The sequence below is a fragment of the Lampetra fluviatilis genome, chromosome 11, assembly GCF_964198595.1.
Source record: "Lampetra fluviatilis chromosome 11, kcLamFluv1.1, whole genome shotgun sequence".
NCBI lineage: Eukaryota > Metazoa > Chordata > Hyperoartia > Petromyzontiformes > Petromyzontidae > Lampetra > Lampetra fluviatilis.
Genome location: NC_136285.1, coordinates 8,507,399 through 8,628,715, shown reverse-complemented (window position 1 = coordinate 8,628,715; position 121,317 = coordinate 8,507,399). Strand labels below are relative to the sequence as shown.

Sequence of the window (121,317 nt, the reverse complement as noted above, 5' to 3'; positions counted from 1 at the left end):
CATGGCAGCTGCTAATATATACATAGTGCAAACATTGTTAGATTTCACTGTTGAGGTGTTACAATTTTCACGTCTCTTCGAGGGCCATAATGTGCATAAATACCCACCAGTTTCCCCACCCCTGTGTTAAGCTTAACACACATTTGGCTGTTTGTCTTAACACATTCCGACGGCCCACGTGCACCACTAAAGGAATGGCATCTGCTCCAGAATGCTGTCTAGCAATGAAAAGCCTGATTTATGTGCGATGAAAATAAGGAGCATTGCCCGAAAGTCACTTCTTACATGTTTCCTTAAGGCCACAGTGTTGCTGACAAAAGTGTTGGGTTTTTATATTTACCGATTTTGCACTACCGTCAATGCAGCATCACAAAATTAGTTAGTTCAGTTACGGTTAACGCTGCTTGTTGAAGTTTAAATACATTTTGATTTCAAAACGTTCCTATTGAAATGACTACAGTTGTTTATTTTGGTTGAGTTGCCAATGAAGTATTAATTATTTTTTTCCGAGTAAAAAAATGTTTTCGTGACATGTTGACTTTAGTGGGGATTTAAACCAATATCAGCACAATCATCAATGTATCATATGCGACAGATACATGCAGAGGGAGCTTCGATATACTCATGCCATGTCTATGGTCACCACGGTGGCAAGATGTTAACTACCTCGCCTGGTATACAGGTAGGCCATGGGTTCGATCCCAGACCCTGACGCCTGTACATTTGGAGTCTGCATGTTCTCCCTGTGGTCGCATGAATTTTTCTCCGGTTTTTCCCTCCACATTTATAAGCATGCGTTTAGAGTCCATCATAGGGGTTTGGTCGCCAAAGGCGACGTGTTAAATGCGTTTCGAGGATTTGGCTGCTCTAAATTACCACGTGATCAGCCACTTCGTTGAGCGATGATTTGTGGCTATGTCACTGCGGAAAAAGAGCTGCAAAGCTCAGTGGACCTGCTAAAATAAAAAAAGTTTCGTAGTTTATTTATTTTTGTAAAATAACAAAAGTTATCTTAACATTAAAATGCCTACCCCCACATATGTCCAATATATGCATACTTAACAATTACGCATTTAAATATGAATTAATGAATTTATTAAAATAGATTATGCTCAATACATTCGTATAAGCATCAATATTTGTTGTATGTTTTGAATTTGATCAGACACGATAACTCCTAAAGGGATTTCACCCACGACCCCCCTGCCCTCCCACAATAGTAAACAAATGTTCAATACTTTAATTGATTTGTGACCCGAGTCACATTCATTCTTCACATCGCTGTAATGGGATGGGGAGGGGGCATGCCTAAGATGCATACATGCAAATTTAAAACAAATAAATTATCCTGTATTCGGAGGCATATCTCTCTTTTGCAATGAAATTAAAACTTCAGCAAGCGATAAAAAAAAAATCTAATCTAGAATAAATGCGCGTCACACATTCATTGACAATTTTTTTCATATTAATGCAAAATACGGCTGCATATTTTCCCATGTGCATGAATAAAAGTTTTTTTTGTCACTGAAAACGTTGCTTATTCAGCGACGGTACATCATAAAAATGAGCAGTTTCCCACTGCCTGCAGTGTTTTATACATCTTCCACGAGCTAGCAACAGTAGCAAAGCCATGAAAATATTTAAACATAAAGCTACACACGCTCCAGCCTGGTATATCCGCAAACCTGGCGTTGGACTAGTTCATCTTTAAGACACTAATGTTTCAACGGCAACAGCAGAATCCTATATCCTGACTTTAGCCACGACTAAAATGGCTATTCCTGAGGCTAAATGTCTTGTTTATGGGTTGCTGCACCACAATCAAAAACCCCTTTCTTCCCTCAGCCATTCCAACGCAGAGCAGAAGCTTTTAACCACGAATGCATCACAGTTCGGGGCATTATCCTAACCATTTTTTCCTTTCTCGCCCTGTGGGGTCTTCACAAGATGGCAAGATTTACAATAGGGCCTGTGCTGTCATGCCAGAGGGACATACACATCGTCCTTTAGAAAAATGCTAAACCTGTGTGAAATGTAATTTATCAATGTTGTCCAACAATGAACCAGTCTTACTCCTGGGCCAAAATAATAAAATACCAGACCATTAAACGAGTTGTCGTTTTTGTCTATAAGTCTGCGATTATGCTGCCCTCGTGAAATGGTTAGAACACTGGACTTCCAACCCAGAGGTTCCTAGTTCGATCTCGTGGCATGGCAGTTGAAATTAGCAATTGTGTTAAATGCCCCCCACTCCCACTCCATCCAGTAAGCAGCATCATGGATACGCCACAATTAGTCTATTGTCAGGTCGCGTGTGGTGGGATAAAATATGGGTCCTCCCACCCCTTCCAAGACGTCTCGAGGAGCTCCGTCAATCCCCATTTAAAGGGAGCCTTTGCACCAACGGAGCAAGCAATTGCACCTTTACCTTTTTACCTTTTTATATCTGCCAGATGCTATGGTATTTGGATCAGGGGCATTTTTTTTTCTTACAGCCTAGCATCATTAGATTTCAGGATTTCAAAGCATATATAGACCCTTTGAAACTGTATAGGTTAGGCTTAGACAAAAATTTTACTGAATGGTACACATGATCTAAGGTTATGCTTCCAAGAATATCACGTTCTGAACAGGTATTGTTTCATAGGAAAATAAAAAATAATGCACATTGAAGTGTATCAGGCTTCAGCTATATAAGTCGGTGTGTTACACCGAACTCTTGACTACGAAACCCCCAAACACACAGCATTGTGTAAGGTGGTATCGAATCGCACCTTCATCGCTTAGAAAATGCACAAAATGCAGGTTGACATCATGAAAAATATTCCTTGCCGAAAACAATATCGCGCTCGTTAGCACGTTGTATATGGAGGGGGTGTGGGGGCCAAATTAGTGCAGGTGATTTAACTAAACCATTAGTGTAAAATGAGATCTAAATTATGTATTTTTCAAAACATACAAAAATTATAACCCAACCCGAGAAGACAGTTGCACGAAATGGAAATGGTTATTTAATTCACTTAAAACGTCTGGCGCTGGCCAATGCGGTGGAGGTGGCTGCACGATTGTTTTGTGACGAATGTTAAAGTCTATTTTCTTATTCCCAGAAAGTCTCAATGAGTCTCAGGACCCTCTTGTAGAGAGAAATTTGACCTTTAACCCATTCCATGAATGAGTGTTTAGCACGTGGAAGGAAGCTGGCATACTTGGAGAAAGCCCACATATATGAGAGAGGGGAGTTGGGGGGTGTGGCTGAGTATGTATACGTATCAGTCAAAGTTCTGCACAAATAGAATCAAGAATACATTGCTCTTTTGCCATTCGCTGGTCACCCCTCTGCTCATGCTTGCAAACAAGTTGTTATTCCCAAGTGGCCATTCATCAAAATACTAACCAAACTCCAATGCGCTTAGCTTGCAAGATCTGACAAAAAAAAACCTTCAGGGTGATTTGTTGTCAGGCAACTGGGAAGGATGGACCGCGAGGAAGCTGATTGCCACCTGCTCACAAATCAGTCTCAGACTCAAGGATGCTCTAGTCATAAGGTTGGCCAGATGACTGGCCGTTGGAGCTCTGGGACCAGTTGTTCAACCTGTCCCATGCTGCGCAAGCAAAGACGGCATCACGAAGCGTCAAGAAGAATAGCTTTTATTGAGACTGGAAGTGCAAGACACACTTCACAATGAGGATTGTTGACTGACAGACACTTGTGCAATCTGCACTGTATTGATGTATAGCATGTCTAGACGTAGACTATATTATGACACTGCTCATCTGCTTTATGCTGTGTAAAAACACAAGGACCAAATTCAAATACAGAATATGAAGTTCATTTAATATAGCATAGCTTTATACAGAGGGTGCATTGAACTGCGGTACATATCATTTGTGACACTGTTGGGTAACTTGGAAATCATTGACTGGTTGGAATTCGATAATATGCTTTCGTAAATATTAAAGCAGTGTGTTGATGTCTTAATTGTATTTTAACAGCAATATTCTCAAGTAAGAAAATATCGGCTCAAATTATCTCAACAAGTACCATCTTGGCAAGATCAAAGCCATTTAATATGAAGTGTATTTGAGGAGGCATTTTTACATTATTGTAAACAACATGCTGACATGGCATTTAATCATCCAGCATTCTGAATGTAATACAGCACCGACTCACAGAATGCGTAAGAGTGGAAATACGTTTCCCTTGTGAAAAATCAAAACACTGTAACAAAAAAAAAACATTCGTATACGTTTGACTTTTTTTTTAAGCAGCTCTTTCAAAAAGGTAAGTGGAAATTATGATGTCTGGTATTACTGCTTCACACACGTGCAAAGTTTATTTTATTTTCCCTCGAGCGGGAATGCAGTGTGAGCCAATTCTGACAAGTTTAATGAACGGTTTATTTATTCTAAATGTGCACTGGAGTTGAGCCGACATATTTCTTGTCAAAGGTTGGGTCCCTGTAGATTCTTGCCCAAAGAACATGTCATTATCCGAGTAGAAATGATCTATTGGTAGAAAAGGCAAGGTGCAGTTGTCTCCTTTTTTTGTCCAAATGTTGGTTTTCCACATGGATATGGAAAGGGGGGTTCATAATTGAAGAATGGAGTAGTGGTGAGCGGGGGTGGGGGGCTCTACATTACATTTTCCGTCAGTTGTGATTAAGTAAAAATTTTGATGCAAACCTATGAACAAAGATCTCAAATGGTCCCTCCATAAGTTGTCATAGTTTAGGTAAATGTGCAGCAAAGAGTTACAGTTTTAATCGGTGATGGAGCTGGCACACTGCGAGATGTTTTCACACTGTAGTACCTAATTAAAGTTGTTAATAAAGGTTATTGCACTTTGCAAGTTGACTTTATATTGGTTGCTACTAAATGCTAACTTACATTATATAAAGGCAGTGTTTTTTGTATTGAATGCACTGGATTCACTATAAAGCAATATTTCTCCATGAAATAATAATAAAAAAAGAATCCCAGTTACTTATACATTTATTGTTCAGTTAGCTGTATCAAGACAGCTATCGTGCTGTGACTTTGATTTATTTTAATTTTTTACCTACGTGACTTTACCGAAAAAACCTAAGAATATGAATCCTTGCAGTCGCGAAAGCTTTAAATCTAGAATTATTGTTCAGTCTTTGTAAATCCACCGAAAGATGAAGGCCTCTCAACGCTGGCAATTTAACTTAGGTTGTCGGGCTCTTCCTGAAGTGCGCTAACCACTGTGCCACAGCTTCACACGCTGCTAACAGTAATTGTAATCCAGTCTCTGCAAAGGTGCAAGAATAAAACACCATTAATACACAAGTAGGGTTGTGGGGTGGAGCAGTCGTAACACTTGTGCCTCTCCATCAAGAAACTTCTCGGTTCGATTGGAGACTTCTGTGCCTTTCTGTGTGGGGTTTGTATATTCTCTCTCTTTTCTGCATGGGTTTCCTCTGGGTTGTCCAGTTTTCTCCCATAGCTCTATATATTATTACCTTCTATAATCACCCAGAAATGTCTGTCCGTCCCGCGCGTGACGTCACTCCACACGAGGCCCCCCCCCGCGTGACGTCACTCCACATGAGGTTCACCCCCCCTCATTAATATTCATGTCCGCGTAGAAATTTACACGAACGCACAAGAAGGTCGCGCACTCCACAGGCCGCACCCCTCCCCTCATTAATAATCATGAGCAGGTGACGTCACTCCACATGCCGCACTCCTCCCTTCCACAATAATCATGAGCAGGTGACGTCACTCCACATGCCGCACTCCTCCACAATAACCATTAACGGTGACGTCACTCCACATGGGGCAACCCCCCTCATGAATAATCATGAGCTGAACAATTTTTTCTGTTGAATATTTAAGATTTACCTCAGTATACACCCGTCCTTGGACGGGCAAAAGGCTAGTACTGTACGTAATAATACAAATTTAAATTTATAAAGCGCCCTTGAAGAATAATTCTTAGGGCGCTAAATCATGCAATGTTACTGGCCTTGGCCAAACGTTCCAATGCTGAAAAATGACCTCAAATGTACCCAATTGCGATCACACATTGCAACCTCTCCCCCATCTCAAAAAACTTTGCAGGAATCTCCTGAAAAAAAAAGTTTTGAAGCTTTCCTGGGCAAACAAGAATAATAATGAAGCATCTTAATGTATTGAGGTCAATATAGTTCAGTACATATTATTCTTCTCATGGTGCACATATGGCACAAAAAATGCACGGCTTCGATTCCATCTGCTAAAACAGTAATGCATTACTATAATATCGTGCACTCATGCATGCGATTTTTGAAGGCTGTACTCCCAAAGTCCCGTCATAGGTTCAATGGGGCTCATTTTACCATCATGGGAGACAATATCTAATGGCTCGTTCTATCTATTCAATACTATAGCCCCCCATAGCTTGGCCAAATACACCTGGATGTATTACGTGTGGAATTGAGAATCACACGTTGAATTGAAAACATTTGTTGTTCAAAAACCTGGCTTCATTTCTCATGGGGCATTTTCTGCTCCATACCCTCAATAGGGGGAAATGTTTTTCAGAGTTTAGCTGCGAAAAGCTCTGGCCGAAATTAAGCTCTGGTAATCGATGAACAGGAATGCATTTATGCCCACCAGACGATCAGCAGAGGGCAGTGCAGAAAAACTTTTGTTGCACTGTACTGTACTTCTATGCTCTCACAGTTTTGTTTCCCACCATCGCCAACCAGCTCTAACCGGCTTGGTAAATAATGGTCCGATAACCCCCATGACTGGAGTGGTGAGGGAAGCTCCTCATCCAGCAGTGTATTGACAAAGAGATGTCCATCAATACAGGCAATGAATTCCAACCAAGCAAATGTATGATCGATGTTAGTTGTTCTCCTACTATCATATGTAAAAAAAATCACCGATTTGTAACAAGTGCAATGTTAGATTTTTCTTTCGTATGAAAAATCTATAAAAGTAAACACAGACAGTACTGTACATAACATACTGTAACCTGCAATGTGTGAATATATATGAGGTCCCTTCTTCAAAGAGGATAGACGCAATAATGACTTCAACAGATAACGTTCAGCACAAACTACACACAAAACACTGCTGTGACCTTACAATTTGGCCTCTCAAAAGCAAAAAAAAGCAATCTCCCTAAAGCTATAGGGATTCAGAGAAAATGACTTAAGATTTCAACGTAGATTGGTTGAAGTTTAAATATATGACTGGGCACTGATGGAAAGCCATACGTGCGCTTGCAGTACCACTTAATATGTTTTTTGTATATTACCGAGTGACAACATAAAAGGTGATATGTTGTTTAAACTCACATCAGTGAGCCAGAGAAGTATGTCTTTCCATACAAATAAACAGATGCTCTGGTGGGTTACCACAAAGATAATTTACCGGTAAGTGGAGATGATTGAGTGTGGGACATCGGCTGCGTGCTGTCAACTGGGATGGCAACGGTCCATCTTTGACAACATGTTCTGCAAGTGAGAACAGCATGTTAGCTCTTTCACCATTAATGTGAAGTTTTGATGAATTTTCGTCTTGTGTTTAGCCAGGGAAGTTAAATCTCAGAACGCTATTTTTCACGTTTGCCCGGCCTTGACAGGTTTTTTTTTGTAAATACGTTAAAATGAGTATCGGTATATTTGTTTGCGCGGGCAGGAACCTTGGAATAACCAGACGAATAATTGTGGGTTTTTACCCACTTAAAGAAAAAAAACTGGACACGTTCTTCGGTGTCACGATGTTCGCGTGAGTAATCAAATAAAATGTGAAGTGTCAGAAATCCCCCCATCTCCTTGTTTATTTTTTGCGTGGCCTTTGTACGCCCCACGCATAAGAGGCACTTGCTTGGTACACACAGGGAGCGAACGTGTGACGATCAGTGCACACAGCCTCGGAGGGGGCGCTATTGAGACGTGGTACGGACAGATTTTCTGGTCAGCGCAGATGTACTCGATCGATTGCAGCCCTTGCTTGCGGCTGGTGTCATGAACTCAGTCACGTAAACCTCGGTGGCCAAAACATTCGTTTGGAAACGTCTCTGCAACGATCATGCATCAATGCACGGTGATAAGCGATGTTAAGTAACGCACTATTAAAATATACTTTATGGTATTTACAATTATGCATTCAATTATCGTCATTACCATTTTTTATTTTAATGAATTTGCCTATTGTGTATTCGTATAAAATAGAATTACAGTATAATTAACATTCCAATTTCGCGATTTAGCAGTAACCAACTAACGTAATTTAATTAAAGAGGAAATGTGTGATTTATACCCTATAATTAATCACTAATTAACATTTTGCATGATTGTACTCGTAAACGAAAAGCCGCCGCCAACCCTTGCACAATTTGTTGTGCTAAAAGGGTGCGCTGCGATTACTCAGCGCAAACACCGGTGGTGCACCGCTGAGGTCCACCACTCAAAGTCCACGACAAGCCCCATTATTCACAACTTCTGCTATAGATAAGGACGGGGTCGGTGAACCGGAAAGGGGGGTGGGGGATTTTTCAATCAAACTTCAATTTCAAAATCTGAACAATCACGCTTGAATTGTATACAGGCGTAGACTTCCGAATCGTCACCATGAAACAATGACTAATCAATGAATATGTTACATATATACATGTACGTGTGTGTAATAGTTTACTTACGTATATTTGCGAGAGTAGAGCCAATATCAAAACATAACCTGTGCGTTAAGCCAAACGCTACTGTGATACACAGCATGCAGTGCACACATTAGGGCGAGTTAGAGTTGGGGGTTGGTGATTGTCAATCCACTGCTGGATGAGAACCTCCCCACGCCATTCAGGGGGTGGGATCAATGGAGGAGCCAGGATTGTCAGGTGGGGGGGGGGGGGAAACCCCTCCAGCAATGAAAAATTATAGGAGTTGTTAGTAAGTAAGGACTTGTCCCTTGCTTTTTTATTCGACGCGTGTGCGGCAATGGCGCAGCCATCGATCGAGGGTCGAATTATAACCACGTGATGTGATCGGCATCGCGCTCGCTGAAGGTGAATGCCTTCAGGGAAGTCGTGTGGACTGTATAGGCAACTGCGCACAATTCTGTGAGTCACTTATATCTGCTTTGTCGTTATTGCCAATTATGGACTCAGACTATTGTCCTATCATCTCATAGAGTCACCTGGCACGTAATAATATGCTACACAGTGGCAGTGGGGGTCGCAAAATGCCGATTTAGTACTAATAAACCCAAATGATCCGATAGAAATTAGTGATTTCGATCGGGTGATCGAACTTAGGGATTTCGATCGGGTGGGATTATTTGGGATTATTTGACCATATTTCAATGCGTGGGCCAGTGCGGGTTGGTGAACCCGGCGGTTGGGGAAATACGTTTGAGCATCGTACACCACGACAATGGATGTTGCTGCGATGCCCTCTGCTGCCTAGAGCGCCTGCTGTGTTTTGCACGGTGGTCGCCCATCCAGGCACTTATCCTAGGGACTGTCAGGACTCAAAGCCCTGCTTCGCTTACGAGGCGTGATTTGGACGTAGGATTGAACCTTGGACAGCTGTATACTGCTGCGCACGTGGGTTTTTGCGAAACTTTAGACTATTCGTGTCGTGCGTATTTATACGTGGCATAGTTGTACTTACACTATGCCCATTTGCTCTATTGCACACTCACTAAACAAAAAGGTGAAATAAAGAGGGACACGGCAGCAGGTGGGAGTGGTTTTCGGATTATTTCACGTTGAAAATAAAAAAAATGCACCTAGCAATGCGCTAACAGTAGAGCAGCTTTGATCAGTGCGTTACTCTCTGCTGTGACATCGAGTTCGGGAACGTGTGTGGCCGTTCACGAAGCATCTGGGACAAAGACGTTGCAGGAGGCAAATAAACACCCAGAGATGTTTGCTTGGAATACTTTGAGAGGCAGAAAGAGGAATGCATGGGTTGGAGAGCATATTACATTTAAATCGTTAAGGGAAGTAAGTAGGTTTGGATAGACCAAGTCGCTTGAATGGTCAATGATGAAGATTCATCCATAATTAAGGTTTTTTTGGGTTAGTCGCGTAAATATATAAATGTGTCGTTAAAACCCGCCACCACTCGACACAGCCAACTAGTAAGGCTTGTCACGTAAACAGAACGTGGCCAATTCGTCACTAGTACAGCACACCGGTGTGTTGGAGAGCCAAGCCACAACATTTACAATCTGAGTGCGACGTTTCGCCAGTAATTACAACCAGCTTCATCAGGCGACAGCCAGATTTGTGGAGAAGTGAAACTGTTTCGTTCCTTATAAGTCTAACTGTTTCTAACTGTTTCGTTCAGAGTCGTAGATGTGATGACCACGCTTCTGCGCTCTTGCGCAAAGTGAGGGTGGGGGTGAAGATTAAATTAGTCGAGTGACAGCGCGTCTGGGAGCACACCACCAGGAAGGAGATGGAGCGATGGAATCATCTTGTGTACAGGTGCTCGGCGAGTTATGGCGGGGCTGCTTGGGTGAAGCTTCCATCCAATTTTGGATTGAAGATGGCTAATTATGATGATGATTATATTGATGACCACGATCTAAACACATCGCCTGTGTCACTGTGATACACAGCACGCTGTGTAAACACTTCTGCGAGCCATGTTATTATGTAAATAGGGAGGCTGTATATGCCGTCGGTGTAATTAAGAGTTAACCAAGTGTCATTAGGACGGGGCTAAAATGATCAGGGCCACTGCGATGCTGCTCCCTTGCTTCCAGTGCCAAGCGTGGCCCCCACCCATGCCCTGGCAAACAAATGAAATGTTGCTTAACGAACAGCATTTTTTTCCAAGCTGCGGATTAAATAACCGTCTTCCTGCATGATAACTGATAAGGAAGGAGGGTGAAATCGCGTGAGAGTCGGGCTAAAATAAATAATGCAGGGAGGGACACGCATGCGATCGGAATGGTTGTGATGCAGAAAGTTGAACAGATCCCCCCCCCTCTCCCCTCCCCCAAAAAAATACCCACAGCAAATCATCTCCCATCACACGCAGTCTCATTCTGAGCGCTCCGGACAATCAAATGCTACACAATTGTGTGTGCGTGTGTGTTAGCTTGTGTGTGCGTGTGTGCGCGCGAGTGTGTGTGCCAGAGTTATTGTTGTTCATGAACAATTGTGCGTCCAGTCCCCAGTTAGATTCATGTGACGCATTAGTATTCGTCTTTGGAGAATTTCGACTTGTATAGGCTAATTGCATTTTTAAATAGGCTATTGTAGTTTGAAATTTCAATATAAATTTTCTTCCCCATTACTCTGGTAGCGCAAAAATAATTAAGGTTATGCAATATTTATTGTAAATAAGTAATTCATTGTTGTGAACGCATCGAACGATCCGTGCTGTGGAATATTTTACGTTCGTTTTGTATTCGGCAACCGATGTGGCCACACTCCGCCTGCTGCACTTGCACGGACGTTGCAGTCGGCGCTGCGCTGAGCTGGGACTACGATCGCGGTGGCCCCCTTCTCCCGACTGGCTCCAGCCCCCCGCCGTCCCCCTTTGTCTTCCCGATGCAATGATGGCTTATTGCTTTTCAGCTTTTTGTCGCCACCCCCCCCCCCCCAAACTCCGTCCAGGCATATCCCAAGCCCCCTCCTAATCAATCCCTCTTGTTTAACTGCATCAAAACTAGACCACCACTTTACACAATAACTCCAAGTCTTCACTGTGAGTGATTGTCATGCTACGCACAATTTCATAATTGCTGCAAAGCGCCTTGGTAAAGTCGCTATATACATCTCATTAAAACGATACGATTTTAAGCGCCAATATTAATCAGGGGACACTTGTAGACTTTGTACGGTTGTGTTTCTCCCTCTCTCCTAATGTCGCCGTACTCATTGACATGTTAATTTTTTCTCTAACCCCTCCCTCTCTCCGCCCCCGCCCCCCTCTGTCTATTTAAGGCCTCGCCACAGAGACGATCTCCCTCTCTGTGCCTGTGTTACTCTCTCTCTCTCTCTATGTATCTTGGTGATATCTGTCTGCTTATATGTCTGTCTATAGTTTTCTGGTTAGATTTTTGTTGCTATTTCATTTATACCTGATGACGATTGCTTGTGTTGCAATCGAAACGTCGTATGCAATTATTTAATTTATTATTTTATCTTTATACGTGACTTTACCGAAAGAACCAAAGAGTAATTCCTGCAGTCACGAAAGCTCCAAATTAAGATTATAGCATCCTAACGCAGCCTGTTACGTGTTCATTGTAGCCAACATGTTCTCTGGATTATAAGACGACCCACAAAGCAAGACGCGCCCCTGACAGTCATTCTGTCTGGTTGAATACAATTGTACAAATCTGGGCACACACCGGATTATAAGACGCACCCTAACGTTTGATCTAAGCTATAGAGTGGGTGGTGGGGGGGGGAGTTCGTCTTATAATGCGGTAATCATATTTTCTAGATATATTTTGTTTGTAGACAAAATATTAATTAAGGGTTGCTAAGCAGGGTTTAAACAGACACGTGTCCATATGCTCACCTCTCGCTCTCACACTCACACACACACAACGCGCGCACAGGTTCAAACAAGTCGGTGTAACGCGCTCTGCTTGTTTAACCATAATCCATGTGCTGCCCAACAATGCCATTCTTTATGTCACCGTCACGTGACATCCGCATGACATAACGCTGCCCTCACTGCCGGGGCGTGCCCCCATGCGTTCCCCGACTAAACGGGGTGTATCAGGTACCTCTCTATATGATTCGTCAACCGCAACAGGAAGCAAGTACTTTGTCGGTTTCTATAGAAACCGCATCACATATTGCCCAACAGCCAGCCACTTATTTATAGATAATAAATTATGAATTGCAGCAGCGCTTTGCCAATCCACTGCTGGATTTAGGGCCTCTCCCATGGGAGAGAGGAGAAGGGGGGGGGGGCTCTTTCGCCATACTTCACCATGCTGGTTTGTGCTGGTTGGTGAAACGCAGGAGGGTGGGGTGGTAGGATCAGCACAGATATTCCACCCCCATAGACATTGACCTTGGTCGAGAATCAAACTTGGGCGTGCCGGGTTCACTGCCCCGTAAAGCGCGCTAACCGCAGCGCCACCGCTCCTCGATCCTTAGCCACACGTACGGAGATTTAATATCCCGCTCGGTTTTGTTTTAGAGCAAAGGGGGGTGAGGCACGAGGCTTCGGCTACTTGTGTGCCGTTTGTCAAAAAGAAATCAGCACTTGAGACTTGGGCTCACGGTACTGAGTGACCAATCGCGTGTTCGTCGCGGTCAGAAGCTGATACCCGCAAAGTGGAATTGGAGACACTTTAAACCCGGAGCTTATTCATAGGCGGCGGACAACCACCACGGCCACCATTGGACATGGGCTTACAATGTGTGAGAGATTTCTTACAATTTGTGAGAGATTTCTTACAATGTGTGAGAGATATTTCTTACAATGTGTGAGAGAGATTTCTTACAATGCGTGAGAGATATGTCTTACAATGTGTGAGAGAGATTTCTTACAATGTGTGATAGAGATCTATTTCTTACAATGTGAGAGAGATATTTCTTACAATGTGTGAGAGAGAGATTTCTTACAATGTGTGAGAGAGAGAGAGATTTCTTACAATGCGTGATAGAGATATATTTCTTACAATGTGAGATAGATTTCTTACAATGTGTGAGAGATATTTCTTACAATGTGTGAGAGATATATTTCTTACAATGTGAGATAGATTTCTTACAATGTGTGAGAGAGATTTCTTACAATGCGTGAGAGATATGTCTTACAATGTGTGAGAGAGATTTCTTACAATGTGTGATAGAGATCTATTTCTTACAATGTGAGAGAGATATTTCTTACAATGTGTGAGAGAGAGATTTCTTACAATGTGTGAGAGAGAGAGAGATTTCTTACAATGCGCGATAGAGATATATTTCTTACAATGTGAGATAGATTTCTTACAATGTGTGAGATATTTCTTACAATGTGTGAGATAGATATTTCTTACAATGTGAGAGAGATTTCTTACAATGCGTGAGAAAGAGATTACTTACAATGCGTGAGAGATATTTCTTATTATGTGTGAGAGAGAGATTTCTTACAATGTGTGAGAGAGATAGATTTCTTACAATGCGTGATAGAGATCTATTTCTTACAATTTGAGGGAGATTTCTTACAATGTTAGAGAGATTTCTTACAATGTGTGAGAGAGGTCTATTTCTTACAATGTGAGAGAGATGTCTTAAAATGTTAGAGATGTTTCTTACAATGTGTGAGAGAGATCTATTTCTTACAATGTGAGAGAGATTTCTTACAATGTTAGAGAAATTTCTTACAATGTGTGAGATAGATATTTCTTACAATGTGTGAGATAGATATTTCTTACAACTTGTAAGAGAGATATATTTCTAGCCATGCAGTCAATATCTTCGCTGCAGGCTTTTCGATCCCACGGAAGAGGGGGCAGAGTCCTGGACGCCACACCGCCTGCAATATCCATCCTTGTTTTGTTGTTGCGAGGAACTTGTCAGTCTATGGGGAAGCTACAATACCTCGAATGGGGAACATGCCCTCCACACCTTGACGTCTTTTCTCTCTCTCTCTCTCCCTGCTGCCTCAAAAGCGCCTGTGTCTGCACCTATTAGCAGTGTCGCTGTCACGGCACGCACTGCCGTGGTTAATCTGTTGTTGCGAGGGTGCCACGGGATGGCCTTGTGCGCCTAAGGCATTTCCGTTGAACTTTCAACGTCCTGCTGCTACTTTAATCCGCCTCAGAGATGACACTCTCTCCCACCGCTCATCTCTTTTTCATGCAAGCAGACGCGTGTTCAAAGAAAATGTAACCAGACCTTTGTTACGCAATGTATTAATCAATTTTTTTTTTTCAAAAAAATGATGTCGTTCAGCAAGGGATGGTTGCCGTGGTGGTATTGCTCAACGCTCTGGACTTTGAATTCAGAGATGTTCCAGTTCGTTCATCCCAAACGCGGCAACTTGAAGCGAGAGTGACTTACAAACTCCCTCCCGTCTCTATCCACGCAGCAGGTTGTGTGGGTTGAGTGTGGCGAGGCACCAAACAGCGTGGGAACTCCCACCTCCTTCCATGGCGTCTGGACAGCTTGGAAGCGTATGTCACACAAAAAAAAGAAACCTTCCAGAGGGGACTCTGTTCGAGCTCCTTCCCGTGCAGGTCCTTCCCACAGCAGTGGCGTGAGCTCGCAAAATTCCAGAGCGGCACCTTTACCTCGTCTGAAATAATTGCGGAATTATCGAGCGGCGTGCGCGGAGTGGGTGCAGTTTGCGCCCGAAGGCCACGTGCCGATTGGGGTGGCGAGGCCACGACCAGGAGGCACGGGGGCTGGCCAGGGTGGTGGCTCCCCCGTGTAAATCCCTCGCACCAAGGGCCCATTGCCCCAGCTTCTCTCAGCACCAACTTCCCCTCTCTCCACTCGAGTTAGTGGCCAAGGCGCAGCGGATGCATCGAGTGATCAGGAATGTGTGGTTTTATTTTTTTGGAACGTACGCACCTTCTTTGCTGTACGGAGATCACTTATTGAACGGACGGACATCCACCGATAATTTAACGCTGAGTCTGTGGGGAGAAGTTTAACAACTTCGTTTTTATTCGCCGCACGCAGTTAACGCTCGATGAAATATGTTTAACTACCCGAGACCGATTTTCCGATATATAATGCATTTATTAGTAGGTGATACGATCCACGCGAATAGACTATCCTTTATTAGCTTTCGCATTTAATGTTGAAACATTAAACAAAATTCAAGCGTATCTTTTCCAGCTAGCTTTTTACAATTCTATTTTCGGACCCTGTGTCAAACCACTGCTGGATTAAGGTATCCCCCTTCTGTGTCAATCATGGAGGAGGGGGGGGGTCTTTGTCTATACTTCACGCTGACAAGAGGTGTCGCTTCATATATCACTTGCCACTGATATTAGCCGTGACCAGCAATCGAACTCAGGTGGTAGTCTCGTTATCCGTGTGGGCACGTATTCAACTATACCGCTACCGCCCCAACCAAGCCAACGTATTAAAATGTAAACGTTTGAAATGCACCAAAATGTATACCACTAGAGCTTGCAGACATGGGCGTGATTACTTAAGGACCGATGGTGCTCCCACAGACTTCGCTGTGTTACTTGCTTCAAGTTTTGGCCATGAAAGCGACTTCTCGATGATTAACGAGCCTTTTCTCCGGTGCTCAGCATCACACTGGCCGTGTGCCATTTTTGAAATTATCAATTCAGGTCCTGCCGGTTTAATTCCTCAGCGGCACGCGACGGCCCACAGAAACGCCATGCACGCTTCTGACCATCGGCATTGCTTCGTAACACTGCGCCCAGTAGACACAGGCCGTGTACGGACACTGTACGTGCTGTGTCGGGACTGCGGTTGGACATGACAATACCATAAACCTTTACGTCGCATTGGGGAGAGATTTACACGTCGTTGCAAATGAGAGCTTGCCGTCGCGAGTCTGTCCTGCAAATGGTGATGATGCTCGTGATGATGATGGGTATTATTGCAGCTGCAAGCCAACTTGCGCCTAGCAGAGCCATCAATCCTAACACCTCCTCGCCCCCCCCCCTACTCACCACCGCCTGCTGCCAGGGAAAAAAAGCAGACCTCTAGGACCGTGGGAGGAATGGCCATGTCGGCTCAATGCTGGAGATCGTGGCGTTAAATTCTACACCCTCGATAGAGTACCCAAGCTGGGAGAAAATGCTGCAACTCTGAGTCGTTGGAAATGTGCAATTTCTATACATAGGCTGCGCGTTCCTTCTGGACGAGGGTTAAAATTTCAGAGTTCTGCTCCACAGGGATGGCCTTTTACAACAGCACACGTGTGCGTGTCGGTGCCAAGGGGCACTTGACAGGTCCCCTCCACGCACAACCTCCTCGGCTGCGTGGTCTTGGCCGTGCAGGCTGTGACAGCTTGCTCCGAGTCTCCAGGCCATATATCCCGTATGCATTTCTGGTGCTTGGTTTTAGTGTCACTCCGTGCACCCTATCTGTATGCAGGAGAGAGTTGACGATAATAGCTTGCGGGTCCCCTGCCACACTGGCAACGCCGCTGTCATTTTTTTTCTTGTATTTGACTGTCTACTCATGTACTGGATGAAGGGGATGGCTAATATTGGTGAGTGTGAGTTTGCTGCTGAGCCACTCTGTGCCCACAGGTAATAACGGGCACATACCTGCTGGATCGTTTATGCGGGAGATTATCAAAGCAATGCCGCATGCTGTAGAGCTAATATTAAAGACATCGATGTTATAATCACTCGCAAGCATAAGGCATTTCGTGTGCTGTTGGAACAGCCAACAAAACATTAATATTAAACTTGTGCGCAAAATGAGATGTTATAGGAACAGATGACCGTACCGTGCGCCTCGATAAACTACACCCTCCCAGACCTCCCTTGTGAAATATATACGAAATTTCAATGGGGTTACACCAGGATACATAAGGCCATAGGCTATATATATGTAATACATATGTAAATATATATAAATAAAACGATACACAAGGACTTTGACGAATTATTTTAATACTCAGCGAACGTGCTACCTTCACCCCACCTTCACGCAGCTTCTCGCGCTCAGCAGTCGCGCGAATCATCCCTCCTCGCCTTTCATCGCAGTGCGGCGGTCGTGTGGCCGAGGGTGCCTCTGTCGGTATCACTCGTATGGAAGCGTTGTAGTTGGCCAGCAGTTTGGGGTAGGTCGACAAACCTACACGGTTGAAGATGTCACCGCATGCGTTTTGTCCTCCACGTGTCCGCGTGGTGTTCGCGTTTGTTTAGTTTGATCAGGTGACAACGCAAGAGGCCAGGGTGAGTCTCGTTTGCAAGAGTGAAAGTAGGGGGCGGTGATTGTTTTGTAGAATTCCAAATGAGCAGTTTGCCGGTAATTTTAGAACATGGTAAATGTGGTCCTGGATGCTTGTACCCAGCAGACTACTCTTGCAATCACATCGGATACTTTTTTTTAAGGTCCACTGTGAAGCAGATGACGCATAATATTAATTTCTTTGTTTTTTCACCTGCAACAATAACCAGGGCGGCAGCTGGAATTCGAACCGTGAACCTCTGCAACAAGCGCGGTGAATGTGCTGCCGCTTACGGTACGTCACCGCCAAAAGGCGTTGGAGACGCATCGTGTCGAGAACTGAGTCCCAGGTGTTCGCCAACATCTCAGCTGTGATTGCTTCTAATTTTTTTCTGTTATGTGCCGTTGAAGATAATAACCCTTGAGAGATGTTCTGTAAAAGAATGAATACTTTCAACTACGCAGTTCAAGCTGCTGTCGAATTATTTAACGAAAAATACGCACGCGTCAATAGCATTACATTGAAGGGACGCATATTAATAAGTATAACCCGTAAAAACAAAGTTTTTCACTATAAATCCTTTATATGCGTGGCAGCGAACTTAATATAAAGGATTTTAAAATATATTCGCCTGTGGAGGACGCGGGGATCGATCCCACGACTTTTGGCATGGGAAGCGAGGGCGCTACCAACTGCGCTACTCCGCCACGGCCTGTGGAGGGGTTACGCTCTGGGCTCTTACACTCTGACGTTCAGCCAAAGCCATGAATGCGTTCTATTTGAATATATGTAAAATAAAAAAAATTTGCCTAAAAAGTGTAAAATTTTGGGAATTTTTTTTCACGAACAATAATTGTCTGGCACAACGAGTCTGTGTGGAAAATGTCAGCTCGATTGGATCACGGGAAGTGGGTTAAAAAACGACCGAAAGATTTGCACGGTCCTAAGCAAGCAAGCACGCAAGCAAGCAAGCACGCGAACTTAATATAAAGGATTTAAAAAGGCCACGTTTCGGGTAATGGGTCTTCTTCATAACGCAGGGAGGTCCGTTGTGCTATGAAGGGCCATTGTCTCTATACGTGCTATGAAGAAGGGTAATTGCCCGTAACGTCGCCTATTATGTATTCGTTCTTTAAAGGCATTGCTATTGACGAATGTGTTCAGTGTGTTACTTGTGCACCACTGTCAACATCACTAAATACTGTGCTGACAATTAAGATTATTTAATAAGTGATGCGTTTCACGGTGGACACGCTGTATCATGAACAATACTGAATAGTATTTGCCTTCAAAAAACGAAGAAAAGTAAACCCGCTGCGTCGGATGTTGGCGCGTATGTCGATCGTCACAATTGGCTGCATAAAAGCGTTCGTGGATCACTCGAAAGATTGCGCCATCAAGTGCGTGAGAGATGCCCACGTGCTCGTCAAACGATGTTTCCTGTAGGAGGGCAGTACGACACGTGGTTATGAACAACCTGTGCGGAGTTACTGTGTCAGCGTCCTTGCCTCTAATCCGCAACTTTTCTTTGGATATCGCACGCAAAAAAAAATCAGCGCGCCTTAGAGATACACCAAATTAACACGCGATTGACACTAATTAATGACTGTATAACGACGTTGTGCATATCTAACCGGCAGTCAAAATTACTGTACCCGGAATGAGCTATAGACCTCGTCAGATTTTCCGAAGCTAAGCAGGTTTGAGCCTGGATACTTCTTGGGTAGGCGATTATCACGCACAACAGTCCGGCAAATGCTTGTGGGGCTGTGGCGGGCATCAATTCGCAGTGAAGCTAAATACACAGTTGTATTATACATCTATGCTCCCGCGTACCGACTGGTGTGATAAGAACATGACAGAACGACTCCCAAGACCCATGATGGGGTGAGGTTCGGAATGAAAAAAAAATCTGCATGTACTTGAACTTTCAGGTATTCAAATGACCATCGATACACGAAGTTGAGATACAAAATAGCTGCATTCCCGAACACACCTATATCGGCTACGCATAAGCTGTGGGAAATTCCCGAGTTCCAATCACCCATGAAAGAAAAGTCCAGACTTGTTTAAATAAAGACTGCGACATCAAAGGGCATCGACACCGCGGCAGTGTACACCGCGCACGCACACGCGTTGAGCAAAGTGAACGAATGCAACAAAAAAAAACCGTACGTGGCGGCGCGTCCCACGTCGTGTCAACGACTAAAAATTCCTGAATGACACACAGAGGATTCTGAAACACGCTGCACGGTTCGAGCTAACAAGGACGCCCTTTTGCCACGGACGCACACCCAGAGAGCTTTTCTCTTACTCACAGCCGTAATTGCTCAGGTGGGCTCAATTGTTAAGGTGTCTCATCGCAGCAGCAGCGGCATCAGCGGCAGCGGTGGCAGCAGCTGCGGCGGCGGCGCTCTGAGTGATCGTACAGCAACACGACCCGGGTGCGGCAACTGGCACACAGAAGAGGACGGGGGGGAGAGGAGGTGTGGTGGATTTTTGTTCTTGTATCTCTCTCTCAACCACCCCCCCCATCAATCCCTCTCCTTATTTTGTGACACCAGCCTGGCTGTAGGTAAAAGGGTAAAAGAAGGCAGGGCCCTTCCTGGCGGGGCGGGACTTCAAGCAGTCGAAAGGACCCCTCCGGGTTTTTTCTGCGTGTGTGTGTGTTTCCATACATGGAGAAGGGTGCTTAGGGGAGGGGGGGTATAGAGAGAGAGAGAGAGGTGGGGGCGGAGGCGGACAGAGTTGGCGGCCGACAGACGTTCGAAGAGAGAGGAAGGTTGCTTCATTCATAGTCGCCCGAGGCAAGGGGACGGGCACACGCAGGCACGCTGGGGGTTGTTTTTTAGTCTCTCGCGTGCGCCTTGCTAAGTTTCTTGCCGTCCGAGATTGTCGGAGAAAATTGTGCGCGCCCTGACTCTGCGAGAGCACGCGGGCTGACAGCTACCGGACTCGACGTTGTTTTTGTTACTTGCCAACTAGCCAAGGGCTTTTTTTGTTTGTTGTATTTGTCATTTACCGGTAGACCAGTAAACGGTGGTTGAGATTTGTTAATCGGTGAACGGCTTGTGCCGATACACAGGAAGGGAGCACGATGAACCAAAAAATCGCCACTCGTCTGATGCTCGCTTGCGTCTCGATGGGGATGCTCTTCAACGCCGCGATGTCCAGCGCAGCCAACGAAGGTAAGGAAGTGAGTGAGTGAGTGGCGTTTTACGCACTCGGGGCACAGCCTCTAAGCGCTCACTCACTCGCTCTCGCGCACAAACAAACTGTTGCGGGACCAAGTGCCCGTGTGGGTTTGAACATTATATTAACACGCAACGCCAATTGCGTCATATCGCGATGTGCGTCTCTGAAAGTCTATCGGAAGCTCGTCGTGCTGTGTGTTAAGTAGGTACATGCACGTATAGTGTACTGTGTAGCCTGTATATATCGCTATCGATAGTTATCGATCATACCTCGAGTATGTGTATCGTTATATTGTGTGTATAGCACGCCTCCCCCCACCCCCCATATGGGGGAGCGGTGGTGTAGTGGATATCGAACGACGCTTTGAATCACGACCGACCCCGGCTAATATCTTTTTGCGTAATCAACATGTATTTTTTTTTGTATCACGAATCTCTCCTGCACGTCGCTCGTGTGTTATATACTGCATGTAGCCCACATGCAGTATATCCCAGGTACGTGTCTGCTGTGATACGCGTGTGTGTGTGTGTGGTACACGCACGTGTTCCATTGCTGTAAGGAGTTTAGCGGAGGCTGTGAGAGCGTACGACATCCAACCCAGTCGCGTTAATCGGCCTCGTTCCACGCGCTCAGCGTGTCCCATCACAGCATCATCACGTCAGTCAGTTCCATCTCGTGCGCTCGTCGTGGGAGCTCGCTGAGGGGAGGGGGGTGGGTGTCTCCTTGCCCGAGGTATAATCCGCACCCTCCCAATACCACCACCACCGCCGCCGCCGCCTTACGAGGGGGTTGGTGGCCCACAAGCGCGTTCGCAGCACGCGGGAGGCGAGCAGAGATCGTCACTCAAACTTTAACCGCACCTTTTTTTTTCTTATTCATGCACTGCTTTACTTCGTCCAGGAGTCATCGTTGCGTCGTCGAACACGTACATTAGTTAGCGTACGTTAATTAGTGCACGCATACGCCCGTGCCATTGTCAAGCTCGATTAATGTGACTAAAGGTAGGGCTGTTTTTTTTGTTATCATCAGCCATGGTCGGTCCACTCCTCGGTCAAGACATCCAAAATCCCATACCACCTGTCACCCATTCTGCGATGTAATAATAATGATTCGTCGATAGCACCTGAACACGAACTGATTTGATCGCCGCTACATATCCTATAGGTATACGGTTAATGCTATTAATGATGCGACGTATATGTACAACATACACGACACACATTTTCTTCTCAGTACGAACACCTGACCGACATCGATCTGACACGTGACTACGAAAAAAATGGAGAAACGCAACCAGTGAGCAGTAGACCGGAGTCAACATCCGATGTTTATAACATGAAGCCAGCGGAAACCAGATTCTATACACTAGGCATATGAATCAGTCTGACCGGATCACAAAACCGCAGTGTGCTAGTAATAGCTTATACTACTAACACGTTGGCAAGGGGCTCGCATTTTCCGTGAAATCCCCGGACAGTGAGTCATCCAAACGATACGGCTGCAGTTTAGCCAGTCATTGTGGACGGTAAAGCACCCTTTGTGCCAGGAAATCTGTTGAATGTGTTGAAATGCCAACGCTCTATAAAGTGCCGGCGTTTTCTCATCCAGAGAACGGCGCGACACAGAAGTCAATCTTAAATGTTTAACTTTCACCGTTCAGCAAGGGTGTTTAACTCCAGCGGCGAATACATTAGGGCTAACGCTCGATGTAAGATTAGTATTGAGAGTAAAGCATTGCTTTAGAAACAGGGTTTAAAGTTTGGGATGAGGTTGAAGTTTGAGATATATTGTGTGCGTTTTCATAAGGCATTGAAAAAATGGAATAAGTAGTGTTAGGGGTTAAGATTTGGATATATTTCATCATCAGCCATAGATAAGCCAACTGCTGGGTTGTTAACGCCTCTTCATCCGTCGCGATCCTGCGATTCAATTATCCACTTAGCACCTGTACACAAGTAGATTCCATTGTTCGATTCCAAAGCTCCAAAATTAAGATAGATTCCATTGCTCCATCTCCCCGACGTGTGTACTCACGGATCCGTTCCAGTTGTTGGCTGAGCCTCATTATTCTGGACCATCTGCCATCATTCCTCCGAACGACACGTCCTCCCCAAGCCCACTTTTCGTAACAGTCAACTTGACGACTCTAAACTTTGTTAATAACTCTGCTATCCACGCATTACTCCTTCATGCATTAATATAATTTCAAAACTTCTACGAGTGTTTGTTTGCGTTGTTGTTTTGCGTTGAGCCTCAATTAGGGCGAGTCAATTAGCGTCAGTTACATCTCTCCTTCGTGTGAGATGCCACCGAGATTGTTTCGATTGCCGTGCGTGACCACGTTCACGAGATTCTCTTTCTCAAGATCGTTTGCGTACACAAAGACAACAGCACACACGCACAACCTGGAGCGCCCGCTTTTAGCAAGCGTCGAATGCAAGTCATTAATCATCGCAAATCAAACGGACTGTGGATTTCATGAAAACTATTCGGCTTGCTCCTTTTTTTGTTTGTTTCAAACGCATTGCCAGAGGGCTGAACGCCTTTTACCTGCATCGCGTGTTAACGTGACAAACACACAAATACAAAGATCCCCCGTACAGCCTCGCCACACTTTTGGGGCAAGGGTGTTTAGCGAGCACCTACGAAGGTCAGAACGGCGCCCGATCGCCTTTGTCTCCCCAGTGGCAATGTTTAAAACACTGCATCGGGTACTCGTTTGAGGTTGAGTCGACCTAGGGGAGGCACAGGACCCGTTTCAATAATCAGCACCGGCGTGAGCGGGAATCGAACTCGCGTAGATTTTTCGTAGCGCACCACCGCTCCTCAACATTAACAGAGCGCGCGCGCACACAGATAACAGCGAATCCAGATTAAAATTGGCTGTAATTGTATAAGTGCATCCTCGAGCAGCAGTTGCAATGCATCTCGTAATTCGCTGCTGCTGCTTGGTCATTCGTAAAGATCGGACGTGAAGAAATAAGCCCCGTCATCATCAGTCGTTCGCCGCCGTCCCCGCACATTAGGGCAGCGCTGCTGCTGCTGCTCTCTGCAGAAAGCCCCGTGGTGTCGCACTGCGCTTCGTGTTCAGCGGCACAGCTGAGCGTGTGTGCATCACCGGCACGGCTTTGCCTGTTGGTTTTGTCAGCCTTGCTCTGCCATGCGTGCCGTTTGCAGCGTGTCCGCTTTGGATCACCTAGGAAATGGGCATTGTGTGCGCGCGTGTGTGTGTGTGTGAGACGCGTTTTGTCTGCAGGCGAGGCCAACCTCTGAGTAGGGCTAATGTGTCAGGGTGAATTGTTGTAGGGGGATGTCACAGCTGTTGGTGGTGGACGTTCATGACCCTTCGGTGTTAGTATTGGCAGTAGGCTCGTGTCATTTGCGAGATCGAGTAATTTTAGAAAATTTTCCGCGACGTCAGATCGCAACAGCGTGTCGAACGCGAGCGGTCGTGCAGTGGTTAGCGCACTTCGCTCGGCGTTTGGTTCGCGGCTAACGTCGGTAACATCCGAGGCATCCCTAGCCACTAACCTCACCCCCTTCATCCAGCCGTGGATTGACAGCTGTCAATTATTATTGTGAATTAATTAATACAACATTTTTATATCTAATTGCATCTCGGTTGTATTTTGCCTTGCAGATAGCAAATCTCAATGTTACGGTTAAGTAAAGGACTTTGAAAAAAAAACATCTAAATTTGGGGAATTGTCATTAGTGTGCACATGTCACTTGCATGCAGATTAATATATAGAACATAGCGCTAGATTTTGGCATGCACACTGTCTTTATCGCACGCAATAAAATTCGTTGCTTTTTTAAAGCAGTTGGCCAAAGATCTCATTGTAAGATCCTCCTGAGAAAGAGCCTTGAGGCTTGTTATACTTTCCTGGATAAAGTACATTATTGTATCCGTTATAAGCAATGCAATTGATCCAACCCTGAAAAAGTTGAGCACAATTGAGTAAAATCTTCCTTTTTGTTCTTGTATTTATCAGAGTTGAGCCAAAATCTGCTGTGTGTATATATATACACCCATAATTATATGGGTTAGCTTATCAATAAAGTGTTTTTAAGTTGCTGTCTACGTGAAATATGGTCCAATGTAGTGTCTGGAGGAGTGCAATACGAGTTATTGTACTTGTAAAGTCAACTAGGTTACGTGATGTTGGAGATGTTAGTTGGTGTCCTTGAATGGCCTTACGAACAGACAGACCCTTACGGGGATGGGGACATTTGGAAGTGGCACATCGGCATGACACTGCATTGATCAAAGTCTCAGGCACAGTCGTGCAGACGCCAGGCATAGCCCTGTTTACCCAGATAATCTACATCATCACAAGCGAACAGCACCTACCTCAAGAGCCAAGCGTTCACCTTTAAGACTGAGCAAGGCACAACATTTAATCAGTTTTGAAACGTCACAACGTAACGCGGAGCTTTTAAAATCTATTGCAAACGCTGTACCGCAGAACAGTAGAATTCCTCTTAACTGCGGTGATGTGGGCAAGGAACATCGTGGATCCTATTATTCGTGATTTTATCCACGAATTTACTCTATATTTACACAAACAATGTGAATAATCGCGGATATTAGGAATAATAGGGGCACAGATAATAGGTGGTTTTGCAGACGCTATAGGTCCCGAAGATAAGATGATTTGCAGATAATAGGGCCACAGATAAGAGTGATGTAACGGTGTATATGTCTAACGAATGTAGGTGTACTATGTACAAGTCTAACAAGGGCTCCTGGCATTCTAAAGTCCACATTAATGCGATGACTATTACATTAGTTTGAAATCTCGAATTAGATAGTGATTACATCAATCTGTGTGACAGGAGAGTGCTTCAACAGTGGCGGGCCTTTACAGCAGATAGATTACTGTGCCACTTGATGACATGAGCGGTAGACTTTGAGTGTTTTTTTAACGAGATGATGTGCAGCATGTTTATAGGACATTTGGAAAGATGTTTAATTGTTAAGCGTATGGTGGTGGCATACAAATACAATACACACTAGTTTCATTAAAAAAAAACATATTTGTCCCTTCTGAGAAACTAAACTCTGCTGTAAAAGGGCAATTTTTCCCTTCCCCTGCGTTTTAAAAAAAAATCGCTAATCGTGTTTGTTTTGTTCATAACTGCATCGCACATTCCCCACGTAAATGTAGCCCGCAGCAGTCGCAAAGTCGTCTGCATTCCAACTGCGCTGCTGCTCACGCAGCTTTGAGGGATGTGGCCGTTCATTACGGCACTCAGCGTGACAAATTCAGAAATCGCCGACGCAAGTGTCTGCAAGAACACACAGGTTGTTAACGTTCCCCTGGGACGCCCCAACGAAGCCGCTGTCCTTTGTTTGGCAATGTTGTCTGGTCGCCTTAACTTTGCCGGAGGAATGAACGTACCGCCAGCCACAGAGTATTGATGCATTGCAAAGCCAGTTTTGTCTCTCAGACGGATTACTGAGCCGGTTAGTATTGATTTGTTTTGACCGAGGATAACTGGAGCCTTTAATTAAAGAAAACTAAAGGGCATTCACTCAATGACTCGGGCTCAACATGTACACACACTGGCAATTTAAACAGTCAAAGGGAAAAATGTGGTCAGTGGTTAGAGAGTGCGCGGATCGTAATCATAAGGGCTTGAGTTCAAATCCCGTTTGGGGAAACAAGTCATTCCTTTATCCCTACACGGTTGATAATATAAGTATCATAAAGTGGTAAGTCAATGGTGGTTGCCCTGTGGATAAACTCATCCTTGCCAGAATAATATGGAAATTGCAACACTGGTTATTTATACCGTACTCAAAAGCTGAGAGATGTTTAATGTTTAGTTGAGCAGAAATTGGCTTAAATTTTTTTCTCTTGCCAAAAAAATACATGTAGAATGGCAAAGTGAATTGATTAATGAAGTTTAAAATGAATATTTTAACTGTATTAATGCAATTCATTAGTTAAATCCCATTGTTAATTTACTGGGATTGAGGTATTCCCAAGTTGTGTCAGTTAATGGGAGGTTATTTGACCATTTTTGTACCATTCTGGCTTTCGTGGGTTGTTAAAGGAGGTGCTCAGAGTCAGTTAAAATACCACATCCCACTCATGTTAGCTGTGGTATTGAACTCAGGTCACTGGGCTCAAAGCACACCCCTCTACAAAAATAAAACACATACAATATGACGTACATTCCTTTACTGTTTACCTGCCCCTCTCTGTGTGTAAAGTGTACAAACATACATTGTCAGTGCGGAATCATCACAAAAATAAAATAACGTGAGAATTAATCACTCTCCATATAAAATAGCACCGTTTACAAAAGTTACGGCGCATTGATTTTTAATTTCGATGCTGACGGCGGTTATGAATTCTTGCAAAGATTTTATTGGAGTGAAAAAAAAAGATACATTTTGGATGGATAGCCATAGTTAGTGGAATAGCCACAATAACATACATCTCCCTTAATTCTTTTGAAATGTAGCCTCGGTTAGATAGTGCACTGCAATATTGGCCAACCTGACCATTCTATCACAATTAGTAGACTGCCCGTTAAGTTCAAGGTTTAGAAAACCTATAAAAGGAATACAGAAGATTCATAAAAAATAAAACTTAAAAAAAAAAGTTTTACGCTCTTCGCTTCTTTCAAAGCCTCCGTCATGAATTGAAATTGCTTGCACTGATACATTAGAATGGGGCTTAAAGTCATGGGATGGATGTGTTTATGAGTACATACCCATCTTTATTTTACAGTGCAGCCAGGTGCAATCCCACATGCTACGGAGGCGTTTTGCAAAGTCGTAACAGTTGGATTCCCACCGCAGGTCACTCATTTGTAGAGAATTGCCACAGAAAAAAAATGCAGGGATATATAATCGATGCACAAATAGTATTATTTCAATGTAAGTACAGTGGTAATATTTAATACATCACTTCATTGTGTAGACAGGGTTTTTTTTTAAACATAAAAGAGAAGTATTTCTGAGTTTAGCTTTAACTTGATCAAACGAGGATGCTGATTTTGTTTCCAGGTCTGAAACTCATTTGATGGCACTCACCATTCTGCTGTAGGGCCAATACGAAATCAGTATTAACTGTCAATCAACAGGGGGGCATCCTGTCCTGCTTGTTTGTGGCCCCACATGATTCCCACAAAACTATTTGGAAGACGTGTCCATTAGCGTCAAGGTCACTGTCAAATTTAACTCAAATTACAGTCATGTGAAGTATTATCGGTTTTGAACATCGGATAAGTACAATGCACATTTGTATCAGGGCCGACAGCGAGTAATTTGTACAAAACACAACGTACACAAATATAGGGACCAGCGTGACATAGCAGTACTTGTATGCCCTTTGCATTACGCACCTGACACTGATAAAGAAAGGAATTTGTGCAGGATACAGTTTATTTGTTCATGTCACAGGCTCGAGCCAACACCCTTGCAGATCATTTCAAACACTTTTTTTTTACGACCGGGAGTAAAGTTTTGAATAAGCGAGGAGTTTGAAGTTGAACTTTAGATTGATTCATGCCTGCCCTGCTGTAAATTCCTGCCGGTAATAATTCAGCTGACGTGGAATAAAGCCACACATTCTGTTTAAACAAACCATCAGTAAAACTGGGCACTTGGGGAACAGCATGTTATCTGGTTAGTAAAGCACAAGGCACATTTCAGCACATTCCTTGTTTTATAATTGATCAGCGAGAAGGTTTTGTTTTATTTTGTGCGTAATAAGAACTTAGTTTCAAATCGCCAACAAGGATTGCAATTTTCTTGGTTCTTTCGGTAAAGTCACGTAGAAGGGAAATAATAAAAGAATTAAAATACAACATAATAAAATATATTATTATATTATTATATAATTTTATTTTATTATGTTTAATTTTTATTATTTTATTATTTCCCTTCTACGTGACTTTACCGAAAGAACCAAGAAGATGAATCCCTGCAGTTACGAAAGCTTTAAATCGAAGGATTGCAATGTTCATCAGCACTGCTGTACCCAGCAGTTGTTGTTTCACACGCCTGACTGCTGATGATTCCCTGCAGGTTGAAACCGGTCCATCATTTCTGTGTGTTAAATAGTGATGAAAAAATGCTTCAGAAAACCCAATAGGCTGATGAACAGAAAATAAATGTTATGATAATTTTCGAGCACCGTATACAATGATTTTTATCTACACTGTATTTAGCTGTGCCTTTGGAAACATAGAGTAGTTTTTGTAGGAGTATGTTAATCCTATTAACCTTATCAACAATCCCATGTTTGAACAAAAATATACTGCAATTAAAAATACAACTTTTACTTTTCTATCTTTAAAATTTTCAGTTGTTTTAAGTGCGGGTTTTTTTTTCCCGTTTCAAGTTGAAGTTTGCAATCACCCATCCGGCGGGGGTCACCTCTTAATCTGTTGGATCAGCAAATAAAGTTACTCAGCAGAAGTGACTTCTAGTTGTTGAGTGAATCACGCTCCCAGTCCGTCGACGATGATGTATAAAATAAGGGCGTGCCACCTGGATAAATCGTTTTGTCTGCGTGTGTAATTTCCTGTCTGCGGCGTGCAATGCCTATGCAAATAAACCCTCGGCGCTGTTACGAATGCTTTGCGAGGGGAGGGTATGAGCGACACATGGCCCAACTGTACGGAACGTCGCTGAAATACAGCGGGATTGCGTCTTTGTGTGTGCCTCGTTGCTTTGGCTTTGGTGTCCTATTCAATGATTGCCGAGCAAGTGATGACGACGGCCTAAACGCGTTGCGTTGTTCGCTCGTATTATATCATGCAAGCGTATTTTTGCGTGTGTGTTACTCTTTCTGATGTGGTCGGTTTGATGAAACAACATAAATGGGTTCACTGGAGTTGTTTTAACTTATGGGAGCAGAGCAAGTATGTGTGTTTTTCCAGGCAGAGAAGTCCAGGGAATGTAAATGGTCGTTGATTGTAAAGATTTGATAAAAAAAATACTTAAAGCTTTAAATTTGTACATGTTGGCTAGACAAAAAAAAACATTTTTCTACTCTTTAATTTTCTGGCCCCAATATGCCCACTTCAATTATACAATACATATACTAGCAATGGGCATCTACTGTGTGCTTCCATGTGAATAATGATGTACTGTATCATAACTATGATTATTTATATATATACATAGATTTAAACATGTGTGTGTGTGTTTTCAGCATAGCATCGACTTGGCAAGCACAAGTTCCGATAATAATTTACCTAGAAATAAATAATAGCTTTTAATAATAAACAAAAAAAGGTTCCAACTGAACCTGGGAAATAGTCCAAGTTATCGAGCCAAAATAAAGGTTAGCGATTAATGTAACAAAGTACAAACTCTGGAGCAACTAACCTCAAATAAATAACCCAATTAGACAAAATCTAATTAAATCTTTACCGCTACTCAAGAGTTCTGCGTAACGAATGTGCGTCAACGAATGACAGCCGTGTAAAGTCTTTACGAAGTAACCGAAATCGTATCGCGTGCCCGAACCAGCTTTCTTATGTCAGGGGACGTGTTGTTATCATATGCCCACGGTGTGTTTATTGTTCTTGGAATAAGACGTCTTGACGCAGCTTTTGTGTGTATTCTGCAGTGAACTTGATGGACACTACAACAGTAATGGGGGAGCTGGGATGGCAGTCGACTCCGTCCACTGGGGTAAGTGCACAGAATTTCATCCAAAATAAGCAGGGCCTTTTTATTATTAATATTATTGTTTTATTGGTTGATGCTAAAACTAAATTCTCCACAGTTGTATTCCTGTTGTGCTGTTGGAATCATGGAATGTCATGAGACACAGAGTCACGGTGATTTATGTCTGTGAAATGTTGTGCAAGTTTAGATGTTGCATTATATATATAAAACAAAAAGTGATGCATCTGTGAAAACCTTCCAGCTAACAGTGCCACCAGCCTGTGGCAGATAGTGGCCCTGGAAGATGACCTTTCAGGGTCGTTCCACCACACATTATATTGTCAAAGTGCGTTCAGTGCACGTCAATGAGAGTGAAATGGGGCATTTAGCCACACTGACCAGCGTGGTGAAGTATGATCAAATACTTCTCATAGCCGATTAGTTGTTGGGGGGGGGTCTTCATCCAGCAGTTTATTAATCAAGGGCTGCAAACGAATTATTACGTATATATTGGACAATGAAGTGTGATCTGATGGTTTTTTAGTGCAGTCACTGGTAGCTGGGTTGCGACCATCAACTCACTACATTTGAGAACCCGGTTTAATCACAGCCCTGTCGATGTGAGTCTATGGGTCTCCATGTGAGTGTAGGGGTCTCCATGTGAGTGTATGGGCCTCCATGTGAGTGTATGGGCCTCCATGTGAGTGTATGGGCCTCCATGTGAGTGTATGGGCCTCCATGTGAGTCTATGGGTCTCCATGTGGGTGTATGGGTCTCCATGTGGGTGTATGGGTCTCCATGTGAGTCTATGGGTCTTCATGTGAGTGTATGGGTCTCCATGTGAGTCTATGGGTCTCCATGTGAGTGTATGGGCCTCCATGTGAGTGTATGGGCCTCCATGTGAGTGTATGGGCCTCCATGTGAGTCTATGGGTCTCCATGTGGGTGTATGGGCCTCCATGTGAGTGTATGGGCCTCCATGTGAGTGTATGGGTCTCCATGTGAGTCTATGCGTCTCCATGTGGGTGTATGGGTCTCCATGTGAGTCTATGGGTCTCCATGTGAGTGTATGGGCCTCCATGTGAGTCTATGGGTCTCCATGTGAGTGTAGGGGTCTCCATGTTAGTGTATGGGCCTCCATGTGAGTCTATGGGTCTCCATGTGGGTGTATGGGTCTCCATGTGAGTCTATGGGTCTCCATGTGAGTGTATGGATCTCCATGTTAGTGTATGGGCCTCCATGTGAGTGTATGGGTCTCCATGTGAGTCTATGGGTCTCCATGTGGGTGTATGGGTCTCCATGTGAGTCTATGGGTCTCCATGTGAGTGTATGGGCCTCCATGTGAGTCTATGGGTCTCCATGTGAGTGTAGGGGTCTCCATGTTAGTGTATGGGCCTCCATGTGAGTCTATGGGTCTCCATGTGGGTGTATGGGTCTCCATGTGAGTCTATGGGTCTCCATGTGAGTGTATGGATCTCCATGTTAGTGTATGGGTCTCCATGTAAGTGTATGGGTCTCCATTTGAGTCTATGGGTCTCCATGTAAGAGACGGGGTTGAGACAAAGTTGATACCATTTTTAATCATCGAACAAAGACGGGCACTGCATCGCGCACTTTCAGATTGCGCTTCTGCGGCAGTCTGGAATGTTCTTCCTTCCGATAATAGGAAGCCACTGGAGCTATGCACTTTTACATTTAGATTGGAAACTCAATTCTATCGAACTGCTTTTTGTGTTTAGTTTGTTGTCCTTCCCCCGCACCTGCGAGTATCCGCATTGGCTACGTACGGTGCGAAAGAAGTTCAACATATGTACAATTCACGATGAGAGCCTCGTTTTAATAATGGGTGACTGAATCCCAGAGGCAAACCCATGACCTGAACTGTGCCGGCTCAGTGCTTTGACCCCCTGCAGCACCACCCCAACTCACCCACCCACCTTCAGAAAGCAATAGCGCCCCTTTTCACAATAGAGGCATGGTACAGTGAAGGGAGCAGCGGGTTTCCCAACTCAGGCCGCACTCGGAGGGGGTTTGATTTTCTGCGTCACTCTTGCACAACGTGACGCATTCCAAATGAAATTTGCCACACCTGCTCCCCATTGAGCAACAACCACTACGCAGGTGTGCGGCTTTTCCATTTAATTTGCGCCGTTTAAATTCGTGCAGGTTTGGCCCACTGCCCTGGGAATTGGACCCACCCCACCGCTCTCGTGTACGTTCATAGTTCGTAAAATGAGAAAAAATAAATTCCTGGAAGTTACACAAAAATGATACGGAACATTTCAAACTTGAAATTTTAATGCAGAAATTGCGGTTTTGTGTAAATAACTCCGCCGTTGTCATTGTACTCTGAATTCTGAAGAAGAAGAAGAAGGGGAAAAAAATAAGCGCAACTCTTGAGCAAACTTTTTTTTCTTTTACAGGGTTTCCGTTTTTATGTGGTGATAAATGGGGAAAAATAGGAGCGTGCGTGACCACCCGTGAAATGTGACACCGTGCCCAGCACAGCCTTGCTGCCAAATTGTTTAAATGTCCCAACTGCCTCTGTGAAGGCCGGGGCAATGGGGCGGACAGAATGAGTGAACTGACGGCACATGACGGGATTCAGATTTTTCACGTAAAAAGCAAAGACACGCCCGCATTTGTCGCGTAGATGACGCAGGGCCACAGATAAAGGGTGTTCCTCAAACAGAAAAAAATAAATTAAACAAAATCCATAACGCACAGGATCCGTTTCCTTCACCTGAATGTCAAGCAACAACTGATCCCTTGAATAAGATAATGGTGCTCACAACAAATGTGTTGTTAAGCCGTATCTTTTGTGTTTAAGGCTGTTACGGCTCAAGTGAGGCATTTTTTTCATGTCCGTTAAAAGTGAAGACTGACTCAAGCAAGCATGCAATTTTACCACCGTGGACGCGTTTCCCACGTCACCGCTTCTTGGTGGTGGAATTTCAGCCGAACTTTGTGCTCGCATTGTTGCACGCACGAAAGAAGATGTGTAAGAAAGCCCACTTTTGAGTACAAAAGACACATTGTTCACATTCAGCGCTGGGAAAAAAACACACACGCTATAATTTGGGATGATTTAGCATCACTGATTGCACAAAGAACACTGTCTTACATGGTCTGAAAGTACATGGGGAATAGTGCAGCTTTATTCATTTTTATTATAATGAACACCAATCCATTTTAAAACCAGCGCAGCATTTGAATGCCATACGATTCACTTGAGTTGAACAACCAACGGCACTGTACCAAGGTGTACATAAACAGTGTGGGTGTACCATTATTCACATTAATTATAAACATTTCTAACTTGGCTCCTTTCTTTTTTGACGACAGAGTGATTTATTTGTGTTTGGATCACAGGCATAAGGCAAGACTGCAAGAGATGGTTGGCATATTTTTTTTTCCCCCTGGTGTGGTTTTTTGTGGGATGCAGCGAGTGGATGGTGGCATTTACGGGTCTTAGGAGGCAGAAGAAAACCAAGCATGCTTTGTTGTTACCCACCTGCTCCAAATTCCTGCGTTCGAACCCACGGCCGAAAACATATTGGAAGACTGGGCACAAGCGATGGCAAATTAATCTTCGGCAAACGGTAGTGTGCCTCCTGTGAGCCGTGCCTTGCCAGGAACTTGCTGGTGGGGCGGGGAGGGTGTTACGCACACTTTGAAGGTTATGCCGCTTGCAGGGTTCACAGTGGGCGGCTGTGGGGGTCTCCCATTGTAGCTGCAGGCGCAGATGCCGTTCGAGGCATCCCGGTAGGTAAGCGGGCAAGCCTGATTTGGCAATTGGCAGCATTCGTGAATATTAAAGCTATCCTCTTGGTTCTTTCGGTAAAGTCACGTAGAATGGAAAAAATAAAAATAACAAAAAAACATAATAAAATTATTGTATTATGTTTTCTTTTCATTTTTTTTTATTATTTCCATTCTACGTGACTTTACCGAAAGAACCAAGAAGATGAATCCCTGCAGTCACGAAAGCTTTAAATCGAAATAAAGGCTGTCGTTTGAGGCGCTTCATTAATGTAGAGTTCGTAACTGTTATGCGTGTAATTGTTGCACCTTCAATGCTCCGTACGAAGATGTATTGGATAGTTATTCTGCAGAGCGATAATTTGAACGCAAACTCTAGTACTCAGCAGGAGCAAAGTCTTGAAGTTATAGCTGCCTGGACCCTTTTTATATTGCATTATGGGTTTTTGTTTGTCGCCAGAGCGCTGTATATCGTGAACGAAGATAAAGTCTGAAATATGTCAGCCAGCCAAAACTGAGTTTTCCCCTCAATCGATACACAGATTTACACCCCTCTCTCTCCTATGTATCATCTTTGGGGAAATGCTATTGTGAGAAACATGTCAACAACAACAATCGCCCATAAGTCCCAGCTGTGATCACTAGGACAGATTGCTCTCTTAACGCAGCAGCTGACCTCTCGTGAAAGGCCATCCCTTCATTTAAGAGCACTTTTGTTTGGCATGAAGAACGGTTATAAATACACATTTCAAATATACATAATAACAGTGTATACACAAAAACGCATGCTGTATATAATTAAACATTTCTGTAAAAGGATTTCACGTGCTTTCAAAACAGATTCGAGTACTGCAAATTGTGGAACGATATGAACATTGCATTTGAAATGAGCGCACACAAGATACCATTATTTCGGGTCCACCAAAAGCATTCTACTTTGTTATAACTGCTGAACCTCAAACTGCTTTAAGAAGAAAATAATTCAAGCGCAATGATACTTAATTAAATTCAAAGCTTGCGCTCGATGGGTATTAAGTCAAGGCATCTTCTCGGTTAAATTTTTATGGACCCACAATGGTATAGTTTTAAATGTCAGCACACCCCCCCCCCCCCAAATTCCCATATTAGTTTGAGATGCATTCATGTGCAATTATGCTAATGTATGTATGTATGGTAATGCACTGAGTTAGGGAAATTGGTCTATTAGGAAGTAGAGGCGTTTGCGAAGCTCTATTAAAAGGCGATGATGCTCGGCAGCAAACGAGCACTTTGTCAAAACGTGGCAAGTATTGGGTACGCCCACCACCGACACCTGCAGAGTTTCAGAGAGACTGGTGTGGCATGCACAGGTGTGGAGCTCACCATTACTTCCAAGGGATGATGTTGTCCCGTGGACTGGCACAAGATCCTCCCTTAGGGACACCGGTTACTCTATACCATTTAAAGGACGAGTGCTTTTTTAATGGGACAGTCGAGTATTATGAGGCCCCTTGCTTCCAGCCCCAGCTGGAATATCGCATATCGCTGGTTTTAAACTTTGGCCAAATGTGTGCGCTAATGGCCAGTGAAGTTGCGCTGCAGTTGAACGCGCCAATGACTATTTGCAGTGGGGGAATGGGGGAGTGTTGTGGCTATGGGTACGGTGCATGGCAGTTAAAGGGCTCTTCCGGAGACTTGCTTGGATGGCGGGCCATGTATTTATGTTGAACTTTTGCCGCATCGTACGTAGCCAACCACGCTAATTGGAGGTGCGGGGGGGAAGGACAACAAACTGAACACAAAAAGTAGTTCTCAAGAAATGGGTTTTCAACTAAAGGTGGTCTCGGCCACCTGGTGATGTTGAAACTTTCCCCACTAATTGTCTTCCTTGTGTTCAGCAGTTGGTCAGTTCTCCTCCCAAACAAGCCACCCCTCTCTGCCCCATCCACCTGTGCCATAACCTGCCAGTTGTATTGCTTTTTTATTATTCCACGTCCCTTATCGAAAGCAAACACAGATGAGCAGGGACACGAGAAAACGGCCCAGGAAATTCCCCCTTGATAAATAACACGCCGCTCACTCAGTCTCATCTTGTGATGATTTTACGGCTTTGACATGGTTGCTATGACACTGGCGGAAGGGCACCATTACATTCGATTGTGAATGTACTGTATAGTTTATTGATTTATGGTGCAGTTAATTTATCTGAGTAACGAAAGCGTCCTCTGTTTATCTTTAATATCTAGTTGTGTTATCCATTATTAATTTATTTGCTTAGTTTACATTCGCAGGGCAGACTGCGCGATGTCCCCCTGGAAACAATGCCTCCGAATGTAATTGCGCGCAAAATGTAAAATCCAATTAAGATTAGCTAAAGCAGTTTAGGTCGTTTGAGATAAGTGGGTGCGAATCTTCGGCATGTGCGTTTAATTGGCATTCAATTATTCAAAGGAGGCAAGCAAGCCACGAGTTATTATATCCACTATGCCACTGGCTTTAAAAGTGCTACAGACATCACGGCACTATTTGTATAGCGCCCAGAACAGACACGACAAGGCCAGTAGCCGGGCACGTGCCCAGACTAGGCATTTTATTTGGGCGACACATGTCAGGAGGGCACGTGAGCGCTGGGAGTTTCGTTTAGTTTTTTCCCCCAGCCAATATAACATAGTCATTATTATCTGCAATCAAATAATGAAAGGTGAACGACACACGACTGCACTGCTATATTCCTGTGCAAAGGAGTTGAACATTTTAAAACAGTCTGCCTCGGCAGCAGACCATGCTTCCCCACCTGATGATGGACGCTTGTGTTGCGACTTTGCCGAAAGAACCAAAGAATACGGATTCCTGCAGTCACAAAAGCTTCAAATCAAGATTGAGTTGAACATTCATTCAAACTTTGAACTTCTGACCAACACACCTTCCTGAATAGATCAGTGGATTCAGGATTTATGGAGCGTCCAAATCCCATCATGGTTGTTTCAGCATATTGGCTATCCAGGCTTGGAGAAATGTGTCCTGCCATCACTTTCACGATATTCAATCATCTACTCTTTGTTTTTTTCGGTAAAGTCACGTAGGAAAAAAATTCTAATAAATTAAATCACGACGTTTCGGAGGCAACACAAGCTTCCATCTTCAGGTGGAACCGTCACAGCAAAATTATTGTATTAAACCAAAGAGTATGAATCCTTGCAGTCACGAAAACTTAAAATCTAGAATTCAATCACCTGTTGAGAAGGAAGTAAAAGAGGGTGATTTTAAATCAGTGAGATATCTCTACATGGATTGACTTGTATTTATACGATGTGCGAGGGAAATGAACTTGCATCGGCAGTTGTTTGCATTTTGTGGCGTGAGGGAAAATATGCTCTTTGTGTTCAAGGCAACCATTACTGTATTTTAGTTCTACTTGGTGAAGATTCGTTTCATGTTTCGGTTTCCTTTGTGGTAGGAGCAACCCAACTCTGGCCGCTTTGCACAATAGTGTGCAGATGTGTGGTTTGTACGTTTGTCTATTTTGGTAAAAAAAAAGTTTAGTGGAAATATATTTCCAGAGAAAACACAATTTCAAAAACACTCAACCACTATGCACAGCTGTTTCTGGTCGAATAGGAAATGAAAGTTGAACCAAAAACTAATTAGTGCTGTGGTTGGTGAAGCGGTTGAAATGAATCCTGCAATATATACAGAACGGGTTTCATGATCAGTGTGGAGCGAGTGCTGAAACTCAACACCGTCGGGGTTCTGCATATGTAATTCATGATTCGGCCCACAGCTTGGGTAGAGCAATAAGGAACTGCTGTAACTTTCAGTTTTCATTTCTTGGCAACCAGCATTTGCACGTTGGTAAGGTGTGCAATTGTGTTTGTGAAAATGTGAAAAGCTCACTCTGTGCATGTGCTTAGGGACAGGTAGGAATGTGTGCACGTTTGCATATGTGTGCATGTGTTTGCATGTGTGTGCGGTTAATTCTAACATGACTTGTCAGTCTGTAAATCTAGTGTGGGCTCTTTGTGGGAGTTTTCTGCTAGATTATGATTTTTTGTTGAACATTCCATCCTTGAGCCAATTGGCCGCTGAGTTATTTTTCCTGACTTTCCATTGGAATACACTCGCATGCACATGCGTTGAACAGATTGCTTATAATTTGCGATCCCACGAATGCCACAATGTCACGTTGACGAGTTTCAGAAATGTTCGTGAAGCTCACTTGAAAGCAGTTTTTAAAAATAACCATGAATATATATAAATGTGGCAATGTGTCGTAAACTATCTCTTCTCTTTCTTTTTTCCAGTGGGAGGAGTTGACCATCATGCTGAACCAAACGACCCCAGTGCAGACCTTCCAGGTTTGCAACATGGGCTCCAACCAGAACAACTGGCTGCGGACGCGCTGGATCGCTCGCAACCCGGCCCAGCGAGTCTACGTGGAGATCAAGTTCACGCTGCGTGACTGCGGCAGCATGGCCGGCGTCGCCTCCACCTGCAAGGAGACCTTCAACCTCTTCTACTACGAGGCCGACTCCGGCGCGGATATCGACGACGGCAAGTTCGCCAAGGTGGGCACCATCGCGTCCGACATGATCTTCGACAAGACCGACGTCATCGACCGCGTGCTCAAGCTCAACACGGAGGTGCGGGAGCTGCCGCCCCTCTCCTGGACCGGCTTCTACCTGGCCTTCCAGGACGTGGGCGCGTGCGTGGCGCTCGTGTCCGTGCGCGTCTACTACAAGAAGTGCCCGGCGGTGGTGCGCAAACTCGCCTCCTTCCCCGACACGGTGACGGGCACCGACTCGTCGCCGCTCGTCGAGGTGCGCGGCTCGTGCGTGCGCAACGCGGTGGCCAGCGGCGATCCCAGGATGCACTGCAGCGCGGACGGCGAGTGGCTCGTGCCCATCGGGCAGTGCGTGTGCCGCCCGGGCTACGAGGCCGCCGGTCACGAGTGCAGAGGTGAGTCGTCTCACCCCGGCGCTGATCGCCCGGCGCAAGCCCTGGCATGGTTCGGGAGGCACCACGGGTTCGATTGCACACAATGAACGAGCTGAGAGGCGCGCACGGGATGCGGTGACGTTCCGTTTTTAAAATTGTTGCTGACTGGTGTCGCACACGATGAATGTGTCATTAGCCCCCGTCCTGGCTGGCGCTGCTTGGCCCCTGAGCTACATTCAGATGTCTTGTGAGGCCCGCATATCACGACTTTGATCTGGTTCAGCAGAGCAAATAGCCAGTGGAAACCACCCGTACCGCGAGGGTCTCGTGCTTGAGCAGCTCGGAGGTGCGAGTGGCAAAAGGGCACTGGAGTCTGCTTGAATAAATGTATGTGTAATAAAAGACTCGACCACGGTATCTGGCTTGGTGTCCTTTATTCGGGTTCGTCTACTCTTCCCACACGGCTCTCTCCCTCTGAGACCCTCCGCTCGGCGCCGACGCTGCTGTCGCTCCCGTCGCCGCTAACAGCCTCGCTGCTGGTCTCCTCGTGTCGCTCCCGTAGCCTCTAGCAGCCTCGCTGCTGATCTCCTCACGCAGCCTCTCCGGCTGCCCTCGCTGCAGCTCCACCACTGCTCTCCCTCTCCGAGCAGTCCCACTGCTGCCTCTTCGTGCAGCCTCGCTGGCTGCTCTCGCTGCAGCCTCGCCGCTGCTCCCTGGGTTGGTCACCGCTGGCCGACGGTGCCAATCCTCTCTCCCAGTGTGTGTGGCGATCTCGCCACTCCTCCCAGCCTTCGCCCTGCGTGGCCTCACCCTCGTCCAGTCTCCAACAACCCCCCTTCCTCTTCCGGTTTCTCCCCTTAAAGACCCGAACCTTTCTCCCACGTGACGTAACTCCTCCCCCCGTGACATCACATCCGGAAGGTCGTTTACGCCCGCATTACACCACCCTCCCCCGTAGAGAAAACCCAGCCGACCTCGGCTGAACAAAACTCCGAACAGTAATGCGGTCGAACTGACCCTCACACACTAAAGGACACGAAGCATGCAATAATTATAACAGTAAAAACAACAACACAACATAACAATCAACGAAACGTAAGAGATTTAGAACGTGTGCGGGTCGCCGGCCCGTCCCGGACGGTCGGCGGCCCTCCCGCAGAGCGGGAACATGATGGGGTTTTAAGAGTGACAGGCCGCAATCCTCCTGTCGCTGTTGGAGGCCCACCAACGTCCCGTGTCCCCGAAGGCTCAGCCCCGGAGGTGTCCCGCGATTGTGCTTGCAGCGGGGTCGGAAGGGCTGCAGGGCTCGGAGTTCCCGCAGTCCTGGCAGGCACCCCCCGAGCAGGGCCCCTCGTCACCTGCGGTGTCACGGCCGGTCTGTCTGGAATAGGCACGACAGGCGCTCTTGCAAGATCAACGGACGCAGGCAAGGGAGAGTCGGCAGCAACAGACCCCGGCAAGGCAACATCAGGAGATGACGCATCCGGTAGGGGAGCAACATAAGGCTTCAAGCGCGACGTGTGAACAAACCAGCAACGAGATCCAATCCGAACACGTGCCGACTGCGGGTTGGGAACCTCGATGAGGCGGACGGGCCCTTGCCAAGGTTTATGCAATTTAGGAGAGGTTCCTGGCCGCACCTGCGGGGAATGGAGCCAGGCCAGGTCCCCAACCTTCCAGGGGCTCATTCCGGGCCTGAGCTTTGGCCGTAGCCACGCGGGCACCCTCCCGCACCTCCGTGACCCGGCGAACGGTGTCCCGAATGTAATCTGGGAGTGGTTTACCAGGTCCCCTCACACCGGTTCCCAACTGCACATCCATCGGCGGCACGTTTTCCCGACCATACATAAGGAAAAACGGCGAATATCCTGTAGCCGCATGAGGCGTCATCCGGTACGCTGAAAGCACCCCAGGGATGTGCAGATCCCAATCTGATTGTTGTTCACTCACCGTGTGGCACAGCATGGCAGACAATGTCCGATTTAGCCGTTCGACCATACCATCCGTTTGCAGATGGTATGGGGATGTCCGTACTTTCTTAGTCCCAAGGGCCGCGCACACTTCCGCCAATAATTTAGAAGAAAAATTTCGGCCCTGGTCCGTGAGGAGTCTCTCCGGCGCACCCTTGTCCATAACGTACCCGAATAAAAAGGCCTCGGTAATAGCCGCGGCCGATTGGTCGGGCAACGGCCAGGCCATCGGCCAACGGGAGAGGTACTCGACTCCAACCAGCAAATATTTATTACCCCTCGCAGATGGTGGGAAGGGTCCCAAAATGTCCAGTGCCACCAATTAATTAACCCGAGACACCTGAATTGACTGTATAGGCGGCACATAAGGATGTTTAGGTGGCATACGCCGGGCACAATCAGGGCACGCGCGCACGTGCCCTACGACATCTGTCGCCATGCCGTGCCAAAAGTAATGACGTTGCAACGTCAATAAGGTCTTTTGCACACCCAGATGTAAGAGCGTGTCACAATGGAGAGTCCTAATTAACTCATATCGCAGGGACGTTGGCACAACCAGACGCCAGCGTTCCTCGAATCCTTCCCTCCACATGAGCAGACCATCTCGGAGAGCGGTTTCCGGCACCCCATCCGTACCCGGACCCCCACTCTCCACCGCAGACCGCTTCCGTAAGGACAACAACGACTCATCCATCATTTGTTCCCGAATCCACACAGACCGCGGCAGATTCAAAACCCCGTCAGTCGGACCCGGCTCCATCGGAGCATCCGGCCTCTCGACGGCCAACGCAACCGGCTGAGGGGGGGATAGAATCGGCGTACACCTATGCGTCCCCGACGCGCACGCGCAAGGGGAGCGTTGCGGCAATCTTGAAAGTGCGTCTGCATTCGCATGGCGCACCCCCTTCCGATGATGAATTTGGAAGGAAAATTCTTGCAGCGTGTCCAACCAACGCACCAACTGGCCGGATGGCTGATCCATCTTAAGAGCATACTGCAAGGCCGCATGATCCGTACGCACAATAAAGGAACGACCGTACAGGTACGGTCGAAATTGGCGTAGGAAAAAAACAACAGCCAAAAGTTCCCTGCGAGTGACACAGTAGCGGGTTTCCGCGGGAGACAAAACCCGGCTACCATACGCCACCACGCGCTCCACACCCCCTTTAGACTGAGACAACACCGCGCCAATACCTGTGTCACTCGCGTCCGTATCAAGAATGAAGGGGTGATCGAAATCCGGATAATCCAACGTCGGCGCCGTAGCCAATAGATCGCGCAGGCCCTGAATAGCCGCCTCTTCCGGCGGTCCCCAACCAAATTTTCGTCCTTTACCCGTAAGGAGGTGCAAGGGCCTCGCGATCGTCGCAAAATTTGGAACAAATCTCCGATAATATGAGGCGAATCCCAAAAACCGACGTACATCTCCCACGGTGGTCGGAGTTGGCCAATCCCGGACGCACGCCGTTTTTTCCGGATCCGTGGCCACCCCCTCAGCACTCACGATATGCCCCAAATAACGGACGGACCGTTGCAGTAGGTGACATTTCTTTGGTTTCAATTTCAAATTCGCGGAACGCATCCTCGTGAACACCGCCTCCAACCGCCGTAAATGTTCCTCAAATGTGCGGCTGAAGACGATAATATCGTCTAAATATATGAGACATGTCTCCCACTGCTACCCCATCAATACCAGTTCCATCAACCTTTGAAATGTGGCAGGGGCCGCATTCAGCCCCATCGGAAGACAATTGAATTGAAATAACCCCTGCGGCGTACGGAATGCAGTTTTCTCCCGTGAGGGCTCGTCAAGGGGAAGCTGCCAGAATCCCGAAGAGAGATCCAGCGTAGAAAAGAACTTAGCCCCCGACAAGGCATCGAGGGAGTCGTCCATACGCGGCAGGGGATACGCATCTGCCACCGATATTTTATTCAATTTCCGGAAATCAACACAAAATCGCAATTTGCCGTCCTTTTTCTTGACCAAAACAACAGGCGCGCCCCATGGGCTGTTAGATGGAGATATTATGTCTGCAGCCAACATGTCATCCACTGCCCCCCGAACGTGTTCTCGCTCAGCCGGACTCATCCGGTGCGAGTTCAACCGAATAGGGGCAGCGTCCCCTGTTTCAATATGATGGTAAAGCAACGAGGTGCGTCCCAAATCCAAATCGTCGGAGCTAAACACATCCGAATACGTCAATAACAATTTACGAATCGCACAACGTTGTTCCACGGACAGGGAAGAATTTTCCTCACATAAGTCGGCAATCCAGCGATTATCCGAAGCTACCAGCTCGGAAACACCAGCAACCACGCCCCGGCTGTGCAGGCAATCTTGTGTCGCAAAAGCCGTAGTGGCATGTGCCACGGCCGTGCCAGCCGGGACACACACGTTTTCGGTACCCGCATTGAGCACTTGCAAAAACGGTAATTGGTCCGGCCGAACGATGGTCTGCGCCCCAACCAGCGCCAATCCGGCCGATATCGTGGCTGACGGTGACAACAAGACCCCAACCGCTCCTAGCCGATCAGGCAGGGGCTTCCGATACCGCAAAGGAATATGCATCTGTGAGCCAGGTGGAATGTCAACAGATACTACGGATAACGCCTGCACCTGTGTGGCAGGAGCAGGTCGCCCCCAGGGCGACGGCAGAAACGAGATTTGACGGCCACTCGGCAATTCAATACAATTCTCATTAATTTTGATCAAAATGGGCATCTTAGCCAGAAAATCAGTTCCCAGTAAACAGGGAACTGCCAGAGATCTTGAAATTAGCACAGTTCCTGAGGCCAACACTTTCCCGATAGATATTTTAGCGTCCACCTGGCCCACAATGCCCATGCTACCCCCGTTCGCAGCGACACACGACCCGTAACCTGGACGCACGGCCCCCGGTGGGATGCCCAACAGATGGAAAATGACATCCGATATAATAGTCGCGGACGCCCCAGAATCAACCAAAATACGAACGTCCACCCCTTGTATAGACCCCGGTACAGTGGACGAACCCGTAGCGGCCGCGACGACCCTCCGTGCCAATTTACGCCACTGCGTCACCGAGCGACAAGGCCCCGTCGATAGCCTCCCCTTAATAACAACACCCGGATCGCACGACAACGGTGATGGGTGAGGTGCAAAGCCTTGCCGGGTGTCTGGTGCGCACCGACTTGCCTGTCTTGGCGGTTCCTTCTTTGGCGCGTCCGTTGACGAGGCCTCCTGCTGGGGCGGACCCGGGACGCGGGCCCAGCAGTCCCTGGCGTAGTGGCCCTTACGCCCGCAGCGGAAGCAGTCAACGCCATTGCGCCGTAGCGCAGGCCCAGCGTCCCGCCGGGCCCGTACCGGTGGTGCAGCGTGCGGGGCCGGCCCACCGCGGCCCGACCATGGGCCAGAGGCGGCCGCCAGCTCTTGAGGGCCCCCCCCATCCGGCACGTAGACCGCCTTCTTAGGGTCCCAACCCAAGGCGCCTCCCTCGACGATGGGCCCCCCCGTCCACGCCGCGACTTGCTTCCACCGATGGAGGTTAAACTGTGCATCCAGACATTTTGCTGCCGCCCGGGAAGTCAGCTTCTCATGGCCACACACAGGCATGGGAATCCCCAGATCCCGAGACAGCTCAAGCATCTTCCCTAAGATGAGAGGCTCGAGCAGGTCAGGCTTCGTCTCTGGATATGCGGCCATAGCCAACTTCAGCACCGCACCCCTATATGCCACCGGCGATTCCTCGGGCGCTCGTTGTCGTTGAGCAAATCGGCGATGCGCATCATCAGGTGGCTCGTAAGCGTCCGCCATTTCGTCAAAAACTCCACGTAATGTTTTCTTCTTTTCGGCCGTTATGGAACGAAAGAATCTGACCGACTCGTCATCAAGAAGAGTCGGCAACACTTCCAAAGCCTCAGCGTCGGTCCACCTAGCAGAACGTACCGCCGCCAAAAACCTGCAGGCGAAAGCGCTCCAATCGCCCCCGATGGAGAATTCTTTGACCGTAGTAAGATGCCGACTGCGACTCCTTAGCACGCCGTCTTCAAGCGATGGTTCCTCCGGTGGTAGGTTCAAAATGGCGTCGAACCGCGGCGTGGTCAAGATGGCGGCTTCCCGCCGCGGAGCGCGCAAGATGGCGGCTTCGTGCCGCGTGGCTGATGGCGTCGACAGCGAAGGCAAGGCGGCGGCCTGTGGACCACCCTCAGCTCTCCCCATCGCCGTCCTCGGCGTGACGAGGTGACATAACTGCGCCAGTACGTTCTTGAGAGTCTCAAGCTGCTCCGCCATCTGTTCCCATCGGAAATCCGCGTCCGTTGGTGCTGACGGGCCCGCCGACGCGGCGACATCTTCAACTCCCGTTCCCGCACTCGCTTCAGCAGGGCTCTCTTCCACCACCGCAGCTGAATCCATTGTAGGAGGAAGGTCGTCGTCGTCGGACGAAGAAGCAGATGATGGCGTCGGAATATTCTTTTTTCTTAGTTGCTTCGACATGCCGTTACACTTCCAACACCAGTGTAATAAAAGACTCGACCACGGTCTCTGGCTTGGTGTCCTTTATTCGGGTTCGTCTACTCTTCCCACACGGCTCTCTCCCTCTGAGACCCTCCGCTCGGCGCCGACGCTGCTGTCGCTCCCGTCGCCGCTAACAGCCTCGCTGCTGGTCTCCTCGTGTCGCTCCCGTAGCCTCTAGCAGCCTCGCTGCTGATCTCCTCACGCAGCCTCTCCGGCTGCCCTCGCTGCAGCTCCACCACTGCTCTCCCTCTCCGAGCAGTCCCACTGCTGCCTCTTCGTGCAGCCTCGCTGGCTGCTCTCGCTGCAGCCTCGCCGCTGCTCCCTGGGTTGGTCACCGCTGGCCGACGGTGCCAATCCTCTCTCCCAGTGTGTGTGGCAATCTCGCCACTCCTCCCAGCCTTCGCCCTGCGTGGCCTCACCCTCGTCCAGTCTCCAACAACCCCCCTTCCTCTTCCGGTTTCTCCCCTTAAAGACCCGAACCTTTCTCCCACGTGACGTAACTCCTCCCCCCGTGACGTCACATCCGGAAGGTCGTTTACGCCCGCATTACATATGTATGTGATGAATGTACACTGCAGGTATCGTATTTCAACAGCTGCGAAGTCATGATTGCAGTACCCGCAGTCCCAGTCAAAAAAAGCGACTTTTAATGTCCCAGGTAGGCTTGCACATTTGTCAAGTCAGCTACCTGAACGAGAGTTTGATCCTGGGAAAACCTGTACAGCTGGAAGCCCTATGCCAGTCCCTTGATGATTTGGTGCTCACCGGTTCCTCTAATTCCAGGATCATAGAAAACTTTGCATATTGTTCATCACAAGCTACTGCTTAATGTAGGGAATACTATGCTATTGCCGACACACATTACTCAAAGTCAAAGCGATTCTCAGCTGTGAGCCAGTGGGGGAAACTCCACGTTCCTATGGTGGGGGTGAGTCTCTCCATTGTCCAGTATAGTCATCTATGCCGGTGGTTCTTAACCTGGGGTGGACGCATCCCCTGTGGGTGGGAGACGTGGCAAATTTCTGTTAGAAGGTAAATAATCAAAACACAAATTCAGCATGGGCATGTAAGTACTCCTACTTTGTCTGATCAAACCTATGTAGTTACTAACATTATACATTGTTTTGCGGTAAAGGTTAAGAACCACTGATCTAAACACTCTTGCTACGAAAATAAATACACCTTCAAATTGTTTTAATAGTTTAAAAAAAGAGATCTCTATATTACTTAAATATTTTTTGTTATCTCTATAGTTATATTAAAGGTATTCGTTTAACTTTGGTGGTTCAATGTAGTACTGCTATGTCTAATCTAGAAGTCAACAAAGGACATATTTTACAATCTATCAACTTCAGTGGCAAAGAGCAGTCATAATTATATTAACAGCTAAACAGCTTTTCAATGATTTTTGTTTCATATTTTTAAAAAGAGCATTCAGTTCATACAAATTAATGAATTTTAATGGCATGACTCGTAATAACAATTATCAGATAGTAAATTGTGGGCACCTAAGAGTGTGTTTAGCGCATTACTGACCCACAAATTTGCATGGCAATGATGAATGCAGCTTTGCCATTGGACAAAGTAGAATTTCATTAAATGAGTATTAAATACTGATTCAATGAAAGTATGCTATCCTATTTGTAGAAATATGGATATGCATGCTCACTGTGGCCTGGTGAGGGACAGAGATAGAAGCCAAGAGAGGCGAGACAGAGAAAGAGAGACACGGAGACGAGAGATGGCAGAGAAAGATCGAGATATATAGAGGGACAAAGGGAAGATGGGAGAGAGAGAAAGAGAAACAGAGACAGAAGGAAAGGCTCTAGAGACAAAGAGAAGGTGAAAGATATGAGAAGGGAGCCAGAGGTAGACAGACACACAGAGACAGAGACGGAAATACAGAAGCAAAGAGACACAGAGACATCTCTAAAGCCATAATAGCAATGAGACTATTCATACACAATTATCAACAGGATAGATGGAATAGGATGAGATCAGTAGAAAGCATATATGTAGATGATCAAAAACAACATCATGAATGTTCAACTATACAGACGTTGAAAGCATAGCGATGGTGTCTGTGTTATTTTAATTCTCATACCAAAGCACCTTCAATAGATGTGCTCTGGTGACACAGAAGGTGCTTTACATAGCCAGAGTTGAGACCGTAAGAGGTTTAAAACAAAACTCAGAAAGACCACTCAACTGAATATACACAGTGTCTCGTAGCTCAGATGACCACATGCAAACACCATTGCAAAAACAGTTTTGGAATTTCCCACCCATGTCAACCAAGGTTCCGTATAAACCTCAGCTAACCTCTTTGTGACCAATCACCTTCTATCTAGATATCTGTCTATCAGCGTCGAATAACTAATTTTAATAACGTTCAGGACTGTCTACTCTGCATCGTTCTTGGGTTTTTCTTTACCACGCTTACACCACGATGGTCAGTGAAGCTGGTTGAGCGAAGGGCCCAGGACTGTACTCTTTGGTTCTTTCGGTAAAGTCACGTAGGTATACAATAAAATAAATTAAATACCAAAGTACCAGCAAGAAACATTTTTCAGCAAGAAACATATTTCTTGCTGTGGTTTTTCCACCTGATGATGATTGCTTGTGTTGCAATCGAAACGTCGTGATTTAATTTATTTTATTTTCTACCTACGTGACTTTACCAAAGAGTATGGATCCCTGCAGTCACGAAAACTTCAAATTAAGATTGGCCCAGGACAGGATCAGATGTCACTCGTCACTGATGTTAGCCGTGGCCGTGTACTGGAACGCAGCCGCCACCGGGGTCAGAGTGCAGTGTGTGGATCACGACGCACCGGTTCCACGGGGAATCATTGTACAGCACTTGCTTTCACAATTCTACACAATTTAGATTTCTAAGATTCTTCCGAAGTGCCGTCCTAAGTGCCTCAGGCTCAAAACCAAGGCATTCAAACATAGCATTAGCGGGGAGCAGTGTTGACGTCCACTGTGCCACCACTGCCCCACTAATCGTAAAAAAAAAATGATTCAGCCTGTCACGGTCTGCTTTTATATACAAAATGCCTTTTCCAGCATGCACTACATTAAATGCACAACATACGATACATAATCACAGAAATGCATTGCAAGACCAAGAATTTGCACGCTTTGTGCCGTGACTTTGGCTGGTGATGATGAGATCCCAATTTCGCTCGTGTTTATTTACGTGCCCTTGCATCTGACCCTTTCCGTATGGAGGTTCGGCAGTTGCTGTGCGAAGCCGGGGAGTGATTATGCGCAAGGCAGAGAGAGAGAGAGGCATCTTCCTTCATCTCAGAATTCCCCAGGGTTTTTTAGCAGTTCTTCAAAAATAACAACTAGTGCCGTGGCCACTTGGCATTCCTCCTTCCAAAAGTACGGCCCTCAAGAGTATGTGCATAGCGACACAAGGGCGGCGTCTCCAGGGATTATTCAACAACACAACGGTGCGGTGAGCTCTGGATGCGAGAGCGAGATTCATGAATACTTTTTTTTGGTGGGATTGGTAAAAGAAAAATGTTAAAGGTGCAGCCCTGCGATTGCTTGCTTGTGCCACGGCTAGTGGAAGGGCTTCTCCTAGAGGTAGCCCGAGAGAGTTCCTGTCCAGTGGTATTTCGTTTGTTTTTCGATGCTGGCCAGATGTCTTGGAAGAGGTGGGAGTGCCCACATTTCACCACACCACCACCCCCGACCTGCCGATCGAGATTAACTGTGGTGAAGCTATTTATGCTGCTGGGTGGACAGACGTAGGGGGATTTAAGAAACGTTCACCATTGCTTCAACTGCCGCGGCCGGAGATCAAAACGAGCCGACTATTTCTGGAATGCAACTTCAATGTGCTAACCACTACAAAATGCAACGGAGGCAGGCACCGGCTGTAAATCTGTTGAATATCGGACAGTGTACCAACGTTCAGGACAACCTATAATCATACTTAAAAAAAAAACTATTGAGTGTCGGGCATCTTAGTGATGAAAACATGAGCATTGTGACTGGCTCGCGTGACGTCTCTGTGTGCACGTCCATTATTCCATTTGACAATCTTACTGTGCCGGTGTTAATTATCAGCTAAATGGCTCGCAACGCAAGTGAACTTAGATCTCGCAGCATTATTGTGGCATTTGAACCTTATGGCGGCATCCCGGGGTCCTATAAACCCCGGCTCTCGTATAATCTGCGCTGCGACGTCATTTTATGTCTGTTGAAGGCGGACGATAATGCAATCTGTTCCTCTCGACGAGCTCTACACGATGCGCTAATCAACGTTTCAAAGTTTTGTTTATGACTACGGCAATTTTGGTAACGACGGGTGCTTGGTGAAGAACGAGAAGATACATTTCTGGTGGGTCGCGGCGTTTATGTGCGCGGTGGGACAGAGTCGCCAATTTTTTATTTATTAATTGCGATTTTTACTTCCGTTTATTCGGGACCCCGGGGTCCCGCCGTAATGTCCATTCGCTGCTGCTGCTGCGGCGTTGCCGCCTTCTGAATGGAGGTATTTATTGCCCAGACGGGCCCCCATTTATCATTCAGAATGTAATCAACAGCGCCACTCAGGGCAGTGCCCTCCGGCCGTTTTCGAAGCGAACGGTCAATCTGGATTGTGATGGTGCAATCATTTTGCGAGACATTCCGTCAAGTGCAAGCGTGCGTTACTGCGATATTTCCGAGGCCTATAACAGCGTTGCCGCCTTCTGTGCGAGCATAGTAAGGAGAGAGTCGCTGCCCTTTGATTTGTTTTCGATTGAGATATTGCTTCCCAGGGAAACCGTATATTTTGTCAACTCTTACCGTATTTTATAGATTGCAAGTATCTCAGGAAAGTAAGATGCACCCCCAAAACGTGTACCCGGTGTCAACAGAGTCATACAAATGTGGCCACACACACTCACGCACAATCCTCCATCCCCCTGCAACTCTCCCTTTAAGATTCAGGGTGATAAAGTGCATCTTATTATCTGGGGAATATGGTAGAAGCCAATTAGTACGATTTATTAAAACGTGTCAATTATGTATAAAAAATTTGTTCCCCTCACATATTAAATCATGAGCATTTCAACTTTAAATGGACCAAAAAATTGCTTCATCGATTCTCTTGTGAATTAACGCAGCGCTTTTACGCACAACACGCATGTACAGGCATATAATTATGCATGAACATATGTTTTGCCTAAATTATGTTTTTTTTCTTTCCTCACTTAAGAAAGTTTGTGCCTAAAATGCGTTCCCTTTTTTTGGAATTTAAATGCTATCAAATTTGCCATGGTTGGCAATAATTATTTAGAGGGGCGATGCCAAATCCCAATTGTTCTCACAGCTGCGGTTTTTGTAAATTCCAGGTCCCGTCTGATTACTGCACTTACATTGATTACCGCTTCATTATGCTACTCACACCAGAGAGGGCTCAGCCAGCCAGGCTAATTTAGTTTCACTGATGACAGCGTTACATTTATTTATTTACCTACTTGCTCATCCGTAACCATTCGGCGGAAGCTCGCAGATGTGAGAGATAAACCCGAGCAGTCAGTCATGCTCGGTGCTCGATTGTTTGAAATTGTTTGCGTCTTTGTTTTTGCCATCACGTCGGGCGGGCTCGTGTTGTTTGGTTGCTTCCAGAAACTTCTCACAACTCTCCGGAGCAAACCTCCCGGGCAATAACCTTTAGCGAAACAAATATTCCGCTGAGAAGAGTGGCAGAAATCAACATGTTATGCTGTTGGAAAGGGGAGGGGCCGGGGCGAGGGGAGGGGCTGGGGGGGGGGCAGCAGTTTAAACAAAACACAAATATGGACATGTCCTATTCAGTTCAGTGTTTCTTTATTGTTTGGGATAGATGCAGCCAGACGACTATAGGGCTTGACTTCTGTAACGTGCATACTTGTTGCGACCACAGTGCTCTGCTGCAGCGTTTCTCTATAACACAACGTGTCTGGACGTGGAACAGCGGGGACATTGTGGGTCCTTCCAAGTCATTTCATCTTCGGTAAAATAAAAAAAAAGATCGTCTGTTACCCTACAGGGCTTGCCAAGGACATGAACATTGCAACTTTAATTTTTTATTTTATTTTGTTAAACAGCGTGCATACGAACGTTAATAAATGAAACCATACCATCTAATGAAGCCAACTTCAATCTGTATGATTATGCCAATGTCAGCCTTTTAAAATATTAATTTTTTTAGCTGCAACAATATTATAACTATTTTTAAAATGTACCACTGCGTACACTTAGGTTGAACTAAATGCCTTTTAGTTGATGGTCAGGGAAATGCGAGCACAACCAAATCTCAGATATGCGTCCAAAGCCTTCCCAAGAGTCATTAATGCAGCAGTAACATGTTGTATGAACGTACACCAAAGCAAAACTTTACGTAATATTAATATGGCTTACAGGTTGATTGGTTTCATTCACAGGGCAGGAGTCAGGCTTAAGTGCCTCATTGATTCAAGTTTAGTGCTAAACGCTTACACTTAAACGATCGTCATAATCCAGTGAAGAAAGTCATTCACCTCCCCTGCAGTGGGATTCTATGGCATATAGGACGCAGACTATAGTATTACCCGTATATAATGTCACTCAGAAGGCAATACGTTTAGCTAAACTTTAGATATGCTTTCCAAATTGCAGAAATGCTTTTCTTCGCATTTGTACAATGTCGTTTTATATCGCACCTCCGATTAACACGGTTGGCTATGTACGGTGCAAACTAAGTTCAACGTCCATATATACCCCTGCAATGTAATACTCCACCTGGCACCAGCACACGGGGTGTTTTCATCGCTCCATCTTCCCCGTGCACCTTGCAAAAGCCTCACGATAGACGCATGGACAATCCAGGCATTGCTCAGACATGAGGAGGAGGCAAGGGACTTGCCTTGGCTTGACAAACTATGAAACAAAACATTTATTTTTATTTTACCAGTTAAGGCCCACTGGGCTATGTGGCTCTTTTTCTGATTCCACCTGGTCTCAAATGGTAGCTCAACGAAGTGGCTTGTCGTGTGTAAATGTATAGCAACCAAATACTCTTAGACGCATGTTTCTAAATGTGGAAGGAAAAACCGGAGGACCCGGAGAAAAATCCACGCGGCCACGGGGAGAACATGCAAACTCGAAGCTTTCAGCCGTCAGGGTCGGGATCGAACCCGCGACCGCCTGTATACCAGGCGCGGTAGTTAACATCTCGCCACCGTGTGACTTTAATCACGTTCATAGGCTGAGTACGTTGGCATGAAGCATGCCATTTGGCGGGAGGGATTTTACAGAATGCCGCGTGCCTCCACTGGAAGGTGCGAATACTGGCGAGTGGGACAGACAGCACACATTTGTCACTCGTAACCCCTCCCCCCTTCCAACTCCCCGTTGCGTGAGTGTGCAAACGACACATGAATGCACACTGGTGCGAGAAGTAAAACAAAAATGACATTTAACAACCTTGGGAAGTGGCAGCGATTGATAGTATTTGTCTTAGACGTTTATATATTTATAGCACCAAATTCAATATATTACAGATTTAGTGTAAAAAAAAAAGCGCAGATACGTAAAATTGATGCATTACCATGGAAATAGCATGAAAATAAGACTTTAGTAATAGCATGAAGATAAGACTTTACACAAAAAAGCTAACATTTCGGCCAAGCAGCTGAGATTAGACGCACTGAATGCCCATCACATTATTTGTTAAAATCCCTTTTACATCCATTGACGAAGCGTGAGCGCATCGACTAAAGCATCCGGAGGGCACCTGGGCCCCCCGCTAATCGCTGCTGGAATGAAATGTAAATGAGCGTGCCGGTGGGACGCCCGCCTTTTTAAGTTTTGCAGGCGTGTGGTGGCGCCGTCGCGAGGCGAGTGAGATGTGCTCCGTCATCCGCAGTGTTCCGTAAAAGAATCTCGAAGCACCTGTCCTCCGTAAAACCATCCCCCACGACCACCCACTGCCCCCGCCAAATGCTTCGCCACCCCCCTAAGAAAGAAAACATAAAACACAACAAAAATCAACATGCGTGAATGATATTGCGGCATACTCTGCTTTGGCACAGATTTGCATGTATGTATGTTCAACTTATTTAGCTCCGTACGTAGCCAACCATTTTAAAGTAAAGTGCATTTTTGCTTTATGCTATGTTGCAATGCTTTTGTTTTTGAGCCCGAGGCACTTACAAAGGCTCTTGAGAATCTTGAACATCTAAATTATGTTGCATTGCTAAGGCAACGATTTCTGTTGAACTGGTGCATCATGGAGGGAAATGTGGTGAGCCGTGCTGCGGAGATCCGCGGACTGCACTATGGATCAGTTGACCTGAGTTCGAATCTTGGCTATGGCTAACAACAGTGGAGATCGCTACACGAACTGATCTTGAATTGGACCCCTTCACCAACCCGCACTGACCAGTGTGGTGAAATATGGTCAAACTACCCCCACAACTGACATGGCATGTGGATTGGCAAAGGGCAGACCATTATTTCAATGTTTTTTTATATTATTGTATAAAAATGCATTTCAGAAAGATGAGTGGAAAGGTATATTCCAACATACCATATGGTAGATGTGAATTGTTTTTGTTAACATCCATTCTGTGTACATTAATATTTGGGGAAAGTCAGAAAAGATGTGTGCCCAGAATTGGTCCGACAATGGCAAATACATTTTTTAAAATAGACTGCCAGGAGAGATATACTGTACTTAGAGCGCACATATTTTATCCGTGAGTTATCCCTTTCACGCATCTTGGGTCGTAATCCAAGACGGTTGTTGACTGACGTGTCAAAAGTTTATGTCGCCCACTTCTCGGTCGTAGACATTCGTATCTAATCCTTGGAATTATAAACAAAGTAAAGCCAAGGACGTTTATTTCCACACCTCTGTAGCTCCTTTTATACGCTCCAAAAGCTGTCCATTGCCACCACATACTGTGCAGCGCTTTGAAATTACTTTTCACGATGACATTTAGTTACTCTGGAGATATTTTCGCCATTTAGTTGTTCACCCCAATTCCGATGGAGCCTGGACTCCTCCCCTTTCAGCTGTATGCCACATTTATAGGATCCGTACATGAGGTTTTACATTTTTTGTAGATTTTCCATGTCCTGTACACTGTGCATTTTTTGGTATTTTTGCCAAACGCATTATAATTTGTGCTGTGGGCACCATGAGGCGAATTATCCATTCAGAAGTCTTGCACAGCAGTGTGCCACGTGTGTTGGTACGACTGCAGAAAAAGTTTTTTTTTGACCTTGTATCCATCAAACAATAGGGGTCACACTTACCCACACACTCCCTACTGTGCGATTGTTTGATTGCATGCCTGTAAAACAATTTTTTTTAATTGGCCGAGCTGGAATTTTAACTAAATTGAGTGACAACCAAATGTATTGACGACTTTTATTCGTGCGGTCGCTGGTGACCAGCTTGAGACTATCAACTTGCTGCACTTGAGAACCCAACTTAATCGCGGGCGGCTGCACAGATTCGAACCGAGGACATTAGCAGTGATGGCTCATTGACCTTTTCTCTGAAACCACTTAGCCACCTCCAGGTTTTGCTTTTTCATATTTAGGGTCAGCAGTAGGAATAAGATCCAACAGCCTTCGTTTAAGAATCGCATGATTTCCCCATGACAAAATAATTTGAACAGCAAATTGATTGTTCTGACATAACTGCAACACAAATGCAAACGAGGAGAAACCAGGTGATTGTGGCTGAACTGGTGCGACCTGTGAAAACGTTCTCTTATTTTATGGGTCCTCTGACTGCTGCCAAATTTGGTCATAGAGAACACCTGGAATTATTCCAAGCAAAACCTCTGCTCTTTCTTAAACCCCTTTTGCCCCCCCCCCTCACCTCTCCACTACACAAAAAAGAGCAACGCCCGGGCTATCTTCTCCATCCCATTAATGACGTCTCATTCTTTCACCCATCCACGGTCACACGATGGCCCGGCAGATTAAACGGTGACTTATTTCCATGTTATTTATCTACACCTAAATATCCTTAGTTATTTACCACCCCTCGTAAAAGAAGGAATGTTCTGCCTGGCGTCAGACAAGCTGTAGTCCAGCCTGGCGTCAGACAAGTTGTCGTCCAACCTTTGCACGGATGCCCACTCGAAGCCAACGTGTGAAGGCTGCCGACGCTGTAATCCCACTCCTCCTCCCTTCCCATGTCCAAGATTCTAACTTTAGCCTTTTTTTATGAATGCAGTTAAACCAACGGCAAGGGTACCACACGACGCTTATTCGGTGCGGTCAAGTGGACTAAGGGCTCTGGGAAACGCTCCGAAATCCCAATGCAAACATCTTAAACTCGGGCGGCAACGTTTAACCCTGGCATCTAAGCCGGCAACATTTTGGCCTCGCTCAAGTATGGCTCCATTGCATGCCGCTCGCATGAGGTCAGAGCTTTGGCAGAATTGAGAGGCGACGGGGACTTTCCCAGCTAGGAATGCCCTTGAAATAATTTTCAGCGGTAAGTGCATATTTGGCTAAATAATAAATTAAATGTAAATAATGGTGTAACATTTTTCCCCCCTTAAATTGCTTTTCCAGATCCACAGACGTCGCGCAGCAGATCGCTGATTGTTGCATGTTCAAACAAATCCTCTTTCTTTTTTAAGTACTGCGAAAGAAATCACATGCATTATTTTATGTGACCAGTGTAAGTTATTGCTTTTTAAATAATTGAAAGGTCCCTCCCCTGGATATAATCGTTGGCAGGCCAACACTTTCGTAGTGATCCATCACTTGAGGAGTCCAGTTACATGTCAGTATTGAAAAATAAAATAACAAAACACAGAAACGAATATCAGGATAACAGACTCAAACAAATGTGCATGGCTATTATTTGAGTAATTTTTAAACGGCATATTTCAAATGTGCTTTGTGGTTGTAATGCTTGCGGCCACTTAGAAAAACAGCACGAAGGATGACGCATCCTTTGCTTGTCACTCTCAGTATACAAATGGAACAGAGGCAGATGTGGTGGCTGACAGATGATATAGGCAAGGCTTGAAAAGATGTGTGTGTGTGTCGGTGGGGAGACATGGCAAAGTGGTTAGCTCACGTCACTATGAAATCATCGAGCTGTATTACAATTCCTGACCATGTACAATATCAGGTGGCCAGTGGTATCAGTACCTGTTCTGAGCATCCGCTGGGTCGCCTCAGACATAAATGTGTACTTAGTCGAGTATGTAAACATCACCACTTTGGAGATAAAGGTGGCAAGCCTTGATACTGGCCACACCATCCCCTTCTATGCCGTGCCAGCCTTAATAGTTGCTCACCAATGGGACTTGGCCCAACGGTCCATTTGTCTACCCGGGGAACTGTGTCCTTGTGTTGGGAGCATTGCATGCTGGTTAGCTCCCTGGACTCTGGAGTTCCTGATCTTTTCCTGGGCTGTGCCTTGGTGTGACAGAGTGTGGTGTGTAAGAATAATCAGGAAGACAAAGGCGGTCTCGTGTGTTGATGGTCACACTTCTTGCATGCTCAGCCAGTCCTTAAAAGGTGCTCGCTAACAGCACGTGGCTCGTAAGGGGATCAATTAGCACGGTTGGCGATGTACGGTGTGGAAGAAATTCAATGTGGTTTGCATACTGTGATGTACTATGACCCCAGTGACCTGTTTCGAATCCTAGAATTCTACACAGGTGGGAATTGATAACTCATCCTAAAAGTGGTGCTGAAACCAATGTGCCTACATCAGCACTGGGGTGGCGAAAGTGGCTTGGAGTAATGCTTACCATGTCAGTCTTAATAGGTGCTCGATAACAAAATGAATTGCGTACATCTTAACAGTGGATACTGTATTTGTTCCAAATGTTCTTGTTATTATTTTAATATGAGAATGCATGAGCAATGTTGTGTGTGTGTGTGTTTGTGGAGCGGTAGTGTAGCGGTTCGCGCGCTGGGCTATGAACCTGGCGACACAGGTTCGATTCCCGCTCACAGCTAACATCAGTGACAATTATCTGAACCGGTCCCGGGCCTCCCCTAGGTCGACTCAGCCTCAAATTAGTACCTGGTGCGGTGTGTAAACATGGCCACTAGGGAGACAAAGGCGGACGGGCGTGGTGCTGGCCACCCACCCCCTCGTGTACCGTTCTGGCCTTCATAGGTTAAGGCTTCAAATCTAGAATATATGGGGGATCTTTGTGTGTTTGTGTAACACTGTTGACCCTAGGTTGACCTTGCCTCAAACGAGTACCTGGTGCGGTGTGTCGTAAAGTGGCCAGTACCAGCCTGGCGTGACGCTGGCCACCCACCCCCACGTGGGCTGTTCCGGCCTTCATCGGTGCTCGCTAACTGCACTTGCCCCAACAGTCTGTTCAGGCTATAAAGGGGATATTTGTCTTTGTTTCACATCGTGAGTGAGTATATGTGATAACGCAAGGTATGCATGTGTGGTCGGGCCTGTCCCACCCCTTGGTGACTGCAGGAAGTGAAGGAAACACTAAAGCACCGTGTTGTTTTGTTTAAAAAATATTTTGCCTAGCAACAATGCACATGATACATCCTAGCCATGTGTTTCCGCCTCGCCAAGTGACTCAGAGAGTGTCACGTCGAAAGCATACAAGTGGAAGGCAAGCAAGTTCTTTGATAAAGAGTTTTTATGACAAAGTAGCCTTGCGATGTGAAATTCCGGTAATGCTGTAAAAAATGTACCCACAAGTGGACAGTTCCTGAAGGATGGTGTAAATATCTATCTCGCTCAAGGTACTGATTTCGTGTTGTGCTGTTTCCCCTTTGATATGCGATCATCTGTACACAGTGTGGGTTTTATATCATGGTGGGAGTTCTTACTGCCGCACGCTACTGTATAAAGTGAAAGCCCATCGTTGTGCTGAGCCTGGAAGATAACGCGAGTGTCAATTGACCGACGTGTGAGTGGTGACGATTGAATTTCACAAGACTGAGGTGCCGGTGGGAAATAAGCATTTGTATCGAAATTTGGGCAAAAAACACTCGGCCCCAGAAACGTTGAGCTATGCGTGCCGATCATCGCACTGCTCTGTTCAAGAGGAGCGCAAATTTCCAATGCGTGGCACCTCGAGGCCATTTCGTCAGTAAGCGCTGGGACGAGGCAGCAGCTATTCTCTGGGACTTCACAGCTCAAATATCAATTAGTTCCGTGGGGGGCAAACGCAGAGTGCTCGCACACACACACACACGCACGCGAGAGCAGTCTTGGAGAGAGACTGCCTCGTGGAAGCGTCGTGAAGATGGACTCCTGGCAACCCCCAAAAATGGGTCTGCGTGTGGTCACAGCTAGAAAATAGTTTGTGGTAAATGAGTGTGCACAACACACACACGGGCAGCAATGCCTTATCTATTGAGGAATGTAATGCCTCACGGGAAGAGCATGGACGGGTGTGAGGCTGTGGTGAGTTGGTAGCAGAGGGAGACTGCTAGTGGCAAGCCATTGACAACCACCACATCGACAACGCAGATCTCCCAGCGTCCTTACGGCACTCACAACGTCTCCCCTTAAACTTGCTTCTCTGACGTTATAAAGAACACGTAAAGCAATGCTTTGTATATATAGCCAGGAGCATAATGTATGCCACTATATTAAGATAGATATAAAGTATTTGTGTTGAGATCAGAGCTTTTATTGCCATGGTAAATATTCTGGTTGGTAAATGGGCAACAGAATGTTAGAAATTCAATGCATTTGTTAACGAACAGCTTTCTGCAATAAATTAGTTATTGTAAAGTCACGTAGAAGGGAAATAATAAAATAATAACAATTTAAAATACTTTATTTTACTTTATTATTTCCCTACGTGACTTTACCGAAAGAACCAAGAAGATGAATCCCTGCAGTCACGAAAGCTTTAAATCGAAATTTAGTTATTGTAGTTGCATAGCTTTCAATTGAGGAATAATTATAAAGTAAACATTGTGTAGTTAAAAGGTATATAACATAAATCGCTGGAGAAAGCGTTCAGGGTTTTTTTTGCAAAAAAAGTTATTTGTGCAACACGGATCACGATGGTGGTGATTATTAAGGCAGCAGATATAGCTACTCCAGGCAGCAATAGATGCCGACCACTCACTTGTTTTCTATGATTAGAATTGTAATTACGATTGCCCTGGTGAGAGTTTTTTAGAACCCACTTAAAGGCCTTCATGAATTCTTCACTTTTCCTCAGACGTAACACGATACGTGCATGATTTTTTTCTTAACTCACAAAATTTCGCCCAAATAACGTGAAGATTTAGATCGAGTAATAAAAAATATATACCTGCAGTATTTGCACGCATTTCAGTTTCGGAATACGAAACAGTGAAAAAAACACGTACTGTCATCACAATCCGCTGATCCCACAGGTGCTTTATAATAACACCACGCTGAGGTCCCGATAGTAATTTCTGCCTAAAAAAAATAAATGATAAAATCAAACCGTGGCATCTGCGTTTGGATGAACGGAGCCATAAAAGTCTCCGTGTAAAAGTCCCCGAGCCGTTGTCGTAACTCGCTTTCAGTCCTTCGAGTGGCTGACTGGGATTCCATTCCGTGTACGTGGTGGGCCTGCAAGCCTCCACCTACCTGCAATTAGCCTGTGGTTTTTTGCTTGGCCAGACATTTTTTTTCCCCCTCGCTTATTTTTTATTTCTTTCGCTGTGCAAAGGCGTACCAATAAAGGACCCTTTGGCAGACACCATTCCAAACGCAGCATGCAGTTCTCCACACCTGACACTCTCTCCCCACCCGCGACAATTTACGTGTTCCAGCATGTCGAACGTTATTCTCCTCTTGATATACTTTTATTTTACTTCTCGAAGCGTTATGTTATATAAGCCTGCGATAACATACGCCCGACCATATAGTGCACATTGTACGAGCATGTAATATATACTGTAAAAGCAATACAATACATTTAATTTTCGATTTAAAGCTTTCGTGACTGCAGGGATTCATATTCTTGGCTCTTTCGGTAAAGTCACGTAGAAGGGAAATAATAAAAAAAAAAACTTAATAATTTTATTTTATTATGTTTTCTTTGTATTATTTTATTATTTCCCTTCTACATGACTTTACCGAAAGAACCAAGAATATGAATACATTTAATTTTAAAGGTGTGACTTGAAACATAAATGTGGTAGCAATAAAGTTAACAACCCTACCATTGGAAATAAAGCTTTTTTTATTTTAGACGAGCGCGGTGAAATTAATTTTGAGAATAACTCGTCTCTCTCCATGTTCAAGCAAATGCCACTTGCATCTTGCAGCGGCAGCAGCACAAAAAGGATGTCCCAATCTGACTGCCTCATCCGTTGCTTTTGTTTGGTTTTTCCATTCGGGAACTCCTGAAGCGACAGCGTTTGCACGTTCCGTGCACGCTTTCTCATCAACATTCTTGGGGTTCCCCCCCCATCTTCCCTGGCGGAGGGTTATTGTCTTTCCAAATTCAGAAATTCTCAATTTCTCATAGACCTGGCCGCACCCTGCCTAAGTTGGATGGCAGGATCAATGTGCAGCAACCTCTGGAAACGGAAAGCTCGTTCGGCTTCCCTGCACCTGTGTTCTTTGCCGCTGCAGAAATGAGCGTGGCTGACTTTCTCCGCCCCCCCCTCACTCACCTCCCCCCACCTCCACATCTTCCACCGTGCCTAATGGTGTTTCAAATCGGCTGCCTGCACAAACTCTGTTGTACACGAGAAATGTGATGTGCTATGGACAGTATACAGCATTCAGTGTTTCTCTCCCCTATCGAGCAGTGCCAAGGTCTGCTGGCAAAGCCTATGGCTTGAAAGACACAAAATGAGGCATCCCAACTGAACAAGTCTTTATTACATGGCTCAGCAAGCAGTCTTAAAGGAGCTGACATTTATTAAACCATCACTTTGTAGCACTTTGTGCCAAGCCAATTATGCTTCTTGTTTGAGAAAAATAATATAGCAGAGCACGAGGAAATACAGGAAAAAGGTCAAAACAATGTTGCCTTCACCGTGTGTGGTGCATAAGGTATGACCCATATATGGATACAATTAATTGCACATTTAAATGGTGATTTCGGCTCGATATTTAATTTGTTGTGTTACTGTTTTCTGAGCTAACTAAACTAAGCTCCGAGCCACTCTCTTCTGCATGGTGGTCCTCAGGCAATGTAATAAAACATTCATTATCGTAGGGACCGTATTATAATTATTTGTTAAAGAGCTGACTGCTCTAATTATTAGGGTATACGCTGACCGTTGTGAACATTGTACTATTTAGTGATTGTGATTCTCTATATGAATGTACATTACTCAGAATTATAGTGGGAAACCAGAAATGTACAGGGTGCCCAGGAAGATATCATGCCTTCATTATAGGATTATAATTAGGCAGCAGTTTGAGCAAGGTCGATAAACCCTCGGTGGGATGAAGATGTGATCTTATGAAGCTCATCTCTCTAAATCCGCTACTGGCGACACACGTTGTGATGAGAATTAAGAGGGCACCCGGGTGTTGGCAACATCTAAGGTGGGGATTGTTTCAATGGCTTCTGTTATTTGCTGTTGAAACACCACCCGCTCAAACGTTCAGGCATTGCAAAGACTATTTTGCCAACCTTTCAATCACACAGTTAAAGCTGCTAAATATAATTATTGAACAATGACTGCTTGTGTTGCAGTTATTGCAAACATGATGCCTTGTATAAAGGTGTCAGTGTTGTACCAGTTTAAATGGTAAAAACCTACTACTATATTTTGCCACTGGTAAAGGAGGTCTCATAGTGGAAATGCTTACCCCGAGCTCTCAATACTCTGATAGTGCGCTGTTTTTGAGTTGTACGCCTTTTGGCGTCATCTGGTCCAACACCAATGGAGACTAGGCTCTAAGGAAAGCTGTCTCGGGTGTGGACCAATCAACTCCAAGGACAGTGCATATCATTACCATTATCAGAGTTGTTTCTTTTTGTTTGCGTTTTGACTGCTTGTGTTGCAGTTATTGCAAACATGATGCCTTGTATAAAGGTGTCAGTTTTGTACCAGTTTAAAGGGTAAAAACCTACTACAATGAATGATACCGTTTATGGTGGATGCTGCCATGGTGTTTTACGATTAGCAACGCTGGCCCTCCAGTGGCCGCCGTTGTGATTCTCTCTCATCGCACGGACATTGAAACAATGGTGCGGGTCTCTTAAATCCCGCGCGCCTGTGTCCACGCAGTGGTACAAATGGGTTTGCCGCAGATAGTCGAATGGCAGGTCGTGTGTGGTGGGGAAAAACGAAAATATTTGATTTATTATTTTACCATGTAAGGCCCACTGTGCGATGTAGCTCTTTCTCAGAAGTGGGTATGGCCACAACTGATAGCTCAACGAAGTGGCTTATCACGTGGAAATTGTGTAGCAGCCAAAGACTCTAAACGCACGTTTCTAAATGTGGAGTGAAACACCGGGGGATCTGGAGAAAAATTTACGCGACCACGGGGAGAACATGCAAACTCGGGATCGAACCCACGACCTCCTGGATATAGCGGACGAGGTAGCTAACATCTCGCCAAGACAACTGGCCGGCAAGGACGAGGAGACCAATTACCCTTGAGTGGTGCCTTCGAGCTTTGGCTTTAGCGGAGGCCCTTCAGCCAGCAGTGCCGTGAGCGGCGCTCTGCTGTTACCTTCACATTATGTAACGAAATTTTTCTTTCTCACCTTGCCCAGAATGCGGCACGGGCTACTTCAAGGTGTCGGCGGGCGAGGAAAACTGCACGCCGTGTCCCGACCACAGCTACACGACGAGCGAGACGTCCACGGAGTGCGTCTGCGAGAGCGACTTCTACCGCGCCGAGGGCGACGGCCCCGCGTCCCCCTGCACACGTACGTGAGCCCCGAGTCATGCCGCGTGTTGTTGGGCGCGGTGTTCGACGTTTCGCGCCGCTTCCCTCCTGCACGCGTACATGAGCCCCGAGGAGAGCCCCCCCACGGCCCTGCCACTCGCTTCCCGAGTCGTTGCCGCGTGTTGTTGGGCGCGATGTCCAACGTTTCGCCCCGGGTGCTGGGAGCGTCTTCAGAAAGTGACCGACGTTCAAGTCGGTGCGGTTCAGTTCCTGGAGAAGTTCCCAGCGTGCGGGGTGAAAGGTCAGACGTTACGCCGCCGCCGCCGCCGACCGAAACGTGTGGACGTTGTGCCGAACAACACGCGGTACAACCCACGAAGAAAAAACGCGTGAGCGCCGTACGGCACCACCGCGGTAACCTACGCAGCGGTCAAGCCGCCCCCCCCCGCCGCCGCCGCACCAGCCGTAGCCCGGGGCCAGCGTCCCCTCGGTGGGGCCAGTGGCGGCGGCGTTTAAAGCGGCCGCACGCGCCGCGCAATACGACACCATCACCTCCTCCTCCTCCTCCCCCTTCCGACTCGGCTCCCGAGCCCGTGGGTCAAAATGTGCCGCACGGCGATGGGCTTGCCGTCACCCAAACCGCGGCTCTCAGAAGCTACAGCTGCCCCGGGAGGGGGGTGATGAATGATGCATTTGTGTTTCCACCGGCTTCGCACTCGCGCCGAGCTGCGAAGGTGAACGTGGGGTGACGGTGTGTGCAACGTGCCAGTCTTAAGAGGGTCGCAGTGCTGCAGGTTTCACGGACGACTCGTTAGCAGGTGAAACATGTATGGGCTCAATTAAGGGTTCGATCAACTAAATTGAGAGCACAGTTGAAATAAAAAAACACTTAGGATGTTAAGGTTTAAAGTGACAAGTAAGAGCAGGCAGATCGTTGATGCGAGCAGGATTTAGCAACTGGATGTAAAACTGGCCTAAAGGCTTTAAAGTACCGCAATACGTAATGAATGTTTAATCGGCGTGCAACAAAAAGAGATGCTTACAAACATCATCCTGTTTCAAAGCCTATTGATTGCTCATTAGATTGCACCTGTAGTCACCGTTCGTTGAGTCTCGCTCACTCATTGCTGCCTTCCAGATGCCAAGTAACCAGGCAAGCAAGCAATCACAAACAACTACGTACAGTTCTGTGAGAAGGTTCGAAATTGCCCAATTCTGAATAGAAAAAAAATGTGAGGATATAGGTACGGCTCATTGTTTATCATAAAATACAGTTTTGATGCACCAAGCTGAAAGCAAAGCAATCTCAGAGTTTCAGTGCAAGTTAAATTAACCTCATATGCCACCAAAAGCATTCTTTAAAGCGGTTGCATGCGCAGTGTGTATACACAGCAGTGTGCAAACGAGCTTGAGTAAATCGTTGGAGTGTTGGTGTTGAAAGAAACCAGTGGACTTGTTGATGGGCAAATTACAATAAATTTTACAAACACGTGTTTTTGACTAAAAGCGTGGGGAGGGGCAGAACCCATAACTCAAAGCCTGCAAAGCTGTTTTTCCCCCCTTCAAACAATGTCATTACTGCAGCACACTGAGCAGGCATGAGCAGCGCACAAGCCAGGAGAAGTGCGCTTTAGCCACACGTAATTTAACACCGCTGCTGGATTTATGCAGGAATCCCCAGCGCTTGACCCCAAATCTATCACGTTTCTGAAATAATTTGTGTTTCTCATTAAATATTCAGCGCGGTGCCAACAGGGCACAAGCCAACGTCTGCACCCTCCACGCAACAACAAAAAACCTGCTAATTGAGTCGGCTCCCCGCCACCCCTCAATCAAATCCAAGGCAGGGCTCAGCCGCTGTGGATTTTTAACCTTGGTAGACCCCGAATGGCTTTTTATATCTGGATGGCATTACCTCCCCTCCCCTCTTCCTTCCATCTTTTTGCATTTGTTTCAAAACGGTTCGTCGCGCAAATTCCCGAATTAATTGCCGAATTCTAGCTGACGGAGCAGGCGGGATTTTCTGGTCAAGGGTTTCCAACTGGGAAAACAAAAAACCCCACCGCACCGGGGGCAATAAATATCACGCTGTTTCCACACACGGCCACAAAGCCCGAGGTTGTAGGGGGGGTTGCTGCGGCCCATGCAGGTGTAAATGCGATTACGTTTCTGTTTCGCAGCGGTCCGCTTACGTAATCCATAGCAGACTTGTGTAGCACACTGCGTCACGACTCCGTTGCCCGCTTGTCTTTGAGTGTTGTACGACGTTGTCTCTTTGCAAGTGATCAGTTTCAGCGTCGTTCATGATTCTCGACGGAAATTGCATCCAACGCTCAAATTAGATAATACATTTTGGGGGGCGGCGGGGGGGGTATTGATACATTTTCCACATTTTTGACTCGGTACAATGCGACTGTGTAAATATCTGCCGAGCCGTGACCCGATTTACAGTTCCTCTGACAGTTTTGGAACTTTTAAATCCTTTTCTAATCTGGCAGACACAGTCCCAGGCTACATGCAACGCGCACTGTGGATTGCTTCACCTTGTTGGGTGGATCTGCACATTGGAGAGCACGTGTCAGCCTGCCTGTAAATCAAGTCAGAGCAGTTTGTACATTTTTAGGCTCAATATATGGCAATACCAAGGTATACCAAGGTATTGCCTCTGAAGGAAAGGCGATATCCGTGACATTGACAGGAGGAACATTTCTGTCCTGTATTACCAGTATCACAGTCTGGTATTACAGTGCCTGTATTGCACAGCATGAAGGTGTTTGCTTAACTAAAGTATATTATGTTGAAATACCTATTCATATTCTTAGTTCTATCGGTAAAGTCACATAGATAGAATAACAAATGAAAAAACCCCACGACTTTTATTTTTATTTATTTTCTATCTACGTGACTTTACCGAAAGAACCAAGAATATGAATTCCTGCAGTCACGAAAGTTTTAAGTCAAAATTCAAATAACTCTTTGCAGTTGTCCTTGGAAGGACAGACTCTTGCCATGGGAATGTGTAATTTTCACTGGCCTAAGGCTACACTAGGACAACTTTAGAACAATATCCGCCAGAAGTTGTCACAGGAAATTAATTTACTCTGAGTGAATTCTGCAACTTGGTACGGCAATGCCATCGAGCGATGGAGTTCCATCTTGTTTGTTGATAATCGTGTTTGGAGAACAGTCATTGGTCTGTGGAACACACAACCTTCGAGGGTCACGTGACCTATTTCTTTGATCTCATTGGAAGTTGCTATTACATATTTGTCAAAGGGCAACTATTGTCGTTTTTTTTAAAATTTGCTTCTGAAGATTTTGGGCCACATACCAACATCTTCATATGGCTGAGAGGCGCAGGTCACACATGAGCAGGTCACGTGAGGTGATCGGGCAGCCGGTTCGCTGGTGAGGTGTTGAATAAAAAAAAAATCTGCGGCAGCGCTCCTGGAGTACTCGTATGTGGCTCTGCTGCCAGAGGCGACTGCCCCGAGTCATTCCTGCTTCCGCGGATTTTGCCCCTTTCATGTAAAGTTCTATTGAGAAGTTAAGATATTGCTACGTCGCTATCGAGCCACACTTCTAACTGCCCGGGAGCCCGCATGTGACCCACGGGTCGTGGTTCGGCCACCTCATTGTCTTAGTGAATCGTGGCCTTCCGGGTCAACAGTGGAGAACAGCATCTCGCTTTCCTTATCTGTCAGTGGAGGGGCCTCCGACTTGACTTCGACTTGGAAAATTTTTATCGCCTTCCTTGTACGACCGCCTTCAGGCCCCCCGTCGGCGGCGCGCAACGTGATCTCGAGCGTGAACGAGACGTCGGTGATCCTGGAGTGGAGCCCTCCCCTGGACAGTGGGGGCCGCGGCGACGTGAGCTACCGCCTCGTGTGCCAGACGTGCGGCGGGGGCAGGGACGCCGCCGCCGCGACGGCGTCAACGACGACGACGACGACGACAGGGGCGGCTGCGTCGCCGTGCGCTCCGTGCGGGGACAGCGTGCGCTTCCTGCCGCGGCGCGAGGGCCTCGCGGTGCCCGGCGTCACCATCGCGCACCTGCTGGCGCACACCAACTACACCTTCCGCATCGAGGCGCTCAACGGGGTCTCGCGGCTCAGCCCCGCGCCGCCCAAGACCGTGTCCGTGTCGCTCACCACCAACCAGGCCGGTGAGGATCACCGCGTCTGTGCCGTGATAGGCAGCAGCGGTGGCCAACCAGCCCACAGAGGCCACCCCACTCGGCACTCGCTTGCGTAATTGATCCCGGGTTGTTATTGGAGAAAGAGCGCGGGTTAACTGTGAAGTGGATCCTAAACAGTGGGGTGGATATGAAGTGTATAGGTGGTGCAATTGCACCGTGGCCCACAGGCAGGAGGGGCCTGGGCACCGGGCTACATGCAAAGAGCACGGGGAATATTGATCAGGGAACCCCACCGGCCCCACCCACATTAATTCCCTGCACCGGGCCCATGCCAACCACACAATGCCGCTAAGCCTCAAGCCTCTGTTATACATTTCGCGTGACCTCTGAGTCACTGTGCACACCGACTTTACGAGTCCATTAGATATTTTAAGGCTGCCACTGAAAGTGTTTTACAGCAGGCTTTTAAATTAAGCATTTATTTGATGTTGAGTGTATTTTAATAGAATACTGCTCATATGTCATTTCAAAACTTTTCCTATGGCAACTTGCAATTGCCTAGTTTTCTCAGGGCTGCACAGTGTAAAATACAATCTCCATCTATAAAGTCAGGACATCCAATCTGGATTTTTCTGGTCTAGCTCTCTCTGCCCTGAAGAATGGCCAATGCTTGATATGTCAGCCGAATATATGTACTATTCGGCAGCATTAATGATAAATGTTGTATTGTTTTATTTGTTAGTTGTTAATAACAGGCCTTGTGCGTTTTAAGTTGGTTGTCCTATAGAAAGACTTGCCCCTTTTATAGCAAGGTGCAATGCAACCGCTGGATCAGAGTACTCGATGGAGATGAGCACTGCCCTATGATCCTTTGAGCAGGGAGACAGACCCTTGCCTTTGACCTCTGAGCATTATAATTTGTATCTGTAAAGCAACTCAATAGAATGGTATTTCCTGGTGCTGTGCTATAGACGGTCATGCTATTGGGTGCAGAGACACAAGGAGAAAGCAAAACTCAACAAAAACAATTCAGGTCTTTCCAAAAATAAATATAGTTTCTTCTAGCACAAATGGGCAAGCTTTACAAGATATTTTAATGCAGAACTGTCGTGGGCAATGATGACATCTCTCCAGTAAAGTATGAATGCAGTTTTGCTGTCCACCCAATATAATATTGCCAAAATAATTAGAAATTATGAATGGCTTGACTTTGAGATAACTTTGTCTTTAGTTGTCACTTGGGAATCCCATTTTCAAAGATGAAATCATTAAAGTAAGGGTCCAGTGGGATAATTCTCAACGAGAAATACAATTTAATGGACTCTTTCATTTTATATTCGGCGCTTTGATCCTTCTTAACCATGCGTTCCAGGGTATTTACAAATACTGTAAAAAAATACATTTTTGTATATCTTTTCAACCCTTGCCTTGGAGATAAAGTCAACTGATATGCATTTATTGTTAGCATACACAGGGAACAAAAACAAAGGGGGGGGGGGGTGTCCAGTGTCAGGAACACTTTGCGGATATTCTGTCGCTGCTATGGTTTGCAACCTTCGTCAAAAATACTGCGCAACACCGTGAGTGGTGCGGTTTGAACCTGATACCAACAGAGGCTTTCGAGGATGAATTGGCGCCACAACGTTTGTGCATTTCTCGATTGTTGCATGGCATACATCAATTGATGAATTTTCCCGGGCAGAATATTTGTTTAAAATTCAGCGACGTTACATAACGCTGTCCAGCCTTTTTCCATTTTTCCATTCACCGACCGCGGCGTTGATAACGGTATCAGATGGAGCCGTGCATACATTTGCATACACCTGTCAGGGGCTTATGAATGATTTATTGGTAACAATTCATTCTGAAGTGAAGAGGGTTATTAAAACAAAACAATGATGCATCACAAATATCACTCAAGGTCAAGTTTCCATGGTGTTGTCATTTGTAGAATTTGCCAGGATGTAATTGTATGTGCCGTTGTCTCATTGCCGTCATTCGAGTTATGCTTGCAACAAGTGGAAAAAAGGCAAATTTGAAGTATACTGGAATAGCTAATTTATTTATAATACATTCAAGACACTTGTGGTAATGAAAACTGGACAAGTCTACGCCAGATATAGACTGGACTTTGTGCTCTGTAAATGAGAGATTTTGTCCATTTGATGCCCCAGTGTTTAATCAATAGTTGCTGCTAATGGCCATGAAAATGATTGTAATTATGGCCATTTAAACGTTGCCTAAACACACCCGCATGCTAACGCACTTGCGCCCGTTCACACACAAATACGTAATGCATTGACCACACCTAAGATATGAATGCAGCGGCCTCCTTTGAAAACTCGTCGAGTTTCTCCTTTAGTTAACAGCACACTGTAATTTATAGCAACCTGAATAATATGATATTCTTGAAACACCCCCCCCCCACAGCTTGATAAAATGGCAAAACTCAATGGGTATTGTGAAAAATGTGGTTAGTCATTATATATAAAAAGAAGAAGATATTCTGTGAAACATATTGTGAGAGCTGGGTGGGAGCGGGGGGGGCTGTCACTAAATCCTCTTGAACTGTTCACTTGGTTAGCAACCAAGTTTATGACTGTCACCACAGTGGCCTGGACGCATGACACAAAAGACGGTGTTAACTATTGATTCCTTTTCATCCGAATCCATTTTGCGCGACGCCGCGCAGTGTTGCGTTTCAGCCTCTCTGGCCGACCGCGCGGAGAGAAAAAAGAGGGCCCGAGTGTGGCAGGTGTTCATCGGCAGTGACTGCGGGAGGGCGCCGCATTGAGAAATGCTAAATTATGGTCACATGATCCGTCCAATTTCTGTTTGATGAATGATGGAGACCGAGTGATTAAAGCAGTGGCCAACCTCTTAGCTCTGGTCAATAAAAGGGAGGAATTTCACCTGGGGCTGGACAGCAAGGTGACACCTCATTAAACCTCTCCCGCCTGCCCGCTTTACACAATGAGTGGGATGCTCCCACCTGCGTTACCTGATTCCATGAATAATGCGTGAATCAGCGGTCCATTATAATGCTCCGTTTTCCCATCACGGCATAATGATACCTATACAATCATCTTTTCGTATTCGCTGTAAGTCGAGTATCTATAAAACAAGTCGCACTAAGGCAGAAAGAAGAGGGGGGGGGGGGGTTTCCATATTTCTTGAATCATAGACCGGGCCATTGTTTATCATTTGTTTTAAGCGCATTGCTGCCTTTAAGAAGTCATCGCTTTTTACAGACAGGATGACCATTGTGCATGAATGTAACATCTCCCTGTATGGCGTACAAGCTAACAGTGCCCCAGAGAGATGTTTGCGACCTCGACCTCGAATCGAAAATAAATAAGACCACTATTCCCTGAGCTTTATGTAGCCTGTTTATGGGGCATTGGTCATGTAGTACACGAGCCCCTTCTGCCAGTGCCATTCCCCAGTGCACTCGAGTATTTAAGCAAAAATACTGATAAACCAGGGTCAATAAGATTAACTTCATACATGTCACTTATCTTTAGATACTTTGACATCGGTATGTAAACATATTACATGGCGCTGTAAAGGCAGCCTGGGAGGATATGCTGTTGAAAGCTGAGCGGTGGAGGAATAATGGCAAGTCCCAAGGTTTTTTCCAATTGAAAACTCCCGATGCTGGCTTTGCTGTACGGTGGGAACAGCATTGAGGGCTGGTGGAAAAATGTAAGCCACATGTTCTATCCACTTGCAAATATTGGAAATAAAATTCACATGACCCCCACTCAATAGCTTGGGCACCATGGACACATTATTGGCAAGTTACCATAGACTCCATCACCCGCTGGGACTCTTCATTAAAATTGCTGCATGTTTAAATTGTTTACCCTATTTAAACTAGCCCTGCACAGCTAAAGCAATCAATGTTTAACATCAAATTATTTGGTGATACTTTATTGGCAGTCGTGCACAATCACAAATAACAAAAAGAATATTCAACACTTTGCAAATAACATTATCTCAAAAAAAGTGTTTCTATCACCAGTGCCGTTTTGTGCAATGGCTCTTCTCCAAAGCGCATAGAGAGGTCACACTCCACCTCCCTGGCCTATCCTTGTCCTGTGAAGAAGGGGCATTGCCAGAAACGTCGTAGTTTTCCTTTTTACGGCAGTGTTGTTGACGGATGTGTTGAGTTTTAGACTTAAGTTATTGACCAGATAATTATCGCAGTGGGCTCTCATCTAGTTATATAAGAACGCATTAGCAAGCGAGGAGGAGTGTCTACTTATTTTAACAATTATTTGACATTGACCACTGTAGGCCTCCTCTAGGATCTTTCATCATTTAACAAGTAAATGGAAAACGGAAGGTGAGGCAACCATTCCATAGCAAGTGCAATGAGCAAGCGTACGCTCCAATTTGTATTTTAAGTTTCTGGCAAAATACAATTATTCACACTGAAAAGTATAACATGGACGTGATCATTATTATCATGGTTAAGGAAAAAAATGCGGCCTATTTAATTGTCAATTTGCAATTCTATTTGGTTTATTACGGTACAAATTCCTAATTTGAATGGATCATAAATTAACGTTTCAAAACAATGAGAATGCTCGAGGCGTCGCGTTGGCAGAGTCTGAGAGAGAGAGAGAGGCTGTTTGCAGTTTCAAATTCAAGGTTCACTGATTTGAACTCGTCTGTGGAATCTCATTGCTGAGACTACAACAACAGGGATTCTTAAGCCTGTAGATCAGTCAGCTTGCTAAGTGACCCCTGAAGGTCCCGCTTAACTTTCCGCAAGAGTGGGTCACTGCTTGCCAACATTGGAGCCAAAGTAGCCACCTGCAATAATTAGATAACATTCTGCAAATGGGAACAAATTGGGCCTCGTCCAAAATATTGCCAGTTAAGTATTCTTACGAGTGCCACCCTCCACCACGGACTGCTGGATAGTCTCGTGCTCGGTGCATCCTCCGATGTGTGCATGAAGTTGGAGGTTCGATTCCTGCAGAAGTACAAAACAGCATTACGGAACTCCGCGGCATACGAACTGCACACCATTCGGAAGAGTCAGCTGTTACTGTCCAGCGCAAGGCCCGAATCACAACTTTGAAAATTAAGCTGGAGACAACCACTAACCTTCGTGGCCAGCCAGATAATTTTTTTAAAAATCTGAATTGGCTTTCAGAGGCCTGTCAATAAAAGAGGCTGACATTTATACAGCCGAAGCGAGCTGCTGAATAAAGATGTAAAAAAGAAAAACCATGCTGGAATATTCTTGCACAAGACAAAACTTAGTGGAATTTCATTTTCCAGATAGATCAAAAATAAATAAATAAACAATACACTCAACAACTTCTGCACTCTCTCTTTCTTTTGTTGTAAAAATGCGGTGAGTAGATGAGTAGTTTAGGGTAACCGGTCGACTCGCAACCACACACCTCGAATGGGTGGTGTTTAAATTACTGTTCCTGTAAAGCGCACACAGCAAGCAGTGTGATGAGTTACAGAGCACAATTTCCCACGCTTTTGATAGAAATTTTGTTCAATGAAATGGAAAAAAACGACGAGAAAGAAGAGAACAGGGGGCGGGGGGGGGGCTATACTCGCACCTAATTCCAGAGTTTGCTTTGTCGGCATGCGTGTGTGTGAAAGGCACAAGCATGGCTAGCTCATATAGGTGGGGCACTTCAAGCTGACCGACAAATCGTGCCGTGTTTGTACAGCTGAGTCAAGTTGTGCGCCTTGCATACTTTGGCTGTAAATGGTTCTAGGCACACGTATGTCATCACGTTGCTTCCTGTGCACACATGCCAATGCTCAAACTCACCTCCATTCAACAGTTGCGTGGAGGTTGTGTGTAGTTGCTGTTTTTTCCATTCCGCTGCAAATATGTCTATGGTGGCTTTATAGTTTGCTCTGTAACTGTTGTTTAAAATTTAATTGACAAGTAGTGTGGTGTGGATAACAATAGTGGTATTATTAATCGAATTAAAATCTAAATTTATTTCGAGGTTCAATCTTGATTTGAAGCTTTCGCGACCTGCAGGAATCCATACTCTTTGGTTCTGTCGGTAAAGTCACGTGGGTATACAATAAAATAGATCATCATGCTTTCCCACCTGATGACGGACGCTTGTGTTGCGCCCGAAACGTCGTGATTAATTTTATTTAATTTTTATACCTAGGTGACTTTACCGAAAGAACCAAAGAGCATTTAGAGGTTGTAATATACAATGAATGGACATGGGAAAACAACTAAACGTGGATCTCAGACGATGCAGGAAAATAGGTGTGCGTAAATATATAATTTTGCTTGTAATGTGTGATGCAGTTTGTTCACAAGTAAACATTTTTTGCCTTATTTTTAATTATACAATTTTACATTGTATACCTACTCATTATTTAATGTATAGCTGTTTATCAATCCACTGATGGATAAAAACCTCCCCAAACTGAGTTGGTCATGGGGGTTTTTGACTATACTTCACCGTGCTGGTCAGTGTGGAATTCTGTATGGGGTGAGGCAGTTCTGGTTATGTGGCAGGGAATCTAACACAGTACAGTTCACCAGAGGTCACAAACGGGTTTTGATTCCTTACCCGTACCCGTACCCGGCCGCACCAGGGTCGCAAACGGGTACCCGTACCCGTACCTGGCCGGGTACGGGTAGCCGGGTATCGGGTAGGGTACGGGTATCGGGTACCCGGTTGCGACCTCTGCAGTTAATCCACGTGTATATGTAGCTATATATACTACTTTACTTATTTTATAACACATGTTGACATCACTTCCCACCTTTCAGCTCCCTCCAAGATCGACAGCCTCAACGCGGACAGGCCCACAAAAGATACGGTGCAGCTGTCCTGGCCAGCTCCTGTGAAACCCAATGGAGTCATCCTGGACTATGAAGTCAAGTATTATGAAGTGGTGAGCGCATCCTGCAACGGCCACACACCTGCACAAGCCCTAAAGCCTGCAAAGCCAGACAGCCTGTGTTTTCCATGACAAGGTGAACACAGGATGTATAGCTTGACTATAAGGCATGTATGTTGAACTTTTTTTTTGCAACATACGTAGCCAACCGTGCTAATCGGAGGTGCGGCTGGGAAATGAGAAAATAACTGAATGCCATGAAAATCATGTTCACTTCAAATACCTCTCTCGGCCACATCCTGTTGTGTGTAATAAATTGTAAACACTGGGCCAGATTACCTTCAGATGCAATTGCTTGGTCCCCAATGAAAATGTCTATTGTTTAGACAGCTGAATGGCCCAGAGGCTCGGGGTGTTCGACACTGGGCCAGTTCGCACGCAGTTGCAGCGCAGTCATTCTTTGAGCGGTGAATCTTTAGAGAGAGCATGCCCGTATCATTTTCTATGTAAGCTACTACGTCTTCATGTCAAATGCCAACCTTCATTTAAGTATTATTCAGCCGAACTGTAATGATATGTTCGATACTAAGGAATACACTGCTGTGCACTTTTAATACGAAGATACAAATACCCCCATTTAGCCTACACAGGCTATTGGGGCAAGTGCTGTTAGCGTGCACCTATGAAGGCCGGCACGGTACACTAGAGGGTGGATGGCCAGAACCACACTCAACCACCTTTGTTTTTCTTGTGGCGATGTTTGCAAATTGCACCACATCCTCAATTGAGGCTGATTCGACCGATGGCCAGTTCAGATATTCGCCACTAATCTTGGCCACAAGCAGGATTCAAACTCGGGACATAGGGTTCGTAGTGCAGCGCAGCGCAGCACTACCGCTCCCCAGCACACACTCACTCACAAATGTCTTCCACTTGGCACGAATTCATTTAACGCATTGCAGCATCTTAACATGAACGCCTTCGTTTGAGCAAATCATCGCTCCATCTGTGTCAACGCCGCTTGAGCCGCGGTGGACTTCACGCGTGCGCCGCGCGTCCTCTCCCAGGGCCAGCGGGACACCAGCTACAACATCCTGCACACCAAGGTGCCGTCCGCCAGCATCGAGGGCCTCCGGCCCGACATTGTGTACGGCTTCGAGGTGCGGGCACGCACGGCCGCCGGCTACGGCAAACCCAGCGAAGCCGTGGAGATCGACACCAGCGAGGACGGTGAGTCCCGACGGCGCAGACACACGCCTGGGTGCGTGCAGGGCTGGACATGGAGCTACTCTGCGTGATAATCTAGCGGGGAGCGGTCGTGTAATGGTTAGCACGTTGCGCTACGAACCCTGGCGACCCGAGTTCGATTCCCGCTCATGGCCAATACCAGTGACGATTTTCTGAATTGGTCCCCGGCCTCCTCTAGGTCGACTCGGCCTCAAATTTGTACCTGGTGCGGTGTGTAAACATTGTCACTGGGGAGACAAAGGCAGCCGGGCCTTGTGCTGGCCACCCACCCCCTCGTGTTATCCTGGCCTTCATAGGTGCTCGCTAAGAGCACTTTCCCCATCAGTCTGTTAAGGCTATACAGGGGATCTTTGTCTTTGTAGTGGTTCGTTACACTAGGGAGTGGTGGTATAGTGGTTAGCGCAATGCTCTATGAACCCGGCAACCCGAGACTGATTCCCAGTCTCGATTAAAATCAAGCGTGGTAGTGTAGGGGTTAGCTTTTGTGGGAGCGGTACTGTCGTGGTTAGCTTCGTGGGAAACAGCAGCGTGCCGGTTAGCTTCGCGGGGAATGGTAGTGTAATGTTTATTGCGCTGCGGTACGAACCCGGCGACCAGAGTGGGATTCTCACTCGCAGGCAAGAGATTGACTGAGCCTTATATGGGTACATGGTTGGAGTGTACTTAGGGAGACAAAGGAAGGTGGATGTGGAGCTTGCCGCACCACCCCATTCATGCCCCATTCCTGGCCCTCACAGGTGTTTGCTGACAGCACGAACTTCACCAGTTGATGGGGGCTACAGGCAGCGCTCTCTGTATTTGTGTGTCCATACGTGCTTATGTATCATCACTTGCTCCTCCCTGCCATGAATGATATGGGCATTAAAAATGTAACAAAATACATGGCAGGTTATTATTTATTTATTTATTCAAATAAAGTTATATATTCAAGTGATACAATCGAGAAAACTAGTGGTAATGTCTATAATCGGAGATTGAAGTTGGAGAGAGTAGCAGTGATGGAAGCTGTTTATGGAGTGTCATATGTAACACTGTTAATGGCAAGTTTTTGTATTTGAGATAATGTACACTATTGCTTTGATAGCTGCCACTTTTTAAACATCATACGCAAGTGTGTACCCGGTATAACGTATGTACAGTTTGTCCATGCATATGCATAGAATTGCACAGTGTTTGCCCTGCCTGTTCATATGCACATTGATTTATCTGTGCTTTCTGGCAACACCATTCATTCCAAATATTGTTCTGTGATGCAAAAGATTACATTTTCACTGGAGCACATTCCTGGTGGTGATAAAGGGCCGACTTGCCATTGCAGATGACACGCGGCGCGTACAATACCACATCATTACGGCGCTTTCCTTAATGAAAAATGATACCTTCATACTTTTGGGGCAATGCAGTCAATTTATGGTGGGGATAGTGAGAACTGGATAATGGAATTAATGAGAGAGAAGAATGTGGAAAGGTTTGCATAACAATCAAGTTAAATTTGCAATCCTGGGACAGTGTGAGCATTGGGAAGGGTTGATTGAAGGATCGTGATTTAACGGAGGAATGAGCCTAATGGGCTGCATGACCTTGTCTCTTTTTAGATGTTCTAATGTTATTAATTCTTGACTCTTGTGGCACTATTAGGAAGCAGGCTTAGATGAGAGAATCTGGTGTTCGGGAGGGCAGTGATTAGAATGCGTCTGTAACAACCACCTGATTTTTTTTATCGCCCCCTTCCCTGCATATCCTCGGGCAAGTGGGGCAGGCATCAAGCAGCGGCCAAAATTTCGTAGCCATCATTCCTGTTACCACCATATGTAAAGCCTCAACAACGAAAAAAAAATAGTCCTCAATTCCGAATGTTTTTTTATTTTAAAGACCTGATTTAGATTCTTTCTTGAGGTTACCAGGGGAGTTTGGGGGTACAATGGTTTAGCGCACTGCGCATTGAACGCCGTGACATGAGTTCGATTCCCGGCCACAGGCTGACATCAGTGACGAGTGACTTGCGTACCGGTCCTGCCCACACCCCCCACCCCCCCACACCAACGCACACTGACCGGCCTGGTGAAGTAAGGTCAAACAAATTCAATGACCGACATGGCTTGCGGAGGCCTTCATCCATTAACAAAGCGGTGTACGTTATATATTATTATTACTTAGGATTATCAGTGCTATTGCACATTTCCTCTTGGCCATGCACGTGTAAAGGGTTGTACTGTAATGTGGAGACACTGGGCATCTCATTGCTGCTCCCATCAGGGACCCAACACAACCCTGTGCTCTCTAATGTTCACCTCCATTTCCACTCGGGCTTAAAATTAATCTCACTCTTGGATTTACGCCCGGGCAATTTTTACAGCGCACATATTACCCAAAATGCCACGCCGCCGTCAATTAATCTGTTTTAATTGCAGATCCAGGGGCTTTGACGCAGGTCCTGGTGATCGCAAGCTGCGTCTTTGTTGCCGTGGTTCTCATCGTCCTGGCTTTGGTCTACGTGCGGCGCAGGTGGGTGACCTTCTGGAGCTTCTTTGACATTTTTGTTGTTTTGGCAATGCCCATTTCAACACGTGAGGGGAAGCGCACATTTTGTTTACAATGTACGTACACAGATGCGTTGTGTGTTTCCTTGCGCTGAGTAAGGCTTGTCATCGTGAATGGATATTTATGCCGTAATTCTAGGATGGCATTGAGGTGTCGCCAATCTGCGATGTCCGTCGCGGTTACACTATAATGTGTATGTTTATCAATGTGACACTGGTATTTCTTCGTGCGAGGCAGGGAGTGTGCGTTGTCGCGTTGAAGATGCCCCCTTCATTGCGCTGTCTTGGCGTTCGAGAAATGGCAGAGTAACAATCTTGGGAGTAAATTTGTATTGTGTTTCTGCAGACGCTCAAGAAATATAGCTGCTCGCGGCGATGAAGAGGAGCAATTTCCAATCAAGCCAAATGAAGGTGAGTGGTGAAACGATAAAGCGAGCTTATCAAAGCCAGTGCACACGTGTGAGTGTTTACACAGTCTTTACGATCCTATTGAGGGCACGGCTCTTCTCCAGTCTTGTAAACCTTGTTTTATAACGTGCACTGTGATTGAATGGCGTTCTACGAAACAATAAATATATTGCAGTTCACCTGAGAACGAAACGGAACTACGTTGACCCCTTCACGTACGAGGATCCGAATAAAGCCGTCCAAGATTTCGCCCGAGAGATCGAACCATCCTGGATAATCATCGAGAAGGTGATTGGATCAGGTGAGATAATTTTCTACATCACAGGAGACTAAACAGCCCAGCGGTTAGTATGATTGCTGCTTTGCTTGAGTAATACATTGCGTTAAATTATTGTTATATGTTTAGGGGTCAATCCTAGTTGTAGATAGACCCAACTCATCATCACTCCGGGGTGAATAAAATAGGTACTACTTTTTGGAAAGCACATAATGGTTACCCTATAGTGAGGCTGGCCTTTGTCCTTAGAAATGTGGAATATTCACTGGTGGAAATGAGCACCACAAAACTTGAATTCATTTGTGCAGGGGAGCATACAACTTGATACCGCTTCGACAAAAATACGAGGTCTTTTCTTGGCACTTCAAAGTTTTCCAGGTAAATGGGACATTTACTGCAGATGACTGTTGCTTAGAGATATTCGCCATAGAGATGATAAGATCGTGACAAAGATTTCCAATACGCGTTGCGATGAAGCCTGCTACGAAGGGTGTGTTGGCCATCTGAAGGGTTGGGACATGAAAATTAAGCTAGAAAATGCAATATCTGATGACCACTTTCCTTCATTCGAAACCATTCGTGTTCATATCTGTATTACAATAAAGCCACTATATATAGAAAAAACAATCAATGCTACCAGTCAGGCATGGGTAGAATGCAATTATTAACTAATGTCCCTGGAAAAATAGTTATTTAATTATTTTTTGCCGTGAGATTTGCTCGTTGTATTGCGATAAATATTACAATTAATATCCGCAATGCAAGAAATTAATTCAGCGTTCAGCCTTGATTCTGTTTACAGTGGCATATAGAGCACACATGTAGTGTTTATTAATTGCCATTAACGACCAAAAGCAAAACATAATACATATAGCGTTAAATCGCTCAGTAATTGCACAATTACGCGCCCCAGTGCGTTTAACATCTGAGCTTTAAATTTGTAGCAAATCATTTGGGTGGTGGAAATAAAAAAAAACCAGCACCTGGTTTAATAATCCCGTTAAAAAGTTTCACTTTGCGACGAGGCGTCGTGCTGGACTGTGAAATGGCTTTGACTAATGAGCGAGCAAGCTGCAATACCTAAAGGCAATATAAGATTTCGAGCAGAATATTTCACCTCCCAAAAAGTAATTGCCGCTGAGCATCTGTTTTTGCTTTCAGTGTGTTCATTACTCTCGCGTTTGAGCTCCGCCCCATCCACCCTGCACCTCCTATTCAGTGATACTCGCAAGCATATTCTCACTAACGATCATGCCTCTCCCAGTTATTGACATTCGCAGATTTGACTCCCGATTCGATATAGGCCGTGTTTTTTTACGAGTAGATTCAGCCACCTGTCTTGCCACGATGTTGGGTGTGTGTGCATCAGAGGAAACATCTTTAACAGTTTCAGACTGGTGGCATATTTTCTGTAAATAAACTGAATGACCATTGTTTTAAACATGTCCCAATTAGACTTTATATATAATTTCAAAGAATATCCTTACTGATTTGAAACGAATAACATTCTTTACGAATTTGACAAGCTTGCAACTATGATGGCGTACTTGTTGTCGGTTTTAATATTCTTACAGGATGCAGTGTGGAAATCCATATTGGTTAACTTTTGGTAGTATGCGTTCCATCATGGTGTCATCTCCTGAAGCTATTCAGTGTGAATGTTATTAACGATGGTTTTTAACGGTTGTCAAAATAAACTCGAATAAAATGTATGCTGTCAAAGAAAACCCAGAAGTAATTAATGCTCAAGGCAGAAGGTTCTAATTAGGAGTGGTTACATCTCATCTCATGCAGTTTTGATTCCCTGAGTATATTGAATTGCTGAGCAGTCTTGCAAACGATCGCTGTAGTTGTATGATGAAAGACCAGACTGCCAATGTCATTTAAAAAGTAAAAGGGTGGATTCACGCACACAGATTACAATGTGCACTTCGTAACATGCATTTGATACAAGACATGCATGTCATCTTTTATGTATATCCCGATAGTAGTACAACATTAAACAGTTTCCAACACAGCTGCATTTCCTATCTTATGTCAAGTAAAACACCTCCGATTAGCACAGTGCAAAAAAAAAGTTGAACATACATGCGTATCGTGAAATATGTCGCATATTTATATTTCATGTATTTATTTGTTGCCGATCGCTTGCCAGGTCACAAACTACGGTCTACTTTACGTGTTTGTGTGTGTATGACGGACTAATCATATTACAATATCACAACTCGAGCTTAAAATAATTCTGTTTCATTTGCTGGTTCTCTTCAAAGTGCGTCAAAGCAACCGCAGGCTGTGAGATAAGCTATTGACTCGGTCAGGTTGGCCTTTTCAACGCAGCTTGATATTTTATTGCAATTGATTTATTTCTTAAAACCCTCCATGTATGAGCGTCTCGGCCAAGGAATCTTCAAGGAGTCCACAGTGCCCACAACCCCGACGAACGATCACGCTGTCTTAAAAGTATAGATCAATGCCTCTAAAATGGCAAGCTCCGAATCGTATCGAGTATAAGCTTCATAACAAGGACGAACACTGGAAGGAAATGGCTAATTAATGTCGAAAAGTAGTACTGTATTATGCGTAATGTATGGAAAAAACGCATTTCCAAATTGCAGTGTCAACCAATGTATAATGGACCTACAGATTTCTCCAAAGTAATTGTGTCAACATAACCCGTCAGCTTTTTGTTAAAGTTGCTTTGTGCACAGTTAGTACACTTGTCTGGCTGTGGGTTTGGAGTCCCAAAACTTAACTTGGCAGCTGCATTCTGCCTAAGGCACACCTCCCACAGCACTTTGCTGTGTTGTGAAACCCTCATGAATTATCCTGTTGTGTTCTTTAGAACTTTTGAGATCCTATCGATTTTACATAGCTCAACGAGATGTAGCACATGTTTAACAGACTTTTTGTTTTTACAAAAGAGGATGCTTTAAGACTTGCTTATTATTATTATGGAATCATACAGTTTTCTTAGGATTTCATACTAGAGGAGGGGCAATGAGTGAGACAGGTGATGGTGATGGCTATTTGTCGGTTGTAAAGAGAGGCCAATCTTTTCCCGAGTTCCTATAATCTTGCTGAATTCAGAAACTTAATGAATCGCATTCATTACAACACAAACAGTCCTGTTTGTTGCTAACTCCTTTGAACTTCGTTGCCTTTGCACCTACGTTCAGCAACCATGGTAAACAAAAAAGCTATTTAAAATCTCGATCCGTCGTGAATTTCAACGCGAGCAGAGCCTATGGGCCTCTCGTACAACAAGCGGGCGGTCCGGCACGAGGCTATGTGCAAAGCGTACGTGGACCAAACTCCTCAGCAGCTTGTTGAGCCTGACGGTGATGGCGCATTTGCAGGCGAGTCCGGGGACGTGTGCCGGGGCCGCCTGCGCGTGCCGGGCCAGGCCGAGGCGCCGGTGGCCATCAAGACTCTGAAGGCCGGGTACAGCGAGAAGCAGCGCAGGGACTTCCTGAGCGAGGCCAGCATCATGGGCCAGTTTGAGCACCCGAGCATCATCCGCCTGGAGGGGGTCGTCACCAAGAGTGAGTCGCTGAGCGCACCGATCGGGCGGGCGCGCGGGCGGGCGGGCAAACGGGAATGAACGCAGCGAGTGAGCGAGTGAGACACAATCACACTCTCGTGCGTGGACTCGAGAGATGCGCAAACGCTTGGAGGTGGCCGGGAGGCGCAAGGGTCGAAGCGGCGAGGCGGCATCACTGAGATTCTTGGTTTGAACTTGGACTACCACTGATGATTAAACCGAGTTCGCAAGCGTAGTGAGTTGGTGGTCTCCGGCTGGGCATCAGTGACTAAGTATTATTACACGAGGTTTTTTTAACTCAAGTTCGTTGACTCCCGCTTTTCTGCTGAAAAAAAATGCACTTTGAAAGGTGATGAATTGTCTTCATAGGATACTGAAATGTGTGACCCTAGTGCAAATAACAGGATTCGATATGACTTCAGAATTACTTCTATAATGTCATCTTTCAAGGCATTTATCCGCAGATTTCCAAATCTAAATTCAGTGTTCCTATTCCCTGATTCAAACAGCACAAATGGAATATAATTGGAACAAAAAAAACACTCTTATGCTGGATTGACTGCTGGCATAATTGCTGTTAATGATGAGTATTAATGCTGCTGAAGTGCACAAATGGCGGTTAGATCTTTTACGCTTGTTCCCGCCAGCGCTTGGACGAGCATCGTGCCGGGTGCTTATTTTAGGCTGGGGTGAACCTGTAGGGAAGCCCAGCGCAGCCTCAGATATCAACTGTAACTGGCGTGCGTGTGCTGGAATTGAATCTCGGTGTCTAGCATCGTAGTGCACTTAAGGAGCTTAGCTCAAATCCCTGTACACGTGTAAGATGGCACAAAGAATACGAACACAAAGATTCCCCGTATAGCCTTACCAGACTTTTGGGGCAAGTGCTGTTAGTGAATAGCACCTCTAGAGGCTGGCATGGCACATGAGGGGGTGGGTGACCAGCACCACGCCCGACCGCCTTTGTCTCCCCGGTGGCGATGTTTACACACCGCGCCAGGTACTCGTTTGAGGCTGAGTCGACCCAGGGGAGGTCCAGTTCAGATATTCGTCACTAGTGTTGACCTTGAGCGATAAATCAAACTCGGGTCGCCGGATGTATAGCACAGCGCGATAACCGCTATACTGCCGCTCCCCGCATGTAACAAGGCACACGCATGCAGCAGCAGGCACAGACCGTAACGAGCATGTACAACACACTTATGCATCCTGGACTGCACGGAGATAGGGAAATAAGGAGGCTCATGTGTGTACTTACAAACACCAAAACAAATACACTGGGTGGGCCTTACATAAACTAAACACATGGACACAACACGATGGGTATTTACGCTTGCACAGCGGGATGCCTAAATGCACAATTATCCCATGACAAAGAATGACGTGCTGTTCACTTGGTACAGATCCATCCTAATGCCCTCTAAAAGGCCATGCCATCTGCATAGGGGTTGTCATTGTGATATATCTTACAGACAGACCCATAATTGTTACTTAGTATGGGGAAGGGCTTTCATTTCAATTCAACAAAATGTGCCAATATTAAACTGAGCACCTGTGTCTCTTGCTGTCCCTTTACAGGCAAGCCGGTGATGATCATAACGGAGTACATGGAAAATGGTTCTCTTGATGGATTTCTACGGGTAAGAGATGTAAAATTATTTTTATTTACAATAACCATGATAGCTCTAAAAATAAACGATCGGCATTAATTAGGCAACATTGCATTTTGAATTTAAATTTTCCACCTTTGGGAGGCAATTTCACATTATGAATACGCTTACATGGGCGTTTTAATAACTTAAAGAGCAGCTGAGCCGTTTCTCTTGCCACCCAGACCATATGTTCCAAGTGTCCGATATGAGAGCAAGGGAGCAGCTCTGGCATGCCACGGTGGTTTACGGTGTGCGGTTACGTCCCTGCATTCTAAATTTCCTTTTCTCAATTGCGTGAGAAAACCTGCTTTCCACAGGTCTTTGTGAGCGATTTTTATTCAGTAACCAACTCCGTGTTGCTCCCGGTGCAGAGTAACGACGGGCAGTTCAGCGTGGGTCAGCTGGTGGGCATGCTGAGGGGCATTGCGGCCGGCATGAAGTACCTGTCCGACATGAACTACATCCACCGCGACCTGGCCGCTCGCAACGTCCTGGTGAACAGCAAGCTGGTGTGCAAGGTGTCCGACTTCGGGCTGTCACGGGGGCTGGAGGACGATCCGCAGGCCGTCTACACCACCCACGTGAGCAGCTCCCCCCCCCCGCCCCCCGCACGCTCCTCGCACAGCCTGAGGACCAGAGTGGAGATTCACACTCACTCACTGAGACTCATCACCACCCAGCCTAGAGACTCACAGTGGAGATTCACACTCACTCACTGAGACTCATCACCACCCAGCCTAGAGACTCACAGTGGAGATTCACACTCACTCACTGAGACTCATCACCACCCAGCCTAGAGACTCACAGTGGAGATTCACACTCACTCACTGAGACTCATCACCACCCAGCCCAGAGACTCACAGTGGGGATTCACACTCAATCACTGAGACTCATCACCACCCAGCCTAGAGACTCACAGTGGAGATTCACACTCACTCACTGAGACTCATCACCACCCAGCCTAGAGACTCACAGTGGAGATTCACATTCACTCAGACTTAATGCGATTCCAGAATCACTGACACTCAATTACACTCGTGTTTCCTAAGCATTGACACCAGAATCGGAAAGGTATGTATGTTGGACTTCTTTTGCACCGTTCGTTGCCAACCGTGATAATTGGAGGCGTGGGATGAGATTCACTCATGATACGTATTAATTGAATTAGTGAAGCGATGATTCAGATTATTTGAGATTTGCTGCGGCTCATGCCTGAGGCACAGAGTGAAAATGCAGATTCACTGGGACTTGCTGAGACCCACCACCCGAGAGGCTTGGATGTGAATTCAGGAGGTCATTGTCAGTCACCATTCTTCGAGATGAGTTGCATCATTTGTATGCAGCGGATCCCTCGTACTTGACTCTGGCTTTGAGTTATTTTGTTTTTTCCCCCCACATGCAAGGACACCAAATGGGCAAAGAAAAAACAATGATTGGGAGTTTTTTTACCTCCATTTTCTATTTTTTTTTTATCTCAGAAATGATTTTGTGCACCTAGAAGACAATGATACACAACAATATCGCGTTCCCCAATCCCCATCCCTGTGCTCTATGCCCTTCCAAAACAATACCTCAAAGAGTGGAGGGCCCTTGGCTTCCTTGAGTGTCTGATTCATTACCACTGCCTTTTGTTGAACATCACTAATTAGTTGTGTGTACAGTAATTACAATAAAATGTTGATATTAATTAAAACTCATGCAAAGTAAGCCAAATTCCCTCTAGAGGTGCCCTCCTGAGCTCCCTCTAATGGAGGCCATTCTGCTCGCAGTGGTGTGAGCGAGCAATTGCAGACCTGCACCTTTTAACTTTCACCCTATTCATCAAAAGGCAGTGGAAATTAATCGGTGACTCAAGGAAGCCAAGCGCAGCTACTGGATGGACTGTAGCATCGTGAGACCGTGAGAGATATAAACGACTTGGGGAGGCCTTCATCCAGCAGCGGATTGATAATTGCTGCTGCCAATGGTGGTTATGATGTTGAGTCACAAGCTCGTAAGAACACCGAATGTTTGTGGGCTGCGCGCAGGGCGGCAAGATCCCCATCCGCTGGACGGCCCCAGAAGCCATCGCCTTCCGCAAGTTCACATCGGCCAGCGACGTGTGGAGCTTTGGAGTCCTCATGTGGGAGGTCATGTCCTACGGAGAGAGGCCCTACTGGGACATGAACAACCAGGACGTGAGTGAACATAAATAACGGCAATAAATAGGCAGCGGAATAAAAAATCAAAAGCGACCTGATTCTCATTTAATATAGTTGCCGCTGCGGATGACATGCTGGGCACGATCAGAGCCTGGCAGGACAGATAATCTGATCAATTCGTCTGTGCAGCAGTTTGTGTACAATATTGGATTACCCTCATTGAGTCTCACCGCTGGCGAGTGGCTCAATTGTGCAAAGAAACAGAGCTCAATAGGAGACGAAAAAAGCCAATTTTGTCCGTTGTCTCTGCTGGAATATGAAATTCTGTTGCTAGAGCTTTTAATACGAAACACTAGGCTTGGGTCGGCGATGTATCCCATTTGAGATATGAAAAGTCTGTACATCATGACCGAGTGGGCTCATGAATTCACATTCACTCGGCAGTATCCTCAGTCCCTTGACCGCATACAAGAACTCTGCTGATGAGCCGATCACCCCTGCCCACAGCGATTGATGGAATCGATTTGAATGTGCAATCTCTTAAATTGTACTCACTAATGCTTCTCAAGTGGCACACCTATGCAGAATATTGCATGAAGTTAGAATTGTAAGTTAAGCTATTAAAGCATCACATTTACTTTGGAGCCACACATAACCTGGGCATAGTGAAAATAAATATGTGCATAATTCAATGTGTGTACTTCTTAATCATGCATCTTTACAAAGTGTATATTTAATTTAACTGTGGAAAAAATCTAACAAAATGTGGATTTTTTTCGTCCTGTAAAATTGCACGTCTCTACGCACTCGCATGTTAAAACCTTTATGAAGACGGCCTGAAAATACTCATATACCCAGGTGTAAGGCAGAACTACGGGTCTGATAACATCGCTGCAGTGGAGCCGTACGTCAGCGTTGCGCTGTACTCGCGCGCGAAGGAGCGGTGAGAAACGGGGGGGAGAGTGATGGCTCACGTAAGCTGCAGCGCCGTGGACCGAATAACAAAGAATGTCAACTAAGAAGTGCTGCACATCTCTATAACAAAAGCTCAGAAATTTCACGCATGCATTGCCAGCTGTTGGGGAAAAACAGAGGCTGCCATGCCTCACAGCCCACCCTTGGTACATCGTTCCACATCTGCCAGTCTCCCACATTTACTTGCAAACCAGGTGATGCACTGTTACGTGGGGCACACAATAATATGGCTCGTGGGACAGGGCAATGAACCAGCACCGTCGAGGTCCTGGATTTGAATCTGGACGGTTGGCCGTGATTAAACTGGTTTCTCAAGCGTAGCGAATCGATTGTCTCGGTTGGATCACCGGTAACTACGCGCAAAAAAAAAATGACGATCATTAAATTCGATTGTTTTGCACTTGATTTGGTTAATTTCCTGCTCTGAGAGTTCAAAATAACGGTTTGGACATCAAGCTACAAGCAATCTCAGAGCAGGGTGCATAGAAATGTATGCCTTCTACTGTGTAAAGGATAAAAAGGCCACTTGAAGGATTTTGCAGGGGTGAAAGTCCTTTGAAATATCTTCTGCAAGCCATGCTTGGGCATTTTTGTTTGCTGCTTTTTGAGGTTTCCAAATGGCTTCGTTACCGAATTAACGTGAAAATAAATCGGTGAAAGGGAGCAAGTACAATAGTCAATTAATTCTAGATTTGAAGCTTTCGTGACTGCAAGAATTCATATTCTTAGGTTTTTTTCGGTAAAGTTATGTAGGTAAAAAATTAAAATTAATAAAAGTAAAATAAAATAAAAATCACGACGTTTCAGCACGATAGCTGTATCAAGTGCTCAAGTACTTGATACAGCTATCGTGCTGTGACGGTTCCACCTGAAGACGGACGCTTGTGTTGCCTCCGAAACGTCGTGATTTTTATTTTATTTTTATTTTACTTTTATTAATTTTAATTTTTATTTTTTACCTACGTGACTTTACCGAAAAAACCTAAGAATAACAATAGTCCAATGCAAAGAAAGAACTTGGAATATCGGTGAGCCACACATCCTGGTGGTGATGATGCTGATGACTTACCCGCACTCGGTGTGCCGACCAGGCAAAGAGCCAGGGGCAATAACGACGGGATGACGGCTGTGCCGTGCAGGTGATCCAGTCGATCGAGGAGGGATATCGGCTGCCTGAGCCCATGGACTGCCCGCCGGCGCTGCACCAGCTCATGCTCGACTGCTGGCAGAAGGAGCGCACAGAGAGGCCCAACTTCGCGCAGATCCTCGCCTACCTGGACAAGCTCCTGCAGAACCCCGCCAGCCTGCACGCCGTTGCACAGCCTGGCAGCGAGTGAGTCGCACCGCATCTTTTTTTTCTCTCTCGTGGGTTTATTTTTTCATTTATTAGACTACAGTCACTGCGCACAAGCCCAATGGCCCCAGAATGCCAAGCGCTGTTAAAATTAATCGTCGTTCCTTGGATTAGGCCACGTGGTTACCCGGCCAAATAGTTTGGCCATGTCGGATGGTGGTGGGGTCTTAACGACATTTATTTGGGCTGGCTTCACCCAAAAAAATCAACTGTGAATCATAATATTGGCCCCAACAAACCCACATGTTAAGCACTATTAAAGTTGTAATAGATAAGAGTTAACGCGTTTGTTTAATTGAGCAAAATTATAGGATTTGGGAACAGAGGTGATGGGAGGGAATTCCAAAATGGCGCAGTGTGAGGGAATAATAATCAGAGGGGGAATTGTTTTGACCCGCAGTGTGGTGGTTGAACAGAGTACGGATGAGACGTAGCAGCCTCGTCTGATAGACCGGGTCCTCAACACACGTGGAGGCATCAACGAGTGGCGTTCACGGCAACAGTAACCATGGCAGTAGCAGTAGACGAGCGATTTGGACAGGCCGTGTTAAGAATAATTTCCCATCGAGAATGTGTGCACGTCCTTTTGCAGAGACGTGCAACACAAATATTTAACATTGACGGGAGAATTTTTAAAAGCTTGACTTTGAGAATTGGCTCACTCGGAGGATTCGGCCCGGCGAGTTTTTGACATTTTTTTTTAGTCAGGACAAGGGGGTTAACAGCCGTGCTCTTTTTGCTGAAAGATTTGCGGTGTTTAATGTCCTCGGCGCAGACTGGATTTGAGTTTAATGTCTGGACCACAAGACAGCACAATCTGCAGCATCGTGCCCCTTGGCTTCCAGCTGGGGCTTTGATTGAATGCTCGCCTACGTGTGAGAGCACTCCCTGCTGAGCAACCAGCGCTACTTTCTGCGGCAGCAACTTCACCTCCCATCAGCAGTCTCCCCCACTCAAAGGGAATGCACCTGCAGGGCTGCCTGTTACTCTCTTCATACGTGCCTCCCAAGCCTATTTTTCATCATCATCATTGGCCAGGTTTTCACGTGCTTTATATCCAACAGCATAATACAAATTGTTTTGCGGTGTAGTCAATACGCGTATATTATGTAAAAACATACACGCAACAATTTGTGTCAATGTAGATTGATATTGATTCAAACTAATTTATTTATTGGTAAGTTATTTCGTAGAAGGAGGCCTTCATTTGGCAGTGGATGGACTAAGGGCTGTAAGTTATTATTATTTTTATTTATTTCATGAAGTTATATTCATCGTCTTCTTTCATCATGTTTGTGTCACCGAGTTTGCAAATATGTGCCACATGCAATGCAGGCTCTGTAAAGGTAGTAATGCATGAACAAAAATAGTCATCCCCGATCAACTATCAAAGTTCAAATTCTAGATTTGAAGCTTTCGTGACTGCAAGGATTCATATTCTTAGGTTTTTTCGGTAAAGTCACGTAGGTAAAAAATTAAAATTAAATTAATAAAAGTAAAATAAAAATAAAATAAAAATCACGACGTTTCGGAGGCAACACAAGCTTCCATCTTCAGGTGGAACCGTCACAGCACGATAGCTGTATCAAGTAAGAGAAACTCCGAAACGTCGTGATTTTTATTTAATTTTTATTTAACTTTTATTAATTTTAATTTTAATTTTTTACCTACGTGACTTTCCCGAAAAAACCTAAGAATACCAAAGTGGAACACAAGGTACGGCCAGCCCCGCAAGCCGTTAAGTGCCTCGTGATGACCCTCGTTAATACTCACCGAGGCCGTGGCGCAATAAACAAGGCGATCTCCCCCACCGCTCCCCGCCTTGCGAGTGTGTGGGCAAGTGTTTAAGGGGGCGGATAGGGTTCGGCAGACAGGGGCCAGGCTGAATGGCATTGTGAGAAAAGAGCATCCAGTCCTCTAGTGACCTTACCTACTGACATTAACTTGAAGGTGAAGGGCACGGTGGGTATGTGGTGAATAAGGTTCCGAGGCGAGTGGGGTTTATTATCACGCTCGATTTGCCGAACCTGTTTTTGTGCCCTGCTGTGGCACTCACCGGTGTTGGTTACCCTTGGTTGCATTTCTCAGAGCCCAGATTTAGAATTGCGTCGCTCTTTAACGGCTATCCATCATCCATTTTCGTCACCCACCGCACCACCATTCATTATGTACAATGACCGTCATCACGGTCCCCACTATTATTATCTCGTAGGATAAGATCATTGTTTCTGGTTCAAATAGATGTGGGTGAGTCTGTTATGAATTTGGTCACAATAACTGCAGCTCTGAAAGTGTCAGAATTGGAACGAATGGCAAAACAGTTCTGCAATTTAAAAGATATACAAGATTAATTTTTTTTGGCAAAGTATGGAGTATAACAAAAAAAGTATTCCTAAAGTTTTAGTCTTTTCGCTGCAGAATTTTAAATCAGTCTGCACTGCTTTAAGACTGTTTGAATAAATATTGACCTGAATTGCATTATTCATTAGTCCTTAACTTATTAAACAAATTGGCCAGAATGTGCCAGAGATAATAGACATTCCACTACTGATTCGTCAATCTTTATATGGGTTTAAAAAAAGATGTGTTTTCTTAAAAATCATGATGGTAGATTTTTTTAAAGTTTTTTTTTATTGATAGCGTGCCATCATAGTGTGTACAAAGCATGTGTTGCTGCAAGCACTGCATTATTGTTCCAAAGGTTTATTTCCTTAACCACGTGGAAACCGGCACAGGCGCAAAGTGCGATGGAATTTGTTGATATTACCTTATAGCACCCCATCCGTGTTAACAGCTTCCTTGCACGCGATGCGTATCTTGTGCCATATTGAACCTTTGATCATTGGCAGAAGGAAAGGCCAAAATAAATATAATTAAGGTGGGTTGAGCAATGGGTAATAGCCTGCCTTTGCAGAGTCAGTTATGAGCGGGACACCCGCAATTGTGGTAAATAATTTGCCGCATATACAAGGCATTTAACATTTGCACTGCCTGAGTGACAAAAATGCATTCTCAGGCTCACGTTAAGAATTCATTACATTTTGTATATACTCGTGGTATACATTTAAACAAGCGCATATGGAGTGAGCAAAACTGTACAAACAGACATACGACAAACAAAGAAATAGTCATCTTGATTTGAAGCTTTCGTGACTGCAGGAATCCATACTCTTTGGTTCTTTCGGTAAAGTAATGCAGGTAGAAATAAAATAAAATAAAACAAATCACGACGTTTGGATCGCAACGTAGAAATAAAATAAAATAAAACAAATCACGACGTTTCGATCGCAACGTGACTTTACCGAAAGAACCAAAGAGTAAAGAAATAATATAAATGGGAGGATGAAAATCAAACGAAAAAATATTCATTTGTGAAGCAAATTGTGACCTTGAATCGTGACAATTTATAACTATTTAGCCGTGGTGCTGGTGAAGGTACTTTCATAGCGCGGTGGATTAATGTATGAAGTGTCAGGGTCTCTTAGCATTACCCCTGTGGCGATGACCGAAGTGAATAGAGCTCACGTTACATGACTTTTACGTACTCAAGGTGCCACAGTCATTGTGCTGTTCTACATGTTAGAACATCCGTATTTGAGAAACGTGAGTAGCAATGTGATGAGAGGATAATGGTTTTACGTTTTGGACAAACAGGATAAAAGATTGATTAAAAATTGAAATTAAAATTTTCCAGTCCTTTGTACACAACATAGTTCACAACACATTGACCGTACTTCACCACGTTGGTCAGTGCTTGAGTTAGTGGGGGTTCCAGGACTGGTTCATACATCACCTTGCCATCGATGTTATAGCCGCCACTGAGAATCAAACTGAGCTCACATGGTAGCAAAGTGCGCTCAAAACTGCACCACCGCTCCGCACAACCGTTCATTCATTAATAATATTATTTTTTGCAATATTCGTTCACAGTACAAGCTGCTCTTTTATTATTCGTATATAAAGCGTGTAAACGAAAGCGTCAGGTTGGGATTTTCAAACGGCCCATTCGAGATGGCACTAGATTTACTGCGCACTCAACGGAAAGCCATCCATCACTCAATTGCCTGCTCAATGATCAGCCCCCGCGGGCACGCTTGCTGTTGTAGACAACACAGGCCTGGTGGTTAAGGCGACCCCGGAGGGGCGGCACAGACCCAGGCATGAGACAAGGCAGGTCTCGGGGCTTTGCGTGCTGAGCAGCAGCAACAGCAGCAGGAGAGAAGGTCACCGTGTTGATTGGTAGATGAACAGCACCTGCACACATTGCCGTAAACAACTCAAGACCAATGAAGTGACAGCTCTGGGGAGAAACTAAAACAGACTACTGAGTGGTAAAACATCTCCCCGAACCTTTTTGCATGTTCATTTCAAAAACAGCAATATCTTTTTTTTGTTCCAATAAAATACTTACGGGAAAAAAAACAACGACGATATTTTCACAAATTTGTAAAACTGGAGCATCTTGTGTGATAGTTTTCACACGTTGAACTTACCAGATGAGACATTTTAAAAGGTGAGAGCTGGTTACATTTAGAGTAGTGAATGTCTTCCGTGTTTCAAGGATTTATTTATAGCTCTTTGTGAATCCACTGTTGGATGATGAATTCCACCATGTTGTGTTTGTCTTAAAGTTGCTTGATCATACTTCTCCACACTGGTCACCTTGGGTTGATGAAAGGTTGACCTTGGCCCAGGTCAGATATCACTCGCCACTGAGAGGCATTGCTGGAAATCAAACTCGGGTTACTGGGTTCACAGTGCGGTGTGCAACCCACTGCATGATATCGCCTCTCCAAATGCCTTTTTAAAACTTTCTTATCGTGACCTTTGTTGAGTCCATCAATTTCCCTGTGCAAACCACAAGTTAATTTATCTGCGCAAATCCCTCCGTGGATGAAGCAACATTAAATAAAAGCCCTGTTTTAATGAGAAGTGAAGTCTTTATCTCTCGTCGGACCGGGTTAATTGAGTTGCACTGAAAGTACACTTTGTCTCACGGTTACGTTTTATATTTTTTACTTTTTTCAGGAGGCTGTCGAACCCGTTGCTGGAGAGGAAGGCTCCGGAGTACACGATGTTCTGCTCGGTGGGGGAGTGGCTGGATGACATCAAGATGGGACGCTACAAGGAGAACTTCACCAACGCCGGCTTGGTGTCGTGGCCTGCCGTCGCACAGATGACACCAGAGTAAGGGTTGGCACTGCCAAATGACACCACCACCACCACCAAACAAGACAAAATAACCCCTGTATAGCCTTACCAGGCTTTTGGGGCAAGTACTGTTAACAAGCACCTATGAAGGCCGGTACGTCACGCAATTTGGCTCCCTAGTGGCGATGTTTACACACTGCACCAGGTACTCATTTGAGGCTGAGTCGACCTAGGGGAGGCCCAGGACCTGTGCAGATACTCGTCATTGGTGTTGGCCATGAGCGGTAATGAACTCTTGTCGCTGGGTTTGTAGCACAGTGCACTGACAGCTACACGACCACCCACACCCACATGCATTACTCATCTCTGTTTAATGCCTTTGCAAAGTAAAACATTTACAAGCTAGGGTTTCGAAGAGCCCACTAAAAGTTGTGATATTTGTATTATTATTATGAATCTATGTGGTCTTGGTCTCTTTGTTTCGTTAAAGTAATTAAACGCCTTTTTGGAAAAATTTGAATTTACAACGACATGGTTAAGCGTTAATGTTGATAAATTTACGGATGTAACCTTGTGAGAGTTCACTGAGCCAAGCATCTCTTTTACATAAGAGAAGGGATAACATGAAACAAATACAGATTAATAAGCAAAGTAAGGATATTTTTTCTTAAAAAATAATCAAGTGCAAACCATTATATTAGATCGGTAACAAAACATGTACATCTATCTACATGCAAAAATGTGTTCATTGTGTTGGCAAGTTGTTGTATGTTGTATTATTGCATGGGTATTTGCAGTTGTGCTGTATGACTCCAACGGGTTTTCGGGTCATACCATGACACAGTCGCTGACATTTATTTTCACGTGCCGAACTGAATTGAGCTTCGGAAGACGTTCGCAGCACATGGAGTGAAACTTGGGACATCATAGCACCACAGTAGCGACGACAACACCTGCCTGAAAACACATAGGAGAGATGTAGTCTTGACGTTGCATTGTGTGTAACCCGCGACACTCGGTGTGCCTTTCACAGAGACCTGCAGAAAGTGAACGTGACGCTGGCCGGGCATCAGAAGAGGATCATGACCAGCATTCAGACACTGCGATCGCAGCTCGCCAACGGCGTGAGGACGTGAGCACGTGGCCAAACCCAGGAAAACCAACGAGCACGCCTATTGAAATGTCACTTCCAGGGGGAGCACATCGCAACGGCCGAGGAAAGGAACGTGCGTCAAAAGCAGCAAAAGGAGATTGTGTCCAGCGAGTGAGACATTGAAATATCGCGCAGTGTGTTGTTCTATGACGGTGAAAACAAGTTTCTAGTGGGAAAAAAAGGATATGGATTTTTTTGTTATCGCTCAACATTATTTTGCAGAAAGTGATTGCTTCCCAAGGTGTAACATAAGCTTTTCTTTGATATGAAGTGCTTTTCAACGTCTTAATATGAAGTGCACTTATGTAAAAAACTAAAATAATATCAGTAATTTTATCAATCAGTTACTGACCTTTACATGTTTACAATAAATATTTGATATTTTTCTAGTATCTATTACGTGTATATTAAATTTGCAACAAAAAAAACAACCAAAAAAACATTTTATCAAAAACTTATGAAAGTGTGCTTGGCGATATTTTTTCGGTTTGTTGCAGACAACACATCTGGCAGGTTACATTTTTCCCCCCTCTTGCAAGCTTTGGGTAATGGAGAACTTGGCAGTAGGATCTAGCACATGTTTCGTGTATTTATTTAAATTATTTCATGTACGTGTATTTATTTGCCATTTGCCACATGAAACGTTGATTGTCCTTACATGCGACCGTCAGTTTTCGATAATTATTTTCCAGCACATTTATGTTTATTGCTTAATCCTAAATGTAAACCTAGACCTGGATCGCCTTCGTCGTGTACTTATTGTTACATTGATATACTGGAGGAAGAAAAACGTACTTCGTATTTGCATGTTTTGTTTTATTCTACATATTAAATGTCACATCATTTGATTTATCCGCTGTAGGAATGGATACATGATCTGTGAACACCGTAAATATGAAGGGCCGCTCAGAAAGAGGAGAGAAGCATTGTGTTTGACAATCTGTTCTGGTTTTGGTGTTTGATGAAAACACAAAGGCCCGGATAAACTACCAGAGCTTTTGGAGAATACACAGCGGCAAAGGCCAGCCTCGGCCTGGCTTTCTTTTGTTTTTTTTACGCTCAAAGGGCCTGTCCCTGGTTGTGTGTATGTGGCACACGAAGACGGTGACATTGTAGCCATTTTTAATTTCTGCATAGCAGTAGGGCGACGCACGGCGAATTCTGCCAGATTCGTGGAGTGCTCATCTGCGTGTATATTTTACTCGGCGTGAGCCGGCATCGTTACGACCGATTGCCGCTACGAGATTACTCTCTCGGCACTTAGCGGCCGCGCCAAGTATTTGACAACGTAATCTCACGCATTTGTACATAAGTAAATAAATCACAGCCCTAATCTACGAAATGACTCGGCGTTCGCTCCACGTCTGCATTCGGTGTTTACAATTGGCACTTTGTACGTCAGTGATTCATGCAAAAATAAATAAGAAAAACTTTTTGTCAAACGGCAAAAAAATATCAGAATTTAATATGCAGTATCAACCGTTTTTTTTGCATTTGTGAATATATATACCAACATATATATATATAACCCTTTAAAACATTGCTCTTTAGCCCCTCAGGCTTTTTAAGCACAGCCAGTGGAAATTAAATGTGGGCTGTGAGATACCCTGAGTGACTCCTGGCAATACAGGAGCTCGAAAGAACGAAGGGAGCTGCTGCAGGTGTGAACACAAATGTGGTCTTGGTGGCAACACTTTGAGACCACCTCGATTGGCAGGTGCAGTTGCCTAACGGAGAAAGAGAAAAAAAAACAATCCTGGCAAAACTCTTGACTGCTTTGGTGGCATAAATTCAAGTTTAGAAGAAAAAAAATCCCAAGGTCCATATAATTTCAAATGATCAGAATTTTGGGCGTTTTGAGAAAATGAAATGTCCCTTTGGGAATGACATCATCGGCGAATATAATTTATAATGTGTCACGTGATTACGCGTTTAATCAAGGACAATGTTACTTTCACAGTTTTATTAAATTTTTTTATGCTCAATTCACATTTTTCAAAAGGATTTCGAAATTAATTTAAAGCTTAAAATTAGTCTAAATGACAGCTTCTTGCTTTTTTTTGCTTTTAAAATAAAACACTATAATGAATAGTTGTTTCCTTGCGTGTGCTTTTTTGTGTGCAACGGGAATGTTTTTCTTATATTGCTCGTGCTTTAAAACATTATTCTTAAAGCATTATTATTATTATATTATTTTATTTTATTATGTTTTATTTTTATTATTTTATTACTTCCCTTCTACGTGACTTTACCGAAAGAACCAATAAGATGAATCCCTGCAGTCACGAAAGCTTTAAATCGAAATTCTTAAAGCAGTTTCGACTATGCCGTTCGTGTAAACGAACAAAATATATTATTTTATGTGCATTGTCAAAAGTTCACCAAAAAATGCCCACGCCATTACGTGAATTACACTGAAGTTTCCGTACTATTTATCAGCAGGCAATACATTGGTTTAGACCTCATTGGCCTTGGTGATTTTTTTGGTCAATTCTGAATGACATTCATCTCCGATTAGCACGGTTGGCTACGTACGGTGCGAAATAAGTTCAACATACATTACATACGTACAACATTTCAACAAAAAATACGACGCCTTCATCTTCAAAAAGCCAGACACGTCCATAACCATCCAGATAATTGCAGCTTTAATTACCATGAAGTTAATTATTTGTGAGAAAAGCGAAGAGGGTGATAATAAATTGTAATGCACTATCACAGTGCTGCCATCGATTTGTCCGTACAACTGCAGACACGATCGCTTCTTTTTTCCCCTCGTGTAGAACCGCTCTGTAATGGAGATGTCAGCATTAAATAATCTTATTGCTCGTGGCTTCCCGACGTGCAGCTCTCTTGAGCATAAATAAATAAAACATTACTTAATATCAAAGACATTCTGTCATCTTGTGAGGAGAGGGCATCTTTGGAGAACGAGCTGCACAAAGTAGCAGCAGCAGCAAATGAAAGTCGTACAATGTCGATGTTTGAAACTGAGGCTATGCATATTCACACGGGCAGTTAAAAAACGGCCTCTCATTAAACTCGTAATGATATCCCAACCACTGTACCATGAATGGTGGTGTCTGCGAGAGGATTTCTTCACTCATCCATCGGAGTATGCAGGCAGATTCAGACAACACAATATGTACATACTCTTTGGTTCTTTCGGTAAAGTCACGTAGGTATAAAAAATAACATATCACGACGTTTCGATCGCAACACAAGCGGTCGTCCTCAGGCGGAAAGAATATAATCCAGTAGTGGAACTGCTTATACCTACGTGACTTGACCGAAAGAACCAAAGAGAATGGATTCTTGCAGTCACGAAAGCTTCAAATCACGATATTTACAGTTGTACACTCGTTTTAGCTATATTTTCCGGGCATCTGAAATATGTAGGGTTATTATTTTGTACTCCATCCTGTGCCTGTAAAGGAAATGAGATGATGTTATCCATTTGAAATGGCTTTAAAAATTCTAATGGATGATTTTTTTTCTCGATGAGTACCAAGGTCGAGGTGCAGGAGTCGAGGGTAGTTGCACTGCTGCTACATCACGCAGGGTGGTGGTCTCTGTTGCTGTATCATGCAGGGTGGTGGTCACTGTTGCTGTATCAAGCAGGGTGGTGGTCTCTGTTGCTGTATCATGCAGGGTGGTGGTCACTGTTGCTGTATCATGCAGGGTGGTGGTCACTGTTGCTGTATCATGCAGGGTGGTGGTCTCTGTTGCTGTATCATGCAGGGTGGTGGTCACTGTTGCTGTATCATGCAGGGTGGTGGTCTCTGTTGCTGTATCATGCAGGGTGGTGGTCACTGTTGCTGTATCATGCAGGGTGGTGGTCACTGTTGCTGTATCATGCAGGGTGGTGGTCTCTGTTGCTGTATCATGCAGGGTGGTGGTCACTGTTGCTGTATCAAGCAGGGTGGTGGTCTCTGTTGCTGTATCATGCAGGGTGGTGGTCACTGTTGCTGTATCATGCAGGGTGGTGGTCACTGTTGCTGTATCACGCAGGGTGGTGGTCACTGTTGCTGTATCACGCAGGGTGGTGGTCACTGTTGCTGTATCATGCAGGGTGGTGGTCACTGTTGCTGTATCATGCAGGGTGGTGGTCACTGTTGCTGTATCATGCAGGGTGGTGGTCTCTGTTGCTGTATCATGCAGGGTGGTGGTCTCTGTTGCTGTATCATGCAGGGTGGTGGTCTCTGTTGCTGTATCATGCAGGGTGGTGGTCTCTGTTGCTGTATCATGCAGGGTGGTGGTCACTGTTGCTGTATCATGCAGGGTGGTGGTCCCTGTTGCTGTATCATGCAGGGTGGTGGTCTCTGTTGCTGTATCATGCAGGGTGGTGGTCTCTGTTGCTGTATCATGCAGGGTGGTGGTCTCTGTTGCTGTATCACGCAGGGTGGTGGTCTCTGTTGCTGTATCATGCAGGGTGGTGGTCTCTGTTGCTGTATCATGCAGGGTGGTGGTCTCTGTTGCTGTATCACGCAGGGTGGTGGTCTCTGTTGCTGTATCATGCAGGGTGGTGGTCTCTGTTGCTGTATCAAGCAGGGTAGTGGTCTCTGTTGCTGTATCATGCAGGGTAGTGGTCACTGTTGCTACAACACGCAGGGTGGTGGCCACTGTTGCTGTATCATGCAGGGTAGTGGGCGGCAAGGAGGCCCGATGAAAGAATGAACTTAGTGGCCAAGATGAAGTGTCTGAGAAGGATGCTCAGAGTACGAACACATCAGAGACTGAAAGACGACAATTCGAGAAAATGTTTCATTGTGAACACAACCTCACGAGACAAAAGTCACGGAAAGGAGACCCGCAGTGGTTCTTGACGATGCACACAATACAGGAAGGAAACGGGAGTAGGAGAATTCAGCAGGAGGTGATAGATGGCTCTAGTAAACGATCTTGAGAGAGAGAGAGGGAGGGAGAAAAAAACAATAGTTGAAATTGAGCAAAGCAGTCATACTGACCAGAGAAAGAAAACCATGGCAGGAATGTGTTGTTCATGAACCGATGGAAGGGACGGAGAGATAATGGAGGAGCGGGATTTGTGCCCGCACCTCCGATTAGTACGGTTGGCTACATAAGGTGCGAAAGAAGTTGGACATACATCGGTCGTATTTATGGGAATCATACATAAAGGTTTGTAATTAGGTAGAGTACATTGGTTAGATTTGCCCAGCTATCGTTAACGCTCTGAAGCCACTACAAATGTAAGAAAATGCAAATATAACCTCTGACTATGAAGATGAAGACTTAAAACAATGAATGGCGAACAGTAACCAACTTCTATACGAGGGTCAAACACGTTGTAACATCATAATAGTTGACTTTATAGTGAAGCTGTAATAGCTTCACATACAAGAGGATGATTGGCCAGTTTGGCATTGGAGTGAGAAAATTGGATTTTGAACATATATCGGAGTTCGCAGCCAACAGAAACATGTACATAATGAACACCCTTTCCGTTCACAAATATTTTCCCCATAAAAATCCTTACGTGCTCAGCCTTATTCGGAAATGGATTGTTAATCATCAGACTCGCTCATGTGTTTTTCCACGCTTATATTTAACTCACTCTGTCTGTTGTATCCTCAAATCTTGTAACTCAATTTTAACCCACTTCCCAATGTCGATTTGACTGCAAACTTGGTATACGTATGTCATACCTATGACGATACTATATTCTATCATTAAAAATAAAAAAAATATTCTTAAACAATCTTTTTTCATATTATGTTTCGGCTTGGGTCTAATTGTCCACGCTCAACTCATGTTGGCTGTAAATCACCACGGTCCTTAACGTTGTGGCAAGCTTCGGGGCCACTTCCTGGTGTCGTTGAGTTCTGCCATTACTCGTACGGTACATTTCATTAAAACGTGTTTTTAAAAAAGTATTTTTAAATATTACTTATTTCCTCCCCAGAATCACTAAGTGGCTTTTGCATTTTTCACTCGACTTTTATTAAAATACTAACACCAAATTAAAATGCCATTATGGTTTGTGCAATGCCGAGTCTTAATGCATCTATTTGATGTCATGGCATTCATGACATCAAACAACAGCACTTTGCTTCCATGTTTACAATTAGCGACTAATTATACTATTATGTAATGATGATAACATTCAATAAACAATATACAACTCTATTCATAGGTTTACAATTTTTTAAATTACCCTTGACTTTTCAATAAACTATTTATCAAAACAAGAGATAATGTAAATATGTTTTTTTTTATGTTGCATGCCAAACGTATAGCTATATTTCACGGTGCAAATTTGATATTTTATTAATTATCCATAGTTTTCTTGGGAATTTATGAACTAAACAATTTTTTTTATTTACCAGGTCAAGCCCACTAAGCTAGCTTTTTTTTCAAAAGCGACCTGGCCATAAATGATAGCTTAACAAAGTGGCGTATGTGGAGATTTATATCAGCCAAATAATCCAATCGCATGTTTCTGAATGTGGAGGAAAAAGCCGGATAAAAGTCCACGCAACATGCAAACTCCAAATATACAGGCTTCAGGGTCGGGATCGAACCCACTGCTACCTGTAGACCAGGGCGAGGTCGTTAACATCTCGCCACCACGGCGTAGCAGAACCAGCATCACAATCAACCACCTTCATTAAACCCTCCTCCCCACCCCCCTTCCCAGTAACGATGATGACAGACTTCAAAAATTCGGGAAAACTCCAGCTTCTCAGTCAACATGCTTTCCCACCCGGGCTTAAATACTTCCATTAACCCTCCACTGGACCGCGTATCAACTTGCACTTTGCCTTCACTCAGTAAGCCCCGCAGAGTCGAGGATGCCTGAATGCAGTTTCAATTTACCATAATTTGGGAAGGGCTTTGTGTGGTCTAGAAAGGAAAGTCACAGTGGCCGCACACAGTATCCAGCCACATTCGGACAACTTTATTCATCATTAGAAGCCGTGGTCGATCCACTGTTGGTTGAATGCCTCCCAATCCGTTGCCATTTCCCATGATCCTGCACACGGGGCGATTACATCGCTCCATCTCCTGGGCGGATGGTACCCTCTCCGTTTGCATTCCATCCCCTTGGCTGCTACTCTCACGATCGTCGCTCTTGATGGCCAGGCATCGTCCATTATAGCAAAGTGTCCTGCTCGAAGCCCACTTACTTTTTGCTGCCAGTTAGATGGATGTCTGTATCCTGTGCGTGTTCTCTGATCCACGTTGTTCCTCCTCTTTTTTTGTCTCTCAATGTAATTTCAAGCGCGAGCACGAACTATGCCAACTTGAGCAAGCGGCGATTACCGTGTCCGGTCCGAGCTCTCGCATCCAAAGGCTCGGCAATTTGCCCACAGGCGTTCGCCCTTTTCATTTTCTTTTTATTCGCCTTCTTTGTTCAGTTTATTTTCCCCGTGGAAACACTAAAGAATGTCTCCATTGCTGGAACACGTCCAAAATACGTTATGAAGCTAATATTGGCAAGAAGGCCAAGGATTCTCAGTGCGGGATATTTTCATTGTTACTCTGATGTGGATGTGCTTGTTTGTGTGTCAATGCTGACGTATTTGTGTATTCACAAACCTGTTTGTTCAAGTGCAGTTATGCTTTTGTTTGTTTGCTACAAAACATCAAAGGTTAAGGCTCAAATTTGTGTTTATCTCCCTCTCTCTCTAAAGGAACAAATAATGGAAGAACTTGCATCGAAACAAGATGACGAAAGTCTTGCTGGAGATTGTATTGCGAGAAAAATTTAAACATTTTATCGATACATTAATAGCAGACTAAGCTAGACAGAAGCTAAAGGATTGAACTGGAGAAATAACACGATTAGAATGTGTTTGTGTGTGCACAAATAAACGCTTGCACCAATAACATTTTATATTAGATTCGAAGCTTTCATGACTGCAGGAATTACTCTTTGGTTATTTCGGTAAAGTCACGGAGAAATACATTAAATGCATCAATGATGGTTGCTTGTGTTGCAATCGAAGCGTCGTATTCAATCATTATTATTTAATTTAATTTATTTCTACGTGACTTTACCGAAAGAACCAAAGAGTAACATTTTATATATTTTACATAAATTCCAACGTGGAGAGAAAAGCACGCAACTTGTAACGTACAAAGTAGCATACGAAACTATTGTGTGCGGGTCTCTTATTGATTTATAATGCACCTACTACGACTGTACTCGGGCTCCTGTGCTAGAAAGCTCAGTCAAACGCCAACAGAAAGTTGCGAGGGCAGCAAAGTGAGAAAACAATACATTTATAATTTAACTGCAAATGAGCAAGTGTAGGGACTGCCTAAGTAGCAACAGCCATCGGTTCTGCCTGCGAGCACTGACGTGGATGAAACTGAAAATACAGCAGGTACGCATGTACGTTAGAATACACAATCATTGTCATCAGCCGTGATCTATCCACTGGATGAAGGCCTGCACACACCATTGCTGTCTCTATCTTAATTTTTGCACGTGATCTGACCATGTGTTCTCAAGCACGTTATCTCATTTGGCTACCATTCTGTCACCAGTCTCGTCCATTGACCATCGTCCCACTTACCTCCCATTATTGCCCAATATGATGTCTCTCTATTTTTTTGTTCCCCGATCAGGGTAATTCCAAGCACGAATCCCCTCCGCTAGGCCTCGGCAAGGTAAGGTTAAAGGTCAAAAGCAACGAGCCTACCTTTACCCTACCTTTTACCTTACCACAATACAATCACTCTACCCTTACCTTTAACCCTTTAGCAAGGTAAGGTAAAAGGTAAAAACAACGAGCCTACCTTTACCCTACCTTTTACTCTTACCCCATACAAATGATCTGATTACAGGGTAATTACTAGGGTACTGCACATGAAAAAGGTTTGTAACAGGTAAATGCTAGGTAGAGTGCTTTATTCATATAGAATACTCTCGATAATTCCAATTTTAAATGGAGGCCTCGGACTGCGCCACGGAGCTATTAGCGAGCGGTAAACAGGGTATTTACCGGGTAATACTTCGTGCTACCTTTACCCTACCGGGTAATTCTTCCGCGCTACCTTTACCATACGCTTTACCTTACCCCTTGACATGTCGACACCTTTACCTTTACCCTTTTACCCAGTAAAACGGGTAAATTACCTTACCTTGCCGAGTCCTACCCTCCACGCCTTTCTGTACGCTTTAAAGTTTTTTGTTGTTCAAATTGTTTGTCGATGTGCAACTCAACACCTTCCACACGCAAGCACCACACTGGCTGGGCTAGAGCTGCGGCGTGTTCGTTATCGTGGTGCTGCGCTGCGAACGTGACAACCTGGGGTTGATTTCGGGGCCATAACTAACATCAAGAGCGACTGATACTGGTCCTATCCGACCTGGTCCTGGCCCCCCTCCTCTTGAAAGCAAGCCGAAGTATGGCCAAACCACTGACCGCATGTCCAAAACAGCGTCGGGATGGCTTGCAACCCAACGACCAATTGAGAAATGGCTGTAAATTAAAAAAGCACTGCACTGCAGCTGTCAAGGAGGGTAATTGTGATTGTACATCGCTCGCACTGCGGGCTTATTTAGCATTCTGGAAGGAAACAAACCCCCCACAAATCGTAGCTGTTTTTTCATTGCGTTTTTTTCTGTCCACATATTCTTACGCCACAGCACCTTATGCAATCCCACAAAGACAAAGATCCCCCGTATAGCCTGACCAGACTGTTGGGGCAAGTGCTGTTAGCAAGCACATATGAAGACCGGTTTCGTAGCGCGATGCGCTAACCACTACACACGACCGCTCCTCAATGCAATCCCACATATGCACTCATACACAAAGACAACATTTCCCCAGATAACCTGCTGTTAGTGAGCACCTATTAAGGCCAGTACACGCACACCGAGGTGGTGTGGTGAGCACAACACATGGTTGCCTTTGTTTCTCCAATGCTTTTGTCTTGCCTGACCATAACCCTTACATATGTACATATATAAAGATAAAGATCCCCCATATAGCCTGACAGACTGTTGGGGCAAGTGCTGTTAGCGAGCACCTATGAAGGCCAGCACGGAACACGAGGGGGTGGGTGGCCAGCTCCACGCCCGACCGCCTTTGTCTCCCCAGTGGCGATGTTTATATACCGCACCAGGTACTCATTTGAGGCTGAGTCGACCTAAGGGAGGCCCAGGACCGGTTCAGATAATCGTCACTGGTGTTGGCCGTGAGCGGGAATCGAACCTAGGGCGCCAGGTTTGTCGCGCAGCGCGCTAACCACTACACTACCGCGACCCCCCCCACACACACACACGGAACATGTAAGCTGTAATTAATCAAGCATAATATTTTATTAAATATACTTTTGAAATGAATGTGTCGTTGCTCATAACCACAACACCTGCAAGTCTGTGTTCATTTGAGGCGTTTTAAGTATGTACAAAAAATGCACATAGTGCAATATAGTGCAATTATCTTACGCAACGCTGGGGGAATGCCGGCCAATTCTGCACGAACGTAAATAAATAAGATAACAAGCGTTTACGGTTATCTCATGTTTATGCAACAAGAAATATATAATAACAATATATAACAACAATACGAATATTTTACATAACTGGAAGAAGCGTTGCACAGCACTGAATCCACTATGGGCAGTGCCGGATTATCCTCGTAGCAAAAGTAGCTACACACGTAGTAGCTACACACGTAGTAGCTACATATGCTACGGGCCCCGCACTTTCAAGGGCCCCGCGCTAAATACTTTCAAGCTATCAATTCCGGTCCGGTGATTCTGCACTTGCTCGATTACTATAGTACTATATTGCCTGCAACTTTTATGAACGACTGGATGTTTAATGTAGCGATTTGTCGTATTAACTGTCCGTATAGCAAATGAAAAAAAAATCAATTACTTTACTATGCAAGTGAAAAAATGTATGCGTTTTAACATTTACGTGTTTTTTTATAACATATGCTACAGGCCCCCGCACTAGCTTAATCCGGCACTGACTATGGGGTGGACTATTCTTTTGGGCTCGTTACCTGTTTCACCTTGGCAAATATGCGAGAGTCATTTGGCAATAAGGACGACGGTATCAGTGCGGCAGTTTCGAGGGAGGCTGTGTCTGAGAGTGCTGGTCCCTGGACACGACACTTCCGTCTGGGCCATAAACACCCACGTGGAGTGGACACGACCTTGTACACGAGTCCCGAGGCACGGAAACGATAAACAATACCAGGTAACCTTAGCGTATAGTGGCTGTCCATCCATAACATTTTATTTATTTATCTATCAGAGCTTGTCTTGTCGAAAATGACCAGTATTAAGTGCATATATTTTTTATAGTTTGGCGACAAGGCTTGCCTGATATATGATGAGTGTACGAAAAAAAGTTCATTTTTACAACAAAGTAGCAGAAGAAGAGTAAATAGTATTGAATGCTGTGTCATTCATATATATTTTTCTTTGTGGAGCCAGACTGAGTTAGGTTAATAGCGATGCCAACCAACCCAAGAGCAGCACTTACTCCGGGAAACTTGGCTACTCTGTGCTGGTGCCGGGACTAAATTGAGAGGCGGTTTGAAGTGATTTTGTAAAACTAAATTTGATCAGGAAAAGCAGCATTCCACTGTTCCTAAAGAGGAACGATGTTAGTCATTGCGTATTCTTCTTAGCTTACTCCTCTTAGCTCCATGTGAAGCAAAAGGCCTCAACAAGCCCACCCCATGCCGGACGGTCTTTAGTAGCTTTCTTTCATTGTGTATTACCAACTATAAAAAATTGGATCATAAACAAAGGAGACATTCTAGATTTGAAGTTTTCGTGACTGCAAGGATCCATACTCTTTGGTTTTTTCGGTAAAGTCACGTAGGTAAAAAATAAAATAAATTACAATGAAAACAAATCAATTAAATCACGACGTTTCGGAAGCAACACAAGCAACCGTCATGACGGTGACTTTACCGAAAATAAACAAAGAGAAAGGAGACATTGACAAACAATGTAGAACAACGTCTGAAACGCGCGCACAAAGACGCTACGACGTGGGGTTCACGCTTAGGAATCATACTGAGAGACAGAAAGAGGGGCACATGGATCAGAGAACAAATGCAAGTGAGATAAATCATTGTGACTGTAAGGAAAAGTAAAAACAACAGGGGCATGCACAGAACATGTGACTAGAAGGGTTGTTCACTAGCACTTGAACCGGTGACAGAGTGCCCGCCAAAGCAGGTCACACACCGTAGAAGATTTACACAAGACATAGAAAGATGAGCGAAAATCAATGCAGAGAGGTAAAATATATTCTATGGTAAATTTTCTTGTTATATTCATGATGGATTTGAAATTGTGGTGATTTTTGATGAATTCACGTTTCTTTCATGATTTCATACACCCCGACGACCACTGTGGAGATGGAGCAATGAGATCAGGAACTTGATGTATTTTTGAATCGTAAGACCGTGATGGATGGTGATGATCTTAGGGAGGTGCTCATTCACCAGTAGATACATCATGGCTGATGATGATAATACGACTACCACTACGTTTCACTCGGTGTCACTCCACTTGCAGATGAAGGCCTCCCACATGCCATGTCGGTCATGGGCGTTGTTTGTGTTTGACCATCTTCACCGCACTGGCCATTGCGGGTTGGTGAGTGGAGAGGCTTGGTGCCTGTTGTGATATATCTCGCCATTCATGTTAGCCGTGTACAATAACGCATTAATTAATGCAGTTCGCAAAGACATCGGTTTACCCAACAAGGATATGTACACACGTATGCACGTATGCATCCAGGGGGAGCTGTTCCGAGGGGGATGAGATGGAGCGATTAAATCAAAGTCTGTCTAAGGAGCACCAACAAAAAAAACACAATTCTGCTTAGGACTGGAGATAATATGACAGCACGGAGAACCCTTTGCCTGATAACGACCGCTTGTGTTGCGATCGAAACGTCGTAGTTTTTTGTAATTTTTTTTTTGTTATTTTCTTTGAACCTATCTACGTGACTTTACCGAAATACCCAAATAATTCTAGATTTGAAGCTTTCGTGACTGCAATGATTCATATTCTTAGGTTTTTTCGGTAAAGTCACGTAGGTAAAAACATAAAAAAGTAAAATAAAATAAAAATCACGACGTTTCGGAAGCAACACAAGCTTCCGTCTTCAGGTGGTACCGTCACAGCCACGACAGCTGTATCAGCTGTATCAGCTGTCGTGGCTGTGACGGTACCACCTGAAGACGGAAGCTTGTGTTGCCTCCGAAACGTCGTGATTTTTATTTGATTTTATTTTACTTTCGAATGTTTTTACCTACGTGACTTTACCGAAAAAACCTAAGAATATACCCAAAGAGTGTGAATTCCTGCAGTCACGAAAGCTTTAAGTCAACATTGAACACGGAGAAGCCGTCGTGTGGCAATCAATCGAGAATGGCTGATAACTCACGCGTTACGGTCCAGGAAGGAACAACTTGTGCGGAGATGGTTAAAGAGTGAGGTGAGGTCACGACCCCGGTGGAGAAATCTGACATCCACAGGGAAGCAGTTCTCCAGTCGAGGTTTCGCGGTGCGCGTATTAACTAACATGGCACTGCTCTGCATTCTGGCTGATGTTACACAGTGCATTACTTTTCACCCCGAACCCCCAAATGACTAAATCTTGATCAACCCAAGGATTGTATGTATATATATACGTGCACATTCCCCTTGCACATACCTAAACGCATTGTGAAACATCAGGGATATGCACATGGGGAATTAAGGAAAGGCTTTGTCTTCTGGGAGGAGTGACGCACGAACCCTTATGAAACGGAAGTCAAGAGGATGTGCTGGGTTGTAGCACTAGGAATAATGGGGTGGTTTGTGAGGTAACGTTGAGTTTAACAAGGGGTGGAGAGGCAGTGCCTTTATTAGGGGCGCTATGCTTTGAGCTTGGAAATCCGAGTACGATTCTCAGCCACAGCTAACACGCGCGGGCGAGCGCCATCTGGACCCGTCCTGGGCCAACCTCTCTACCAGCTCGCATTGACCAGGATGCTGATGTGCGGTCAAACAAACCCCATGATCGACACAGCACTGGGAGTGCATTCGTCAAGCAGTGAATTGAGGAACTACTGCAGGAGAGTATTTTTTTTTAAATTGCATTCTATTGGAGAAGGCGTGTGGATGTGAGTGAACTTCAGCGTGCTGTAGCTGATGCAGACTAGACAATGCTATAACAATAGAAACAAACATGTTAATGTGCTCGTGCAACAATGAGTGTTGGAACACTCCCACATGCCCAGTCACCGCATGCCCGAGCAGCTTCTGTTTTGCCGGATGGAGGTGGCTAAACATGCACGACACGGGCTGGAGAAGAGATGGCCTGATGCGGTACAGGCAGCTGTGGAGCTGAGTGGACTTGCCATAGACTGGTACCAGCGGTGTCAAGATCGGCCTCTGTGGAGGAGGCTCGTGAAGGATGCTACGGGGCAGTTGGAGGCAGTCGCCCTCCAACAGCAACGGAGGGCAGATGAGTGACGCTCACAACAACGAGCTGAGCGCCTGGCATATACAATGCAGCAAGTTGGCAAAGTAGGGGGCACAGCTGGTGCATCTGCCAGTCATGTCAGTCAGTCAACCCATGGCACTGGGGTCTGTCCTGTGACCTCCTGACAACAGCGAGCCTTCGACACTTCGCGTGGCCTAAAAGTGCACCTGGCCTGGCACAGACGTTGTAGTCGCATCACCGCCACTTAATGGCGAATGGCGGGTGTTGTTGTTGCTGGTGTTATAACAATGCCGTCCTTGATGGTCCAAGTGAGGCTACAAAACACGAGCACCTCCGAAAGCACCTGAACGGAAAGCGCGATGGAGCCACCGAGGCGAGGAAGGAAGTTTTGTGATGAATGCGAACGCCAGGTTATAGATAGATAAATATATAACGTCAAACCCACATGAGGGTGGAAGGCAGCTTGTGCTCGGGCAAAGGGGGCGGCTTCAATCACTCACCGCTCATGGCGAGACTGCACCGCCCATGTCCCATGGAGGGCAGAACAAGAAACTTTACCCTGAGACACTTGGGAGAGCCGTACATCGCATTCCATTGACGGCGACAACCCACTTTGAGGGCTGTCCGAGAGCGATTTCCAGAACGATGATCGTGGGACCAAAATGTTTGAAAGGAAAACACACACACAGACACGAGACGAAACGTCTCAGCAGAACAGCAGCCAACGCTCCGCCGCTTTTGGTGAGTTTCCACAAGTCCCGTAGTGTCCACGTCTCTCACGGCAGGTGCGGGGCACGACCATGAGAATGTGCGCCACGAGCTGAACGTGCCCAGAAAATCTTCTTGGTTCTTTCGGTAAAGTCACGTAGAAGGGAAGTAATAAAAAAATAAAAATAAAACATAATAAAATAATTATCACGACGTTTCGGCCACAACGCAAGCAGCCGTCCTCAGGTGAATAATGAAACACCACCAAGCTTGCCCAGAAAAGCCGACGAGCCGTACCGCCATTTTTTTTGTTAACGCTCCACGTCCCTTACACTACATTATGCACCAAGGCCGTAGTCATGGAGTCAACATTGGGGGGGGACCAAATCTTCCAGGGGGTCTAGGGGTCCCCCCCCCCAAAAACAATCTAAATTTGAAAACGAATTTCCTGCCTAAAGTATAAAAAAAAATCACTGACACATTGGATGGACTTTTAATTTATTCTTTACAATAATGTATAATCGTGTATTGTATTACATTGCTCTGTTGTTTACTTTTTTTTTTACCATTTCTTGTTTCATTGTATGTAATGGCAGAAATTAGGGATTAGACAGGATAGACTTTTTATTTATTTTTTACAATAATGTCTAATCGTGTATTGTATTACATTGCTATGTTGTTTATTTTTTACCATTTCTTGTTTCATTGTATGTAATGGCAGAGATTAGGGATTAATAAAGTACAACCATAACCACAATCATATAAACAGAAATCTATTTTATAACAAGATATTGGGGGGGACATTTTTTGCATACTTGAATATTGGGGGGGATGTCCACCCCCAAATATGTATAAATAATTACGACCTTGTTATGCACACACGGTGCGAATGAAAGTACTATTCGAAATGGCACACTTAACCGCTACCACCTGTAATTGCGTATCCGTACATACGAACCGGTATTGATGTGGTTCAATGCTATTCCAATGGTTAGTCTGACCACCAAAACCGGCTTTGGAAAAGGAGCGTGTGGGAAGCCCGTGCAACTCTTGAGAATATTCGTCACTGGGAATCATAAGATCCATGACTTTCCTTCACAATACCCGAGGATTCTAGGTATGCAAGGGAGCAATACGCCCTGTTATTATCCTCGCTCATCGGCAGTGACAGACATGCTTCATGATTGCTCATGGTTCAGTGGAATGTGTACAATATTCATTAATTTGTGTAATTACTGCCTGTCAAAACTGCAACTCACTCACTGTGTGCAATGAACGCCTTTGCATTCACCCGGTTGTTACGGATCGCTGAGCGCAGAGACAGGCACGAGACATGACTGCACATTGTTTAACGACGCACACATTAACTGTTCGTTGAAAGTTGTCAAACAAAAATAAGTCACGTACGTATGTGTGTATTTTAAATGTGTTCAATAAATATTCCTTGTTAACATGTTATAGAAAAAGTAAACACCGTTAATTCCAGGGGTAAGTTTGTTCGTGAGCTCCTTTTAAAGCTGGTATCCAATATTAAAAGGTCTAGTGGGTCCTGTACTACACCCGGACACCTTTTTCTCTCCGGTACTGATGTCAAAGCACGACAAATGTGTGTTTTTTTTTTATTTTGGTCCAAAAGAGACTCGAATCCCATGCAGACTGTTGGGCCAAGTTTTATTCGCGAGCTCCTATCATTGTCAGATTGTCAGCATTTAGATTGTCACCATTATGCATGGCGGGATCGTGTGGCGAGCACCACGCCCAAACTGTGCGTTACATCTTGCACCAGGTTGTATTTGTGGTTGAATCAACCTTGAGAAGGCTCAGGGCAACTTCAGACACCGCTTTGCATTAATGTTAGTCATGGACGGGAATCAAACTCTGGTCACCAGATTAATGGCACGGAGCTCAAACCACTGAAACGCCACCCGCTCAGACTTAAAAAAACGCGCATGTACGTACAAAGACAAAGATTCCCTGTATAGCCTGAACAGACTGTAGGGGCAAGTGCTGTTAGCGAGCACCTATGAAGGCCAGCACGGCACACGAGGGGGTGGGTGGCCAACACCACGCCCAGCCGCCTTTGTCTCCCCAGTGGCGATGTTTGCACATCGCACCAAGTACTCATTTGCGGCTGAGTCGACCTAGGGGAGGCCCAGGACCGGTTCAGATAATCGTCACTGGGTGTTGGCCGTGAGCGGGAATCGAACCCGGGTCGCCAGGTTTGTAGCGCAGCGCGCTAACCGCTACACTACCGCTCCCCACATGTACGTACGTACACACTTACACACACACAGCATTCCGAGACTTCTGTGTCACCCCCATGGCATACAAGCTCGAGTAAATGAAAGAATTGTCGATACAATCTGCAGTTAATTCAGAAACGTCAACAAAATCTAGGGTGGGTGGGTGGAAAGTGCCCTCCGAGATCAGAGACTCGTTTCTCCTGTACGAGGGCTCACAAAGTGGCCCTTTTTAAGATACGCGCACCACGAGGGCGCCAGGAGAGTCATATCGCACCGGTGCTGCAGGTGAATGTTTGGCGATATGCCAAGGCTGCTGCTACAGCGACGACAAGGTTGGCTGGAAAGGTGTGTGTGCGGGTAAGGTTTGTCGTGCACTTGCGAATGCGAGCGGCAGAATCTTCTGCAGTCTTCAGCCGCACCGAACCTCACAAAAATAATATTCAGGGCCTACCTTGGCTCCTCCCACCCTCAAGCAGTATATATACAAATACTGTTTTAATGGTATTTCTCTCACTTGATACAAATATCGTGCTGTGACGGTTCCACCTGAAGACGGAAGCTTGTGTTGCCTCTGAAACGTCGTGATTTTTATTTTATTTTTATTTTACTTTTATTAATTTTAATTGTTTACCTACGTGACTTTACGGAAAAAACCCAAGAATATGAATCCTTGCAGTCACAAAAGCTTCAAATCTAGAATTAGTCTTCCAAGACATTTTATTTTTTTATTTTTACAGGGCACGGGCCCAAATTTTCGAAATATGCAAATGACACTGCAAATTCACTCAATTGAGATTATACATGGCAATCATCACCCCCTACTGGCAGACTAATGCCCATTTGGAGAGCCAGGTGCAGTCACCTCATGCACACAGTGACAGCTGCCACTGGGGGTGTCCTTCCAAATTTGCTGAGATGAGCTGTGACGTAAAGCGATCTGAGCCGTCCTGGCGTATAGGAGGGCGAAATATTAAAAAAAAAATCATCGTTATCGTTGTGATGTGCCTCATTCAGCTAATCTGTATGTGCATGGTATATGTATGTGTATATATAAATAATTATACATGTATGTCCTGCATATGCAATGACTAGTTGTTTATTACCTGGTCATAAAATATCATCTCATTCAACGTTTGATTCATTTAAACACTGGTAAGTGAAGATGACAGTTTGATGGGGCGCCGCAGACATCACATTCATTTTTCAACGCTTGTTTATTTTCTAAAGAACTAAACGAATGTTAACAATTGTTCTAAATCCATTACACTTCCAAACAGAGTGTAAAAAAAAAGTAAGCTGTCCGTACGAAATTTCCTAAACATTTTCCTGAAAGAAACATAAAAAGAGACATATTCCCTACTGAAGAAAAATATAAATTCTGCCCGCAACAAATCATACTCGTGATTATTTGCATAACGAATAAGTGGGAAATTGTGAAAACATGTTAATGTAACACACACACACAAGTTGCGTTTCTGAACGGAGAGCATTTTATCTTGGCGTGAAGGGTTGGCGTGTTAATCGCGTACAGAAAGTTAAACACCACTCAGCTGTTTTCCTTTGTAGTCCCGTTGGTTGCTGCTGCTGCTGCCGCTGCAGAAAAGAAATCAAGACCATGGGACTGTGTACGTAGTGACGTGCGGCTACGCCAAGTCAAAAACGGTCCCTCCGGTGCTCACGTACAGCGCCATTAGCGCTTGGGAGCAGCCTTAACGGAACCCAGTTTCCCCCCCTCTAATTTGTTGAGGCTAATATTTCAGGGTTTCATTTTCACCTTCAGTGTTGTGTTTGTAAGGGGGTCAAGAGAGAGGAGAAAGGGGGAGGGTCTGGGGAGGGAGGTGAATAGAAGGGAGGGCTTCATTGGTCATACTAACATTTGCTTGAGATCTTTCCCCAGGTACATTTTTTAATCAAGAGAATTGTGCCTAAGTGGGCCAAATCAATCGGACATTACATGTTTTGTTAGTCACTTACATGTTATAATCATTTACAGCCTTGCTCGGCGTAGGGTTCTCCATGCCATATCGCGACTCTTCTCTGATCACCAACCCCACACTGACCGATGATTCAAGTTTCAAGTTTAATTTATTAGGTATAGTCCTGTGAGTCATTCGACTCTTGAATCGGGTGCAACCGCAACAAACAAAAAACAAAAACATGAACAAGAAAACATCTTAAAGTGACTATGTGCAAACAGAAAATCCAAGAAAAGACAGCAAAATATTGCAGAAAAAGCACCGTACACCAACAATGTGTGCAAAAATCCCAGTGGGATGCAAGTCAAATGATGGTCGGTGGACGAGGAGACAGAGCAGCCAGAGATCGGCCCAGATGTCAGTTGTAGCTGACGTCCTCGCTCAGGTCCTCTGTTGCCAGGAATTGCACCCAAGTCGCCGGATTTATATTTCAGTGAACGAGCCACTGCGCTCCCATCTCTCCAATAGTTACTTAGATAGATAGATCCGTATAGATTTTATTTATTTCAAAAGGGCACCAATGAGCTGCTAGGCTCTATATTATAGGCGTCCTTGCGGTACAGATGTTATAAAAAATGCATACTTTGAAATGTACGTCATGTAACATTTGGGCATTGAATATGCTTTTGGAAGCGTATAATGCACTATTCAGAGTCTCAATCGTGTTTCTATTGACATGAAACAATGCATTACATTTTATGATTACTTAAAAAAGATGGGGGAAAAAGTGAGCCAAACTTGAAGACACTGAATCTTGATTTGAAGCTTTCGTGACTGCAGGAATCCATACTCTTTGGTTCTTTCGGTAAAGTCACGTAGGTATAAAAGAAAATAAATAACGACGTTTCGGGCGCAACACAAGCGTCCATCATCAGGTGTTGAGTGTTACCCCTTTCCCACCTGATGATGGACGCTTGCGATGCGCCCGAAACTTCGTGATTTATTTTATTTTATACCTACTTGACTTTACCGAAAGAACCAAAGAGTTTGAAGACACTGTTTCTATCACTGTCTCAATCTCAAATCATTGTGATTGTCCATCCCTTGTCATCTGTGGGTACTGGGTACAAATACAAAAGCAACGTGACTGTGGGAATCATGCATTTGAAAAAACAAAACTTTGAAACGCAGATGTTACGAACATACCCTTCATTATACGCAGTAATGGCGATGTGTGTTTGCGCAGTGTGCTGTGAACCCGACGGACATGAGTTCAATTCCTCGCCACAGCGAACGTCAGTGGCAAGTAACATCAGAACTGGGCCTGCACCCACACCCGTTCGTCAACCCGCACGAATCAGCACAGGGAGGTACGGTCAAACAACTGCCGTAACTGACATGGCACAAACACACCTTTATCCAGCAGTGGATTGTCAAAAGGTTGTAAATTAGTATTTAACTTAGATTAAGATGGGACTTACACCTCGGCCAATCATAAGGCCAGTCACCTCTGTGTTCCTGTCTCAAATCATATTGGACTGCCGATCATCTATCTAGTTAGCCAAATCAACAAGCCTATATAATTCACGCATGTTAGAAAATAAACTTTCGAACATACGTACATTTTTATCATATTGTTATTAAACAAACAAAAAACATCTGTGCAGTGCTGTGAATATTGCTGTAAACAACACTGAGCTTCCAGGAGGTTCTCTGCTACATGACCGAAGCACCCTAAATGTGTTTGGGTAGTGTTTGTACGGGAGACCACCACGGCGTGTCGGGTGTTGTAGTGGTGGGGAAATTAGGTGGGCGGGATATGGAAGCGTTGAGTGTTACCCCCTTTTATCTGTGGGGGCGGGGAGGGGTTAGTCTGTTTTCCTTCCACGTGCAAACACTAAATAATGGAATTGGCCAAAACATCCCAATGCAAAACCCTCCCGAATATGAGTCTCGAGACTCGGTGAAAGTTTTCACGGGTAAATAATTGGAATTATTTCGAATTGGCACGGAGCGCATTGAAGACCTCTTACTTGTTCGGGCTCCCTGCTCAGCATGCGCACATCTGTGAGAACAGGCACGCGACGCAGATATAACTGAACTGCTTCTGATAGCGCAAATAAAAATGTACTGACTGTAAACACCGCGAGAAAAGGACAACTAGGATATCAGTTCCCCGAATACCAATGTTTACATTCCCACAGTCCGTTTTTTTTTATTAATACAGTATTTACCAATCCTTTTTAATTAAATGCATGCAAAATATTTACGTGCGCCAAGAGGTTATGTTGATTGGCAGACGTGAAAAGTTGGTCCATGTCAGCTGAGGCTATATTAGAGTATTGAAAAAACGGAAAATCGAGGAGGTTAAGCTGATGCTGAATACATTTTTTTTACTCTCTTAAGTGTTCCATGTTGAACACAAATGAAAGTGGATTCCCGCTCAATTGCACGGGGCATCACTCGTCTCCAGTTAACAGGCAGTGGTGGGCATTTTATGTTCCCACGTCAGGGGCAGGTGATTCGAAAGGACAGTCACTGCTGATTTCCGCATGAAATGGTACCTATTCTATTGACCCTGGGGGGACGAAGGGCTGAGTCTTCCCCGGACTGGGATTTGAACTCCCGACCTTCCAATTGCGAGCCCCCACGATGCTTACCGACCAGTATTCCATCGTAAATAACATAAAGAGGGGCTTATTACCTTGCTATACGCCCCATATGCTAGAACATCCTAATTTGGTCAAAAACACTGGGGCTATTAGAGTTGGCATGGTGGCTACAGCATATCAATTCAAGTGCCCGTACCGCTGCTGTTCCTGGAACCGTCAAGTCCCATTAAACTCTAGCATCCATCTTGAATCACATTAAGCTCATTATAAAGCGCTACACATTTCCCATTAAGAGCCTCTCAACATCAAACCCTCTTCTAAATCAAATGTCCCAACTGTGTGGGCTTCGCTCGCGCATCACAATAACCGGCGGATGGACATCGTGTAGACCAATTAACGACAGAAAAAACCCCCCCACATCTTCAACAACGCAGCGCTCACCGTGAAACCCACCGGGCCACGCGCACTAAGCCAGCCACAACAGTGGCGCAACTTAGGAGGGTACAACGGGGATTAGCAGAATGGCGTTTGAGTATGGTGGGGGATTGAAGCAGAGATGTCTCGCTCCTCAATTAATTGAACCCTACCCACCCACGGCCCCAACACCCCCCTCCCCTTTCCCCGTGCCGTGATCCGTTACCAAGCAGCGCAGGTGTTTAATCCTCGTGCCAAGCAGCATGTCGTCACGCAAGCACTCAAAGCCCGCTCACCGCATTGAGTCAACTCTAGAGCCAGAGAGGGTCACCAAGCGCCAGCGCTCAGGACAATGGTCCCCATGTGTGTGACCACAGGCAAGGTGGCCTCAATGTTTTTTTTCAATGTCAAGAGAGCCGCAGCGATTGTGCGGAGTGGTTGAAAGCCTGATGTCATGCTCGTACGTGCAGACGATGAGAATTCTGCGTTACATGACGCATGCGTCCGGAGACTTTGTCCAAATGTTGGGCAGAACAAAGCGGCTTCTCAGTCTGACGAGTCGCCTTCATAAACGAATTCACTTGGTTAAATAGAAAACAAGTTGTACAGCGTAAAGCGCAACTCGCCATTAAACGTACTGTTAACAAACCGACAAGTATATTAAATACGGTGTTGCTGGTTATGTATACCGTATATTATATAGACACACGCCATTATTGTTAATGTTCACAAATGATGACTTAACCGCTCAGATGCCATTGCTCAATATGAATTCCAAGCAATGGGTTAATAGCGTAATCTAAAGAGATTTTTTTTGTTTCATTTGCACGGCATAATCTTTTTTTCTCCGGTCGAACCGTCGAAGTGTTCGTCTGAATAAAAAAAAACCGCACAGCGCCCATTAGGAATTCAACGTAAAAATGTAAATCATCTCATCTTGCTTGGCAAGTGCCCCGCTAGCCAGCAGAGACATCAGAGAAAGGGAAAACCCTGGACTCGCAACATCCAGCTGCTTTGAAGTTGGGAAGGGGGAGGGAGGGTTCGATCATCAGGACTGCGCAAGCACCAACTTGTCATGCCAGTCCGCTCCACGGTCAAACAAAAGAAAAATAAAACCTTCCCATCCCCACCCCGGTCTATTAGCAGCTTCCACTTTGATCACTTTAGACCTCTGTCTCAGCTGTCCCGGGCACAATGGAGAGGTGCATTTGGCGCAGCAAACGTTATTGCTTCTTGGAAGCGAATTGCTTTAGCAGAACAACGGGATACTTTTTGGCACCGGGGCACAGCTCCAGTGACGGTGCAGAGTGAACTTTTATTCAAACAGCAGTGGAGTTCGGCCAAACTGTTTTCGGTGCACTTAAAGCCAAGCGGGGAAAACTACGTATAATTTCACTACAAAGGATTTCTAATGGGCATCGCCTATATAATCACATCTGTGGTGCAACCACGTGTAACTGATGTGAACATGAATTTGCTGCATGCGTTATGCACTCCATGACGCGCGTGAAGTATGCAACTTCGATTGCTGCATTGCACAGACGTTACACATATATTTCCCACTGCCGAATGAATGCCTATTCACGTTGAACTCACGCTGGCCATTCAGATATCCTTCACCACTGACATTAGCTGTGGTCAGGAATCGAAGTCAGGTATTGGGGTTCATAGCGCAGTGCGCAAGCAATTGTACCAGGGTTCTTTATTCTGTTTTATTTTTAAGTTAACCGTGCGAAAACGTAACGCTATCCTCTGAAAGAGGAGCTTATGCCAACTCAATATCTTCAATGGAAAGTTCATACTGTCAACATTCCAATACTGTACTGTATACAATACACCTGAAAGTTGGAAATGCGCCCACAAAACCCTTATTCAAGATATAACCCCCATCTGTGTATGAGGGTTATTTGAATAACTTGTCTAATTTAATTAATGGAAAGCGATTCATTTCATCGGCTGAATGATACTTTTGTTGCTAAAGTGTGGTCATTGCAGCCATGTGGTTTTCAGCATACGTTAAGTTATGTAAACATGTACGTCCAATTATTTAGATTGACTGAAAGTAAGGAAGTAAACCTTTGAAAAGATTTATTTGTGTTTACATCACTCTGCAGTTTAAGTCTGTCATCAAGTCATTTTTCATCAGGTTCTAATTGGAGCATATTCATCACCCATGCCGTGGCCAAATTCTCGTGTGTTTATTGAAAATTCCTTTTCGTTGGCAGCTTCTTATAAGAAATTCCAAAGCCTTTCTGTAATTTAATTTGTTTTAATTACTTGTCTGGTTTTTAAATACTGATATCGTATCATTAACTGCATCAATTTCCCCAAGACCACTTCAGTGCAGCAAAAACGCTATAAATATAAAGAAAACGCACTCAAAGTTTATTAAATTAGTATACATTTAATATTATCGCTGTTGCAATTTATTATTTTCATTATAGACAAACCCTGTTAAGTGAACTCCTGCATAATATTTCTCAATCAAACAACCCCCCTATGTATAACCACGCAACGTTGCCTGTATCAGAGTGACTTTCATGAAATATTCACCCTCCCTGCAACTTTTAAAGATGATGCTGTAGCCCATATGCTGTCGTATATAATGCCAATTATTCACCCAAGGAAACCCTCGCGGATTTTGAGACTCTTGTCAGGAGGGTCCTGCATTGAGATGCGTGGCCAATTCCGTTCACGAGAACGGATGCATGTGAGAGAAAAGCGGAGATCCTGGACACAAAAATGCGCGCATATGGTCGGGTGGCACTCTGCACTGCCATCTCCTGGCCATCTCGTAGTCCCATGCTTACAACACCTGGCAAGCCCTGGTAGCTAGGACCTGCATTTGCTAACTTAATTTGCACCGTACGTAGCCAGCCGTGCTCATCGGAGGTGCGGGCGAAGGACAACCAACGAAACACCCATCCAAGCACAAACCAGGCTCATCTTTGCTTATTCTTCTGTGATCTGTTGGTTGGTTTAATCTTGCACACGCGTACATTGTACATACGCATGTCCTGTATTCGTTTACACTAATACGTGCATGTTTATGATGAGTAACGCAATAATGATGTAATGTGACATTATGTATGGCCCATATGCCCTCTAAACACGGAATGCATATAATATACAACACATTTGACCTGTAGTAATGCGCATTAATTATTTCAAATACATCAGAAGTATCATTATTTATTTATATATAGCTACAGGATATGTTAAAATATATGTTTTGTGTTTGGCAATGAAATGATCACGCCATTTAAATGGCGATTATACATGCATATACACACACACATACAGACACATAATTTATGACTCTCACCAAATCACCTTGAATGTGTTGTGGGTGCGATAGAATGAGTCCATGAAATATTGAGGTCTGCATGTATGTATGTTGAACTTCTCTCGCAGCCAACCGTGCACATCGGAGATGACGGGGAAGGACAACGAACTTAACAAAAACAAGTGTTTCACAGCGCCCGATCTCCTGAAATATCGGAAGCGACAAGCCTGGCTGGTGCTTGAAAAGGTGACCGCCATGCACAAACAGGTCGTCATGGGGCTGTTGGGGTTATGCGGTGAGCAACAGAGAGCAGGGCAGCAAATTCACTTGCCGTACTATAACTTGTATGCTCAATGTATATGCGCACCGACTAGTGTTTTGAAGTATGGTCAAATGACCCCTATGACACTCATAGCATGGGAAGTCCTCTCATGCGTACATGTAAGAATAAGGTGCGCAGTTTTAATATTTTATCGTCGTATTATGTCCAGTGGCGAGTCCCATTGCAGCCGTGATCTCTCGTCAGAAGAGCATGAACCACAGCGGTAACATGGAGGGCATTTGATAGGAATGTTTCAAGTTATCGTCTTGGTGACCCCAAAACCATTCTCCCATCCTGAGCCTTCAGCTAAAACAATACCGCGTCCATTGCTAAGAGGGCTGGGCACACGCCGAAACTTGTA

The 121,317-nt window shown here is 45.1% G+C and overlaps 1 protein-coding gene across 2 annotated transcripts; it reads left to right on the top strand.

The window, feature by feature from the left end:
• Positions 1-20,558: 20,558 nt before the first annotated feature.
• LOC144934769 (ephrin type-A receptor 4-like) lies at positions 20,559-97,101 on the top strand. 2 transcript variants are annotated; one of them, XM_078860899.1, is made up of 18 exons: positions 20,570-20,620; positions 20,899-21,001; positions 30,608-30,672; positions 38,690-39,344; positions 63,464-63,619; positions 67,352-67,744; positions 74,502-74,626; positions 75,640-75,802; positions 78,232-78,325; positions 78,707-78,771; positions 78,944-79,069; positions 82,402-82,587; positions 84,165-84,226; positions 84,610-84,819; positions 86,266-86,415; positions 88,494-88,687; positions 93,737-93,895; positions 94,893-97,101. In XM_078860899.1, exons 2-18 carry the CDS (start codon positions 20,911-20,913, stop codon positions 94,993-94,995), a joined length of 2,997 nt encoding a protein of 998 aa, XP_078717025.1. In that variant the 5' UTR covers positions 20,570-20,620; positions 20,899-20,910; the 3' UTR covers positions 94,996-97,101. The 2 variants fall into 2 exon arrangements, with proteins under 2 accessions (XP_078717024.1, XP_078717025.1); XM_078860898.1 differs by having other exon boundaries at positions 20,559-21,001.
• The last annotated feature ends 24,216 nt before the right edge of the window (positions 97,102-121,317 follow it).

Bases quoted from the DNA above. Each gene is read 5' to 3' on its own strand.
- LOC144934769 (XM_078860898.1), top strand. From the start codon at position 20,911: ATGAACCAAAAAATCGCCACTCGTCTGATGCTCGCTTGCGTCTCGATG. The intron at 67,745-74,501 runs GTGAGGATCACC...CCCACCTTTCAG, and splicing joins GCTCACCACCAACCAGGCCG to CTCCCTCCAAGATCGACAGC. The intron at 84,820-86,265 runs GTGAGCAGCTCC...GGCTGCGCGCAG, and splicing joins AGGCCGTCTACACCACCCAC to GGCGGCAAGATCCCCATCCG.